The following is a 144,179-nucleotide window of genomic DNA, read 5'->3' on the forward strand; positions in this document are numbered from 1 at the left end:
TATTCATTCTGCTGCAACTCTGTCACTTGTATTATACCTGTATTTAAATAATTTCAGTGCTGTAGAAGTTGAGGAGATTGAATAAGGCAACTTACTAATTCATAGCTTCCTCGCTGGACAAACTGCTCTGTACTTGAGTTTGTGAGAAGGCAGTAAGAAAAACAAATCTGATAACCGATCTTCAGACAGCAACAGACATTTTTACATTAAATCACAGTCTTTCGACATTTATTTATTCCTGAATGGAGGCAGAGTACTCAAGCCACTGTGCATAAAAAAATGTCTGCCACGTTACTTATGATGGTCAGAGCAACATGAAATAAAACAAAAATGTTTTTATTATTAAGTCACTTTTTTCACTCACGCTAAACACTATCAGGCAGCCTTCTTAAACAGTGTGACAAAATGCCGCAAAGAGTGTATTCCTTAAAAATTTCTGAAGGCTTCAGTTTTACAGGAATTAGCTTCTATACAGACAACCTTCTACATGCTGATTAAGTGTTTCATTGTCTGAGCTGTGGAACAAATCATCAGTTCCCCTTAACAATAACCACTACACTTAGTTGCAGTGTCTCCGTTCATGAATTATTTATCACACCATAATGTCTTTCCGACCTGCTGGTGATAAATTATTTCTGTAGAGCAAGAATCATCTGACGGCAGAAATAATAGTTTTCAATTTCTCCGTTTTAAGTGTTTCATAGCTGACTGCAGTTTCTCCATCTGTTTTTCTTTGAGATGAGCTTCAGCAGTTGTTTGTGTTAGCTGTGAATGAAGAAACAATTCTTGAAATTAAACTTTCTACGAATGATGCAAAATATTGGTACCTGTTTTAGCAATAATTTAGAGAAAAATAGCAAATAATGAATATCTTATTTCACAAACGTATGTATCTTAGGGTGGATGCTGCATCAGTGAAAGGATTTTGCCACAAAAAAGAGCATTCTTAGATCAATAATGACTTATAACTATTCAGTTAGCTCATCAGCACCAGGTATATTCCCCAGTCCAACACAGATTCTGGACAAGGGATGAATAATCAACAAGGAACAAATGGTTTCTTTAAACTGAGAAAGAAATCAGTATCAGACAGATGAAAAATACTGTTATGAAAAAATATATTAAGAATGAGTGAATTGAAAGTGTCCAATATAATATTAATTATAATCAATCAATTTTATTGCAAACTGTTAACATGTATGTAGAAAGGTGCAAAATAAAAGACAACTATGTGAAATGGTAATAAGAAAGTATGCTTAAGCTAATTTACCTTTGTGATAAAATAAGGAAAAATAGAAAGGTTTTAATCAATAATTAGACTCAAGAACAAACAAAACCATTGCAAGCTAACAGATATGAGAATAACACCTTGCTAACTTTCCAAATAGCAACTATATAGAAAAATAACAGAAGTAATTAAATTGTACTGAGAAAATACTAGCACAGGAGACATTTTTAAAACTGACACAGGCTGAGACATAATTTTCCAACAAAACTTATCTGCTAGTGTTGTGTTCTGACACAAAACTATGACAGTACTTTCCAACTGTATACATGTCGAGCACAGCACGAAGCCACATTTAAACAGTATTGAAAACATTTCTCAACATTGTTTTCAGTGAAGTCTGCAACACTCATTGTTTGCATCCCTGTCCACACTAGCAACAAATATTTCTGCACATATAATTGCATTGTTTACAATGCTGAACTGGTAGCAGACATTTCACACAGTATGTTGTTGTTGTTGTGATCTTCAGTCCTGAGACTGGTTTGATGCAGCTCTCCATGCCACTCTATCCTGTGCACGCATCTTCATCTCCCAGTACCTACTGCAACCTACATCCTTCTGAATCTGCTTAGTGTATTCATCTCTTGGTCTCCCTCTACGATTTTTACCCTCCACACGGCCCTCCAGTACTAAATTGGTGATCCTTGATGCCTCAGAACATGTACTACCAACCGATCCCTTCTTCTAGTTGTGTCACAAACTTCTCTTCTCCCCAATCCTATTCAATGCCTCCTCGTTAGTTATGTGATCTACCCATCTAATCTTCAGCATTCTTCTGTAGCACCACATTTCGAAAGCTTCTATTCTCTTCTTGTCCAAACTATTTATCGTCCATGTTTCACTTCAATACATGGCTACGCTCCATACAAATACTTTCAGAAATGACTTCCTGACACTTAAATCTATACTCAATGTTAACCAATTTCTCTTCTTCAGAAACACTTTCCTTGCCACTGCCAGTCTGCATTTGATATCCTCTCTACTTCGACCATCATCACTTATTTTTCACCCCAAATAGCAAAACTCATTAACTACTTTAAGTGTCTCATTTCCTAATCTAATTCCCTCAGCATCACCTGATTTAATTTGACTACATTCCATTATCCTCGTTTTGTTTTTGTTGATGTCCATTTTATATCCTCCTTTCAAGACACTGTCCATTCCATTCAACTGCTCTTCTAGGTCCTGTCTTGTACAGAATTACAATGTCATCGGCGAATAATGTTTTTATTTCTTCTCCACTGATTTTAATACCTACTTCAAATATTTCTTTTGTTTCCTTTACTGCTTGCTCAATATACAGAATAAAATCGGGGAGAGGCTACAACCATGTCTTTCTCCCTTCCCAACAACTGCTTCCCTTTCATGCCCCTCGATTCTTATGACTGCCATCTGCTTTCTGTACAAATTGTAAATAGCCTTTCGCTCCCTGTATTTTACCCCTGCCACCTTTAGAATTTGAAAAAGAGTATTCCAGTCAACATTGTCAAAAGCTTTCTCTAAGTCTACAAATGCTAGAAACGTAGGTTTGCCTTTCCTTAATCTATCTTCTAAGAGAAGTCGTAAGGTCAGTATTGCCTCACGTGTTCCAGTATTTCTACGGAATCCAAACTGATCTTCCCCGAGGTCGGCTTCTACTAGTTTTTTCCATTCGCCTGTAAAGAATTCGTGTTAGTATTTTGCAGCTGTGACTTATTAAACTGATTGTTCGGTAATTTTCACATCTGTCAACACCTGCTTTCTTTGGGATTGGAATTATTATATTCTTCTTGAAGTCTGAGGGTATTTCGCCTGTTTCATACACCTTGCTCACCAGATGGTAGAGTTTTATCAGAACTGGCTCTCCCAAGGCTGTCTGGTCTTTCAATGCTCTGTCAAACTCCTCACGCAGTATCGCATCTCCCATCTCATCCTCATCCACATCCTCCTCCATTTCCATAATATTGTCCTCAAGTACATTGCCCTTGTATAGACCCTCTATATACTCCTTCCACCTTTCTGCTTGTTTCCGTCTGAGCTCTTTATGTTCATACAAGTGGTTCTCTTATCTCCAAAGGTCTCTTTAATTTTCCTGTAGGCAGTATCTATCTTACCCCTAGTGAGATAAGCCTCTACATCCTTACATTTGTCCTCTAGCCATCCCTGCATAGCCATTTTGCACTTCCTGTCGATCTCATTTTTGAGACGTTTGTATTCTTTTTTGCCTGCTTCATTTACTGCATTTTTATATTTTCTCCTTTCTTCAATTAAATTTAATATTTCTTCTGTTACCCAAGGATTTCTACTAGCCCTCGTCTTTTTACCTACTTGATCCTCTGCTGCCTTCACTACTTCATCCCTAAAAGCTACCCACTCTTCTTCTACTGTATTTCTATCCCGCATTCCTGTCAATTGCTCCCTTATGCTCTCCCTGAAACTCTGTACAACCTCTGGTTCTTTTAGTTTATCCATGTCCCATCTCCTTAAATTCCCACCTTTTTGCAGTTTCTTCAGTTTTAATCTACAGGTCATAACCAACAGATTGTGGTCAGGGTCTACATCTGCCCCTGGAAATGTCTTACAATTTAAAACCTGGTTCCTAAATCTCTGTCTTACCATTATATAATCTACCTGATACCTTTTAGTATCTCCAGGGTTCTTTCATGTATACAACCTTCTTTCATGATTCTTAAACCAAGTGTTAGCTATGATTTAGTTGTGCTCTGTGCAAAATTCTACCAGGCGGCTTCCTCTTTCATTTCTCTCCCCCAATCCATATTCATCTACTACGTTTCCTTCTCTCCCGTTTCCTACAACCGAATTCCAGTCACCCACGACTATTAAATTTTCGTCACCCTTCACTATCTGAATAATTTCTTTTATTTGATCATACATTTCTTCAATTTCTTCATCATCTGCAGAGCTAGTTGGCATATCAACTTGTATTACTGTAGTAGGTGTGGGCTTCGTATCTATCTTGGCCACAATAATGCGTTCACTATGCTGTTTGTAGTAGCTTACCCGCATTCCTATTTTCCTATTCATTATTAAACCTACTCCTGCATTACCCCTATTTGATTTTGTGTTTATAACCCTGTAGTCACCTGACCAGAAGTCTTGTTCCTCCTGCCACCGAACTTCACTAATTCCCACTATATCTAACTTTAATCTATCCATTTCTCTTTTTAAATTTTCTAACCGACCTGCCCGATTGAGTGATCTGACATTCCACGCTCCGATCCGTAGAACACCAGTTTTCTTTCGCCTGATAACGATATCCTTTTGAGTAGTCCCCGCCCGGAGATCCGAATGGGGGACTATTTTACCTCCGGAATATTTTACCCAAGAGGACGCCATCATCATTTAATCATACAGTAAAGCTGCATGCCCTCGGGAAAAATTACGGCCGTAGTTTCCCCTTGCTTTCAGCCATTCGCAGTACCAGCACAGCAAGGCCGTTTTGGTTATTGTTACAAGGCCAGGTCAGTCAATCATCCAGACTGTTGTCCTTGCAACTACTGAAAAGGCTGCTACCCCTTTTCAGGAACCACACGTTTGTCTGGCCTCTCAACAGATACCCCTCCGTTGTGGTTGCACCTACAGTACGACTATCTGTATCGCTGAGGCACGCAAGCCTCTCCACCAACGGCAAGGTCCATGGTTCATGGGGGTAGGTCACACAGCATACCTGTATCAAAACCTGTGCTACGAGCAGCGAAGAGGTGCAGTGGTGCTGCACCAGTAATACTTGACAATATAAGAAGGCAAAGACTTAGGCTTTGTTGGTGAAGGAAAACACAGTAAAGCGCTCACAGCAGAAATGACATGCTCTACTAGCTGAATTTGGAAGATGCTGCTAGGATTTTGAAATTTTAGTAAAGACAGAGCTGCTTACCCCAGAGAAAGACACAAGTTCCAGAAAAGCAATTCCTGTGAGACTTATGGCAACACGAATTTTTTTTATCAAGGCCTTGCATAGTTATTCCACATTTTAAAGCTATCGCAAGTAGTTCCTGCAGTTTGTGAAGTTTTGGATGACGGATTATGTAAAGGTAATTTGGTTACATTAATAAAACTGAAACATATTTTTCTATTGTTCATAGATAAACAAAGAACGTGCAATAAAAACGAACCATCATTTTCAACAAAACAGTGGAATGTCACTGTCCATTCCAATGAACATGAGAGAGGTATTTTCACAAAACACTCTGCAACATTACTGTTGCCTTGTTTAATGTGTTGTGTTCCCCCTCCCACCTCCTTTATCACCAGTTTTTCTTGATTTGCAGTGTCTCCTGTTTCATCTGCTGGTATATCTTGGAGAATCTGCAGTCAAATTTTCAGATGTTGGCACCTGAGGGTGAGTGCCTTGAAAAAGAAAGTGTGTCCAGCTGGGCATTCCACTTTCTCCGTTGTGTTGGATCAATCCATGGGAAGCAAAGTATCTTACAGTGCCCTGTTGCTAGTGGGAGCAAATTTTAGAATTACAGTTTTCTGCCTCTTGAATAACAACCTGAGAAGGCACGTACTATAACTATAACAGCAGTGTATCTTCACAATTTGCAAGCGGCTATTACAGCACACAATGAAGCTGCAATTTGTATTGCCTTCAGTCAGTAGTCATGATCTCAGCTGCTCCTTCATGTCTAACTGCATTTCTAAAGATACCACAGAGGACTTCACAAACATTCGAATAAATTCATGATGAATCTTCACACTATTTTGTAAGCTCACAAGGAACTGTACCATGGTAAAATAATTTCAGCTGAATCTCGCTGTACAGTATACAAATCAACATTACCAAGCATAATCTTGTTTACCTTCTTTTCAAATGCGACTCTTGGTTCCTTAGGTTTACGAATATCATACGATAAATGTAAAGATTCAAATTCAAACCACTTTGGTTTATATAATCATTCAGTAGCACTGCAAGACCTCTTGTTCTCTTCTTTTTTCCATTTTTTGTATTTGCCTTGAGTTAACACAGAACACCTCCTTAGTGAGTGGTCAGTGCAGCTGACTGCCATGCAGTGGACCCATTTCAATTCTATTGCTGCCAGAGATTTTTGCTCGATGGGAGGACTGGAACGAGGTGCACTCGGCCTCATCAGGCGAACTGAGGAGATACTTGACCTAGTAGTAACAGGTCAAAAAACCTGACAACGACCAGGAGAGTGGTGTGCTGACCACATGCCCATCCATACTGCATTCAGTGATGCCACTGGCAAAGGATTACACCGTAGTTGGTCAGTCGGGACTGACTGAACTGTCTACAGCCAGACTGTGGAATTTACTGCATTAGCAGGCACCTCAGTTTCTATTAAAATTAAAAGGAAGGTCAGCGTTGGCCGTAATACTGATGTTTTGTTCATAGAAGAATCGATTTTCGATCACATAGTGTTCATCTTCAGTACTGTGGTGTACAAATTAAACTCAGACACTGGAATCAAGTTATCAATAACCAAAACTGAGAAGCAATCACAATTGTGACCGATAATCGATTCTGCTATCAATAAAACATCAATATTCGCCCAACACTGACCTTCCTGTTAATTTAACATACATGGTCGTTGTGCACACAGCACTCCATGGAGTCGCCAATCAACCTCAGTTTCTTCTCTGCATCACTGTGGCTCATGCTAATCAGCACAGTCATTTTTGGTATTGAATCCTGTTTTCACTCTAATATTTTTGTAGTTGGCACTACATAAATTTCAGAGGCACTCCTCTGCTTCAGAGTACAAGTTTGAAAATATGATTTCTTGTCTACATCATTATTTTTTACACACTATAACATAACACACATACAATATTCCCCAGCACCAAGTAGGGAAGAAAATAAACACAGATGCTACACAGTGGCATTTAGTCGTAGCTGATCAAAAACAATGTTTTCTTTCATCTGTACCAACATAGCCGCAGAGAGCTGTTTGTGTGTGTTGCAGCACGTTACAAGTATTGATAACCGAGCAGTGGCTGCATACAATGTCACAAACATTGATACTAAACTCAGTGTAAGTGTGGCTGTATGTAGAAGTGAAGCAGACAATAGTATAACTTGAGGTAAGGATATTTCACTCATTATAGCTAGGAACACAACACATCTACGGAGAGAGAGAGAGAGAGAGAATGACGGAGTAATTGGTTGTGTATTACACTGTATGTAACAGCATATAGCCCATGCAAAACTACACCATAGCTTGTTCCCTACAGGGTAACTGTATCCAAAACAGCTATGTCAGCAACCCAATAGAGTCAAAGAAAAGTAAGACATCTGCAAACCACAATCAAGTCTAAATATATGTAAGCCTAAGCCTATTAACTGCACTTTTTTTCCACAAAACAACAGCAGAAAAAGATCCCCGCTACACAGACTAATCCCCTACTTCGAAGACAATATAAAACAAAACACAAAATATAAAATTTATTTAATTTGTACTAAACAAATATTTAAATAACATTGCAAAAAATCTATATCACAGAGAATCAAGTGGTGATACCCCTATAAAAGGCATTCACAAACATTAAACTTAAACCTTATGTTGGTTCTCAGAGATAGGCACCCAAAAGTTAAAAAGTTGAAACACTTCTCTTGCTTTCATTCTACACTCCTGGAAATTGAAATAAGAACACCGTGAATTCATTGTCCCAGGGAGGGGAAACGTTATTGACACATTCCTGGGGTCAGATACATCACATGATCACACTGACAGAACCACAGGCACATAGACACAGGCAACAGAGTATGCACAATGTCGGCACTAGTACAGTGTATATCCACCTTTCTCAGCATTGCAGGCTGCTATTCTCCCATGGAGACGATCGTAGAGATGCTGGATGTAGTCCTGTGGAACGGCTTGCCATGCTATTTCCACCTGGCGCCTCAGTTGGACCAGCGTTCGTGCTGGACGTGCAGACCGCGTGAAACGACGCTTCATCCAGTCCCAAACATGCTCAATGGGGGACAGCTCCGGAGATCTTGCTGGCCAGGGTAGTTGACTTACACCTTCTAGAGCACATTGGGTGGCACGGGATACATGCGGACGTGCATTGTCCTGTTGGAACAGCAAGTTCCCTTGCCTGTCTAGAAATGGTAGAACGACGGGTTCGATGACGGTTTGGATGTACCGTGCACTATTCAGTGTCCCCTCGACGATCACCAGAGGTGTACGGCCAGTGTAGGAGATCGCTCCCCACACCATGATGCCGGGTGTTGGCCCTGTGTGCCTCGGTCGTATGTAGTCCTGATTGTGGCGCTCACCTGCACGGCGCCAAACACGCATACGACCATCATTGGCACCAAGGCAGAAGCGACTCTCATCGCTGAAGACGACACGTCTCCATTCGTCCCTCCATTCACGCCTGTCGCGACACCACTGGAGGCGGGTTGCACGATGTTGGGGCGTGAGCAGAAGACGGCCTAACGGTGTGCGGGACCGTAGCCCAGCTTCATGGAGACGGTTGCGAATGGTTCTCGCCGATACCCCAGGAGCAACAGTGTCCCTAATTTGCTGGGAAGTGGCGGTGCGGTCCCCTACGGCACTGCGTAGGATCCTACGGTCTTGGCGTGCATCCGTGCGTCGCTGCGGTCCGGTCCCAGATCGACGGGCATGTGCACCTTCCGCCAACCACTGGCGACAACATCGATGTACTGTGGAGACCTTACGCCCCACGTGTTGAGCAATTCGGCGGTACGTCCACCCGGCCACCCGCATGCCCACTATACGCCCTCGCTCAAAGTCCGTCAACTGCACATACGGTTCACGTCCACGCTGTCGCGGCATGCTACCAGTGTTAAAGACTGCGATGGAGCTCCGTATGCCACGGCAAACTGGCTGACACTGACGGCGGCGGAGCACAAATGCTGCGTAGCTAGCGCCATTCGACGGCCAACACCGCGGTTCCTGGTGTGTCCGCTGTGCCGTGCGTGTGATCATTGCTTGTACAGCCCTCTCGCAGTGTCTGGAGCAAGTATGGTGGGTCTGACACACCGGTGTCAATGTGTTCTTTTTTCCATTTCCAGGACTGTATTATGTCATATACACTGATAGAAAAAGAAAGTTGTGACATCAAGAAGAAGTTGTGTGACAAAAACAAAAGTTGGTTGGTGTATACCTACATTTGAAAGATGTTATCTAACCACATTTCACGCCAGTCACATAAGAATGGTTCCAGTAGCACCACTATGGGGATGCAAATCATGTTTGCTTTACATACACACTGTAACAGTCATGAGATGGATACGGTGAGTTGATATTAGTCAAGAATACCTTTAAGGCAACAAAGATGCCATTACCAACACTTTACTGAGTTCGAAAGAGGTCACGTAATAGTGTTACGAGAAGCCGGATGTTCCTTTTGCGATATTGCAGAAATATTTGGTGAAAAGTAGCAACTGTGCACAACTGCTGGCAGTGGTGGTCACAAGAATGTACGGCTACAAGGAGACCTGGCTCTGGACGGCCACATGGTACTACAGAGAGAGACCATCACATTTGGCGTATGACTATGCACATTGTATTGCAGCAGCAGGAATTTGAGCAGCACAGCAGTGACCAATGAATTGCTACAAATCAGTTACTCCAAGGACAGCTGGGAGCCAGACGTTCAATAGCATGCATTCCACTGAACATAAACCACTGCCATTTGCAACACTGGTGGTGTGAAGCAAAAAAGCTGTTTTGTCTCAGTGTCAGTGAAGACCGCATGCTAGGAGGAGGACAGCTGAGGGCCTGCAGCCAACCTGTCTTGTGTGCCAAAACATTGGACCTACATTTAGAGTTATGGTCTTGGCTGCAATTTCGTATGACAGCAGGAATAATGTCGTGGTTATCTCACACATCCCAACAGCAAATATGTATGTCAATTTGGTGATTTGACCTGTTGTGCTGCCATTCATAAACAGCATTCTAAGGGGTGTTTCCTAACAGAATAATGCTCGCCCACATGCTGACGTTGTAACCCAACATGCTCTACAGTGTGTTGACATGTTGCGTGGTCCTGCTCGGTTATCAGAACTGTCTCCAATCAAGCACATATTGGATATCATTGGAAGACAACACCAGTGTCATCCAAAAACAGCATCAACTGTCTCTGTACTGACAGACCAAGTGAAGTAGGGCATGAAACACCATCTTTCATGTACGTGTTCTACCGCCACTTGTTGAATACGTTTTTTATCCATACGATTACATAATTTTGTCAATAATTGATTGTTTTCATTGTTATAACATATTTCAGTAATTAACACTGCAAGATCAAAGGTTAATGTAAGTGGGGGGATAAGCCATTGCAAATCTGAAATGCTGGTACATTAATAACCTTTGTCACTGCCAGAATGTTGAATGCAAGCATGCAAATGTACATGCATTTTGTTTTATAGATGCCAGATGTCAGCTGCAGAGGGACAACTCCCTAAACAGTCACACCATCAACCACCACTCCTCTCCTACACACTTAGCTTGGCCAACCTTAAGATCCCACAGCCTTCACCACTGCCTCCCAGATCAAGTAAAACCCATAATCCCAAGAACCAGTCACAACAGTAGTGTCCTTAGCCTCTCATCTGAAACACTCTGATCTACTGAATTATTTATATTATCTAAGGGCCTCACTGTCAGACCTAAACCTGCGCTTGATCATGCTAGTTTTGTGAAGGACGTACTTCCCTTCACATGTAATGTCCATTGGAAATATCACTTTGTACCCAATCCCAAAACCTTTCCAACAGCAAACCTAGCAGTGAACCCTGCCTTGAACAGTCCTGCCTTGAACAGTTCAGACCACGATCCCACCTTGATCCACCACCACTACCTCAGAATCATCCCTTACAAGCCTTCCAAGAATTCCTTACACCCAGCATTGCTTCATGACCTACCTCAGGTCCTACAACATGACCCTAACCTGTCCTCTGCAGAACTCCAGGCTCTATGTTCCCTAAAAGCTGATGACTCCATCATTATCCTCCCAGCAGACAAAGGATCTACCACTGTGGTACTTGACCGAAAGGAGTATGTTAGTGAAGGTCTATGCCAGCTGTCTGACACCCCTACATACAGCATCTTCCACCAAGATGCCATCCCTCGTGCCCCTCATAAGGACTAACACCTCAATCCATAGACTTTCTCACCCCACCCAAACCACACACCTTCTTCCTAAAATCCACAAACCCAGTCATCCTGGCCATCCTATACTTGCTGGCTTCAAAGCACCCATTGAACATGTTATCTGCCTTAGTTGATCAACACCTTCAATTAATAGTGCAAAGACTCCCCTTCTACATCAAAGATACCAACCTCTTCCTAGATCATCTGAAATCCATGCCTGTCCCACTCCCACCACACACCTTGTTTGTCACCATTGATGCCACCTCCCTCTCTACCAACATCCTCCACGTTCACAGTCAGTCTGCTGCTGAAAGCTTCCTCTGTCAGGGCCCACCTGATTCCAATCCTATGACATCCTTCCTACTCACCTTAATCAACTTTATACTTAACAACTACTACTTCACCTTTGAGGGGGCAGACATACAAACAGATCATGGGAACCAGGATGGCTCCTTCCTATGCCAACCTTTTCGTGGGTCGCTTGGAGGGGGCTTTCCTAGGATTCATGGTTTGGTTTGGATACATTGATGACATCTTTACCATATGGACTCATGGTGAGGCTGACCTGCTAAAATTCCTTGAATCTCTGAATACCTTCTCTTAATTAAATTACATACACTCCTGTCCCGAATTCCAGCCACTATCCTTGATGTTGATCTCATCCTCACCGAAGACCAGCTACACACTTCTGTCCCCATTAAACCCACCCACAACAGTACTTACATTTTGACAGTTGCCATCCTTTTCATGTCAAACATTCCCTCCCATACAGCCTCAGGATCTGAAGCAAATGTATTTGTTCGGATGCAGAATCTTTACAGCAATACGCCACCATTCTCACCTCAGCCTTCACTGTACGTAATAACCCCACCAGCCTAGTTAAAAAGCAGATTTCCCAGGCCATCACATCCAATCCTAGTGCTGCTGATCCCTCAAAAAACAACTTTGGACCACACCACTTGTCACCCAATATTATCTTGGTCTTAAATGTATCAAGCACCAACTTTGACAAGGGTTTTATTTTCTACAATAATGCCCTGAAATGAGATCCATTGTGTCTGTGATTTTGTCCACCACATCTAGAATAGTTTTTGTTGCCCTACCAATCTCTGCAATATCCTTGCCAGACCCTATACTCCTTCTGCACCCATCTTCCTACCCTATAGCTCCTACCTTTGCAACCATCCCTGCTGCAAGACTTGCCATATGCACCCTCCTACCACTACATATAATAGCCCTGTAATAGGCAAAACATATACTATCAAAGGGAGAGTGACTTCCAACATGACACGTCATATACCAGATGTTGTGTAACACTGTTCGGCTTTCTACAACAGCGTAATACCACCAAATTATCAATTAGGATGAACAGGCATCGGCAGAGTGTGTATACTGGCAACTTGCAATATCCTGTTGCAGAGCATGCTCTACAACATGACATCAACATGCCTGGTTCACTACACGTGCCATCTGGATTCTTCCCTCAGACACCCATTTCTCGGAACTCCAAGTGGGAAGTAGCACTACAACATGTCTTAGGTTCTTGCCACCCACCTGGCCTTAATTTACACTAATTTCTTCCATCTCAGCATTTCTTCACTGTACTTACTCTTTGCTTCACTCTGTTTTAGTTTTCTACATCTTTCACTGTCTTTCCCATCTATTTTTCATCGCCCCACTCCCACCTCCGTTACATACAAGGCACTTAGCTTCTCACTCTTATTAACTCATGCATGATGTGTAAGCAGTAATCTCTGTCTGCCTATTACGCTCTCTTCAACCTTCAAGCTCTCATCAAGTTTTCAAATCTCATCCAATGCCCCAACAATCAGTTTTTCCTTCTAGTCCCATATGGATAAGCCCTCCCTGAACCATTGTTCTGGGTGACTTTCCCGAAATCTACTCCTTTTCTTAGATCTCTCCAGTCCTTTTCCTTTACCCCTCTTCCTTCTCCTTCAACCTTTCTGCCTGAAGAAGGAGCCATTGGCTCCGAAAGCTTACCAATTACAATGATCCTTTATGTGTGTGTTCTGCCACTATTTGGTGAGCAGATTTTTTATGTATCCAATTACTTAAATATGTTAGCTAGAAAAATACATTCCCAAAATTGAATTACTCTACATTAATTATTTTGTAGCACTGCATTTTTTTCCATTAGCATTTCTTTCCATCAGCTTAGTATCACATTTTGGATTTACTAACTACCACTTCTCCACGTATCTACTCTTCCATGAAATTTGTTGTAAATAATATATCCCTTTTTCCAACAAACAGTTCAATTTGAAAAACAGTACTTAGAACAAGAACTACCAACACACAGACTTAATGTCATTTTAGCCCAAAAAGTGGTCCACTATTCAGGAACAAATATTTTCAATAACTTTAGCAACAATAAAAAGTTTAGCTAAAAATTAATTCCAGCCTATGAGGAAGTCTGAAAGACTTACTTGTGGCCAACCCCATTAGCTTGTCTGGTGATATATAAACAGAATCAACTGATGTAGTATATGTATTACTACAACTGCTGCTGTACTACTACTACTATCACCACCACTAACACCACAACTAATGATACCAATAATAATAATAATAATAATAATAATAATAATAATAATAATAATAATAATAATAATAATAATAATAATAATAATAATAATAATAATAATAATAATTATTATTATTATTATTATTATTATTATTATTACTACTACTACTGCATTTTGTCACATTACGTAAAACAAGAACCATGGACTTTGCAACAAGAGGTGGCAGTGGCTTGAGTGTCTCAATGAGATAGGCAACTGCAACAGAGGAGCCATACCATAGGTGCAACCACAACAGAGGCGTATTTGTGAAGAGATAAACATGTGGTTCCTGAATAGGGGCAGTGGCTTTTTCAGTAGCTGTAAGGACAACAGTCTAGATAGTTGACTAATTTGGCTTTATTAACATTAGCCAATATTGCCTCGCTGTACTAGTACTGCAAATGGTAGAAAATAATGGGAAACTACAACTGTTATTTCTTCCCCCAAGAGCATGTTGCACTACTGTATGGCATAATGTTGATGAGATCCTCCTGAGCAAAATATTCTAGAGGTAAAAAGATTCTCCCATTCAGATATCCAGATGGCACTACCCATCACATACAAAAGACTAACATTCTACAATTAAAAGCACTGTCATGTAATCAAACTTGAGGTATATTCTCAATACTTCAATATCAACACATATGGGATAATTTCATTTTATAAATCAAAAAGTTCATAGAAAACTGGTCCAATTAAATTTCATAATTTCATGCATAACTACACTCTAAGAAAAACAATGCACCACATAGGAATTATCCAAATGGGACACAAATTAGTACATGTGATGTACATATAAAGACAAGCAAATTATTACATTTTGAAAAAAAAAATGGATTATTTGTTCAAGAGAAAGAGCTTCACAAATTGAACAAATGAATAAAGGATTAGTCCACATCTGGCCCTTATGCAAACAGTTATTTGGCTTGGCATTGATTGATATAGTTGTTTTCTGTCCTCCTATGGAACATCATGCCCAATTCTGTCCAACTGGCATGTTGGTCATCAAAATCTCGACCTGGTTCAGGGGGTCCTGCCCATAATGCTCCAAATTTTCTCAATTGGGGAGATATCACGTGACCTTGTTAGCCATGGTGGTGTTCTGCAAACACAAAGCCAATCAGTAGAAACGCTCACCACGTGTGGGTGGACATTATCTAGCGGGAATGTAAGTCCAGGATAACTTGCCATGAAAGGGAGGGGGAAAGCAGATTGTAGTATATCGTTAATGTGTCACTGGTATGTAAGGCTGCTGTGGATGACAAAGAGGTCCTGGGAAACGAAATGGCACCCTAGACCATCACTCTTTATTGTCGGGCCACATGGTGGATGAATTTTATTTTGGTATCCCACCACTGTCCGGGGCATCTCCAGGTTTGTCTTCCGCCTGGAATCTCATTTACTAAAGCAAAATTGCGTATGGGTCCCACTTCGATATGAACCCTTACTATGACCACTGAAGATGTGTCTGGAGATGTCCCAACAGCAGTGGGACAACAACCCAACTGTCACCTGCCATATGATCGATGAACATGGGTGGAGATACGGGATGCCATTTCTTTTCATAGCAGGACATCTTTGGTTGTGGAACTCTTTGGTTGTCACCACAGCACCCTTACTGCACAGTGGTACATCGACAATATTCTACACCCTGTTTTGTTAACCTTCATGACTATTCACCATGGGCTTTCATTTCAGCAATATAATGCCCGCCTGCACACAGTGTGCGTTTCTATTGCTCGTCTTCATGCTTGCCGAACCCTACCTTGGCCAGCATGGTTGCTGGGTCGCTCCCCAATGGAAACACTTTGGAGCATTATGCACAGGGCCCTTCAACCAGCTTGGGATTTTGACGATCTACTGTGCTAATTGGACAGAATTTGGCATGATATTCTTCGGACGACATCCAAGAACACTATCAATCAATACCAAGATGAATAACTGCTTGCATAATGGGCCAGGTGTGGACCAACAGATTACTGAATTTCTCAATTTGTGAAGTCTCTCTCTCTCTAGAATAAATCATCCAAATTGTAATCATTTGCCTGTTTGTACAGGTACATCACATCCACCAATTTCCGTCCCATTGGGATAATTCCTTCATGGTGTTTTTTAAAGAGTGTATTATTATCTTACATGTTTAGAACGAAGTTGGAAGTTTTAGCATAAAACACTGTAAATTCAGATATACCAAGTTTTGCTAAAAATTTATCAGTTAATGTCTTTGACAAAGATGTAACCCACTTGTTCTTAGAAACTTATCTTTGTACTTGTGTCTTTGTACACTTGATGAGAAATTGTGGAATAATGGAGGAACTTGTGTTTCGTGATGTAGCTGAAAGCAGACATTGCCTTTGGAACTGATAGCTCAGTGAAAGAGATTGAACGAGTGAATGGTGAGATAAAAAAAGAAAGAAAAAAAATTAGTCATATACTTAAACCCTTAAACATAAAACCCAGAGTTCTCATTTTTATTTTGTTGCCAGAAACTTAAAATACCAAATACACTCAGGCAACGTAACCTCGTTTATAGCCATTTCAGCATCGATATGTGTTTGGCCACTAGAGAGCATCTGGTACTTTATTTGTACCCTGGGTGTCATGTTTTGGTTGAGATGATTGCCACTAGATACTGACTTTATTGTGTGCAGTTTAAAAACACACAATCTCGTCCTTTCTCCTGTACTGTTTTTAGGTAATGCTTTCAAAAAAGGATGGCTACTGCGAACTTCAGTTTGACAACATTGAACTTACAGCTTCAGAAAGTGAAGAAGAATGTGATGTTACTTCATTAGAGACTAAAAGTGACAACAGTTCATCAGCTGAGTGACAAGTTCTCAAAAGTGGTACGAGATAAATAAATCCACTGTGCTCCACCTGAAATGAGGAATGTCCTACCCATGATCCTTACCAGCTCTCCTAAAGTGGTGTTTCATACCCAGCCAACGTACACAACATCCTAGGTGTCACTCCCAACCCCTTGCCACAGGGATCATATCCCTGTGGATGACCAAGGTGCAGGTCCTGCCCAATCTATCCATCCAGCATTTCCTATTTAAATCCTGTTGCAGGATTATCCTACCCCATCAGATGTTGGCCACCTGTGAAACCAGTCTTGTCTTATACCTGTTCTGCTGCCAACAATGTACAACCTTTTATGTTGGTATAGCTACCAACCAGCTGCCCACCAAGATAAACGGTCACTGCCAAATTATTGCCATGAACATAACTGACCACCTGGTGGCACAAGGTGCAACTGAGGATAATGTGCACAATTTCAATGGTTGGCTATCTGTATCCTTCACTCTATCACCATCTTCTCTGAACTCTGCAGATGAGAGTTATCATTGCAACATATCTTTCACTCCCATAGTCACCCTGGCCTCGATCTCCGGTAACCCAATGTCTCCAACACTCTCCACCCAACAGTTTCTCTGTGATTTGCTCTGCCACCCCCTCCCAATTCGCTTCCCCCACATCAGTGAACTTTGTTCCCAACAGCTCTGACACTGAGAACTGTGCATCATATGCCTGCTAACTCTCCCTGCCACATTCCTAGCCACCAAACCGACTGCCTCCCTCCGAGCTGCTAGCTACCCACCCTCAACCTCTCTCCCTCCTCTACTTAAATCACCAAACGTAACTCCCACTGCAACCTAGTCTAACTGAAAAAATGCAGCACTGGCATTGTGCATCCAGCCAGTGCCATGCGAGAGTAAAGGCGCGTGTGTGTTTTATATAGTCATAGATGAAATTTAAAAGAATAAAATGCCGTGATTACTAATTATGAGTTATAATCTTGCACTAAATATTTAACATAACATTTAACACAGTAAGACAAGTACTATAGGATGTAAGCTGAAGGCGGAGGGGGGAGGGGGAAGGGAAAGGAAAGGTAAGGAAAGAAGCTGATGATACCAGCTGCACTGGGACTTTACATGGAATTGTCGCAACAAGTGGAAATGTGTGCAGGACCAGATTTCAGAATGGTGAAGCTGGTCAACTGTTCACAAGCTGATGTCAAGAGGATCCATGGAATGTGTGCAAAACATTGTAGTTGTAAGGTTGTCCTCTTCGTGAAGCAGTATAGGTGGCCATCTGTGGCTGGTCTGCTGAAAGAGTACAATGCTGGTGCAGACACAATCTTTTGGAGCACATCATTGAATGTAAAACTCGGCAGCATTTGATCCACAAATGTAGCTGTCCTGACCCAACAACATCAATTACAATTTCACTTGGCAAGGAATCATTTAGAATGGACCGTGGATCAATGGAATTGTGTGACTGGGTTGAATGAATCATGTTATTACATAAGGTCAATGGTCGTATCTGAATACACTAACATGCAAGCAAACAGCTGCTTGAACATGCAACACACAGGCCGGTGGAAGCAGTATTAAGGTATGGGGGACATTTACATGGGCTTCCCTAGAAACTGTAATAGTAATGATGATAGCCATGGACTAGGTGAACCCTGTCATGAACCATATGATATCTCTCTTTGTGCTTGGAGTCTTCCCCAAGAATGATGGTGTCTTCTGCCAGTGTAATTGTCCACGTCACGAAGCCAGAACCTTGTTAGTGTTATGAAGAGCATGATAGTAAACTCATATTGAGTTCATGGCCACCAAATTTTCCCTGACTGGAACATAATGGAACACATCGGGGACACCAATCAAGTGCCAGCTCAATTTTCACAAACTACTAGCCCTTAATTTATGGGAATTGCATGACCTGTACAGGAAAATTGGGTGTCATATACCTCCAGAAACCTACTGCAAACTTGCCGAATCTATATCATCAGACTCACTACTATACTGTGTTCCAAAAAGCACACCAACTCATTTTTAAGATGATGGTCACAATGCTTTGGCTCATTAGTGTATCTTTTCTAGACTGCTAACAATTACAGAAAACAATATGCATCAGTGGAATATAATCTCAATTGTTTCATGAGGTCAAGTACAATACTTACGGTGTTGTGACATAACTTTAAGAACTGGTTATTTGGCAGAGTCACAGGAGCTTTGAAAATATATAGCAAAATTTTAGGCAAGTGCTCAATGTTCAAAATGCTTTTCATTTTATGGGTATGAATGAGAATGTTCATTATTTCCGCAAGCTTACCATGTCAAGAAGAATTTCAAATTTCAGTTTAAGCAAATTGTTCTCATTCTGAAGATCTTGTAGCCTTTTCCTCAATTTCTTGTTTTCTTTGTGAATTCCACTTGTTGGGCCAGTCTCTGAAAAGTCAACAAGAAGCTATGTAATTTGAGTGTCCCTGTGATTCCTGCATATTGCAGAGAGGCAAATGTTCAACTCCACAAAAAAATGTATAAACTTTCAGCTCAGAGGAACAGCAGTTTAAAATAAACACAATCCTATTTCATTCTCACATTCCTATTTTTATTCAATTTATAATCACTTCATGAATTAAGAACAACATGAAATGGAATTCTGTTCTGTGCTTCACATCTAGCATCTACTAAGATAAAAACTGAAATGTTAAATGAAACAGAGCTAAAATTACTACCCTGAAAAAAAGATTTTGGCGTGTGCGAATGATTGGGCTACAAACTGATTAATTATCCATATTCATACAAAATACTTAACTATAGTCACAGTAACAATGAGTGATATTGTGTTAAAATGATATTTAACAACAAACAATGTCAGATGCTTTAAACTGCCACACAGTCTGAATCACTCTAGTTTCAGCTAACTCAGAACAAGAGAACTGTGAGGTAAAGAAAAAGTTTGTTTATCTAATATATCCGGAACATATACTTTCTACTTTCCTCTACCTTTACATGTAGCAATGACACATTTAAACATACCATGAGCTCCGTCCTCAAGCCACTCAAAAGTTTTTACAAATGTGAAACTTTATATCAAATTCTTAAGACCGGGATGTTAAATACTTTCAGACAGGGCCATGAGACATGGCTTCTGTCCCCACCCACCCTTCCCCACCCCATCCCACATGTAGGAGTATCATTTAACACTTCTGAGGAATGGGTTTAAGAATACAAAGTTGTCAAACAGTAAACAATTCTCTCATGTTGCATACAGACCTGACATTAAGTTCTTACAGCTTAATTTAGAAAATAAATACTTCATTGATACTTTCCCCATTACTTCAGAAAATAAAGTTAATAAATCAAAGGAGAGTTAAGGCAGTAATGTATTTTTCAACCAATGAAGTATATACTACAGTGCCAATGATGACAGGACTTGACAGAAAATTAATTGTGTGGAGCATTTATTGTCTCAGTACAGTGTATGTCTCCCACAGGCCATTATCACACCCTGTATCCATCTTGGAACACCTAATAAGTTGACTTTAGGTATTTCCTTCAGTTCCTCCAATTCCATGAAAAAGTCCTGTGGGCAGTCTTAATGTGGCTTTTGAGCAGTCCTGTTATCACAGCCCCATTAGTTGTGGACAGCGATGATGAAACGTGAGGTGGCTCCTTTCTAACATCGTAAGAAGTTAAAGGGAGTAGAAGCACTCTTCAGTTACTTAGGACAGATGAAGGACAACGAAATTATCACTACCAAACTAGGGATTATCCTGGATGTCAAATAGGTATAGTTTAAACAGTTAAACAATTTATTTCCTATATAAGTCTATACCTCAATGGAAGAAGTGTGCATCTTACTGTGCCTTTACTCTTATAGGTCACTGGCCTAACTCATTCAAGAGACACAACTTGCATCGTAGCATACTCTTCTCATCACATGAACAATATGGGTTCCTAGCTACTAGAGGAGAGCACTGTCCCTCAGCACATTCTGCTTACTTATAGAGATTACATATAGTTCACTCTTTTCCCTTAACCTTGCAGTTGTGCTGTTTTTTATAACATGAGTGGGCATGTGGCATACTTTGAACACATGACACGAATAGGTGTATTTATGTTACCAAGGTACGTATGAGGAATACCATAGTTTAAACTTAATATAATTCAACAAGATAAAATAAACTTACATTGTACAAGTTAAATCACTGTTTAGTTAAACAATAATAAAATAGATTTTCATTTTACCATTTTGTTGCCACAGTAATGACCCACTTAAAGCATTAAACAGTGCAGTTGAGATGCATCAGATCCCAGCCAACTGCTTATTCGTCTGCTAACTATCTCTTAGATAACTGCCTAATTGTGGGATTGTACTGCTAGCTCATAATCTCTCATCATCTTGCACAGATAGTAAATTTTTTCTCGCCTAGCTCACTGTTTATTTTATATTATTGCTGGTATCTTTGACATATAACAACACAACTTACACAGTGTTAACTCAAGCAATGATGAACAAGTACATATGGGCTTGCAATTGTAAAACAGCAATGGAATGGTACAAGACAAAGTTATTTGTCAGTGGTGCTCTTTATATGCAGATACACCTGATCAAGGTTTCATTAATCAACTTTGTGAGAGCTGAATCCTATGCCATGGTTCACCTTCACTTTCTAGAAACATTTACATCACTACAATTGTTCTTCTATCATCCTACACACAGACAAAGACAAAATATTTCTGTTGCTCTGCAGTTGTCCTACTCAGCTGCTCTCCAAAATTAAATACAGTTTGACCTCACATATTCCTTACTGGGTAAATGGCACTCAATATTGTAATGTCAAGGGTTCACAGGTGAACTCTGAGACATCCAGTTACATGTTCTGACTCAGACTGCTCCTGTGTCGCAGCAGCTAACATGCTACTATGCATACTTATGATGAGCTCTTATTTACAGAACGCCAATGGTTATTTGCTTCGTGTTCACAGAGTGTCTTGTCACATAGCTTCTATTTTCTCTTACTGCTTTCCCAATTTCTGGAAACTTACAACTGTGATTGGAATGATTTTCATTCTTGTGGCTTAACTAGCACGTCTTTGTTTTCATCCACTGACGTATCTACTGTTACCTAGAAACATGTTGATGCAGTACAGTGTCCATCACGCTGAGGGTTTGGGCGCACAACTTTCCCCTTTGCATGTTGACATCAGTAAGTTTGCTCACTTGAAGGACTTTCTGCCAAAAATGCCTAATATTTATTGATGGGGGTCATCATTCAGATCAATAAGGAGTGTTCTCTTATACTTAACATTAATGGAATTTGTCAGTTCTGGGTGTATATGTGGACAAGGAAAAAAAAATTCCCAGGTTTCCCGGTTAAAAATACACTTTCTCCCAGGTGAAAATGCACTTTCTGTGTTAAGTGACAGTATACTCTTACTTGGCACTCTAAAACTCATCAATCCTTTGAATGTTTATGGTTTTATATACCGACATAGAATTTCCCGGCATTTTAGAAAACTAAACTCAGGGGGGAAAATATGTTTTGAAAGACCTTTGAAATGCAGCTGCATATTTTTGTATTACAAAGGTATAAATTTGAATTCCACCTAAAACTGCATGTCACTTTCCGCAGCATTGAAATCTAGACTGATATGCGCTTTTGTAAGCCAGTCATAGCTCACGTCACATGAGCTCCCCAGCTAATGACAGCATAAGACACGTGATGTAGTCATCCAACAGCATCACTCTTAAGTAGTGCGAACACACAAATAAGGAACGTTAATGGTTTAAATTAATATTTTTCTGCAGTAGCAGGATACAGTAACATCTTTTGTTAGAGTATTGGTTCTTACCAGTCAAAATCACAAAAATTTAACTGAAAACTAAAACATTCTAAAATACCCAGAATTCTAAACAATTCCGGGTTTTTCCTGATTTTCTTCCAGATGAAAAAATTCCCGAGTTTTTCCCAGATATACTGGTTGTCCTGGGTCTTATGCACCCTGCAGTTATAACAATGCAAGTGTTCTCACAGACAGTCCATGACAGACTGCAACCAGATACAATGTTAATGTGTTATTTTTACTTTTGTTCACTACCAATTGTTATTACAAAAACCTGTATTATTTAATCATTAATACACGGTTTGAGAACCATGAAACAAGACTGCATATATGGAAGTCATCTGGAGACACTGAAAGGTTTCAGATAGAATAGTAAGACAGACAGTCTAAGACTGCAAAACTTTTTCAGGGTATATGTGAACACTGATTATTAGTTCTGGACTGCAGATTAAAACTGGAGGAACTGCAGAAAAAAGGAGATGGGACCTGGGCAAACAGAAAGAACCAATAGTTATTGAGGATTTAATTTGTGTTCGGTGTTATAAATATTAATCCTGCAAAGTACTATAGATCGCTCAAATTGCTGACTGACAGATCTCGGAAAGCTTTTGTATAACAATCAATACTGTTGTCGACATGTGGCCTTTTCTTCAGTTCATGCCTATATGGAAAGATGATGATTTGGCTCAAGGGAATGCATGGAGTGGAGAAACAGTTACACAGCATATGTGTCAGAGGGGAATGTTTACTTGTTTCTCAGACAGTACTGGCAACCCATGGAAGCACTCACCTCGTACTGATCAGGAGCTATGGTAATAAATAACACATGGAAGTAACAAAGATTCGCGAAAATGGATTATACAGGTATTCATGTTTAAACACAGTCGTTACATTAACTGACTCTCACAACAACAACAACAACAACAACAACAACAACAACAACATTTTACAATGCTTCAAAAGAGCCAGTCCTGATAGAGTTCTTAAGTTGGCAGCAATTAAAAACTGAGGACAGTCAACAAAAAATGTTCTGATTTGTGTAGTTTTCTTTCCGTAATTGTACCTACTATACTGTTCAGTGATCACATGTGTATTCATTTACTTCTAAAGTGAATAAATTATCATCATGTGATCTTTAAGTGAAGGGATGTAAAACAAAGTATGCCAGACTTTTTATCTCCACTGTCCCCTATTCTCAGAAAATGCAATGTAATTGTGCAGTTGAAATTAATTGTGACTAAATCTTCTGCTAACATACCAACCCTGCATGAGGGAGCTGGCCACAGAATTTCATAATTTGCAAGACTTTGCGGGAGTATCAACAAGTGCGACAAGAAAGCATAGTATTTCATCCCATTAGCAGGTCATACGGAAAGCAGGACATCAGTGCTTTGCGCAAACTGGTTAGCTAGCATCAGCAGGAGCTTAATAAAGCAATATGACTGAGAAGTATCACATCACCTGGTTATGTGAAGTAAGAAGCCGTGTCGCTAATGCAAGATGGCACACTGAATATTGTTACAGACCAGTATACTGGTATAACAAATGCTTTAAGCAAATAGCGCGCAGTATGAATTGCTGATACATTTATATTAGGAAAGCCTATGTGGTCATTACAAGTGATGTTGGGTCAACACCAGCCAATATTTCACACTATAAATATTCCAGCATTTGAGTTCAGAAGGGAGTTGATCAGAAGGATCAATGTCATAGAAAACTGCTTGTACTTGATTCACAGACACGGTATTAAAATGGGGTATAAGTCTGTTGTAGATTTCCTTCTCTACTCAACACCGCCAACAGCTCCCGAAGAGATGTCTTCCTCTCCGTAATCACCAGTCAGGAGTTCGGTGCTGCTGACAGCTCCAATGCAGATGGGAAGGCCTGGGGGTCTTCCATGTCAACTTGGGCCAGGAAACCAGTGTTCTTGACACTTCAGTGGAGCCATGGGTCCTACCTGCATGGCAGGCCAGGGTCAGGGCACTTCTCGACCACACGACAACTGTCACTGCAGTTATGAGAGTAGAGATGAGCCACAGAAATGGGAGGGGACTGAGGACCTCTTAGGCTGGCATGTGTATGCCACATATGCATGCGCCACCTTCTTTGAGTGCGGAGGGTGGAGACGCAAAATCTACTTCCAGTGTAGCTGCCAGGCGCTCGCGGCACACATGGACAGGCAGCGGCAGAGGACTGCCTTAGAATCGCTAAAGGAGAGATGTATTTGCAGAAATAATAAAGGGTTAAAAGTCACTCTTCTCTTACTGCACCCATTGGTGTACACAGGTTACAACTGCCTCCTTTTCCCTGAAGAATTAGGAAGTGGTGAACTGGACGAGTGCCTCCTGACACACCATCCATCTGCCACACCTTCAAATAGTCACCACCTGCACTTCATTAACCTCCCTTAAAATCATGGTCAGATGTTGGTATCCCTAGCAACAACTGAATGAAACAGGGGGAAAGAATACAATAAGAGACGAGTGGGTAGCTTTGGGAGATGAAATAGTGACGGAAGCTGAGGATTAAGTAGGAAAAAAGACCAAGCCCAATAGAAATACTCGGGTAACACACGAGACATTGAATGTAATTTACATCATCATGGAATACATATGTATAAATATGAGATCGACAGGAAGTGCAAAAAGCAAAGTAGCGATGGCTACAGGAGAAGTGCAGAACTTTAGAAACAAGCTTGACCATCGGAAAAATATATGTTACCAAAAGGAAAATTAATTAACGCTATGGGCCTAGAGAAAAGAGGTTGTATGAATATCAAGGGCTGAAATGGCAAGGCAGTTTCTAGCAAACAAGGGAATGCTGAAAGATGGAAGAAATACACAGAAGGGTAAGGCAATATCACAGAAAGGGAACAGACAACAGATGAAGACATGGTTATACAATGAATACTAACAAAAGTAATACAAGGATAATGGCATGCAGGCAAATTAAATAAAATAATTCCGAGACAGTCTAATTAGGAAATCAGTGGTCGAATTTTGCTATTTGGCAGCAAAATAACTAGTAATGGTCAAAGTAGAGAGAATATTAAATTTGTATTGTAGTCTTCTTTTGAAAACCAATTTACTTGCTAAGATTCCTACATTAACACAATATATATTGCCTGCCATCCCCCGATCTACAAAAAGAAAATAAGTTGATGTTAAAGGCTTACAGTCAAATAAATAAAAAAATGAAGTAGGTCATACACAACAGCTCAATGACAAAAATTACATACCCAAAAAACAGGCAATGGAAGTTACATCACACACTGCTTGCACCACTCTCCCACACGAGGACTATACAATATGCTGTAAAATAACTCTCACAAAATTCTTATCATATGGATGGATACAATCCAAAGGCAACATATAATAATAAGGAGCTCTAACTAGTAAATAAAAACATACCATAAACAAGTCGAGACATTAATGTGACATGCCAGGTGTTCTATCATAAAGTGTGTACAACTTTGAGCACACATGGGTTGAACAAGACAGACAAATGCCACATCTTGCCACTTCATGGTATGGTATAAAGCCAGCTTGGCTGTGACAGAGTAATTGACAAGTGGATTTGGAGTGTAACAGAAACTAGTGCTGAGAGGTCCAACCAGATGGTGGTCTGCACTGCCTGATGTCAATTGCAACAAATGTAAAGGGGTCACAGTTTTGTTTTAACATTAGAATTAACAGAAGAAATGTAACATCAAAGTAGGAATATCAACAATGATAGATTTCTACTTACACTTGCTTAAAGATGACATGTTAAATTGCAAACAGGCACAACCAAAGAACAGAATGGAATTGCAGTCCGAGCTGCTGGAGTTGGTAGCCATGTGTGCATGAGGTGCGCTTGCTTGTTATTATGAATGGTGTGCGTTTTTCTTTTCCTGATGAATGCTGTTGCTGAAAGCTTTGTGTAAATGTCTTAACTGCGTCTGTCTGCAACTTAATGAGTCACCTTTAAGGTAAGTAGCTACATTGTTGATATTCCTACCTGGAATTTCCATTGTTTAAGATCAAAGTTGACTACAACAAGTACCTAATAACAATGGCAAAGTTTACTCAAATTGCATATAAAATAAGCAGTATGCTGCACACTGTCATGGATGGTTGCCTATGCCATCAGATAAAACCTGGACAACTTGCGAGATAAGGACAACATAATACATTACATGCATTAACACATTCATACTGTACAATACATGTAACAGAATTGTTCTATGGGGGAAAGCCACACAGTTGATATTTACAGAATTATGAAATAGGATTTGACCTTATTGATCAGTTTCAGGGGATGACAATCAACAATACATAGAAGGAAATAGTACAACAAGCTTCCACACAATGTAAGACTGTAATATAAAACATTAGGTTGGTGTGTAAGCTAGTAGCATTTTCCCCACAAGATTCATAAACACAACAGACATACATAATAGATTTTAGTCATCTATAATATATTCCCCTTTGCTATTTAAAACAGTCTGTCAGTGCTGGGGTAACTTTTCAATTCCACAACTGTAGAAATCATAGTTTTGAGGAGAAGAACTCGTCGATCATGATTGGAGCACATTTTCATCTCGAAAGGAAGTTCCTTGAAGGCAAGAGAGGGCAAAAGATGAAAATATGAGAGCACAAGATCAGGCAAAAAGGTGGCTGTGGAACAACTTCCCAACCCAACTCCTGTATGGCATCTTTTGTCAGCCTAGCAAAATGGACGAAGGCATTATCATGGGATAGCATCACTTCACACAGTCTTACTGGTCATTTTTCTCGGACTGGACCTGCAATATGTCTCAGCTGTTGACAATAAATGTCATCGGTGATGGTTACACCTCAGGTAAACAATTCATAGTACACCACACCGTCGCTGTTCCTCGAGATGCACAACATTATCTTTTGTGGAAGCATGCAGTTCTTTGTACGGGGAATTGCTGCTTTGTTTGAGCTCAATTATTCCTTTCTTTTCCTTATGTAAGCATAAAGATACCATTTCTCATCACAAGTAATGATACAGGATAGGAATGGTGGCGTTGTTCACAACCCAATAGATGACTAACATGCAGAGATGCACATATGGCCAATCACCCAATTTTGTGATTTTGGCTTAGAGCATACTGTACGCATACACCTGATTTTTAAACTTTCCACATTGCATCAAATTCCAATGGTCTTCGTGAATGTGGGGAGCTACTAATACTGAAACGATCCTCCTTGAAACAAGATAACCATTTTCTTGCCATACTCATACACAGTGCAAATGTTTCTGGATGCCTCTGCTGCTGTCAGCCCTCTACTGAACTCAAACAGAGGAAGATGCCAAAAATGTTCCGATTTCTCCTCATCGCATTCCAATTTCTAGCATCCACTGCTCCACTCACTATCTCCAAACAGCAAAAGTGAATTACAAATAAATAATGACAATTGATAAATAAGCTCACAGGAACTGGAATACCAACATGAAAAACAAAAATGCTACGAACTTATGCACCAACCTAATACACTCATGTACAAAAAATTTTTGCGAAAAATATGTACCAATATAAAACTCTTTATCTGGTGGTCTAGGCAGCCATCAATAATAATTTACAGCTACTGTTTCTTTTATACACAATTTGCATAAATTTTGATATTACGATAACTATGTTGATGTTACATTTCTTTTGTTCATTCCAATGTTAAACAAAAATGTGCCCTCTTTACATTTGTTGTAATTGACATCAGGCAGTGCATACCACCATCTGGTTGGACCTTTAAGCACTGTTGTTGTTGTTGTCTTCAGTCCTGAGACTGGTTTGATGCAGCTCTCCATGCTACTCTATCCTGTGCAAGCTGCTTCATCTCCCAGTACCTACTGCAACCTACATCCTTCTGAATCTGCTTAGTGTACTCATCTCTCGGTCTCCCTCTACGATTTTTACCCTCCACGCTGCCCTCCAATGCTAAATTTGTGATCCCTTGATGCCTCAAAACATGTCCTACCAACCGATTCCTTCTTCTAGTCAAGTTGTGCCACAAACTTCTCTTCTCCCCAATCCTATTCAATACCTCCTCATTAGTTACGTGATCTATCCACCTTATCTTCAGTATTCTTCTGTAGCACCACATTTCGAAAGCTTCTATTCTCTTCTTGTCCAAACTAGTTATCGTCCATGTTTCACTTCCATACATGGCTACACTCCAAACAAATACTTTCAGAAACGACTTCCTGATACATAGATCTATATTCGATGTTAACAAATTTCTCTTCTTCAGAAACGCTTTCCTTGCCATTGCCAGTCTACATTTTATATCCTCTCTACTTCGACCATCATCAGTTATTTTACTTCCTAAATAGCAAAACTCCTTTACTACTTTAAGTGTCTCATTTCCTAATCTAATTCCCTCAGCATCACCCGATTTAATTTGACTACATTCCATTATCCTCGTTTTGCTTTTGTTAATGTTCATCTTATATCCTCCTTTCAAGACACTGTCCATTCCGTTCAACTGCTCTTCCAAGTCCTTTGCCGTCTCTGACAGAATTACAATGTCATCGGCGAACCTCAAAGTTTTTACTTCGTCTCCATGAATTTTAATACCTACTCCAAATTTTTCTTTTGTTTCCTTTACTGCTTGCTCAATACACAGATTGAATAACATCGGGGAGAGGCTACAACCCTGTCTCACTCCTTTCCCAACCACTGCTTCCCTTTCATGACCCTCGACTCTTATTACTGCCATCTGGTTTCTGTACAAATTATAAATAGCCTTTCGCTCCCTGTATTTTACCCCTGCCACCTTTAGAATTTGAAAAAGAGTATTCCAGTCAACATTGTCAAAAGCTTTCTCTAAGTCTACAAATGCTAGAAACGTAGGTTTGCCTTTTCTTAATCTTTCTTCTAAAATAAGTCGTAAGGTCAGTATTGCCTCACATGTTCCAACATTTCGACGGAATCCAAACTGATCCTCCCCGAGGTCTGCATCTACCAGTTTTTCCATTCGTCTGTAAAGAATTCGCGTTAGTATTTTGCAGCCGTGGCTTATTAAACTGATAGTTCGGTAATTTCCACATCTGTCAGCACCTGCTTTCTTTGGGATTGGAATTATTATATTCTTCTTGAAGTCTGAGGGTATTTCGCCTGTCTCATACATCTTGCTCACCAGCTGGTAGAGTTTTGTCAGGACTGGCTCTCCCAAGGCCGTCAGTAGTTCTAATGGAATGTTGTCTACTCCGGGGGCCTTGTTTCGACTCAGGTCTTTCAGTGCTCTGTCAAACTCTTCACGCAGTATCTTACCTCCCATTTCGTCTTCATCTACATCCTCTTCCATTTCCATAATATTGTCCTCAAGTACATCGCCCTTGTATAAACCTTCTATATACTCCTTCCACCTTTCTACCTTCCCTTCTTTGCTTAGAACTGGGCTGCCATCTGAGCTCTTGATATTCATACATGTAGTTCTCCTCTCCAAAGGTCTCTTTAATTTTCCTGTAGGCAGTATCTATCTTACCCCTAGTGAGATAAGCTTCTACATCCTTACATTTGTCCTCTAGCCATCCCTGTTTAGCCATTTTGCACTTCCTGTCGATCTCATTTTTGAGACGTTTGTATTCCTTTTTGCCTGCTTCATTTACTGCATTTTTATATTTTCTCCTTTCATCAATTAAATTCAATATTTCTTCTGTTACCCAAGGATTTCTAGCAGCCCTCGTCTTTTTACCTACTTTATCCTCTGCTGCCTTCACTACTACATCCCTCAGAGCTACCCATTCTTCTTCTACTGTATTTCTTTCCCCTATTCCTGTCAATTGTTCCCTTATGCTCTCTCTGAAACTCTGTACAACCTCTGGTTCTTTCAGTTTATCCAGGTCCCATCTCCTTAATTTCCCACATTTTTGCAGTTTCTTCAGTTTTAATCTACAGGTCATAACCAATAGATTGTGGTCAGAGTCCACATCTGCCCCTGGAAATGTCTTACAGCTTAAAACCTGGTTCCTAAATCTCTGTCTTACCATTATATAATCTATCTGATACCTTTTAGTATCTCCAGGGTTCTTCCACGTATACAACCTTCTTTCATGATTCTTAAACCAAGTGTTAGCTATGATTAAGTTATGCTCTGTGCAAAATTCTACTAGGCGGCTTCCTCTTTCATTTCTTAGCCCCAATCCATGTTCACCTACTATGTTTCCTTCTCTCCCTTTTCCTACTCTCGAATTCCAGTCACCCATTACTATTAAATTTTCGTCTCCCTTCACTATCTGAATAATTTCTTTTATTTCATCGTACATTTCTTCAATTTCTTCATCATCTGCAGAGCTAGTTGGCATATAAACTTGTACTACTGTAGTAGGTGTGGGCTTCGTATCTATCTTGGCCACAATAATGCGTTCACTATGCTGTTTGTAGTAGCTTACCCGCATTCCTATTTTCCTATTCATTATTAAACCTACTCCTGCATTACCCCTATTTGATTCTGTGTTTATAACCCTGTAGTCACCTGACCAGAAGTCTTGTTCCTCCTGCCACCGAACTTCACTAATTCCCACTATATCTAACTTTAACCTATCCATTTCCCTTTTTAAATTTTCTAACCGACCTGCCCGATTAAGGGATCTGACATTCCACGCTCCGATCCGTAGAACGCCAGTTTTCTTTCTCCTGATAACGACATCCTCCTGAGTAGTCCCCGCCCGGAGATCCGAATGGGGGACTATTTTACCTCCGGAATATTTTACCCAAGAGGACACCATCATCATTTAATCATACAGTAAAGCTGCATGTCCTCGGGAAAAATTACGGCTGTAGTTTCCCCTTGCTTTCAGCCGTTCGCAGTACCAGCACAGCAAGGCCGTTTTGGTTAATGTTGCAAGGCCAGATCAGTCAATCATCCAGACTGTTGCCCCTGCAACTACTGAAAAGGCTGCTGCCCCTCTTCAGGAACCACACGTTTGTCTGGCCTCTCAACAGATACCCCTCCGTTGTGGTTGCACCTACGGTACGGCCATCTGTATCGCTGAGGCACGCAAGCCTCCCCACCAACGGCAAGGTCCATGGTTCATGGGGGGAGGCTTTAAGCACTAGTTTCCATTATACTCTGAATCCACTGGTCAGTTACTCTGCTGCAGCCGACCTGACTTTACACCATGAAGCACCAAGATGTAGCATGTGTATGTCTTGTTCATGCCACATGTACGCAAAGTTGTACACACTTTATGTCACAAACTGTCCAGTTCTTGACTGATGGTGTAGGCAATCATCCATGACAGTTTCCAACATACTTTTTTTATTTTATACACAATTTGAGTAAACTTTGCCATTGTGATTAGGTAGTCAACTTTGATCTTAAACAATGGAAACTCCAGGTACGACTACAATGTAGGAAAAGATCGATTGCTACTTATTACAGACGACAAATTAAGCTGCAGACAAATCACACTTTATGGAACACCTTGTATGTCACTGTAATGCCTCGACTTTTTTATGGTATGTTTTTATTTAAAAATTTTACTTGTTAGAGCTATTTATTACTTATGTTAAATATGGATTGTATCCATCCACATGAGCAGAATTTTAAGAGAGTTGTTATTTTACAGCATATTGAATAGTCCTCATATGAGAGAATGGTGCAAGCAGTGTATGATGTAACTTCCACTGCCCATTTGTTTGGTTACGGAACTTTTGTCATTGAGCAGTTGTGCAATCCCTACTACTTTTTTTTATTTCTTTGACCATAAGCCTGTAACATCAACATACTTAATTTTTATAGAGCTGTGGATGCAACACATACTACTGAAACTAGTGATCCAGTAAATGTGTTAATGTAGCAATCTTAGAAAATAAATTTGTTTTCAAAAGAAGACTACAATAGAAAATTATAGATTGCCACCTCCACTGAATGATCATGTCAGTTGACCATGGAACATTAAATGCTGACTGGCCATAGCAAGAAAATCTTTCATGGAAAAGAAATATTTTAAAGTCTAATACAAATTTTAAGTGTTATGAAGCATTTTGAAAGTACTTGCATGAAGTATAGTTTTGTACAGAAGTGAAATGTTGATGATAAACAGTGCAGCCAAGATTGAAGCATTTGAAATGTCCGCTACAGAAGATTATATAGGTAGATCAGATACACTGAAGTGACAAAGAAACTGGTATAGGCTCATGTATTCAAATACAGAGATATGTAAACAGACAGAATACAGTGCTGCAGTTGGCAATGCCTATATAAGACAGCAAGTGTCTGGTGCAGTTGTTAGATCAGTTACTGCTGCTACAATGGCAGGTTATCAAGATTTAAGTGAGATTGAATGTGATGATATAGTTGGCATACGAGCGATGGAACACAGCATCTCCAAGGTAGCGATGAAGTGGGGATTTTTCCGTATGACCATTTCACAAGTGTACTGTGAATAATAGCAATCCAGTAAAACATCAACTCTAAGACATCGCTGTGGCTGGGGGAAGATCCTGAAAGAACAGGATCAACAATGACTGAAGAGAATCATTCATCGTGACAGAAGTGCAACCCTTCCACGAAGTGCTGCAGATTTCAATGCTGGGACATCAACAAGTTTCAGCATGCGAACCATTCAATGAAACATCATCAATATGGGCTTTCAGAGCCAAAGGCCCACTCGTGTACCCTTGATGACAGCACAATACACAGCTTTATGCCTCGTCTAGGCTCATCAACACTGGACTACTGATGACTGAAAACATGTTGCCTGGTTGGACACGTCTTATTTCAAATTGTATTGAGCGAATAGACGTGTATGGATATGGAGACAGCCTCACGAATCCATGGACCCTGCATCTCAGCAGGGGACTGTTCAAGCAGCTGGAGGAGTGATGGGAGACCCCTGATACATCTAGATACGACTCTCATAGGTGACACATACACAACTCTCCTGTCTGATCACCTGATCTCCATTCATGTCCATTGTGCATTCCGATGGACTTCAGCAATTCCAGCATGACAACGCAAGGATTTTAATACCTACTCCAAATATTTCTTTTGTTTCATTCACTGCTTGCTCAATATACAGATTGAATAACATCGGGGAGAGACTACAACCCTGTCTCACTCCCTTCCCAAGCACCGCTTCCCTTTCATGTCCCTCGACTCATAACTGCCATCTGGTTTCTGTACAAATTGTAAATAGCCTTTCGCTCCCTGTATTTTACCCCTGCCACCTTTAGAATTTGAAAGAGAGTATTCCAGTCAACATTGTCAAAAGCTTTCTCCAAGTCTACAAATGCTAGAAATGTAGGTTTGCCCTTCCTTAATCTAGCTTCTAAGATAAGTCGTAGGGTCAGTATTGCCTCACATGTTCCAACATTTCTACCGAATCCAAACTGATCTTCCCCAAGGTCGGCTTCTACTAGTTTTTCCATTCGTCTGTAAAGAATTCGTGTTAGTATTATGCAGCTGTGGCTTGTTAAACTGATTGTTCGGTAATTTTCACCTTTGGCAACACCTGCTTTCTTTGGGATTGGAATTATTATATTCTTCTTGAAGTCTGAGGGAATTTCACCTGTCTCATACATCTTGCTCACCAGATGATAGAGTTTTATCAGGACTGGCTCTCTCAAGGCCGTCAGTAGTTCCAGTGGAATGTTGTCTACTCCCGGGGCTTTGTTTCGACTCAGGTATTTCAGTGCTCTGTCAAACTCTTCACGCAGTATTGTATCTCCTATTTCATCTTCACCTACATCCCCTTCCATTTCCCTAATATTGTCCTCATGTACATCGCCCTTGTATAGACCCTCTATATACTCCTTCCACCTTTCTGCTTTCCCTTCTTTGTTTAGAACTGGGTTTCCATCTGAGCTCTTGATGTTCATACAAGTGGTTCTCTTATCTCCAAAGGTCTCTTTAATTTTCCTGTAGGCAGTATCCATCTTACCCCTAGTGAGATAAGCCTCTACATCCTTACATTTGTCCTCTAGCCATCCCTGTTTAGCCATTTTGCACTTCCTGTCGATCTCATTTTTGAGGCGTTTGTATTCCTTTTTGCCTGCTTCATTTATTGCATTTTTATATTTTCTCCTTTCATCAATTAAATTCAATATTTCTTCTGTTACCCAAGGATTTCTAGCAGCCCTCGTCTTTTTACCTACTTTATCCTCTGCTGCCTTCACTACTTCATCCCTCAGAGCTACCCATTCTTCTTCTACTGTATTTCTTTCCCCTATTCGTGTCAATTGTTCCCTTATGGTCTCCCTGAAACTCTGTATAACCTCTGGTTCTTTCAGTTTATCCAGGTCCCATCTCCTTAAATTCCCACCTTTTTGGCAGTTTCTTCAGTTTTAATCTACAGGTCATAACCAATAGATTGTGGTCAGGGTCCACATCTGCCCATGGAAGTGTCTTACAATTTAAAACCTGGTCCCTAAATCTCTGTCTTATCATTATATAATCTATCTGATACCTTTTAGTATCTCCAGGCTTCTTCCATGTATACAACCTCCTTTCATGGTTCTTGAACCAAGTGTTAGCTATGATTAAGTTGTGCTCTGTGCAAAATTCTACCACGCGGCTTCCTCTTTCATTTCTTTTCCCCAATCCATATTCACCTACTACGTTCCCTTCTCTGCCTTTTCCTACTACCGAATTCCAGTCACCCATGACTATTAAATTATCATCACCCTTCACTATCTGAATAATTTCTTTTATTTCATCATACATTTCTTCAACTTCTTCATCACCTGCAGAGCTAGTTGGCATATAAACTTGAACTACTGTAGTAGGAGTGGGCTTCGTATCTATCTTGGCCACAATAATGCGTTCACCCTCGTACGCTTACGGATTTGTGGACAGCCCTGCAGGAATCATGGTGTCAATTTCCTTTAGCAAAACTTCAGATAATAGTTGAGTCCATATCACGTTGTGTTGTGGCATTTCTGCGTGCTCGCGGGAGCCCTACACGATATTATCCAGGTGTACCAGTTTCTTCAGCTCTTCAGTGTAAGTAGTATAAATGACCGAATCAAACTGGAAAGAAACGACATTTATTGCACAACCTGACTAAAAGAATGGTTTGGTTGCTGGGATACGGCCTGAAGCATCAAGAAATTTGTCAATTTGGTGATGGAGAGAAGAGAATGGGGGATGTAAAACTTATAGAAAGAGATCAAAGTGTGACTACTGCAAGATGGTTCAAGTGGATGCAGGCTGAAGTTAGTCATGTAGCTACTACTACTACTACTACTACCACTACCACTACCACAACAACTACAAGTGTCTTTTCTCGTTCTAGACCATGACTGTTTTGTCCATTGACACACTTCTTTGACTGTAAGTCATTTTAAAGCTCCCTTTGGTGTTAATTTATGTTCAGTTTCATCATCCACCACCCATTTGTTCCACGATTCCTCTCATACACACCTTTAAATGGTTTATTTATTGAGGCATCAAGAGATTGCAATTGTGTAGTAAGTCCTCCCAGAATAACAGGAAGCTCTGTATTTCAATTTCTCTTTCAGAGACTTTTTCAAATGACTACTATACTGTTATAGCTCAAGAAGAGAACTCTCCTTCAATAAAGCACCTCTCCTATCCCACACATTGTTAATCCATAACTTTACACCAGCCTCGTCCATCCAACCCTTATCATGTAAGTGAAAAAAACAACATCTGGTGGTTATTTTAGGTTTTGGCACAGTTTTGTACTTGAAAATGATCACTGAATTAAATTTATGACAATTTTAGTAGTATGAAAGGACAACAGTGTAGAGCATTTTTTCATGTCCACTTGTTTTTATAGTTACAGTTTGAGAATGTTTCACAGCAACAGTTCTGTTCCTCGGCACATCAAAAGCCAGAAGAGTTTCTTCCATAATCGCTATTTGGCTTAGTTCCATACTGGTTTTCTTTTGATGCTGAATAATAAAGTGATGGAAAGATATTTTCTCTTCATACTCTTGTGACATTTTCAGAGATCTTTTGGTTTCGGTTTGCAAGCTAAGTCCATGACGCTTCATAAGCCTGTAGCACCAACCAACTATACCCTTAAAATCCGTTTAGTTCCACTGTAGTAGTAGCTTAGGAGCATGTATTACAATCTTTTTTTGTTGTTGTATTAATTCCAATGCCATTTTGACAGTGTCCTTGAACCCATTTCAATACATCGTCATCTAGTTTTGGCCATTTTGCATTCAGTCCTGTATTTGCACATTTAGTCTTCATGATTCTTCAGTTCTTCTTTATTAGCCTGCCAATTGGAAAGTTTTTTTTTTTTTTTTTTTTTTTTTTTTTGTTGGTGGAGGGCCCAAATGCCACTCAGTTGCTCTGTTTCCATGTTCTGCTGCAAATGCCACTACTTTCAATTTATACCCTGAATCATACAAATACCTATTATTTTTTTCCATTACAAAAATATTGTACTGTTACCAATAACACAAATCACACTGGCACCGTAGACTGCAATGACGCATCATAGCCTAGACAGTGTTCTGGATTTGTGATGGTGGGGCAGAAGGGAGACAGTGTTAGCAAGCTGGTGAATCCCTACAACTTATGTTTGTTGCATCAGCACACTGCTGCTGCTAGTTGGATTCAGTGATGCCAGATAGAGACAGGTTTCCCGCAGTGTCGAATATAAGGCCATTTTTAAGACTGATGGGAATTTTAAATTAAACACCGGTCATTTTTATATTAATTTCGAATGTAACAAGCAAGCAATTTTTCGGACAAGAAGTGCATCTTATAGTCCATAAAATATGGTACTTAAACTTCCCTACTTGTGCCAGTGTACATGGAAAACTGTGTACCATGTGAGCACCAACTTCGTAGGAAAGACATTCAGACTGTGCACTACAGAGTTTGTGTTGTTAATAGTGTTAGTGTCTTGACTTACCATTAGGTGCAGGTACTGGTATGCTGATGTATGGTTGAAACACAATCATCGGTGTGTATTACATCTGCATTGGTACCGTGAGCTGCTGTTGACCTATATAAGTCATGGGAAGTGAACGATTCCAACTTGTTGTCGTAGCTGTGTTTTGATATTGTGAGTTGCTGTTGACCTAAAAAGAACACACCACGATCCAAAAAACAGTTACAGAATGTATGGTAATCGGACACTTCCCTTTACCTATGTAGGTCAACAGCAGCTGACGATAACAAAACACCAATGACTACAGCAAAAACTGAAAATTGGAATCAGACATTTCCCTTGACCGCAGCTGACAGTACCGAAATACCTATACCTACATATAAAAATACGAAAATTTGAATCGGTCACATCCCTTGACCTATATAGGTCAACTATAACTACTTATACGAGTAAAAAAAAAAAAAAAAAAAAACACCTACAGATACGAAAGACGAAACCACTACACCTCCAAATTAAAAACTCAAACATCCCTCCGTAAATTAAAACACATTCAATACACAATAATTACACAAAACATTACAACTTGAGAAAAATAGACAAAAAAAAAAAATTACTTACCACCAACAAATTTCGGTCGAACACACACACACACACACACACACACACACACACACACACACAAAACATGGTGAATTGAAGATACAATAGTACACATTTGCTTAAAAATATGTTTTTACTCAGATAAGGAGTTCATGCAACAAAAATCATAAATATATTATCAGGTTGCCCTCTTAGGGTGGAGTATGTTTGTAGGCAACACAATACATGTCTAGTTTGTACATTATTCAGTGTAATCTACTAAACAAGTTGTATTATCAGCGATGTCTTGTTATTCATTTATGTTATCTGAAGGTTCCGTCTGTTCCTTTAATTCTGCCCTATGTAATTTAGTGATATGTAGCATATAGGCCTATACGTGTGTATCACCATTTTTTTATATATGCCTATATATGTCATCACTTTTTCTATTATTCTTATCTTATGTAATGCTACTACATATATGGCGTATGTGTATGTACAGTGACATCAATACAATGGCTGGCTGAAAGATAAAGCGACGAGAAAATTAATGACACATTAAAAATTAATAAAACATACAGGAAGTCTGGAATACGGTAACAATGCCACATATGCCTGTGATTCATACTGGGAATACGTTGAGAAACAGACATCTCTACGTGACTAACCAGTAGTACACTTGATCATAAATTATTTGTTCTTCTCGCGTTCCGTAAACTGTGCAGAAACAACAGCTGATACAACACTATAAAATGGAAATTTACTTTCTACCGAGCAGTTCATGGGTCATACGAATTAATCTACTTCATGTAGGTGTCAGTATTAATCAGCAACAGACGAAAGTACGACAGACTTTGCAAAAAATAAGAAATACCTGGTAGCCATTCCCCCTTGTCGAATACAGCTTCTTGTTCTCCCAATCTTATCCTAATTTCTCCAACTTCCAACCCGAGATCCTCAGTGGGCCTTTCCTGTCCAATAGTTGCAATGGCTTTTCGTGGTGTCGGTTTTCTGGGTGAAAATTTATTTGAAAATAATGGCATTGCACAGCCATTTATGAAGCACAGTCTCTACGAAACACCTATTCCACACTTTCTGTCGTCCAAATACAAACAAACACTTATTTATTAACGCGCTTCTCGACTAGACGTCAAATAAGCAAAACATGCCTCCCAACATAACATTAAAACCTCTGGCATAATCGAAGTCAATTTCAACTACGATTCTATCGAAAGAAATGTACTGCAATGGTGACAGGTGCAATGGTGACACAGGTGCTGCGAAAGTATTATGAAGAAGATGCAACACGTACTTTGAAAATTTGGTTTTAATGTGTATTTCACATAATTAAACGAGATAAAATTGTTCTGAGGCGAATGTGAAGTGTCCGGAGGTAAGTTTAAGGAGTTTTAGAGAATCATGAATTTTATGGATTGGCTACAATGAATGGATGATGCTGATGACAGTTGAAAATCAGGTATTGTTTATTCTTTAGTAGTACATAACTACATTATCTAATGAGAATTTTTGAAAATTGTGTTTGTCGTTAAACATGTTAGTGTTCCGCAGTTGTTTAATCATTTATTAACAACACCAGTAAACTATTTGGAATGAATTCCATGGAATAGAAGCGTACAAGCGAGTGCATTGATTCAGTTGATTTGGAGACACACAATTTAAGGTTATGGATAGGAAGAAACACAATTCACCCACAGCAGTTGCTACTGTTAGAACACATTTGGCAGATGGATGCTGCACGTGACACCATATTCCTTCCAGAAGGATCTCACAACAGACAATGATTAAAAATGTAATCCAAGACTTTGTTGATCAGTAGCAGCATGCGGGCAGATGTGGGAGAAAACCAAAATTGAGCGCTAGAGTTCAGTGAAAACTGAAAAATATGATCATTTCCAATCGTAAAGCTACAAGTACGCTAATCGCCGTGTACTTTAAGCGTTATGGAGTAAGTGTGTCAGCTAGAAGTGTAAGGAGACTGTTGTGCAAGACAGGCCAGCCAGCGTGTCAAAATAGTACACTACTTTGAACGTTTATGGAGACAGTACACATGACTAGCAAAAATCGTCTATGAATATCACAAAAAAATTAGTGATGCGAAGTTTGGTAGTAATAAGGCTTACTATTATCTTCCATATATATTTCAGTTATGAATCAGTGTTCTGTGTCACAGGGGAAAGCAGCCAGTATGTGGGGCGGAGGGAAAAGGGGGAGTTTCATCAAGACTGTGTACATCAAACTGTGAAGCATCCCATTTAAGTTATGGTATGAAGTGTGTTTTCGTGGAAGGGTACAGGTAACCAGCACACGTTGAAGATTCTATGAATCAAAGATAGTATCTGAAAGTGTTAGAAGAGACACTTATGCCTATGACTAGTGAATGGTTTAAGGCCAATTCAAACTGGCTGTCACATCATGTCCCATCAAAACATTCTGCAATGCATTTCAGATGACGGCCTCCAAACTGTCAATCATGTCATGGCATGGTTTCTTGGGAAAAAGTTATTGGAGACTGACATAATCGATCGTTGTTGATCACATGATCCCCAGCCTCATCCTCTCAATACACAGCCATGAGATTATCTGCCATTCTTCATTTCATTGTGCTTTTTGCAGTTAATATAAGTTTTTATTCTATGTCTTTGTTATTCATTACTTTTGTTATTTTTTCATCAGTTCTTTCATAAAAATTTGTAATTTTATAATGAACAGTGAAAGATTAATTGAAGCAGTGAGAGCAGCAGTCTGGACAGCACAGCAGGAGCAACAGGAAGTATTCAAATTCTTTTAGTAAAGAAGCAGAAGGGAAAAAACAGAGTTACAGAATGTGTGAGATCTGATTCTTAAACATTGTAAACTTTCTCACATTTAGGCTGTAATTATCGTTTTGTAGAAATGAATTCCTGGCACTTCTGAACTACTTAACCTCTACCACATTTATAAAGTGAAGTTTTATGTATACCGATATTTAATATTATAAAATGAAATGGATTGCAATATCACTGTAACTTGAAGTGAAAGAAGCACTGTTGGTAGAGTCAGATTGATTAGCAAGTGGAATTTATTTGTATGTTATCAGGTATTCACAATATTTTATAATGAAAAGGACTGAAACCTTCAGACATTGCAGCAGTGGCAAAATGCTTTTTTGTGATATGTGCATCAAGTAATTTATTAAAATAGTTTGTTTGAGTATACGTTTGTAGTGGGCTTATTTCTTGTCAATTAGCTCTCAGGACTGCGCACAAAACAGATTTGCAAGCATCGGTAGTCAACATAATACAAGATGTAAAGGAAACTCATAAATCTTGAAGGTAAATGTATTGGGGGACGTATAAGTATTGTCTAAAATTTGTACTTCACTGGGATCTAAATTAAACCTTAAACAAACCAGTTGCTCAGAGGGTTGGATGCCAGCTCATAACACTCTATTCCTCTAGTAATTAAGTTGCAATTTGATGTAACAAATGAAAAAAAATGATGCTTCAACATTTAAATTTATTTATAAAACGCACATTTCTGTTCCTCTTTGTACTGTGTGTGAAACTTTCCTTCTGTACCATGCAATGATATTTTTCAGACCCACATTCCTTTCTTGTATTGTTTCACACCTCATTTCTCATCCTCTAATATAAAAGTTATCCCTGCAAGCTGCAAATAATTTGCATCCAATAAATTTTTATTTTGCTACAAACATGGACTACAGCATCCATGTATTATAATCAACTGTGTTGTCTATGTACACTTTGGGTATAAAAACAATTGACAATCATCTTGAGAAGACCACAGTTCCTGAAAAAAAAAATCAGTTGAGAACAGTCATGCAAGTTGAAATCATGTCACTTGAATTGACGTGATGTGATATGATATGATGGACAGTTGAACTGGTCTTTTACAGTGAAGATTATATGTTATACATGGTGGAGCACCAAACAATAAGACAAAAGAGTTAGGGAAAGTTCTTGGATGAAAGTGTTATTACTGTCTTCTTGTGATCTGGGAATAGCCCAGATGTGGATATAATAAAAAATCTTTGGGCATTAGTTAACAAGAGAATAAGAACAAAGAAGATTATAACATGGGTGCTTTGACTGAATTACTGACACAAACATGGACTCATGGCCCACATGTTCAAAATAATGTAAAAAACTAGTAGAAAGTATGCCTAAAAGAACAGAGATTTTAATAAAAACTAGAGGAATGCAAACAAAGTAATAATCATTTATAAAATTACACTGTTTACTGTTATTCATTTATCTTAATTTTCAATAAAAATTGGGTTTAAAGGTGCTTTGCTGTATTAATTTCGCCACCTCTATATAATACCTCCATGATAATGAGAATGGGGTGTAAACTGCCAAGGAGGATGCTTCTAATCTCCCTGTGTGCTATTGCCTTATGGCACTGGCAAAATAAGTGATACTGTTTTCCTTATACCATTTATAGTGAAAGTCATTTTTCTGACTTCTACCAAATGGGTATTTTTTGTGTCTGATCTCATCATCGACCTCACTGGAGCTATACTAGTCGATTTTTTTTCCTTTTTTATCTTCATAATTTTTTTGGTCTGTTTTGTTATTGTGACAAATTACAAATGTTCCACAATGATTTGGGTTTGTTTTCTGTGACTGGGGTTCCACCAAAGAGAGAAGATATCTGGAAAGCGACAAAGATTTGCGTTTTACAATAGCCAGACCAAAAAATGTACACATTGTCCATAAATAAGAACAAAACGTGTTCTAAAAAGTTTCATTAAATAATCTCTTTCAACAGTGACAAAAAGCAGTTCTATTAAAACAGCGAATTACAGTTGTTTTGATGGGTAAGGTACTATGAACAGCAGAGCACTAATATCATAGCCAAATTTATGCAAAGGCAACAGTTACCACAATAGTACAAAAATACAGGTATGTGCCAAATGGCACTGCAGCTGATGAAGTGATTGAAAGAGTGAACAATCAGATAAAACAGATTATCCAGATAGCTAAATAAGAAGAAAATTTAGCTGTGATAGGGGATTGGAATTCTGTAGTAAGAAAAGGAAGAGAAAGATAAATAGTAGTAGAGTATGGACTGGGATGGTAAATGTTTGCACCATGCTTAAATGATTGCTATTTTTATTTAGAATATCATAAAATTAAATTAAATATACATATGTACATATTTACACACAAGAAACTTAAGTTTGGCTTTACAACTGAATATCTAGTCCTTCAATCTACCACACTGCCTCTGGAGTTGCTAGCAGGAAGTCCTCTTCAGCACTGTGATAGGTTCGAATCCTGCATTCATTGACAATGTGGTGAACAGTCTGATATGGAGTCCCGCAGTCACAGGCTGGATGGGCTGCTTCTTCCACTGAAATAGAGCATCCCTGCATCAACCATGGCTGGTACGGATTCAGTTGAGAGTAGTCCACGTCTTGCGTGGTAGGTCGAATCCACTTGGAAGTTTAGCACCTGAAAAGATGTTATGCAGGCGAACATCTGTCACTGTTTCCAACTGACCTTTCCATTCTTCAAGGGGTTTGAAATTCCTAGCAACCATGCCAGCACCGTCACACAGAGTTGGATGGCGTGATTCCAGTCTCTTACGATTTGAAAGTGGCAGGTCGCTACACACGGATAGGCTAGAATTCCTGGAGATCTTGTGGAATTCCCTCATAAGGTCAGTACATCTGCATAAATCAGGAGTCATTATACCAGTTAACAGTGGAAGCCAATAAAACAGAGAATATTCAGCTGGGCGTCAACAAGACTTGTATGATGACTGTTGATCCACACAGGCGCATAATACCCAGCACTTGAGTACACCAAGCCCAGAGCTGAAGATTGCAGGGTGGTTGCTGAAGATACCCAGGTAGTTCCGAATAGCTTGTGGAGGATGTTTTGAGTCCTCAACTTTTGAGCTAAGTTAAGAAGGTGTTGTTTGAAGCATATTGTACGGTCCAGGATGACACCAAGATATTTTGAATTCCAATTATGACGTAAAATTCTGCCTCTGAAACTTACTTCCAGTTTTACATTCGCCAAACGATTATGTAAATTGAAGCAACACACTTCTGTTTTACTCAAACTGTGTTGGAGTCTCTATATTTCGAAGTAATTATCTAATACAGTCCGTAGGTTTAACCTTAAAATACCCTACATGTGCCTCCTGGATGGTGCTAATTGAGCAACAGTGATTACAGGCAGCCAAACTGTCCATAGGATCTCCTGGCAATGACATATGAACTAAATAGCATAAACCAATTACCAATGATTACTAACACTTGGTTTGAGAATCATGTAAGAAGTTTGTGCATATGGAACAGACCTAGAGACACTGGAAGGTTTAAAATGATTATATAATACTAAGGAAGAGATTTCAAAGGCAGGTTTTTAGACTGAGAGACATTTTCAGGGGCAAATGGGAATTCCAACCACAATTAATAGATTATTAACTGTGTATTAAATCTTAGGACATTGCTGAAAGGCGCCAAATTAAGGATGTGAGACCTGGGTAAGTTTGCTGCAGTTAATCTCTTTTATTGCAATATTTAATAGCACAGCAAGCAAAAGCATAAAGCAGTCCAAGAATGCATAGCAAAAATCAGTACAAGGAATTATTACAAAAAGCAGAGACTAAATGAACATCATCAATAATGTCACTTACCATAAACACTTAAGGATGTGGACCTGGGTACGTTTGCTGCATTTTAGAGCAAATCTGTTTTATTGCAAGATTTAATAGCACAGCATGCAAAAGCATAAAGCAGTCCAAGAATGCATAGCAAAAATCTGTACAAGGAATTATTACAAAAAGCAGAGAATAAATGAACATCAGCAATAATGTTACTTACTGTAAACACTTTCCATCTTGAACATATTCATTATAACGACAGTCAATAACTTAATAACTGCCTTCCCTCCCCCCCGCCCCCATGGGCTAATTGTATCTTTGACTGAAGTGCACATGATGTCCAGATTGTATGACAACAGTTTTTCCTACTGTGGAGTTGACAGAGTCAGCATGTGATGTCTGTTGCAGCTTGTCTATGACAGGTGGTGGAGAAGTGAGCAATTCTGGGATACTGTCATTACTGAATCTATTGAAATCAAGGTGGCAGAGAACCTGATCATCTGGGAAGCAGGATACCAGCTCTGTACAGCATGAAATCTGGCTTTGAAACTATACAGAAAATTCCCTTTGCCTGTAATGAACCTTAGATGACCAGGGGTGTAATTAATGGGATCAAATCTCTTATGGAGTACCAGGCAGTAGCTACCTCCATGGAAGACAGCCACAGTGGTCACAGACAGACCAGGAAACAACATTAACCACCTGAAACCTCTGGCACCACAGAACTTGGGAGCAGACACAGAGTAGAAGTCCAGATGGAGGCCACTGCCATGAGAGATTGCTGCAGCAACTCCTACAGCAACCCTGTATCGCAGGAAGCGCATATTGCAGGCGATACTGAAGTCAGAACAGCAGGAGAGTGACACGTTCATGAGAGAAAGTCGAATGGTTGCGGACAGCATAAGAAACCTATACAGTGTTACGAGAATGCTAGGAATGCTCCTTGTAGGCGCAGACTGAATGCAGGACACCATGGGATGATCGCCACCAGGTAAAATAGAAGTGACAGGGGCGGACAAAAAACAGAAGGCCTGGAGCTGGATACCACAGCCACATTGGGCGCGGGCAGTGTAGTGAACACAAGACACCACCCCAGGCATAAATATGGGACCCTGTCAGCTTGTCGACTAGTATCAGGAAACATCTGATAAAGATTCTGAGTTGGAAACACATGTAACACAGGCAGTACACCAAATTCTATGAGGTGACAGGATGCAAAAAGCCTGCCCTGGTCAGTAGTAATGTTAAGGGACACTCTGAAATGAGTAATACATCTCCAAAAGAATGTGGTTGCCACAGTTTTGGCGGTGATATCGTCCATGGGAAAGACTTCAGGCCAACGAGTGAGACAGTTGATGGCAGTTAAGTAGTAAGTATGTCCTCCAGACGGTGGTAAAGGTCTGACGATGCCATGTGTTTGGTCAAATCAATGGATAGGTGAGACAAATGAGTCAAGATGTGAACTGACTTGGCATGTGATCTTATTCCATTAGTAAGTCATACTCTGGTGCACAAATACATTGTAGTGTTTGTCAATACCTGGTGACACAAAAGTACATTTAGCACAATTCATGTACTTTGGGCACTTAGATGAAATAAATCATGTAGGAATGTGACTGCATGTTGTAAAAAGCTAACAGCCACAAATGGACATGGCTAGTTGGGAGCATCACAATACAACAACAAGCTTGGCAGTGGTACATGGATATGACAGAGCTGCAGACTACATGACTGTGCCAGTAAATCTTGGAACTCATTGTAGGATTACTGCACCACAGTGAGTGCTTTGTAATCAACTGCACCTATAACCGCTTCTAAATGAGAGAGGGCATCTCCAGATATATTCAGTTCTCCCACATTATTGACTATAGGAGCCATAAAGTGCCATATGAAGTGTCATAGTTGATGTGGCAACGCTTTGTCCAGCCTCTGACAGAAAGAATACACTAGTGGCTTGTTGTCAGTGATGAGCATAAAGTGTTGACCTTCAAGCATGTGCCAGAAATTCTTGACTGAAGCATATACTATAACTCGTGATCATATTTTGATAAGTTCTGCTGCGACAGTGATAGCTTCAGGCTGAAAAATACTAACTGCTGCTAATGTTAGTCTACTTGTGGCTGAGGTGCAGCAGCTGTTACAATCACAGATGTGTCAGCCACTAAGGTGATCAGTGGTTGTGGGGCAGGGTGTGATAACAGTGCAGCTTCAGAGATAGTGGTCTTCACATTGCTGCAAGTTGTCTCAGCTTTGCTTGTCCACTATAGTCTGTCACTTGGTTTTGGTGAAGCTTAAAAAAGTTTGTGTAATGAGGTGGCCAAGAGTCCATGGTTCCACACGAATCGGCGAGAGAGAGATCAGTGACACTGAGAACTTGTCACAACTCACGGACAGTCACAGACTGTGGGAAGTTGGTTATAGCTTCTACTTTCTGTGATGGCTGTATTCCTTGGGCATCAATGGTGTAAACCGTGTATCATATTTCGGATGCCTCGAAGATGCACATCAATGGAGAGTAGTCCATGTGAATTGAGACAGGTGTTCAGTTTCAGAACTGGACATCATCAAGGCATCATCAATGTAAAAATAACAGAAGTCAAGACCTTGTGTAACTTGACCCATAAAACGTTGGGAAGTCTGCACAGCATTGCATATTCCAAAAGGCATTCTCGTAGCTTTAAAGAGACTGAAGGGGGTGCAGATGGCGGTTTTACCTGTGTCTTCTGGAGCAATGGGTCTTGGTAAAATACATGTACCAAATCCAACGTGGAAAAGATGTACTTTCTATGGATGTTGAATGTAAAGACTTAAATGTGTGGGACGTCATCCAATGGTGTTCTTTGCAACTACATGTAGTGGTGACGCCCAGTTACTTCTTGAAGGGTGGCAGGTTCCTTGCACGAGCTTAAAGGAAAGCTCTTGTTTTGCTACTTTCAAGTTTTCTTGTGTTAGGCGACGAGCTTGGACATAAATTGGGGATCTTGATATTGTCAGTATGTAATGTACTGCCAAATGTTGTACCAGCAGTAGTGTAGGTAGCTGCCAATTATCTCCATGAACTGCTTAACACGTTCATTGCCACATTATCTATAGCCGGGTGACAGGGACGCTTCTGTGGGGTCTCTATCACCACATGTGGGCGATGCTCTTCTTATTCAAACTTACAGGATTTACAGTTGCAATTTTCAAAGGATTTTAATGGAATAAGCACTGAAATATAACTACAGGATGTACAACATAAACATACAAGCTTTATATGCTTAATCCTGTACGTTTTATTAATTTAAATTTCTCACAACATATTACATAACACTATGTCGCATGGTGTTTGTTAAAACATGATGACCACATTTGAAGTAATTTTTGACAATTTGAACAATAGGACACACTTCTTTATACGTTTTTTTCTCTTGTTGGCGTTCGTCAGTTTACCTCTTTTTCTGGTAACATAGGGCACACATCCTTCATTTAGGCTAACCATGCTGAATCTTACCACTCTCCAAACGGTGGTATACGTTCCTTGTTTCATTTCTATTACTGTTGGGCATAGCATTTTCCAGGGACAACCACTCAACACCTAGATGTTACCGAAATTTTCTTATTTCAATTTTCGTGTTTGTGGCCCTCTGATACACGATGTGAGAATTTATTGTACTATTTCCTGAAAGCAATTCTCGACCCACTTAGTGCCCTTCTGTGTAGTGTGGCACATGAAATCATCTGGACGCTTCTGTATTTCCATGTTATATGCCAGTATTGCCAAAGATTACTGTGTTGGAGGATGATCTCGAGCATAGAATCTGAGCTTGACGTGAATATAGGTGCATGATTTGTTGATAACATCCTAACGTCGTGACCATCCTTCCATTACCACCACAGTACTGTTGTCATCTTCATGTGCTATAATTTCACCTCTCTTTAATGGGTATGACATTACAAAACGCGGCTTACATTTTTTGTTGTACCATACAGTTTCAAGAAAATGCATTTTGAACGTTAGCAATTTAACTGCTAATTTAGCTCATATAAAAGTTGTCGACGAATGAAGTTCGTCCTTCGTTTAACAATACAATTGCAAGTTAAATGCAAATGTTTTTGGCAATGCGAACTTGCTTTCTTCCGCCTGTATCTCATCCAGAATATACTTTTGCAGAGCATGTATAACCTTCGGTGGAGCACCATACTTAAGAGATTACGTTGGTATGTATTGCATGAACCTTAGTCATCCCCTTGTCGACTACAATATCGTCTCCTGGTGAAAATATTTTCTGATAATTTTCTGTCAATATATTTGGGAGTAGAAAACTTTTCCAAGTCTGCTACGCTCGTCTGTCGTTTCGTTATTTGTGAAAGGCAAGTTTGCTAACAGTAATTCAAAATTATTTCAGGTCGCTTTCTTGTGCAGAAATGGAAATAGGCTCCAACATTAACGACCAGTGTCTGTGCTATACCCACTAAAATCATCAGTCCAATAAAGTTGGTAATTTATCAGATGTGTTGGGTTTCCACCTGTTCAGTCGCATGATGAAGTAGTTTTTGCTCTGCATATCGATTAGTTGTCTAAAAATAGCGAAAGCGCTTCACCTGCACTAATATCAGATGGCAAATCCCTCAGAAACCCCGTTTTCTGCTATACGGAAAGACTTTGCCTGTTAACGAATACATTCCACTGGGTATTGTGCACTGAATGAACAGAGTTCAGTTCCTCTTCTTCATCTGCAGCAATTTCTTTCAACGTGTCATCACAGTCTTAATTGTCATATGATTACTCCGATAAGGGTCTGAACTCAATGAAACTCTATCACTTTTCGTCTGAAACATACTACTTAGTCATCACTACACTCCTCTCTTTCAGTTGTCCTCTTACGCCATGCAAGGAACATTTTGAGGATACGAAGGTCAGTGTTTCAAACACAGTATGTTTCTCGACTTATTGATGGAAATGGGATAACTGGAGTGAGATCACAAGTAGTCCTCTAGCCGGTGTAACTATCGCTTTCTCCGCTTTGGAACTAAAAACTTTATTGTTTTCAGTGAATTGGAAGTTGTGTGGCGTTTGTTCAACCACAAAGCAAGGGTCTTCTCTAGTTGCATCATTGGTATTCCCGCTTATCGCTCTGTTTACGTTCTGGCGCTCTGACAGTCGGTGCCTAAAAATACAATTAAGAAAAAGGTATGACGATAGTATCATAATCAGCAGCACCTGTCGACTGGTGAAGTTTTTTCTTTTACACAAACACCATGCAGGATATGATGCCAGATACTGCTTTCAATCTTCTGTAACATGAACTAGAAATAATTAGTCTTGGAAGTTCTGTTCTTATTAATGGTAATTACCTCTTTTTTCTCTTAGTACAACAATGCCCATGGCGATGCAGCCGCCGTCCATTTGAAGATTATTCCCGTGCATCCGAAGATTTGCTGCATTGGTTCATGATGCAAAAAAGGGGAAGAGGTGTACTGCAGGCTCGTAGGTATAAAATACTCTTCTTCCACGAGATATCCACCTTTTATTTGTTAGACACATTTAGAAGACTATACTTCCATAAACAACAGTGGACGAGAACAGAAGAGCCATGTTATAAGCATTATTAAAAAATCTGAAGGTATATCGTTTCTAAATTTTCCGCTGCCCCCTCAGATTATATTAATGCGGAGTAATGTGAATTAATATATCTTCAGCGCATTGGACTGGCGCCTGTATGAAAAATACATCTCGTTCGTCTATTGACATGAACCTTATAGATACCTACAGATCGGATTTGTCCCCATGTGAAACTCAACTGAATCACACTAGGCGACGAATGTGTTAAGAAGTTCTACATATGGAGAATCACCTGTGATCATTTATACAGCAGTATTGTCCACTCAGTGTATACATTTATGGCTGGCCAAATTAGTGAGGTGTCAAGGAGACAACAATGATGAAGATCTGGTAGCAGATCATAAAACGATAGAAAGGCTGCTCTGAGAATAGGGTGCATTACACTTGTCACAATACATTACCACTCAAACTTGCTACGTGGACCTAGGTTCAGTAACAGTGTCAGACAACCATATATCTTGGCATGTGACCATATATGTCTGGGTAGGATGACCATTGGCAGCAAATAGACGACAGTCTTCACTACTGCAGTGAGGCAGATGGAAAGATGATACACAGATACATAGTCCACTAAGAACTGTACATACTAATAGAACTCGATGACAAACAGTCGAGAGCACCTGTTTGGAATGCCAGTCGTTGTCATTACTGATCTCTGGGTGTATTTCCCATCTCACATTTAATAGCGTAACATGCAAAAGTGTAAAACATCCTGAGAATACATAGTGAGAATCATTACAAAACCTAAACAATGAACGAATGTCAGCAATAATGTCGCTTAGCATAACCACTTTGTGCTTTAAACATGTCTGATACAATGATGTACAACCATTACAAGCTGAAAGAATCATAAGCTGTAGATAGTGTCCAAGGGAGCATTAGGCAATGTTTGATTGAAACAGGGGAAGGGAATCAAGAATCTTTATTGGCCATTGATCATGCAAGATGAAAAAGGCTTCATCTGTGGTACATATTATAAAAAAATTGTGACACTATGTACAGTGAATAGGTAGTGTTAACATATATGCAGTTTGTAAATACCGCAAATACTTAGACAGTATATGTAGTGTTCAATACACATTACAGCTGTTACAGCGAAACACCATTAACATATGAAGTTACTAAATACAAGACATATTGTACCAGTGAATTCAATGATGTTACTAACTTCATGAACACAGTTAACACAAAAAACTGTTAAATGCGAAGTATATTGAAAAATTGATACAGTGATTAAATAAAATTAATGAATTAGTATAAATGCTGCAAACAACATCCTTTAGGTAGTGAATAAAGCTATTTTATTACATGCCAGTAACGATTATGTATTTGTTAACTGGTAAGCCTATGTAAGAACAGGGAGTGCAGCTGGTTTTACAAATCGATCTCAGCGCTATGGATACAGTAAAAAGAGTTATCCAACAACCAGTTGTACAATCTCTCTTTAAGAATTTTTAATGGCATGACCTGAGGAGTTTCTGATAGTTTATTGAAAAAATCTAAAGTATTCACTTCGTGTGTAGTACTCGTTTTTATTACCCTGTACCTTGATATGTCATAATTGACCTTTCTAGAGGGGCAGCAGCCTTTTCAGTAGTTGCAGGGGCAACAGTCTGGATGATTGACTGATCTGGCCTTGCAACATTAACCAAAACGGCGTTGCTGTGCTGGTACTGCGAACGGCTGAAAGCAAGGGGAAACTACAGCCGTAATTTTTCCCGAGGACATGCAACTTTACTGTATGATTAAATGATGATGGCATCCTCTTGGGTAAAATATTCCGGAGGTAAAATAGTCCCCCATTCGGATCTCCGGGCGGGGACTACTCAGGAGGATGTCGTTATCAGGAGAAAGAAAACTGGCGTTCTACGGATCGGAGCGTGGAATGTCAGATCCCTTAATCGGGCAGGTAGGTTAGAAAATTTAAAAAGGGAAATGGATAGGTTAAAGTTAGATATAGTGGGAATTAGTGAAGTTCGGTGGCAGGAGGAACAAGACTTCTGGTCAGGTGATTACAGGGTTATAAACACAAAATCAAATAGGGGTAATGCAGGAGTAGGTTTAATAATGAATAGGAAAATAGGAATGCGGGTAAGCTACTACAAACAGCATAGTGAACGCATTATTGTGGCCAAGATAGATACGAAGCCCACACCTACTACAGTAGTACAAGTTTATATGCCAACTAGCTCTGCAGATGACGAAGAAATTGAAGAAATGTACGATGAAATAAAAGAAATTGTTCAGATAGTGAAGGGAGACGAAAATTTAATAGTAATGGGTGACTGGAATTCGAGTGTAGGAAAAGGGAGAGAAGGAAACATAGTAGGTGAATATGGATTGGGGCTAAGAAATGAAAGAGGAAGCCGCCTAGTAGAATTTTGTACAGAGCACAACTTAGTCATAGGTAACACTTGGTTTAAGAATCATGAAAGAAGGTTGTATACGTGGAAGAACCCTGGAGATACTAAAAGGTATCAGATAGATTATATAATGGTAAGACAGAGATTTAGGAACCAGGTTTTGAGTTGTAAGACATTTCCAGGGGCAGATGTGGACTCTGACCACAATCTATTGGTTATGACCTGTAGATTAAAACTGAAGAAATTGCAAAAATGTGGGAAATTAAGGAGATGGGACCTGGATAAACTGAAAGAACCAGAGGTTGTACAGAGTTTCAGGGAGAGCATAAGGGAACAATTGACAGGAATAGGGGAAAGAAATACAGTAGAAGAAGAATGGGTAGCTCTGAGGGATGAAGTAGTGAAGGCAGCAGAGGATAAAGTAGGTAAAAAGACGAGGGCTGCTAGAAATCCTTGGGTAACAGAAGAAATATTGAATTTAATTGATGAAAGGAGGAAATATAAAAATGCAGTAAATGAAGCAGGCAAAAAGGAATACAAACGTCTCAAAAATGAGATCGAGAGGAAGTGCAAAATGGCTAAACAGGGATGGCTAGAGGATAAATGTAAAGATGTAGATGCTTATCTCACTAGGGGTAAGATAGATACTGCCTACAGGAAAATTAAAGAGACCTTTGGAGAGAAGAGAACCACGTGTATGAATATCAAGAGCTCAGATGGCAACCCAGTTCTAAGCAAAGAAGGGAAGGCAGAAAGGTGGAAGGAGTATATAGAAGGTTTATACAAGGGTGATGTACTTGAGGACAATATTATGGAAATGGAAGAGGATGTAGATGAAGACGAAATGGGTGATACGATATTGCGTGAAGAGTTTGACAGAGCACTGAAAGACCTGAGTCGGAACAAGGCCCCCGGAGTAGACAACATTCCATTAGAACTACTGACGGCCTTGGGAGAGCCAGTCATGACAAAACTCTACCAGCTGGTGAGCAAGATGTATGAGACAGGCCAAATACCCTCAGACTTCAAGAAGAATATAATAATTCCAATCCCAAAGAAAGCAGGTGCTGACAGATGTGAAAATTACCGAACTATCAGTTTAATAAGTCACAGCTGCAAAATACTAACGCGAATTCTTTACAGACGAATGGAAAAACTGGTAGATGCGGACCTCGGGGAGGATCAGTTTGGATTCCGTCGAAATGTTGGAACACGTGAGGCAATACTGACCTTACGACTTATCTTAGAAGAAAGATTAAGAAAAGGCAAACCTACGTTTCTAGCATTTGTAGACTTAGAGAAAGCTTTTGACAATGTTGACTGGAATACTCTCTTCCAAATTCTGAAGGTGGCAGGGGTAAAATACAGGGAGCGAAAGGCTATTTACAATTTGTACAGAAACCAGATGGCAGTCATAAGAGTCGAGGGGCATGAAAGGGAAGCAGTGGTTGGGAAAGGAGTGAGACAGGGTTGTAGCCTCTCCCCGATGTTATTCAATCTGTATATTGAGCAAGCAGTAAAGGAAACAAAAGAAAAATTTGGAGTAGGTATTAAAATTCATGGAGACGAAGTAAAAACTTTGAGGTTCGCCGATGACATTGTAATTCTGTCAGAGACGGCAAAGGACTTGGAAGAGCAGTTGAACGGAATGGACAGTGTCTTGAAAGGAGGATATAAGATGAACATCAACAAAAGCAAAACGAGGATAATGGAATGTAGTCCAATTAAATCGGGTGATGCTGAGGGAATTAGATTAGGAAATGAGACACTTAAAGTAGTAAAGGAGTTTTGCTATTTAGGAAGTAAAATAACTGATGATGGTCGAAGTAGAGAGGATATAAAATGTAGACTGGCAATGGCAAGGAAAGCGTTTCTGAAGAAGAGAAATTTGTTAACATCGAATATAGATTTAAGTGTCAGGAAGTCATTTCTGAAAATATTTGTTTGGAGTGTAGCCATGTATGGAAGTGAAACATGGACGATAACTAGTTTGGACAAGAAGAGAATAGAAGCTTTCGAAATGTGGTGCTACAGAAGAATACTGAAGATAAGGTGGATAGATCACGTAACTAATGAGGAGGTATTGCATAAGATTGGGGAGAAGAGAAGTTTGTGGCACAACTTGACTAGAAGAAGGGATCGGTTGGTAGGACATGTTTTGAGGCATCAAGGGATCACAAATTTAGCATTGGAGGGCAGTGTGGAGGGTAAAAATCGTAGAGGGAGACCGAGAGATGGGTACACTAAGCAGATTCAGAAGGATGTAGGTTGCAGTAGGTACTGGGAGATGAAGAAGCTTGCACAGGATAGAGTAGCATGGAGAGCTGCATCAAACCAGTCTCAGGACTGAAGACCACAACAACAACAGTGTAGTAGTGACAAATTTCTTCCCTGATAATGATAACACCTTTCATGCCATTGTTTTTTTACAATTAGTATGCAGATATGTACCGACAGGTTTACAACAGTCGATAGTCTTGCCCTGGTGAAAGGAGGACGACAGTGCTCTCTGGAACCCATTTTACGCATTCTGTGTAACATTCATAATGTAAGAGGTGTGAAACCCGATAAGCAGGCCATAAGCAATATGTGATCGGAAAAAGAAAGTTTGTATCATCATGCCTCTAAATACACTCCTGGAAATTGAAATAAGAACACCGTGAATTCATTGTCCCAGGAAGGGGAAACTTTATTGACACATCCCTGGGGTCAGATACATCACATGATCACACTGACAGAACCACAGGCACATAGACACAGGCAACGGAGCATGCACAATGTCGGCACTAGTACAGTTCCTTTCGCAGCAATGCAGGCTGCTATTCTCCCATGGAGACGATCGTAGAGATGCTGGATGTAGTCCTGTGGAACGGCTTGCTATGCTATTTCCACCTGGCGCCTCAGTTGGACCAGCGTTCGTGCTGGACGTGCAGACCGCGTGAGTCGACGCTTCATTCAGTCCCAAACATGCTCAATGGGGAACAGATCCGGAGATCTTGCTGGCCAGAGTAGTTGACTTACACCTTCTAGAACACGTTGGGTGGCACGGGATACATGCGGACGTGCATTGTCCTGTTGGAACAGCAACTTCCCTTGCCGGTCTAGGAATGGTAGAACGATGGGTTCGATGACGGACTATTCAGTGTCCCCTCGACGATCACCAGAGGTGTACGGCCAGTGTAGGAGATCGCTCCCCACACCATGATGCCGGGTGTTGGCCCTGTGTGCCTCGGTCGTATGCTGTCCTGATTGTGGCGCTCACCTGCACGGCGCCAAACACGTATACGATCATCATTGGCACCAAGGCAGAAGCGACTCTCATCGCTGAAGACGACACGTCTCCATTCGTCCCTCCATTCACGCCTGTCGCGACACCACTGGAGGCGGGCTGCACGATGTTGGGGCGTGAGCGGAAGACGGCCTAACGGTGTGCGGGACCGTAGCCCAGCTTCATGGAGACGGTTGCGAATGGTCCTCGCCGATACCCCAGGAGCAACAGTGTCCCTAATTTACTGGAAAGTGGCGGTGCGGTCCCCTACGGCACTGCGTAGGATCCTACGGTCTTGGCGTGCATCCGTGCGTCGCTGCGGTCCGCTCCCAGGTCGACGGGCACGTGCACCTTCCGCCGACCACTGGCGACAACATCGATGTACTGTGGAGACCTCACGCCCCACATGTTGAGCAATTCGGCGGTACGTCCATCCGGCCTCCCGCATGCCCACTATACGCCCTCGCTCAAAGTCCGTCAACTGCACATACGGTTCATGACCACACTATCGCGGCATGCTACCAGTGTTAAAGACTGCGATGGAGCTCCGTATGCCACGGCAAACTGGCTGACACTGACGGCGGCGGTGCACAAATGCTGCGCAGCTATCGCCGTTCGACGGCCAACACAGCGGTTCCTGGTGTGTCCGCTGTGCCGTGCGTGTGATCATTGCTTGTACAGCCCTCTCGCAGTGTCCGGAGCAAGTATGGTGGGTCTGACACACCGGTGTCAATGTGTTCTTTTTTCCATTTCCAGGAGTGTATAAGATAGAGGACTCTTGAAATATTTTTTGTACCTAATTTATGTTTTCTTTCCAGTCAAGTCTGAAATCAAGCACTATAGGACTTAACAGCTGTGGTCATCAGTCCCCTAGAACTTAGAACTACTTTAACCTAACTAACCTAAGGACATCACACACATCGATGCTCGAGGCAGGATTCGAACCTGCGGCCGTAGCAGTCGCACGGTTCCGGACTGCGCGCCTAGAACCACGAGACCACCGCGGCCGGTTGAGACTGTTGTCAATTTTAGTGACTGCTACTATATCAGTTAAAGACATGATCTACTGGTGGATGTATGGGCATTAAACAAATTCCTACCAGATGTTTCTGTGCTTCTATTTTACTTTCAATTTTTTGAATGACCTAATAAAATAATTGCAATAGCTTGTGGATTTGGGGTGCAGGGTTACTCCGCACAGCACTAGTTAAACAGCCTAAAATTCCAAATTGCTTGGCTCCTCTTCAAGGCTCAAAAAAGGAAGCAGCAGTGTGACTGAGGCATCCTGAAGTCTTCTGTGTATTATCGACCGCAATGCTGACAGAGCACAGCGCCACCCGCGCAGTGGCTTATGATGCAACTATCTATGTCAGCAGCGACTCTGTGAATGGAGGGTCTCAGTTAGCTGTGGCCTTGTGGGCAGCGGCGTCTCTCGTGCTCCCTGTGCTGTCCAGCCAGTGGTAGGCAGATGACATAACTGCAGTGACACACTGCCCCACATTGATGGCCAGCAAGCTACTTCATTGGAACAATGCTCGCCCAATGTGGTGGCAGCTCAGGTCCTGTCGTCTGAGGGTGGACTGCCCTGATGAAGAATCGAATTGTGGTCCATAAACAGCATTCAAGATGGGGTCCAAGTGTCGCAGCCTTGTGGCGATAAAACTGCAACACTAGCAGAAATAACTTTAGTGTAAAGTGGCTAAATATTTAAAGGCTTCCAAGCTGTGCTTGGTTGGGCTTTGCTATGCCTTACAGCATGTATACTAATCATTTTGGTGGCGGCCAGTGCTTCAAGGCTTCTGCCCTCTTTTGCTTAGATACTGCTGTGTCAACTGTTTCCACTTCTCATCAGGACAACTCACCTTGCTACGTTGCGACAACTGTGAAAAATTTTGTAACTCATAATACACGTGCTTGCCTGTGGCTGGTGTTACTGCAAACCATTTCCTACTTTTTGTGTTTCTAACCAAATATGGTCGGTGCAGAAAGATTCTCTTGAGCTATAATATGTCATGCTGCACTGCATTTGTTGGGTGCACCATCAATGTGCCTTTCATAGGCAACGTTTTTCCTGTACAAGCTTAAATTCGTATTTTTTTACACTTTAGCGGTGTTTCATAAAATGTGTCCTTCTGCTCTGAGCTTTGCTTACAGGCATTTTTACATGCAGTCTGTAGTAAAAGAATGTGTTGTCTCATCTGGTTCGGTTACTATGTGTACTAATTAGTCTCCTTCATTTTTAGGTGTTCTGGACGAATTAGTTTTTATTAACAGTGACCAGGGACATCAAAATTTTGTATTAAAAAAGGTTTTCAAAGGCAGTTTAAACATTAGATTTATCAGATAGACACTTGTAACTGAAGTCCTAGTGTGTATCTTTTGAATCACCAATAACTGACGTAATGTAACTTCCTTTTGTCTTTTTACTCACATCATATTGTGTGCACTCGAATAACTTGGTTGTCTAATAGGTAGTTTGTGGAGCAATGTGTCAGGATCTGCAAGGCATACATTAGTAAGACTAACTGTATAACTACCTCTGGGAAAATTAAAAATGATATTTTCTGTACAAGAATTATTGCATGTAGCATACTGATTAGTACAGTACAGATTAAGAGACCTTAATAGATTAAGAAAAGCTCTTGAAATCACCACACAAGGCAATCTTCATTTTGCACTTAAGTATTTTTGTAATTCCTAATTAAATCTTTCAAAAAAGTATCAGTGTCACAGTTAGGTGTCTTTGTATGCTTGCATTTATTAGATTTTCATTTGTTACTTTTATACATCTAAATTATGCATCTAACTCTGTAAACTATGATGATCCATCAATTTTTGTAAATTGGGAAATACCTTTTACAAAGAGTCGAGGTTCATCATTTTGCCTCTGCTTTCTACTCATTATGACTGTAGTCGTATATCAATGAAGATGTTCTGCTAACCAATGCTCACACACACATATGATATCAACATTCTCATCATTACAAAAGTATTGTAATTCTAACAGTTATTTCTAATATGACAAATATTAATTTATAATAAAGTAAATACTTGATCTCTGTTTTTGTTTTTCTGAAAGCCACTTCTCTTTGAACCAAAGTTTATATCCCTACATTACCTGGAGATGGCATAGACTGATTACCACATTGGTGATACCTATTCCTGTGCTGTGTTGTTGATGATCTTAGCCCACAAAAATCCCGATTTTTTGCAGGTGGTTTCCCCCCGCATGTTGATTGGCTGATGCTGGGTTTGTAACAAAGCAGGTGTATTTCTTCCTTCTGTATTGTTTTTCCTTCTTCTCAAAGTTATTTTATTGGAAATATCTTCAGTAATGTTATTTTGATGACATGAACAGTATCCAAGAATCTCAAATATTAGCACAGAGTTTTTCTGACTTTACTTTAAAATTTATTACATTCCTGTGGCTGTCAGATGTTAATAAGCTCATTAATGTACCTGAAAACTATGATAATTACAAAACATGTAGTTTTAGATTTACTTATTGTTCATATGTAAACATATACCTGATTTCTCGATTACTGATAAAGTGTATCAAAAATACATATAAATAAGCGAAGCATTTATACAGGTGATGTTGAAAATGTGCTAGCAACTTTTGCACTCCTTTAATTGCAGAGAACTTTGAATTTTTAAGTAAAACATTTACTGAAATAAAATCCCATATTTTGGCAAAGATAGTGTAACTCAATAAAGATTAGCATGCATAATTAAAAGACTCAGTTAAAACTAATGACTCTCCACTATTCAGTTAATTAGGACTATAAACCTTTAATTGTAATTTGTAAGAAATTAGTAAATAACATTAGGCAAATTCAATTCTAATTTTGTAATGTTATAAAACAAGGTCCTCAGAAGCTATTTTAGTCAGCTTGCAAAAGGCGCAATACTGGCAAGATCTATTCCCACAATTACTGGAAAATCTATATCTACATATACATATAAGTTTACATGGCACTCTGCAAATCGCATTAAACTGTCTGGGAGAGGGTTCATCAAACAACTATTCAATATTCAGGATCAACTGCCAAATTTCGCACCATAGAGATTTCTTGTTTAAATCATTTTGTTATTGTTTTTGATCTTCTGCAAACAACCTAAGATAGCTGTTCAGATTGTCTTCTAAATCGTTTATATACATAAGAAACAACAGAGGGCCTGTAGCACTACCTTGGGGAACGCCAGAAATCACTTCTGTTTTACTCGATGACTTTCTGTCAGTTACTATAAACTGTGATCTCTCCCTGAAAGGAAATCACGAATCCAGTTGTATAACTGAGAAGGTATTCCTAGCACTCAATTTCATTGCAATCCACTCATAATGTATGGTGTTAAAAGTCTTCTGGAAACCTAGAAATAAGAAATCAATTTGAAATACTTTGTCAATAGAACTCAGCAATTCGTGTGAGTTAAGAGCTAGTTGTGTTTAACAAGAACTATGTTTTCTAAATCCGTATTGACTGTGTGTCAGTAGACCGTTCTCTATGTTGTAATACCGTAATGTTGGAACACAACATATCTTTCAAATCCTGCTGCATATCGGCGTTAATGATATGGGTCTGGAATTTAGTGGATTACTCCTATTGCCTTTTTTGAATATTGGAATGACCCGTGCCAATTTCCAGTCTTTGGGTACTCTTCTTTCGTCGAAAGACGTTTGTATATGATTATTAAGTATGGAGCTACTGCATCAGAATACTCTTAATGGAACCTAATTGGTATAGAATCTGGCCAGAAAGACTTGCTTTGTTTAACTCTTTCATGTACAACTAATTCGACCAAAAAACAGCTCTAGGAGTACATGACTTACTTTTACTGTAAAAAATTCATACAAGCAACATATTTATAATAGAATACCCTAATTATTACCGTTGTACACAAAAATTCGATTTTTATAATCATTGTTGGTCACAAGGGAGGTGGTTCATTTTTTGTACAACCGTGCATCAAGAAGCATGATAGTCTTGGAAGCATCTCTTCCTTTTCCCTAAGCATAGAGGAACCTTACACACACTACACATCCAGTTGGTGCGAATTTGTTGTTTCTTGGAACTACATGCTGCACATCTCCTTCTAGTAGATCTTTCTGGCTGATGAGTTGAACTTTCAGGATGCACAGATTTCGGAACATTGAGTTTCTTCTTGTTAAACTGGAGATGGCTGCTCAGACTTCGCTTTTTGCCTCTTGAAGCTACCATGCAGTTGCCACTAAATCCCTTGCGATTTCTCTTCTGAAGTCCTTCAGAGTCATATTAGGCAACTTCATTTCTTTATGGATGATGAAAGCATTCAACATGGTGGCAACAACAAAGTACCAAAATATTCTGTGCCAACAATTTCTGTGCTCTCTGTCAGTTTCATATAAACCCTTCAGCTGGTCAAATTTATCTACACAATTCATGTTGGCATTGTAATTGGAGAGAACAATGGGGCAAGAAACTTTTATTTCATTTCCATCTTCTTCCTTTCTTGTAACCTCTGTTGTTTGAGTTTGATTCTGGAAATTTGAAAGCAGATGGACAGATCTCTTATCTTTCCACTTCATCACACTAAGGCTTGTATTGCTAGTAGCCCAATCATAGTCACCCCTTTTCATTTCCTTCTCACTTTTCAGCATAGGTAAAAATTTTCTACTTGGATTCACTGTACCACAAGCATGTATTTTGTTTTATTTCAAATCTCGAAGATCTGGGCTACTGAAATAATTATCAAAGTAAACTCTGTGATCCATACCTTTAATATTTTCAGTGAGGTCTTTCACAACTCTTTCTTCCAATTTCTTTTCCACAGCATCATCTTTCTTTCCTGTGTAAATATCCAATTTCCATGCATAACCAGATTTGTCTGCTAGTACCCACACCTTGTAGCCTCTCTTGATAGGCTTCTTTGGTATGTACTGTTTTATAGATCTTCCTTTAAATTTAATCATAGATTCGTCCACTACCATACATTCATTTGGATTAAATGCTTTCTGAAAGGTATGTGAAATTCTTTCTAGAAAAGGACGCAACTTATAAAGTTTATCATAGTTGGTGTCCCCTTGTTGTGGCATTTTACTATTGTCATTCAAATGTAAATTGGTGAGAAACCATTCAAAACGCTTCCTTGACATCAGCTGACTCACATAACTATCATGTAGATCAGCACCTGAACTCCAGTAGTTTCTGTAACTAGGAAGTGGTTTTACGCCCATCAAGATATTTATCCCTAAGAAAGTTTTTGATTCTGCCATGGATGCTGGCACATAAGGTTTACCAGTAGTCAGAGACGACTGTTGCACATATAAGTTTGACTGAAACAAAAATAAATCCATAATATCATTTGAAAGCAGAACTCCAAATAACTGATATGGTGATGGGTGCCTAACTCCACAATAAAAACACTGGGAAGTAAATGCAGGGGCATCAGCAGGGCGTTCAGTTTTGATCCACTTATGTTCAGTCTTCGACTGATGATCAGCAATCTCAGATGGAGTCTGATGTACTGTGATGGTTTGACTTAGCTCGGTCTCTGGTGACCTAATCATTGAAACGGTGACTCATCCTCAGAATCACTTGACGTATCAGAATGAAACAGAATGGTTTTGGATGTAGTTGGTCCCAGACAATAAGAATTGTCATTGGTGTCATCACTGTCCCCCCTATCAAATGATATGTCAGATGGAATATCCTCTTCAAGGGCTTTCAACATTTCAGACTCAGTCAGATTTCTCTGACTCCTCATTATTACTGAAAAGTAAAGAGTAAGATTTACCTATGTTTGAAGCAGACTGACTGTTGTGGTACATATTTTGAACTCATGAATAATTAGCTACATTTTAATAGTTTCTCATCGAAATAGTCTGAACAACACTAAAAAGACTACAATAAACAAATGTACTTACATATTCCAATAGGAATTTTGCTGGAAACGTCCGTTAGCAGATAACAAATAACAATGTTGCACAAACAATGTCTCCACAGTGTACTTGAGAGCACCTGCTGTAGAAATATGAAGTACGGGTGCTGCTACAAGAACCCAGTAACAACTGCCATTTGGTCCATACATCTAAAAACTACAAAGAACATGCCCTGCTAGTAGTTCAAGTAATCTACCACGAGAATGCGCTCTTCTACGCATCCAAATTGGTGGTACAAATAATGTACCATAGTACAACCTTGGTGCAACATAAGGTGGTACACAAATTGTACCACCAGACTTGAAAGAGTTAAGTGATTTAAGTTGTTTCACTATTTGGAGGGAAGTATTGCCAGCTGTTCTTGATTCGAAATTCGGATTCTGGAATATTTACTTCGTCTTATTTGGTGAAGGGATTTCGGAAGGCTGCATTTAATAACTGTCGTCGATAGTATTTCCATTACCATTGCACGTAGAAAGGATTGATTGTGTCTTGCTGCTAGCATACTATACATACGACCAGAATATCTTTGGATTTCATGCCAGGTTTCGAGACAAAGTTTCGTTATGTAAACTATTACTAGCATCTCGCACTAAAGTCCGCGCTAAATTTAGAGTTTCTAAGGAAGATCCCCACTCTTGGGGTTTATACGGTCATTTAAATTTTGCGTGCTTTTTTCGTTGTTTCTGAAAGAGTGTTTTGATCTATTGTGTGTACCAATCGAGATTAACTCCGTCGCTTCTTAATTTATTTGGTATCAATCTCTCAGTTGCTGTCGATACTATTTCTTTGAATACAAGCCACAGCTCGTTTACACTTAATTTGAAAGGAGTGGAGATTATTCCTAGGAAGGCTGAAGCGAATTTTATCTGCTTTTTTGAATAGATATATTTTTCGCTTATTTTTGTTGGGGATATCTGAGTTACGTTACTCAGTTTCATTGCGACAACCCTGTGCGTACCAATCCGTGTACCCGATTCGATGCTAATTAATTAGCTCGGGATTATTTGTTGCTAGGAGGTCAAATGTGTTCTCACAACCGTATTCTGTTCGAGTGAGCTCATGAATTAACTGCTCGAAATAATTGTCAAAGAATGTGTTTAATACAGTTTCGGATAATGTTTATTGCGTACCTCCAGAATTAAATTTGTATTTTCGCCAACATGCCGAGAGTAAATTAAAGTCACCACCAACTCTTATTGTATGCGTTGGGTACGTGTTAGAAATTAGACTCAAGTTATCTTTGAAGCCTTCAGCGATTTTATCTTCTGAGTTGGGTGGTAGATAAAAGGATCCAATTGTTATTTTATTCCAGTTGCCATAAATGATCTCTACCCATACTATTTCACACGAACTATCTACTTCAATTTCGCTACAAGAGAAACTACTTCTAACAGCAAAAAACACGCCACTGCCAACTGTACTTAACCTATCCTTTCTGAACACCATTAGGTCCGCCACAAAAATTTTGGCTGTACTTGTCAACCAGATGTTTCATTGTTCTATGTCTATTAGTTATTGTTCAGTGGTGTGTTGAGTGCCTGTGCTTTCTATTATCTCTTGGAGCTCTAGTACTTTTCCAATACATCCATGACAATTTACGATTGTTATACCAATGGTTCTTAGATCCACAGATACATTCTTCCTGTGTTCGACCTGCACCTTTTGAGACGCTGACACGGACAAGTTACAAGTCGTACAACGTGCATAATTTATCTCAGTCCTTTGTCTGAGACTTCATTCAGTGAATGCTTTCAGTGATTGACTGAATTGTTAATTAATATCATGAACTGTGTTAAATTTCAATTACAGCTAATTTAAACTGGAGCAATAGATTCTGGCTATTAACAATTTCCAAATGATACATACTGTGCACATCGTTTTCTTATTGACATGTCTGTTATACTTCAAGGAGAGTGATTTGAAAAAATTTTTCAGTGACTGTTAACGATTTCTTTGCCACGCATTAATAATTGTGTTTGATTATTTCAATTGTGGGTTACTGCACTCGAGCGATCATATTATAGGATATCAGATGAGTGTAATTTGTAGCTAACCATTTATCTGTGCATAAATTATAATACGATATATGTTCAAAAAACTTCGGAACATTCGTAATTTAGCACCAATGGTGTGTTGGAACAAAAAGTTGTTGGCATCCCTGCACACAAATGTATTTAATGTGTAACTAGAAGACGTTTCATTGTTGTATGTGTGTTGGTTGTATTGTTCAGTGGTGTATTGAGTAGAGCGTTGTGTAGTACAGTTTGCGAATTTCTTGATAGGAGAATTAGAGGAGCGACGCGTCTATATTAAATTTTGGGTGAAACTCGGGAAACCTTTACAGACACACGCCAAATTATACAAAAAGCCTACGGTGATGAGAGATTAGGCCGTATTAGGTGTTACGAATGATTCACATGGTTTAAAAATTGCCACACCTAAGTTAAACATCTTGAATGCATCGTGTTGCCGCAAAGTTCGTCCCAAGGTTCATGAGTCAAAACCAGAAACACATTCTCCTCACATTCTGTGATGAGTTTGGATCGCGTAAATGAGAACGAGATGCTCCTTAACAGAATCATAAATGGTGATGAGACGTAGATCTACGATTATGATGTTGAGACCAAGGTTTAATCTTCACAATGGATCGGGAAAGGTTCTCCAAGACCCAAAAATTTAGGTCAAATGTCAAAGCCATGATGTTCTTTGACTTTGAAGGATTAATTCATCATGAATTCGTGCCACAGGGACAAACTATTATTCGATGGTACTATCAGGACGTGTTGCGACGATTGCGAGAACATGTGAGAAGGAAATGGCCTGAAATGTGGAAAGACAATTCAAGGCTCTTGCATCATGATAGCGCACCCGCAGATTCATCCCTGTTGGTGCTTGAGTATTGCACAAAAAATGAAATCACTGCCCTGCCTCATCCTCCACAGTCTCCAGACCTGGCCCCTGCATATTTTTTTTTTATTTCCAAAGTCGAAAACCACCTTCAAAGGACAAATATTTGCAACGATAGAGTAGACAAAAGAAAATTCACAGACGGCTCTTCGTGTGATCGAGCAAGAGGGGTACGAAGACTGCTTCCGGAAGTGGAAATGGTGCTGCGAGCAGTGTACCAGTTGTGGAGTAGATTGTTTCAAGGAAACCACGCACAATAAGCAAAAGGTAAGTGTAGAAAAAAATTATGGACAAAGTTCCCGAATTTTTTGAACAGATGAGACCCAGTCTGACCATAAACAGTAGAATATCTAACGTCAAAGTGCAATTAAAGTGTTCGAACTGTAAACTTTGTGTGGACCTCATTATTTAAAAGAGCCTTCTTTAGACAGTCACTTTTCAGCCAAATTCGACGGAGGCGAATCTACTGTTGGCATATTAACACAGGTAAAGACGGTTGTGCTCCGAGTTCACTGATGTGTGATATAGTTTCTGCTGCTGTTTGTTGGCGGTTTTCTTTTCTTTGTGTTATAGCTATGCGCAGGGCCCCATTGCGGGGCCGCCCTCATAGCCACCCGCGCCGCCCTTGCCAGTCAGTTAACTTGTAGTTGTACCTTCCTATGTAGCAATAGCCACCCGCGCCGCCCTTGCCAGTCAATTAACGTGTAGTTGTACCTTCCTATGTAGCAAGCGCGTCTGCATCATCGTATTTTATACGTTTCTGTCCGGCACGTAGATAGCTAACACATACCTACGAGGAAAGTCGCGGCCATTCTAGTGATCTCGATACGTTAATCTATCTGGCATTTGTTCGAGAAAATTAACGAATATTCTACTGTTTTCTTGTACAGATAACCTTCGATACGTAGCGTTATAAATACGGACTATTCGCCGAATAGGAAGCTAGTTTACATTCAGAAGCAGAAATATCAAGATTAAAGAATGAATAAGTAAAAAGTCCTAGTTGTAGCATATGCAAGACTGAAGATTAGTCAAGAGTGAGAGTGATCAGTTGAATGTGAAGTATTAATAATAGTAATAATCAGTTTAAATAAAACTTTCGTAAACTTTACATTTGACTTGATTGTTTTTCATTATGGTAAAAGTAAAGGTAGCTCAAGACGTCTTTAGCGCCCCATCCTTGAGGTTTTTCTGTATCCGCTACTGTCTGTGTGGGTATGATTCTTGTTAGTGGTCGTCTTTCCCTCTGGTTCTATTGTTAGTACTTTATTTTCCCTTGACATTTGTCTTGCTGTTTGATGGGTCACCTGTCAAATACTTTCCTTCACTTCTTGTTCTATTTGCTGATAGCAACTTTGTTTTTCCGGAATCTGTGTTGGTAGTGTACGTGGAAATGAAGTAGTTGGTTTTCTGTCTGAAGTCTTCCTCGCAATGAACTGCTGGGTACAAGCAATCCATTCTAGATGGTGACGTAATAGGTGACAGTGATTTTTGCCTTTTCAGATTCTCTTAGAGTAGATGCTGTACCTATAGCTGATGTTATAACTTTATCAACTCGAACTGTCAAGTTAAGCAGTTGTGGGGCAGTGTTTTTGTATGTTTTCCCTTCACTGCCACATGTTCCAGAATTAATCCGGCAACCAGTTCTTTGCCTTTCACATACAGGTAAAGCCCATGTGTAGTGTACAATTCTCTGTCTTCAGGAATATCAACATAGCTCTTTCATAATACCACTTAGCTTCTTGGCTGCACGACGTATTTCTTGTTTACCCACGACAAGTGCTATAAGTAATAACTGTGTGGTATTTCCACAACAAGATCTTTCGTAGTTTTCAAACACAGCAAAATATTTTTTATTGATTGAAGAGCAATGTTGGCTTCTTTTTTGTGACGTCGTTTGTATCAGCCCAAGTAACAGCACGATCTCCCTTTGCTAGTTTATGTAAATGGTCACATTTCTGCAACACTGTAGTCATAGGGGCTCCTGGCCGTAATTCCCTTGGATTTCATAATTATTTCCACTTAAAGTACTTCATATTAGCTTCACAATCTCTTCCTTGTCTGTCTGAAAAAATATATATTTAGGTTTGCACAACAGGAACTGTTTCTCTGCGTTTCTGATTTCTTGTAAAGACTTGATTGTGGTAATCACCAACTGTTTTTGCCGATTAGATGTACTATATCTGTCTGTGGTAATTTCTGTTATCGACTGTGTGGTATTGTTTATGCGCTTCGAAGCATTATCTTTTCTTTCAGATACGACTAAACTATTGTTTGAAATGTGGGTTTGCTGCACAACCTGGCTCTGTTCCATGTGTTGCATACATATTTCGCGCCTTTGCAAGTCATTAGTTAGAGTGTAATGCGCTTATTACTGTTTCTATATTCTTTAGTTCACTTCTTGCAATTCTAAGTTGTTTCATTAGTTTTTCACACGTTCCTGTACACTCTTTTATAGGGCGTACGTCACGTTCTTGATCGTTATACTCCAGTTACACACATAAATTACACTTCAGCTTTTAACTCTGCATGTCATTTATACACATGAATAGTGAACCTCCGGAATTTTCAAGAATGACTGCCTTAGAACGTGTGGTCCCCTAACTATATACATCAAGTTCGACATGCAATGAGCCTTGTCGACATCGATTCGCACGTTCGATGTATATCGTCATGGGCCTTCGTGTTCGTGAGGCTGTATTACTCAAATTTCCTTGTACATTTTATGCAACTTACAACTTTCGCTGCCATTTTGTTGCAACAGCGAGGTTTATTAATCATTATTTCACTCGATTTATACTCACTATATTAACGCTGCACTACCACAAGCAGCATGTGGCTCCATTAACTTACGTATTTTATTGGTTTTGTACTCCTTTTTCCGCTCCTTCAGTGTTGGTATTGTCACGAATGTGGCCCACTTTACATCATAATAAATGAAAAATTTTCATAGGCAACACATCTACTTTTTGAAGTTCACAAATACTTGACAGGATTTGTATGTTTCTTAAAAGTGTTTGAAAGAACTTAATTTTTATGCTGTGAAATAAAAGTCCTTATAAATGCATATATTGTCCTTTTCTTAATTACTGTCCTTATAAGTATTTATATTTGTTTTGGCAATTAAAGTCAAACTTAAAAATCGATTAGCCTATCGAAATTAAACAGGTGAAAAAAAAAAGACTGCACGTATAGGTCGACGGCCAAAGCACACAGTCGGTCAACTGCGTGACCTGTAGGACGCGAATGTAGGGCAGGCATGTAGAATAGAGTGGGTGGAGGTAAATTCCTGTGGACCAAACTGCTGAGGTCATCGGTCCCTAGGCTTGCACACTACTTAATCTAACTTAACTCAAAGGCCAACAAATATACCCACGCTCGAGGGAGGACTCAAACCTCCGTCGGGGGGATAGAGTGGGGGCACGATTACAAGCAGTACTGGGGACTGACACCGCTTCCTGTGCGTAAACTTATTACTGCAGTGCCAGTGGTTGTAGATACTACACAATGGCAGCAATGACGAAGGGCGCGGAAACTAACTAAACAATACACCCGTGTCAAGAAAATATCTGTGACAAAGTATCAATCTGATTTATCAGCCATCCCAACTTGTAACACACGTTTGGTGGAAACACTGCATAAGTTTAGCCAACTGTGGCCGTGACAAGATGAATATAAACAATGGCTAGTGCCACGAAATACGCTCACTAAGGGGAAAGTAAGATTTGCGTAAAGGACATTGATACGGCGACGATGGGAGAAGAGCCATTAAAAGCACTAATGAAAGGTAAGTGTTATTTCATGTTATTTGTAACTTGGTTAGAATGTCTTGACTCAATGTGCTTAAATTGCGTGTGTTACACAATAAATCGTGAGAGTTCTGAATACACTTCATCTATACCTACTCGGATAGTAATTATTGTTTAGTAGGTGAGGAATCGAGTGTTAAAAATTATTGGAAAGACTAGGAATAAATGAAACAAAAGATAAACGATAAAACAAAGGGTAAAAATTCAGTGTGCAATCAGGATCGCTTGAAAATGGGAAAATTTACCGTAAAGATGAAGTACTTTAAAATCAAAACAGAAACAATAAAAGTAAAAAAGGTAAAGGTAGAGGTAAATTACGTGGATGCAACACACGCAAATTATGTCGCAAAACTCGTTAATTTCGCGAACACTTTCATTACATTGGTGACACAAAGGCGTAGAATTCTCATAGGAAGCTAATTTCGGCTTGAAAGTGTGAATTGTGGACCAGATCGTTCAAGTTCAATACGCCATATGCTGCTTTGTTTTTCTGGCAGCTATCAAACGATGGATCTGGATCACGTGACGGGAGAGCTGCGCCGCCAGCAGGTCAAACCCGAAACTGGAACTCTACAGGACGCAAACATTCAAGAAAATTATGGGGCCCATGTAACAGACAGTACAGTAAATCTGATAATAATTATCTTGATATGATACGACATTAGCGACGATAGGGAGGCGTCGAATCGTCCGGCTGGCATCACGTTTTTTGACTTCTAGGCTCGTAACATCTGCAAGACACAAATATCTGGTCGTTCCAGGGAAACTGTTAAACAAAGTACTCGAGATATTGCGTGTTTTGAGATGTAGTTCGTGGTCTGGTTGAAGGTGGCCATGTTTTGGCAGAACATTGTAATTCTCTCCTGTTTCAGTTTGGAGATTTTGTACAACAAATTACATATCAGGAATGTAGAGAATTTGATATTAAATTTTGGAGATTAGATGACTTCCTGTGCAAGAATATACACTCCTGGAAATTGAAATAAGAACACCGTGAATTCATTGTCCCAGGAAGGGGAAACTTTATTGACACATTCCTGGGGTCAGATACATCACATGATCACACTGAAAGAACCACAGGCACATAGACACAGGCAACAGAGCATGCACAATGTCGGCACTAGTACAGTTCCTTTCGCAGCAATGCAGGCTGCTATTCTCCCATGGAGACGATCGTAGAGATGCTGGATGTAGTCCTGTGGAACGGCTTGCCATGCTATTTCCACCTGGCGCCTCAGTTGGACCAGCGTTCGTGCTGGACGTGCAGACCGCGTGAGACGACGCTTCATCCAGTCCCAAACATGCTCAATGGGGGACAGATCCGGAGATCTTGCTGGCCAGAGTAGTTGACTTACACCTTCTAGAGCACGTTGGGTGGCACGGGATACAAGCGGACGTGCATTGTCCTGTTGGAACAGCAACTTCCCTTGCCGGTCTAGGAATGGTAGAACGATGGGTTTGATGACGGACTATTCAGTGTCCCCTCGACGATAACCAGAGGAGTACGGCCAGTGTAGGAGATCGCTCCCCACACCATGATGCCGGGTGTTGGCCCTGTGTGCCTCGGTTGAATGCAGTCCTGATTGTGGCGCTCACCTGCACGGCGCCAAACACGTATACGATCATCATTGGCACCAAGGCAGAAGCGACTCTCATCGCTGAAGACGACACGTCTCCATTCGTCCCTCCATTCACGCCTGTCGCGACACCACTGGAGGCGGGCTGCACGATGTTGGGGCGTGAGCGGAAGACGTCCTAACGGTGTGCGGGACCGTAGCCCAGCTTCATGGAGACGGTTGCGAATGGTCCTCGCCGAAACCCCAGGAGCAACAGTGTCCCTAATATGCTGGGAAATGGCGGTGCGGTCTCCTACGGCACTGCGTAGGATCCTACGGTCTTGGCGTGCATCCGTGCGTCGCTGCGGTCCGGTCGCAGGTCGACGGGCACGTGCACCTTCCGCCGACCACTGGCGACAACATCGATGTACTGTGGAGACCTCACGCCCCACGTGTTGAGCAATTCGGCGGCACGTCCACCCGGCCTCCCGCATGCCCACTATACGCCCTCGCTCAAAGTCCGTCAACTGCACATGCGGTTCACGTCCACGCTGTCGCGGCATGCTACCAGTGTTAAAGACTGCGATGGAGCTCCGTATGCCACGGCAGACTGGCTGACACTGACGGCGGCGGTGCACAAATGCTGCACAGCTAGCGCCATTCGACGGCCAACACAGCGGTTCCTGGTGTGTCCGCTGTGCCATGCGTGTGATCATTGCTTGTACAGCCCTCTCGCAGTGTCCGGAGCAAGTATGGTGGGTCTGACACACCGGTGTCAATGTGTTCTTTTTTCCATTTCCAGGAGTGTATATTCAAGAAGTTTCAAAGAAATCGGAAAGGTCTGCAAGAAGATTTAATCTGTTCACATTCTCAGGGAACAGTAGAGTGGATTTTCAATCTACAAGGCTGTAGAGGTAGAAAGAATGATCCTATGTTGGTATGTGGCAAGTTAAAGACCACCTTAAATTTTGTGCAGAGTGCAAAATGTACAAATTATGAAGGATTTGTTGGCACCTGCATTTTCTTCAAGAAAAAATACATGGCTTGTGTTGAGTAACAAAAACAAATGCAGAAGACCATGGCACTATTATAAAGAAAGCGCAAATTGCAAGGTGGATTGGAAGGTTTAAAGCAGAAAATATTCACCTCAATCATAACATTTCTTCATTGCACAAATCAGCTGATGAACTTTTAGAGGTTGTGGAAAAGACAAAGCTCATTTCTTTCTGCTCACAGTCTAATGCACTAAGGAAAAATGTTAAAGAAAAGAAAGAACAGGTTCAAGCACTTCATAGACATATTAAGGGCCAGCATGATTAAGGGGAAACTAACAAACTTAAAAACATGTTATGATTTACTGTTTTTAGCTATATTGTGGCTTTTTTAATTAATTTATTTATTTTTAATGCTTACATGCTTACAGATTCTTCCTGATTGAGAATTAATTCTGAATTTATTAAAATTTACACAATTGGAATTGCTTCTATGCTGTATTGTATGATGCTGTAGAGAGGACTCTAAAATGTGACATAGCAACTTTAATTGCTGTAAGAAGGAAAACATGTATCGAGGATCAAGCAAGTGTGCAATGAAGGATATTGTTGGTAAGTTTTTAAAGAATTTACCTTATTTTTATTAAGTTGATACTACTGAATTTTATTACAGTGATACAGTATTGAGTCTATTTTATTCTTGACCTCACTATACCATTGAATGCACCAATTGTCAGTAAAGAGAAGGTGCTTAGAAGTTTTATTTGTTTTGTAAAGTCAGTATGAACCCTCCTTGAAGAGCAAACATTGAAGCATTTTACCATGGAGGTAAAACATCACAACTGAGGAGAGGCTTGCACTCAAGAAACTCCAGGAAGACAACAGTATTGTGGTACTGCCAGCAGACAAAGGGAACTGCACTGTCATCTTGCAGCAGGTGTATTATGATGAGAAAGTACGCCAACTTCTGGAGGACCCTGCATACAGAATTCTGGAGTGTGACCCCACGGACAAAGTGGTGAAGAAGACTAGTGCTCTCTTGAAGGAAACAGGGATGCCCGATAAGATCATCAGACAAATGCGAGGAAAAAGCGCCAGTGCCACCTAGACTGTATGGTCTGCCTAAAATACACAAGGAGGGCGTGCCCCTACGTCCAATTGTCAGTAATACTGGGGCACCTAAGTACACAACAGCCAAGTACTTGAAAGGTCTCCTGTCTCCATATGTGAGGAATGTATTCACCACATCCGCAACTCAGAAGATTTCCTGCAACGCCTCAGGCAACTGCACATCACAGATTTGGACATCATGGTTAGATTTGATGTGGTATCGCTGTTCACCACGGTCCCACTGAAGGACTCACTAGAACTGATTGCAGAGAAATTTGACGGTGCTCTGTTGGACCTGTTCAGTCATACACTGACATCCACATATTTCCTGTACAGAAACCAATATTACGAGCAAACTGAAGGTGTAGATATGGGCAGCCCACTGTCCCCTGTGGTTGCCAACATGTTTATGGAGCGTTTTAGGAGAGGGCATTGGAGACAGCCACATTTAAACCCACATGCTTCTTCAGGCATGTGAATGACACTTTTGTGATCTGGCCACATGGGATGGACAGGCTCAATGAGTTTCTTGAACATCTTAACTCATGCCACCCTAATATCGAGTTCACCATGGAACTGGGGAAGATTGGCCAGCTGCCATTTCTGGATGTACTAGTCCAGAGGAAAGCAGATGGATCAATTGGCCACAGTGTGTACCAAAAACCAACACACACTGATTTATATCTGCAGGCCAGCAGCTGTCACCACCCTGCACAGAAGAATGGGGTTCTGAAGACTTTGGTCCACAGAGCACGTGCCCTGTCAGACCATAGAATCTACCTATAGAGATAGAACGTCACAAAACAATTTTCTCCAAGAATGGATACACGGACAGACAAATTGAGAGGGTACTCCAACCAGCCACTATACCACAGGTTCCTGAAGAAGACCAAGATGAAGCAAAGAAGTTGGCATATCTGCCCTATGCTGGCTCTATTTCTGCCAGAATCAGTAGGATCCTCCATAAACACAATATCAAGTGCGTTTTCTGTCCATCCCACAAGATCGGGGGACTGCTGGGGAGTGTCAAAGACGACCTGGGGTTACGAAAACCAGGGATTTACAATATACCTTGTCAATGTGGCACGTCCTACATTGGCCAGACGACAAGAACTGTGGAGATCAGTTGCAAAGAACATCAGAGGCACACTAGATTAAGACAGATGACTAAGTCAGCCATAGCTGAACACTGTCTAGAACTAGATCATGCCATGAAGTATGAGGATACCAAGATTCTAGCACAAACACCCAGATTTTGGGACAGTGTTATAAGAGAATCGATAGAAATAAAAATGGCTGACGATATTATCAACCGTGACACAGGGTACCACCTAAGCAGAGCCTGGGATCCGGCTCTGGAATTGCTAAAGGAGCAACGGGGCCAACTGCAACACTACACAAACAGAAGAACCAGAGACATGGAGATGGAAAACGAGCTCCTATCGGACTGCCAGGCGCACCAGACCGAAGATGGAACACCCTGAAGTGGGACTGGTTGGTACAGACCGCAGAGGGAACATCCAGGGCCGCAGCGGACGAAAAACGGAGCGCAACGCTCCAACAGGTCGTGGTGATCGGCGCGGACCGCAGGCGGAACGCTTGGTACCCCAAATCGTAGATGAAACCCCCAGGAGCGGGTTTGGTGGGCGTGGACCGCAGAGGGAGCACCTGGAACCGCAGCGGACGAAAACGGAGCAGCAACGCTCCAGCAGGTCGCAGGGAATGGGCGCGGACCACAGAGAAAGCGCCTGCAGCCGTTGGTGGAGGGGGAAGGCCATAGGCATAAATACTGGACCAGGTCCACTCGAGGGGCAGTCTCAGGTCGCACCTGATGAAGGTTACGAGCTACGTGACCGAAATCTCGTGCAAGTACGACGCTGATATCTGGCAGAACACCCGACAACCCAAGATGTCCTTAGATCGCCGGGAAAGCCTGAAGAGTTACGTCATACATACTGTTTAACATTCTTTTCTGGCCTGTTCAGCCAGTCGCTAAAACAAAAAATACTAGACAGTAGACTGTAAGTCTTAAGAAACACAGTACTAGAACACTTCGCTAGTATACTGTGCTCACTATCCAAAATTCCCAGCACTAATTCATAAAGCACCACAAATCTTTGTTAGTGTACTGCTGCTGCTGATAGAGCAGTGATCTCTAAACTAGTATAGAGACACTTATTATATCTTTGCTTAGAAGAGAAATGATAGCCACGAGTCACCACATAATGTTTGCTTTGCTGAGTTTGCCAGTAATCTGAGATGTTTGTTAGGTAGCAGGACACATTGCTTAACACGAAGGAAATCGAAGGTGTTAATTTCAATTACATCTTCGCTTTTATCCTACAAGAGGCTAACCTGAACGAGCAAATCAGAAATACAGCCAATTTTTGGAACACACTGAGTGAAAGTTAGAGTTTTAGTGCCCAATTCGTTAACATACCATGCCACTACTTGCAGATGCTCAAAGATTTGCATCTTTAAAAGTTTTATCAAAGAAAAAAATAATATTATTTTTCTAAATTAAAACAGCGAAATCCCTACAAAAAGTTAATTTCTAAAAATCTCCGTCAGAAAATCCGTTAACTATCAAAGTTAAATTTTACCCATCATACACCATGAAAGTCCATCATTTTTCAGTGGGAAAGACATCATGTTTGCAATGCAGGGATAGCTTTGAGAGATGAAAAAGTGAGTGCACCAGATGATCAAATTAGTAAAAAAGTAAGGTCTGGTACAGATCCTAGGATAACACATAAGATATTGAATTTAATTAACAAAAAGAGAAAATATAAAAATGTAGCAAATGAAGCAGGCGAAAAGATATACAATGCAAGATGACTAAGCAGGAATGGCTAAGGGACAAATTCAATGTTGTAGAGGCATGTACAACTAGGGAAAAGATAGATACCATCTACAGGAGGAGCAAAGTGATATTTGGAGGAAGAGAAGCAACTGTATGAATACCAAAAGCTCAGATGGAAAGTCAGTACTTTGTAAATAAAGGAAACCGAAAGATAGAAGAAATATAAAGTGGGGTCCTTGCAAGGGAAGTGAATGTGAAGACAGTATTATACAAAGGAAGAGGAAATCGATGATGATGAGATGTGATGTATGATCTGTGAAAGGAATTTCAAAAAGCGCAAAATGATAGTCGAAACAAGGCCTCTAGAGTAGACGAAATTTCTGCAGAATTATTGAGGTACTTGGGAGAACCAGTCATGACGAAACTATTCTACCTGTTATGCAAGAAATAAGAGACCGGTCTATACTCTCACATTTCAAGAATGTTGTAGTAATTCGAACTCCAAAGAAGTTATACACTGAGTATCAATCATTTAGTAAGTCACGGGTGCAAAATACTGGCACAAATTATTTACAAAAGAATATAAAAACTGGTAGAATCCAATCTTGGTTAGAAATCTAGGAACATGTGACTCTATACACTCATTACCCCTATACATCCTTCTTTTCTACCAGGTACAAAGTATTCCTCAATTCCCATTATTCTTAACTGGTGCAGTCCCTCAAATTTCCCTTCACCAGAAGTCATAATAACAGAAAACATCTGTTTTTTTTAGATCTGTAAATTATCTTTGTATCTGCTCCTAACATTGTTGTTTTTGTTATTATTATTATTATTATTATTATTATTATTATTATTATTATTATTATTATTATTATTGTTATTATTATTATTAGTCTTGTTATTATTATTATTATTATTATTATTATTATTATTATTATTATTATTTTTGTTATTATTATTATTATTGTTATTATTATTATTATTATTATTATTTTTGTTGTTATTATTATTATTATTGTTATTATTATTATTTTTGTTGTTATTATTATTATTATTTTTGTCGTTATTATTATTATTTTTGTCGTTATTATTATTATTATTATTATTATTATTATTATTATTATTATTATTGTCGTTATTATTATTTTTTTCGTTATTATTATTATTATTTTTGTTGTTATTATTATAATTTTTGTTATTATTATTATTATTATTATTATTATTATTATTATTGTTGTTGTTGTTATTGTTATTATTATTGTTATTATTATTGTTGTTGCTATTGTTGTTATTATTATTGTTGTTGTTATTGTTGTTATTATTATTGTTGTTATTATTGTTATTATTATTATTATTGTTAGTAGTAGCAGCAGTAGTAGTAGTAGTAGTTGCAGCAGCAGAAGTACTGCCAGTATTGACTTTATTAGTTCATAGTCAGTATTATTTACTCACATTGTCTCTATACACAGTCTGATCATCTTAAAACTATTACTCATATTAGAATTGTTATTTCTTAGGTAATATTGATGTAGAAAAGGTTCTGTATTTGTGTAACCCTGGTCTGATGTAAGAGAGGCCCTGATGACCCTAATCAGATGAGACTGAATAAATAAATACAGACTCTACAAGTTATCTTAGAAGGCAGCTTAAAAATGCGATCTGTGTTTATATCATTTTTTACTTAACTTTTGACAACGTTGACTGGAATTTACCCTTTAAGATCTGAAGGTGGTAGAGATAAAATACAAAGTGCAAAAGGTTACATACAGTATATACAGAAACAAGAATACAGTTCGTAGAGTAAAAAGACATGAAATGGAAGCAGTAGTTGAGAAGGGAGTGATACAGAGCTGTAGCCTATCAATGGCGATATTCAGATTGTACATTGAACAAGTAATAAAGGACACGAAGGAGATATTTGGAAAAGGAATTAAAGTTCTAGAAGAATAAATAAAAACTTTGAAGTTAGCTAATAACATTGTAATTGTTTCAGAAACAGCAAATAAATTGGAAGAGCAGTTGAGTGCATTAGATAACTTGAAATCATTTTGCAAGATGAACACTGAGAAAGTAAAATCAAGGGTAACAGTATGTTGCAGAATTAAATTAGGCGATAATCTATATATTAGCTCAGAAAATAAGACAGTAAAAGCAGTAGATGACTGAGTGTTGTACTTTAGCAGTAATATAACCAAAGGTGGCCGAACTGGAGAGGATATCAAATGCAAATTGTCTGTAACAAGGTAAGTGAACCATGGATTTACTTTCAAAATCTTTTCTTAAAGAATTTGCTGTGTTTACTAGCGGTTCATCAAGAACATTAACACATTTAATCACACTATGTGAGGGTGGAAGTAGTTGCCAGTTGGTAACTGATGAAAACAAATTTCTTTCAACAAATGGAAATTTTTTTCCTAGAAACCCTTTCTTCTTTTAAAAAACAGATTTAAAAATTATAATCAGGAAGCAACCTTTAAATATCAAGTTACAATTTATTCAGAGACAGAAATAACAATTTTTTTTGACAGTATGAGCTTTCGGGCTAAGAACCTTGCCACTCCCTTTTAACACGGCCATAGTCACAACTGCCCACAACAACCTCTGAAAGACTACACTGGTGCCAATCTGCAACACACCAGATTACTTTAAATTAAAAATTTTAGCAACTCACACAAACACCCTGTAGGAGGGATGGAAAAGGTACAAAATGTTCACATTAAACAAATTACTTGCCACTGAAAATGCAACTTGTTTTTAAAAGAAAACTCTTATGGTGGAAGGGTGGCAGCTTTAAATACTAAAATGAAAATTTAAATAAAAACCCAAGAAATGCAGTCTTACATAAAATGTACAAACATGCTCTATGTTACACATATATCGCCTCTCAAGACGATAGGCAAGATAAAAACATATTTCAGGAATTCGGCCTTTACACCTTAAGCAATAAATTCGTTAACACCGAATCCAATAAACATGACAGAGGCTGCTATTAACGTGTGGCAGATTGACAGACGGGTATTACTGAACAACCTGAACCGCAGATTGCTGTTACCCGCCCCTACTCCACAAGGGGAAAACGGACCACTTTCACGCTGGTGGGTAAACAGAGGAGAATGGTGGGACGACCCCAAAACAAGTGGCTGGTGACCTCACCAATCCACAAACAAACAATACCCAGCTGCATGGTATGATAATGGAGAAATAATGAAAGAAACTATTCACTACCTATAAACTACCAAATCCTACAGCTACTAAATAAAAAAGAACATAATACATTATAATATTTGCATCACCTTCAAGGGGTGTGTGAAAGGAGGTGCTTACTATTTACCAAATCATGGGTAAACGCAAGTGTCCTTACGTCAAGTCTGTGTAGTGTAACATGATGACAGATTCTCAGTTTGTGTTCTGACTGTTCATATGACTAAGCGTATTATCCCTTTACAAATCCTTGCATGAGTAAATCACATATCTGCTCAGTACTTCCTCGATATCTCCACTTCTTATGGATACCGTCTATACAAATGGAAAATATATCTCACAGAGATTGTCTCTCTCATAATGTGTATTATATAATAACGTACCAAATTTACTTTCACATGTTCAACCATGAACTTCTTTCCACATTAGTAATAAGGGTCAAACATCATATATATACATATATATATATATATATATATATATATATATATATATATATATATATATATAACTTCTTTCTATAAAACATAAATAAAGAACATAGTATTATAATTGACAGTAAAATATCTCTTTCTTAGCGTCCGTTGCTCAACGTCGCTGCACGGGTGGTCACTTCTCATTTACATTTACCTTGCATAGCCTTAAAAGTCAAATGTTGCCTTCGACATAGATGTAATTTTGTCATCTGTTCGCTTAAGTGGAGGTGTTGTACAAGTCGCAAAACGGCCTTAATAACTCTTATCTTTTGCTTCCTCAGGGTATTCTGTCATTTGTAAGTGTAATTAACGCTAACATGGCACTAAATTTCACTTTTGTAATTTTTTTTATACAAATGTATTCACATGAGTGCTGTGTAAAAACAATATTTCAACTTAAGTTCCTTAAAATATCATTCTCCTGTCTGAACACGAACTATAAATGTTTTCCTCCACATGGTGGCTTAACAAAACTTAATAGAAGGTTGCTAAGTTACACTTCTGAACTAAATTAAAGCTAATTTGTTTCCAAGTTACATTCTTATTACACTTCTTTCAACAGCTGTAATCATCATTGTGTTTACTCTGCTTTTCTTGCATTCATTCATTTTCAAGGGCACTGAAAATAGATTCACATTTAAAATCTTGTACTAACGTGCTCTAACTGAACACAAATGTCTTCTTTCAAACTGAAATTCTTATGTAATCTTAAATATGTAGACTATTTACTCACTTCTCTATGTAGCACAATATTACCAAAATATTCTCACTCATTCCTTACATATTTCTCTTATTTATCATTATATATATATATATATATATATATATATATATATATATATATATATATATATATATAAGCTTATTTATAACCTTATACATTAAACATATTCCTCATCAAACATTAATATATCACATACTTGGGGCCATCTGGCACTTCCATTCTCATAAAACTCCAATAATATCTTCCTCAAATAACCTCTTGTCTCCATCAACTACTTCACAGTAACTTACCTTCTTATATTAACCTAAATATTAACTAATTCATACTGATAATTCATTCTTACACCCTCATTCATTCTGCTACATACCTATGTCATTACTGATCTCAATAGCTATTATCTCCTGTCATTAGAGTGCCTTGAAATAGCTAGTTGTTGATTCACCTTATAATTTACAGTTAACAACAAACGTAACCTGTGTAGATCTAATTTCTACACTCCTGGAAATGGAAAAAAGAACACATTGACACCGGTGTGTCAGACCCACCATACTTGCTCCGGACACTGCGAGAGGGCTGTACAAGCAATGATCACACGCATGGCACAGCGGACACACCAGGTGTTGGCCGTCGAATGGCGCTAGCTACGCAGCATTTGTGCACCGCCGCCGTCAGTGTCAGCCAGTCTGCCGTGGCATACGGAGCTCCATCGCAGTCTTTAGCACTGGTAGCATGCCGCGACAGCGTGGACGTGAACCGTATGTGCAGTTGACGGACTTTGAGCGAGGGCGTATAGTGGGCATGCGGGAGGCTGGGTGGACGTACCGCCGAATTGCTCAACACGTGGGGCGTGAGGTCTCCACAGTACATCGATGTTGTCGCCAGTGGTCGACGGAAGGTGCACGTGCCCATCGACCTGGGACCGGACCGCAGCGACGCACGGATGCACGCCAAGACCGTAGGATCCTACGCAGTAACGTAGGGGACCGCACCGCCATTTCCCAGCAAATTAGGGACACTGTTGCTCCTGGGGTATCGGCGAGGACCATTCGCAACCGTCTCCATGAAGCTGGGCTACGGTCCCGCACACCGTTAGGCCGTCTTCCGCTCACGCCCCAACATCGCGCAGCCCGCCTCCAGTGGTGTCGCGACAGGCGTGAATGGAGGGACGAATGGAGACGTGTCGTCTTCAGCGATGAGAGTCGCTTCTGCCTTGGTGCCAATGATGATCGTATACGTGTTTGGCGCCGTGCAGGTGAGCGCCACAATCAGGACTGCATACGACCGAGGCACACAGGGCCAACACCCGGCATCATGGTGTGGGGAGCGATCTCCTACACTGGCCGTACTCCTCTGGTTATCGTCGAGGGGACACTGAATAGTCCGTCATCAAACCCATCGTTCTACCATTCCTAGACCGGCAAGGGAATTTGCTGTTCCAACAGGACAATGCACGTCCGCTTGTATCCCGTGCCACCCAACGTGCTCTAGAAGGTGTAAGTCAACTACCCTGGCCAGCAAGATCACCGGATCTGTCCCCCATTGAGCATGTTTGGGACTGGATGAAGCGTCGTCTCACGCGGTCTGCACGTCCAGCACGAACGCTGGTCCAACTGAGGCACCAGGTGGAAATGGCATGGCAAGTCGTTCCACAGGACTACATCCAGCATCTCTACGATCGTCTCCATGGGAGAATAGCAGCCTGCATTGCTGCGAAAGGTGGATATACACTGTACTAGTGCTGACATTGTGCATGCTCTGTTGCCTGTGTCTATGTGCCTGTGGTTCTGTCAGTGTGATCATGTGATGTATCTGACCACAGGAATGTGTCAATAAAGTTTCCCCTTCCTGGGACAATGAATTCACGGTGTTCTTATTTCAATTTCCTGGAGTGTATATGAATACTTTTCTCATTCAGTAAGTGTACTTACCTGGGTTTACATTCTCTTCATAATTATATGTACAAGTGTAACTGCAGTATATAATTTCCATTAATTAACGGTTGTGTTCTTAGGCTGTATAACATAATGTTCGTGTATTCAATACAAATATTTACGATCTCGTTTTCACAGCCACTTGCTCATGTTCAAATTAGTTGTCATTATATTATGTTGTTTTAGTGCACAAAAGGTTTCAAATGTCTGTAGGGACGCAGCCCCCTCAGGTTGTGAGATAACGGGTATTCTAGGGAGTAACAACCTGGGTGAGGTATGCTTGCTATTCTGAAAGGACCTGAATATAATAGCTGCCATTTTCTGTTCAGTTGTTTTAATTTTGTAGACTTGGGATATGAACGCAAAAGAACAAGATCATCAACCTGATAGGTTTGTGTATTTGTAACATGTTTGTCATACTTCTCTTTCCTGACTTTGGGTTTATTGCCCAACGTAGTGTATGCCTGTCTTACTTTCTCTTCCAAAGATATATGTGTTGTGGATGCGATTAGCTTTGGAATGGGTATAGCCCACTTGTTCTGCTCAGGTTTGTTTAATAATAATTCCTGTGGTGGGTATCCTATTGAGGCATGAGGCAAATTGTTTACTATCTGCTCAAAGGATTCTAAAATTGCTGTCCTGAAGTGAAGTAAAGTTCTTGCACATATTGCTGTAGAATGGGGCGTACGTACCATCGTACATAAGTAAGATGTTAAAGTCTGATGTTTGCTCGGAAAGTTCCGAAAAATCCTGTATGTCTTGCGGCAAACGGGACAGGACATGGGCTACTACGTTTGATTCACCTTTAATGTAAATAATTTCGAAGCTGTACTCTTGGAGTGAAAGGCATCACAAGGTGAGCCGTGAATGAAGCAATTTGCATGATAGGAAGAAAGAAAGGGCTTGATGGTCTGTATATATATGCGAGTATGTTTACCCCAAAGAAAGTAGCGAAACTTACGGAATGCCAAATAATGGCAAGAGCCTCCCGCTCCGTCACCGAGTACGACATCTCGCACTCAGTGAGCGTGCGGCTCGCAAAACTGATCGGATTGATGACAGATTGTCTTGATTCGGATTGATTTTGAAACTGATAAGTTCCAAGGCCATATGATGACGAATCCGTGGGTAAGCAAAAATCTGACGTTATGTCAGGGTGGCAGAGGAGGGGTGCGTTCACCAATGCATCTTTAATAGCCTGAAAATCAGCTTGGCAAAACTCTGTCATTCTCCAAATTTCTTTCTTTTTCAGCAGAGTTAGCAGGTGAGAGCTGTTCAGAAGCTGTTGTGAAACAAACTTCCGAAAGAAAGAAGATAATCCTAAGAATGCTTTCAACTGTTTGCGGTTTTGTGGAGGAGGGTAATTACGAATAGCATCAACCTTAGAATCGGGACGAATGCCTTCCGGCGAGACAATTTGGCCTAAAAACTTGATTTCACGCCTTCCTACATTGGACTTCGAAAGATTTACTGTGACTCCAGCTTGTGAAAATTTAAATAAAATTCGCTGTAACAGATCAATATGTTCCTCCCACGTATTTGTTGCCACGACAATGTCATCGACGTACGCCGTGACAACAAACACGGGCCGAGAACGACGTCAAGCGCCTCGACGAACACGCCCGTCCCGTGCTTACGCGCAAACCAACAGGCAACACACAACACCGATAACTGCGTCCTACACGAAGGAAAGAAGTGTATTTACGACTGTCATTGTGAAGGGACACCTGCCAGTACGATAAGCGGAGGTCAATTTACTTAGGTATTGTACATTATAACATTTTAGCACCTGTTCGTCCAAGTTGACGGGTCTTGTGTTAACAGGTATAATAATTTTGTTGTGTTCACGTGCGTCTAGCACCAATCTGACATTGCCATCTTGCTTGCCTACTGCCAGGATAGGAATGCAACAAAGGGAATGTGATTTCTCTATGACACCCCAGGTCAACATACGCTCGATTTCACGTAAAACTGCAGGTTTCTTCGCCCATGGAATATTATAATGTGTCCTACAATAAGTCTTATGTTGCTTAACACCCATTTTGTAGCTATAACCTCTGATTATACCAGGCCTCTCACTGAAAACTTGTGCATAATCACATAATAATTTGTACAATTCTTCTTGCTGTTGTTTCGTTAAATAGTCAGATTCGACCATTTCTGATAAAATAAAGTCTGCTCAATCTCCTGATAGTCTAAATCTTCAAGTGTTAAATTACATGCACTAACTATGGTAGTATATACCAATTGAAATTGACGTACTTCGTAATGTATTTGTCGGGGTTCAATCGTCTTGTTAAGTTCAACATTGGTTAGTTGTTCTCCTACAGGTAATTGACATATGACATTAATTAAATCTACAACACATCACGACCGAAGCACGAGCGCTTAGCTCGGTCGTCGACTGTTTTCCGTCGTCTGGCGTGTTTGGCTAGGTTCATTGACCAGCTCCACTATGTTTTCATTCCGGCCGGTTGGCGCCCACGCGTCAGCTGATCGCGCGCCGCACTTGTTATTGCTACTTCGTGGCGGGGAGAGCTTAACTATAATGGGGAACGGCGGCGGATTCCGTGGAGAGTTATGATTTGTCATGCGTGAATTTTGTGTGTTCCACATATTCTGTCGGTGATTGTTGGGATTGTTGTTGTTTTGGTGGTAATTATGTCTGTTATATGGCATGCTCCTGTCGAAGTAGCCCGGGTTGTACCGGTTATTCTCACGTCTCCTATCGCGGTTGTTGTTGTACTGTCTGATTTTTCATTTTGCATGTAGTTACCATTTTGATATGGGTGATAATTATTATTATTATTATTCCAAGAATGTCTGCGGTTGTTCCTACCGTCATACACATTTCCATTTGAATATGTTTCGCGCGCAGGCATCGTATTGTGTCGCGGCGCGGACGGATGGTTCCACCAACCACCGTCACTACGGTTCCTTTGGGATGGGAGCTGATTTTGGTTACTAATATGAGTAACATTTGAATGGCGTGAATCGCCTCTAAACTACGTCCATTTGATCTAAGAAGTTTAAGAAAGTCTTAATGTCATTCTCCGGTACTCCTATTAATCTGCCTCGGTATGGAAAGGGTGAGTGGCTCTTTAAAGTGTCAATAATCGCTGACAAGTCGGCTGGTACAGTGTCTTGTACTTCTCAAAGTATTGTCTTAATGTCTCTTTTTTAGGGTCATAGGTCTCGGGGTTGCACACTTCTCTCCTTAGACTCTGTTGCTGATGCTCGGACCAGAATTTGTCCAGGAAGACTTGTTCGGACTGTTCAAACGTAAGGCACCGCCGTGTCATAGTGGCACCCCACTTGGCTGCTCGTCCTCTCATGAGATCGGTGACGTATCCGATTTTATCGACTTCTGACCAACTACGTGGAAAAACACCGTCAAATTATCTAATGAACACAATAACGTGGACATTGTGCTTGTCCTCACTGGAAAATGTCTGGAAATACCCATGCCTTACAAACGTGTCATCGTCCATGCCGGTTGGCATAACTGTATTGATGTGGTTTGTGTCACTTGATATTCTAGGTGTTGTATCGTAATATTGCTCGTTTGGTGGAAAAGAAAGCGGCACATTGCAATTTTGATTGGAAATGGGTGATTCCACAATAGGTGTTCTATCTGTGTCATTAGCCATGGTTTTAGCTGTTCCGCCGTTCCCTGACGATGCGTTTGCACCAATCGCCAAACACGGGCATCAACATTGTCTCGTAATTTCGTCACTTCGTCTTCTGTGTGTGTTGTCTCGTCTTTAACATGTGTCTTTGTTTCTGAAATTATGTCCTGTGTAATTGTTTCAAGTTTTTTGTCCAGATAGTCGGCACACAATTTACATTCATGTACAATTCTTTCGGTCATGTTGGTGTCTTTTAGTGACGCGAGGTCCGCTCGGTCTTCTAATTTTTCTATCTTTTCTATGAGGTGGGATTGTTCAAGAACTACCATTGTGAGCTGTTGGGTAATATTTCCCACTTCTTCAGTCAGCTTTTCTTGGGTGGCGCTAGCTGAAGTGTGGGCCTGAGCTAACTCTTCCATACGGGTGTTCACTTTCTGCTGCACATTAACTATTTGAGTCAACTGATTCTCACATCGAGTGATATTGTTTTTTGTTTCATGTGTGAATGTAACCAAAGTTTCTTCCTGTTTAGTGACTCGGTCGGACAATGTCTCAAATCGCTGGCTGAGCTGTTGAGTGGTGGTATTTAATTCTGTCATCTGTTTTGTCGTTCGTTCAAAATTATCGGTCATAGTATGGTTTAATACGTCAATTTTCTGAGTAACATCTCGTTTCATGTCTGCAAATAACTCTAATAGTCGGTCCAGTTTGTCAGTCTCCTGTGTCCGATTTGTGTCACGTTGCTGAATTTGTCTCATATTCGGTTCTGACATTGGTGTTAACAATGGCGCTGACGGTCTAGTCTCGCGTCCATTCCACATTTCGTCATTTAAAGTCGCCATCTGTGTATTGTCACAAATGTTGAGAGTTAGAGGCAAAATCACTGCATTGATCTGTGAACTCGTCCATGGAGGAAAACGCGAACTTTCTTGTTGGTTGAACGATGAATATAGTTCACTTAACTCCTCAGCAGAAACTATCTCGATCTTACCGCGTTCCATTGTAATAGGATGTATAATCGTAAGTCAAAAAGGGAATAACATAAATCTGATTAATAAAGATTTGACTCAAATTTAGGTTGAAATATTTTCTCGTCAATGTAAATGATTGCTCTATTGCAACAATGGTTTGAGAAAGATGCAGCAGGGCGGGCAAAATTCTTAGTAACAAATGACTGTTTGGCGGTCAAATTCACGATCTTCATATGCTACAACAATACTATAATTACCACAAACTATAATAGAGACAGATAATTTTGGAAAAATCTAGAAGAAAACTACAGGATGTGTGGAAAGTGAAAAATGGATTCTGCAATTGGCTATTGAATGAAACATAATTGTGTGACTCACCATTAAATTTTCTGTTCTGCAGCGGCTGGCCAATCACTTCTGCGTAAATCGTATTCGTCAAAATATGGATTTTCTTAATACATCTCCATCGGATGATCACCAAAAGGTCTCAAAATAACGGTTTTGCATCAATATATGCCATGAAAAGAAAAACAGATTGAATTAGTTACAAAAATTCTTTACAATATTGTTGTATGATCATTTGCTCAGGTACAATAAAGTTGGTCTTTTAGTTGCCCTTTAAACTTCAGGATTATTGGTTATTCTCTGTTGGGAAAAAATACAAATTAAAGTTTCAAATTTGCTCAAAAACGATACATCCGAATATTGCGTCCTGTCGCGGGAGCCAGTTGTAGCGGTTAATAAAAAAGAAAGAGAGAAGAAAATAAAATAAAAGGCTGAAAATGTGGGAAGAAATGGTGAATAAAAGGAGGTTTTAAAATCGTTAATGATCGTGAAAAAGGGAAAGAATGAAATGCAAATCGGACTTCGTATTACAGAAAAGTTATTGCTGGGGTGGTCCTTGTGGCGTTTCTGAGCAAAAGTCAAACCAATTTTCACTACAAAAATTATTTGAAAGAGAACAGAGAATAACAAAATGTGATTAACAGGGGGAAATGGCGTAGATAAGAGTTTATCCTTTACCATGTTAACATGTCTTCTCTCGTGCGGCGTCCAGGTCTTGTTCTCCAAACATCTCCTGGTTCATTTCTGCTTGAAAAGTCGTAGCTGCTCCGAAATTATGCAATAAATTTCATTGTCCAGGAATTACTAATGTATACAAATTAAAACCGACTTGATATTGAATGCAATGTATGTTACGTTGCTGCTTCCACCCTCCGAATTTCATACAAACTTCCACAATACGTATGCACCTCAATAAGTTTTTTCGTCTTCATCCGACCAAGACTAGCTAATAAGTAAGTTAAGTTTCCGCTCTCCAGAGACAAAAGCGGGTAGAAAACAAAAAGAGTTACAATTTTTGTACCTTCATTTTCTTATATATTTTCTCTGCCGTCGAGCGCTCATACAGTTGCGTCGGTACAATTTATATCTGACGGAACGAGTGTAGCGCGGCGAAATCCGAAGTCCCGCTACACTATGCACCCCGTAGGAGGGATGGAAATCGTACAAAACGCTCACATTATACAGATTACTTGCCACCGAAAGTGCAACTTGTTTTTAAAAGAAAACTCTTATGGTGGAAGGGTGGCAGCTTTATATACTAAAATGATAATTTAAATAAAAACCCAAGAAATGCAGTCTTACATAAAATGTACAAACATGCTCTACATTACACATATATCGCCTCTCAAGATGATAGGCAAGATAAAAACATATTTCAGGAATTCGGCCTTTACGCCTTAAGCAATAAATTCGTTAACACCGAATCCAACAAACATGACAGAGGCAGCTATTAATGTGTGGCCGATTGACAGACGGGTATTACTGAAAAACCCGAACCGCAGATTGCTGTAACCCGCCCCTACTCCACAAGGGGAAAACGGACCACCTAAATCATAAATAACCACTTTCTCGCGGGTGGGCAAACGGAGGAGAATGGTGGGACGACCCCAAAACAAGCGGCTGGTGACCGCACCAAGAAAACAAGTAGAATTTAACAAGTAAATGAAACAACATATCTCCAATCGCTTAACTTCTAATAAACTGCGATTACTACAATAGCAGGCGATGATAAATGAATTTTTGCCCCTGAAAGAATTGTTACTGTTGTGGGAGGAAAGGGCATCAGAAGTCGCAATGCAATCAATTGCACTGTTACAGATGTGGGAGTTCTGGCCACAAAGGCAAACGAATGTGGGAATGGAAAACAGGGTAATGAAAATAAGCAACAGGAAAAGTTAAACTTAAATGGGGGTGTTTCGTCTGTAGGAAAGCATTCACAGTAAATCAGAGTACTGTAGGCACTATTGTAGAGATAGGATGCCGTTTGACAGGCTTTGTGAATGATACACAATGTAAATTTTTAGTCCATACCTGTACACATGTATTTATGATTAGTCTCGACCTCGTGGGTAAGAGAAGGTTAGAGAGTCGAAAGTATACATTACGTGGAGTGGGAAATAATGATATGGCATGAGAACGAAGTCTTGCAATGGTACCGGTATGTAAAACATTCTCGGTTTTCTTGGCTCGTCAATTAGGGATAAAATCTCAAGCTTTCGACGATATCCTATGCCGCGCGGAGTAGCTGCGTTGTCTCAGTCGTCTTGTAACGGGTCACGCGGCTCCCTCTGTCGGACATTCGAGTCTTCCCTTGGGCATGGGTGTGTGTGTTGTCATTAGCGTAAGTTTGTTTAAGTTGGGTTACGTAGTGTGTAAGCTTAGGGACTGATGACCTCAGCAGTTTGGTCACTTAAGATCTTACCACAAATTTCCAAATTTCAGTAGCCTCCATCGTCATCATCAGGAGCAACTGACTGTCTTCACTGCTGCTGTGGTGGCATTATATAGCCTGTGGACAGCTTTTGATTGGTAGGCTTGTGATTGCTCGGCGTTTACGTACTGTTGTTGCAGGCGGGGTTAATGTATGCGCTGGTGGCGCCACCGCTTCATTGGGATCATAAGCACTACAAGGATTGTCTCTGCTCTTCTCTGCATTGAGCGCTCATTTCCATACACCACTCACATAGTATCTGCTATCACAGTTAAAGTTCTTCTCGCTCATTCTTATTTTAGAAGCGATGTTGATAATAGAATCCCAGTATGTGGAGACACGGGACAAATTTTTTGTTTCATCAAACAGTATGGTGTGAGCCACTGTTTCGGCTCACTGGTCCCGAATAGCTGTCATAGACACATAGCGCGAAAAATGATCTATTATTGATAAAACGTAGCGATTACCCATTGGTGTTTGCACAAACGGTCCCAAGACGTCTAAGCCAAGTAATTGGAAAGGTCTATGCGCTTCCAGTAGTCATTGCAACACAATTTTAGGATGACTCAATTCTGCCCACTGAGCACACGGAATGCAATTCTTTGCATACAGATCGACACCTGCATACTCGTTGACCACCAATAACTCTGTGCTACCCTCCTTTCCGTTGCTCTTCAACCCAAATGACCAGAAAACATTGAATCATGTGCTTGCCTTAAAATTTCGCTTTGCAACTTTTCTGGTACGGTTTGCGTGGACCGTTCATAGCTTTACAGTACAATATCCCATCTTCCACGACTAACAGTCACTGCAAGGTAAATCGTTGACAATCTGTATTGGTGGTTTGTGTCTCCTCCCATTCGTTCTCATTTAATCCTGTGCATTCCATGGCGTATACTTCACGACTCAGACCATCCACGTTTCCATGCAATTTACCCGGTCAATGAATCACTTCAAAATCGTATTCACTAAGACTCAAAGCCCACTTAGTTAATCTGCTCCTTGGTTCTTTAAGCCCTAACAACCACTTAAGTGCTGCATGGTCAGTAATCGCCTTAAAACGTCGTCCATACAAATAACACCAGAAATAGATTATTCCGAAAATTAATGCCAATAACTCCTTCTCGGTTGTTGAGTAATTTTTTTCTGCATTATTTAGCTGTCTGGAAGCATATGCTATTAGGTGTTCCTGTCCATCTATTTCCTATGATAATACAATACCCAAGGCAAAATTGCTAGAATCGCAACATAATATAAACTGTTTACTATAATCTGTTAAAGCCAAAACTAGACTAGATGTTAACAAATTTTTTAACTTTTGAAAAGCCTCTTCACATTCTGTTGAGCAGTGAAATTTTGCTCCCTTCTTCAACTGCATGAGGGGCCTTGCAATTTCCTCAAATTTTCGAATATACCTCCTGTAAAAATTGGCGAGACCTAAATAAGACTCCAACTATTTTACTTTTGTAGGCGTCGAAAAATTCATTACCGCTTCTACAAGTTTTGAATACGTGCAGACACCCTCCTGTCCTATAATATGACCTAAATAACGGACTTCTTGCAACAAAAAATGACATTTTTCCATGTGAAGAGTTAACTGCGCTGCTTTCAGACAATCTAAAACTTTGTGCAAACGGCGCACATGTTCTTGCACGTCCTTTGAGAAAACAACTATGTTGTCCAAATACACCATACACTGATTAGGTTTCAGCGCTCGTAATATGCTATCTAGTAACCGTTGGAAGGTTGCTGGAGAATTTTTGAGTCCGAAAGGCATTCGCCGATACAGAAAATGACCTGTAGGTGTTGAAAAAGCTTTCTTCGGTCGGTCTCCTGGGGCAACCTCCAACTGGTGGTATCTGCTTCAAAGATCCAAGGTCGTGAACTACCGACACTGACCCAAATTATCCAAATTATCAGTGATATTAGGCATTGGGTATGCATCCGATACAGTTTTTTGATTCAGAAAACGATAATCGCAACAAAAACGATATGCCTTGCCCCCGTCAGGTGATTTTTTACTCACTATTACGACAGGAGCAGACTAGGGACTACTACTGGTTTCTATTATCCCATCCCTAAGCTGTTGATTAATAAATTCGTCCATGACAGACAGTAAACTTTTTGGAACACGATATGGATGTTTACACACCGGTACTTCATTCCCAGTGGGGATGTAATCCTGAACTAATGGTGTGGTGGGCAGTGGACCATGAGAATTAAATAATTCTTTATATTCCGTCAAAAGGTTCTCCATGACTTCTCTGTCTTGCCCTTCTAAATGTGTTACTTTACCCCTCACTGTGGACCAGCTAACAGACTCTCCTGATATTGTGTAATCTGTTGCGAAATACTTATCCAGTTCATCTTCCCCTATTATCTCCAGATTCGTTATCGCGGTACCCAGTGCTAACTGCACCTCTTCAAGGCCAAAATTATCAATACTGGCAAGCACAACCTTTTTTCCTTCTATTTCCCGCACGTAGGACACGCTACGGCGCGTAAAACACTTCATTTTATCCAGTGGCTCATTCTCAGACAAAGATTCAGCGACACACAACCAATTTACTGGTACGCTACCTTCAACATCTGTCCAGATTATTTTCTCTGTACCCTTTGGTATAGTATCCCGCAAGTTAACCCTAAGGGACCTTGTATGCAGTTTAGGTGGCCCACCCATCTGGGCGGTTCCTTGTGACAGTAATGGTTTTTCGAATACAGAACGTAGGCGAAATTGTATTCCATCTAGTTCTACTGTTCGTCGTTCCAGGTTAACTTTTTCGTGATGCGCAATCAGGAAATCCAATCGTAGTATGACATCATAGCTGCTGCCAGCAACTGGAAGAACTTCTACTTTCACCTGGAAGTTCCTCATTTCCACTCGGAAGTTTAACACTGCTGATCCGAGTGACTTCACCTGTCCCCCACCCACACCACTTAATGCCCAGCGTGGTGGTTTTAATTCTACTTTACTGAGTACATTACTACTCGCCAGGGATACCTGAGACCCGGTATCCAATAAAAATTTGCACGGTCTGCCCCTCATGAAGCCGGTCAGAAAAAAGTCCGCCACTGATTATCCACTAGCATTAATCCTTATGGGGGGGGGGGTGCTGCACAGTGGACACATCACCCCCTGCCCCGTTTAACTGAGGGGGGTGAGGCCCATCTTGCGGTTTCCTATCATGTTTCTGCCAGGACCCATTGCAATTACGCTCCCGATGACCTCAATGTCTGCATTTCCTGCACTGCACTTCCTTGAAATTGCATCTAATGTGTCCCATCTGACCACATCTGAAACATATTACTGTCCTGTGTCTTTGTTACTGCTTCAACTTCCTCTAACGCCACAGCGATTCTGACTGCCTCATTGAGAGTCTTAGGAAATTCTATCCTAATCTTGCAGAAGGTTTCGGGTTGTATTCCCTGGAAAAATGCGTCTAGTGCCCTCTGCTCAGCTTCCTGCAGAATGGTTTCATTAACCCTATCAGAATCCGTTAGCTCAGAGGTATTAATATTAATTTTTCGAATTCGGTCTAAAGCTTCTCTTGATTCCCCAGTCCTTTGATACATTCTATTAAATTGTTCCCAATAATATCTAGACGTATTTTTCCTCCAATACGTTTCCAGCAACCCTTTTCGAATACTTAAAATGTCTGAGCATCCCTTAATTCTTCATGGCATGTAATGTATGCTCTGACATCCCCAGTTACTTTCAACTTAGCCACAGGCAAAAGTGTTTCTGCACCCCAATTTCCCAATTTAGCGGCCGTTTTAAGGTTCTAAAAAAAAAAAAATCGTAACATCCTCCCCAGCTTTTCCCAAGAAAGAGGTGACCAATAACGCAGCGTTAGTGTCAAGAATTACTGCATTAACAGGAAACCATTCCTTGCTCACTTCTTTAGACCGAGTAAGCTGTATCTCTAATTCCAACACTCTTTCAAGTAACTGCTGAATAGTCACTTCGGCTGACACTGACTGCACCATCATTACCAGCTATTGAATCAAGACTACAGTAAGCCCAGAAAGAAGAACAGGAAGCGAAAACTGACTACGCTACAGGTTCAGACAAACCTCAAAACGAAAAATTGGCATTTACTTGTCACAGTGCAGGAGTTGCTGATCCATTGTTGCCCTTCTCAGGTGCCACATATCCTCGTCGATTACCAGCCACAATTTCCTCCAAATCCAGGTAGAAGACCACTACTGTCACTAATTGTAACAAGAGTGTGTGATGTGCAGGTTGCCTGACTGACACCACTTGTAATAGGATGACCGGAGCGGGTGACGTGGTTGGGGATGTAAGGCTTGGCTGGGTAGAAGATGGTGGCTGTTTTTAGCAATGTTCCTCTTTATTGTTGGTTCTTCCAATAATTTTCCGGTAGGTCAGCCCCTCCGCTCGTGTTGTGGTGGAGACGTGCTGATGCGCGAAGGCTGGGGAACGTGACACCGTGCTCGGTCAGTGGCTGCGCAGGCGGTAGGAGGTTAGCAGCACGAGGCCCGGCCTAGCTCGCCTCCTGCTGAAGCTGTGGCTCGTGACGACGCTGGGAGTCGCCGGTGCATCAGTGGGTGTTGCCCCCCCCCCGGCCGGTCCTCGGGGGCAGTGTCACCTATGCCGACGACGTAACAGCGACCGAACGCCCAATCGGTTGAACCGATGCTGACGCCCACCTCTGATGCAGACCGCTGCCTGAATTCGCTGGTTACACGGCGCCGTGTTTAATAGAATGTTTTCGAGAAGTTAGCTAACATAACTGTACCACACGAGGCCCGCCCCTGCATAATGTTGCGTTCTGGCTGTTGATGGCTGTCATGCACACACACACATACCGACGCTCGTTGCAAAACTGTGTCATCTGCTTAATGCGCCGGCCAACTTTCATCCATGAAGCTGGCGCATCGTGCACTGAAACACACTAAATCACAATTTCGCACCATATTTCCTAAAAATAACCACTTCGCCTCAACACTATGTTCTTCCTGTGTTCATCCTGTACCTTTTGTGACTGAAGCCCTTCTTGTGTTTTCAGCCCTCCACTCGGCTCTGTACCAGAGGTCCGAAATCGGTCCTGTCGACTATTCTGCAAATGGTCAGCTCTACTTTCATCTTGCAAGCAAGACTGGCAGCCTTTACCACTTCTGTTAGCTGCTCTAAGCCAGAGAGAATCTCTTCTGATCCAAAGCGACACACATCATTGGTACCGACATGAGCAACCACCTGCAGTTGGCTTCACCCTGTGCTCTTCATGGTATCCAGGAGGGCCATTTCCACATCTGGAATGACTCCACCTGGTATGCACACGGAGTGCACATTGGTTTTCTTACGCTCCTTGTCAGCTCTAAGGGGCCCCATAACGCGCCTAATGTTGGAGCTCCAAACTACCAACAATCCCACCCTCTGTGATTGCCTGGATTTTGCAGGCTGAGTGGTTTCGTCTGAAACAGTACAGGCTACAGCATCCGTCTCAGCGACAGTGTTAGCCAGACAGCACCTGGAACCTGTTTGTCAGACAAACTGAGGAGGCCTTACATGAGGGCGCCTCAGAAGTCTTTCGCCGCCTGCTTCGCCCCCAGGCGACCTCCCACTCAACCACAGGTGAAGGGTCAGCTTCAGTGCGAGCAATAACTGGGTTGGCCATCGGTGAGGACCGATCAGAGGACTCTGACGTGCTGGACGTATGTTGGATCCCCACGGCCGGCCCACAACAGTGGTGCCCATCCACTGCAGCCTCAAGTTGTGTAACAGAAGCCATCACAGCCTGAGGCTGAGAGCGAAGTGTTACGAACTCAGTTCACATCCGCACACAACAATCGCAGTCCCTGTCCATACTAAAGACCGCGGATAACTAAACTATGCAGATAAACGGACTATCAGCATGTGCTGCACAACTCTACTGTAGACCCTGACGAACGCGCACGAACTGTGTGTCTAGTAATATGCAGATATTCAAAAATCTAACTATCGAAGCACTCAGGTGAAACAAAATAATTTGCCCCTTATAAGGAACTTGTAATATGTCACAAAAGCGGTTTACTTATCTGTTGCTGCGTCTGTCGCGGTTGGCAACTGCTATCTGATTGACTGACCTGCACTAACAAGCGGTCACACTAGTGTTCAAAACTAAGTGACTCGCGCTACGGAAATCTACTGCAGACCCTGACGAAAACGCACGAACTGTGTCAATTAATACACAGATATACAAAAATCTAACTACCGAAGCACTCAGGTTGGTTTATCTCCTTTGCATGTAAGGTTGACAGTCCATCCACTGATTCGATGGTCCATGTCTTGTGAGAGTCTTCCTCCTAGCATCAGGCTGCAAAATTCTATACAACACACAAATATAAAGATAAGTTATCAATTCTCAAATCGTGCTGCTGTCCCATTGATACCTGATTACGATGTAAACCTAACTCTTGAGAAGTTACATTGTCCTCTACTTTCCTCATAACAAAATTTTGGTTCAAATGGCTCTGAGCACAATGGGACTTAACTGCTGAGGTCACCAGTCCCCTAGAACTTAGAACTACTTAAACCTAACTAACCTAAGGACATAAACACATCCATGCCCGAGGCAGGATTCGAACCTGTGACCATAGCGGTCGCGCGGTTCCAGACTGTAGCGCCTAGAACCTCTCGGCCACTTCGGCCGGCTCCTTGTAACACGAAACTTGCTTACCATCCCAATCGCAGGAAAACTGCAGCGTGATCGTTACAACTTCTGCATGTTGTTGTCACGTACTAGGTGGAATATCAAGAACTTCCCTCAGTCCTTCCAGTGTTTGCTGATTTTTCAGTATGGTAACAAGGATAACTGCATCATACTATGAGGTGTCATTCATAATGTCCTGGAAGTCTCTTAGGAAGACATCCCATATTTTATACTGTTTGATACAATAAATTCTGCATAGATTCCCTAAGTCTTCATAACCCGTTTGGCTGGGTTCGCGAAGGATGGTAGACTGATACAAATATAGGCATGATACTACGTCTTCTTTAAGTGATACTTCGCGACCCAGAGTTGAATTTGGGGCCGTTATCTGACATGAGTTTATCGATACACCTAACTTATACAAGGAAATCCTTGCATAACACCCTTGATACTGTCAGTCCCATTGCTGTTCACAATGGCACGAATGTTACATATATAGATGTTAGTTCCATCATAACCGTAACGTAACTGTATCTACCTTAAGTCCAGGGAGGAGGTCCCACTTAACCTGTCGTCCTTAGCTGATATATTTTCCTAGACACAATGCATTGGTGTTTATGTTACCTACTTTGATGGTTTGGGCTTTTGGTAATTCTTACAAATAGCCAATACATTTCTGATCCTCCTCTCTATGTTGTTGAAGTGACATATCGTCTTCGGTTGAATAAGCATTTAAACATAACTAACGTACATATAGCAGAATATCTTGCTAATTAATTCTTCTGGAATACAGACAACCCAAACCATACCCAAGACGTTCCTTTGGTAGAATAGAATTCCGTTCCCCTCAAGGTAAAACTGCCTGATGACCACACAAGTCCTATCTCACCACTTAGTTTTCAGTGCTAATAGAGCAGGATCTTCATCCAATTCTTTGGCTATTCCTTTCATCGAGGTAGTCCCAAAATTTTCGAAGGCCACCTTCTGCAAGTGGAACAAGTAGGGATGGTTCTTGTCCAGGTTGTCATGTACATCAATTATAAGCTCCGATGGTGATCTTGATAGCCTATCAGCAATGATGTTTGTGCCTCCTGGTACATGTTTAAGTGAGAAATCGAATAACTGAAGGAAAAACACCCATCTAGTCAGTCTCTCACTGTTCAGCTTCGCAGTTAATAAGAGCTCAAGAGATTTGTGATATGTGTAGCTACGCATCTTCCTGCCATATAAAAAATACTTAACGTCTTTTTAATACCCAGAACACCTCCAGTGCCTCCAGCTCTGTGAACGAGCAATTCTTCTTACAGTTTGTTAATACTCAACTTCGTAACGCTATCGTTTTATGTACGTTCCTCCCGTTTTCTTCACTCTCCTGGAAGAGCATGACTCCCAGTCTCAACGTGGCACTGTGCACTGCTGTACAACAATCCCCCGTGAGGTCAGGGTGTGACATTATCAGCACTCTGATAAGTGCTGCATTTAGCATGTGAAACTCTCTCTCCACTGTTGTGTCTCACAACCAAGGTGTTTTCTTGCTGGTTAGGGTGTAGAAGCAAGGAGTACACATTATGTCTATAATTATGAAATTTTTGCAGAAATTTATGAGACTAAGAAACCACCTCGCCTGTTGCCTGGTCCTCAGGGAGGGGAATTCTGCTTCAGCTTCAATGTTGTCAACACATGGTGCTATGACATCTCTCTTATCATGTGGACAAGGATTCAACTTTGTGAGTTCTGAATATGACTTATCTATGTTAGCTGTTATGCCATGATCCTTTAAAGAGATGAACAGTGCACTCAAACTTTATTATGCTTCTTTAATGTTCTTTCCACTACCAAAATAACTCATGAGACTTTCCGTAAGTGTCTCGTCGAGGATGCCCTCTAAATCACGTATAAAGGCTGAGGATGAGATATTCAGGCCAAATGGCAGACGACAGAACTGGTAGCAGCGCCCAAATACCAGGAAGGCTGTGTACTGCATGCAGTCCGGTGTAATTCGACTTACCAGGTGTTCGATCATGGATCTCCTGATGACAAAATCCTTACTCCATGAAAACGCTGCAACAATACCTTCCGTTTCTCAGGTCGGTCTGTTTCAGGTGCTGTGATAGTATTTATTAGGGATAAATCGGGTATGAATCTAATCGAGATGTCCTTTTTCTCTAAGATTCGCAATGGGGGTGTTATAATTTAATACAGCATGTTGGATTCACATCGTTGTTTAACATTATGCGGATCTCTTGTGCCACTTTGTTTCTGTAAATGACTGGGATCACTTACAGAGGGAGAAAAATTTACTATGCTCCCTTACTTTGAAAGGATAACTAAAGCTCTTTTTGGTTCTGTGAGAATACTTCATTAGTGGTATTGAGAACTTTCCTCAGTTGTTCCCTATCTAGTGCACTCATGTCAGTTAGCTGATTCATACAATCGTCAATCTTGATTCTGATTTTTTGCCTAATGTCCTCCTCCTCCTCATGTTGTCATAATAGATAACCATAGTGGGCTTATACTGTTCTTGCACAAAGTTCATCTTCAAAACATAGCTTCAGATAATACACATGTACAAAGTATCTGGGCTTGGATAGCTTATCCATCGAAATGTATCTTGATGTTCTTGCCTTTCTGCAAGATGACCACCTCCCTATTTAGATCCAACATGGCTTCCCATTATCAAGTCAACGGCCAAATTTGGAACCACCAAGAAGTTCCCAGACAGGGTTGGTCCCTGACACACGAATCGCAGTCTTGTTGCATACCTAACTTTTGTCACTTTGCCAGCAATGCCGCCTTTATCCACATCTAATTCATTGAGAGGATAGGGCAACTACACTCCTGAATGCATCTCTCGAATGTAGTATCTGCAAAAACAGAGATTTCACTTTCACTGCCTAATTTTAAGCTCTCTATAGACACATTAATCACCAGGTGCAGACGCTGTGTGGTGTCTGCCTCCTTTTCTTCTAACAATAACTCCATCATATCTTCGTACTCCAATATGTTAACTTGGCTTATTCCGAATCGTTCTGTGGGCATATCTAATGGCTACCCGACAGATATGTCACATAAATCTGTCCACAGTTTGGTGAATCAGGAGATGACAACTCTATGACCTCGTCTTGTGGCCTGTTCTGATCTGGAACGAAACCGTTTTGCGGGAACCTTGATCCGTTATTGTTCGGCGTATAATCATTCCATCCACCATATTGAGAACTGAGTTGTGGTAGTTGCTACCTTCCCCTCCCGCGATCCGTTTCTGTTGAAATGCCATTTAATAACATTGTTATTATTCCTATGTGGTGCACTGTGAAAATTACTTTCTTGTTGATCTCGCGGTTCTCTCGCATTCTGTAACTCAAATGCAGATTCTAAACGCTTCCACGTGTACTCTACATCTTCCTGCCAAAACCTGCTGGTAATCCAGAGCCAGTTTCACACAACAGAATGTATAATGTCATATAACAGAACGTATAATGTCACCAAGGCTGCACGGCGGGTCTAGGAATTGATTTTTATGTAACATGGCTTTAAAGCATTTGACCAGTCTCTTGAATCTCAACGCGGTCAGGTCCTTAAACAGCTCTCTTTGTGTTTCCTGGAACCAATAAGTCGCTAAAAACTTGTCCCTGAATCCCGTATATGACATGCACATTGAGCCATGGCACGCAGCTTCTCCACCATATTTCCTCTGAGATGCCCGCAGACAGATCCTAATGTATATGTAAGTGGCCACGATGATTGAAATGGAAAATCACACTGAGCGATCCACATTTTGGGGTGAATCAAATTACCGCTATCTTTGTAGTTTTGAAACTTACGCAGAGACAGAAAGTGCTTATGTCAAACATTTCTGTAGCTTGTACACAATCTAGTTCCTGACTGTGAACATTGTGACAATCCTTCTCTTCTTACTTCTGTTTGCATCTCCTTTTGCTGTCTGATTAGTGGATTTTGTACTGTTCCTAGCCTATCTTCAGATTTATGTAGTCATGTACAATTATTTGTCTCACCTATGGTTGCTTCTCTTCCCAATGCTTGCTCTACACATACTTGTAGCCTCTTGCGACCTCTGTCGGTCTCAGCGCACCTTTTCTACACTATTGTATTAAACTTTCGAGGATACTCTCCAACTCCAACAGTGATCGAACTATTCGTGTCTCGTGTTGTTATCAGAATGGAGACTTCCGAAGCCACGCTTGCCTTGCGTACCTGTTCTTTTAGTAGTTCATAGTATTGGTTCGATAATTATTTTGTGGCCTCCCAAATTTGCTGTTCAGTGTTTTCTTCAATCTGCTTTACACGTTCTCGTAAGGCCGTTTGCTCTTGTTGTACAAGCTGGATCTGTTCATTTATGTCAAACTTCCTTGCATACCTCCTCCACTCCTCTATAGGATTCTTCTATCTATTTTTTCGTATCTTCAGGTGAGGTTTTTGTGATGTTAATGGCATCTTCTGCTGCTTTTAAGGCCCATTCCACCACCACCGTAGACTTCTTCTATTCTTCCTTCACATCCCTTACTTCCTCTTTTACTTCCTTTGTTTCATTTATCTGCTTCATTATTTCTCCTACCCTTTTTTCAGCTACTTTTGTTGCTTTTTCTGCTCCTTTACATGCTTCCTTGCGATCGTCCTGTGCTTTTTTATTGATTTTTTTTTATTCGCGTATACTCGACGTTTGATGGGTGATGAAGAGTGTGAACTAATTTCATTACTTGGTGCCGTTGTTCTGGCTGATGTATTCCTGTACTGGTCCTCAACGTTTGAGATAGTTACCATTGTCTTGACGTGTTGCGAAGTGACATCATCAACTTCATAACTGCAGATGCTATGAGCCTTTTGGCCTTCCTCGTCACTCAAAATTCCGAAATCATTAGCTGAAATTTTGTCATTCCTGTCCGTTAGAAATTCTAAGTGTTCTGCCAACCCTTGAACAATGTTATCCTGGGCCTGGTCAATGGTTTATACCGCTTTATTTTGCACTTGTTCTCTTTCTAATCGTGCCTTGCTGCGTATTAACATTCATTCTAAATACAAGACAAAATTTCTGAACTTTATAGCTTTTGTGAACACTGTTTCCTGTTCACGCTAATCACATAAAAAAAACCTTCAAACATTTTGTCAATGCTGATAGTGATGCTGATCAATTGATATGGAGCAGAATCCACGAAATCACATGAAGAGAAATAAAATAATACAGGTATTAACTATAGCGCCAGAGATTTGAAGTTACTGAAAACAACAAAAACTTACAAAAATTCACAACAAATTAGAAGTAATCTTTTATATGACTATACCTTAATTTGTTAATAATCCTGTCTCAATTTTCTTCATTGCTGCATACTCTGAGAATAATCATGGTGGCCTGACTGTGCATCAGAAGATCACAATAGGTCAGTCCTGATAGCATTGCCAAACTATGCAAAGGCTCACTTGTTTGAGTGGAATGCTAACTCAGTCAGACTTGGTCCTACTCCAGACGTAACTGTAAGTTCAATTTAATGCAAATGATGAGGGTATTGCTCATTAATGGAATAAGAGGCAAATACAAATTTAACTAGTTGATTTATTATGATGAAAGCAAGACATGTGGTTATTTACTTACTCGTCGGCTCTACAGCCCTTATAGGACCTTGGCCTCAATCACAATACCTTACCAGTCTATACAGTCCATGGCTTTCCGTCTCGATCCTCTGGCACCAAGCGTTTTCATTTCTTCTTCAGTTCCGTCCACCCATCTCTTTCTGTGACGTCTCTTCCGTCGTCTGCCTCCAGCCTTGCCATCAAAAATCTTCTTACATGTTCTGTATTCCTCCACTCTGACCACGTGTCCTGCCCACTGCAGTCGTCGTATTTTAATGGTAGTGACAATGTGAGGTTTTTCATGTGCTATATGTTCAATGTAATGAAACACAAAATTTTACTCTGCATATTTGGTAAAGTCAGTCACTAATAAATAAGAGCAAGTTCTGTTGAAGCTAATATTTTGTAAAATTACGGGAGGGGAATAGAATTAGCAGTTTGTACATTCCGATAAAATGATTCCGAAAGCTAATCTGCCCTATTCATTGCTTGCAGTGTCTGATCACCTGTTAGTTGAAGCTTTGATGATAAGAGAGCTGATGACTGGGTGTTGTATGATGTCCGTAGGTTAGTTAGGTTTAAGTAGTTCTAAGTTCTAGGGGTCTGATGACCTCAGATGTTAAGTCCCATAGTCCCCAGAGCCATTTGAACCATTGGACAAGAGAGCTACAGAACTTACGAGTCCGCTGAAAGGCTGAAAATGCATGTCCTGACACCTGATCTGATCCTATCTCTGACCTACCATAACATTTGTCATAATGTGACATTGTTGATGGTGGGGAGACACTCCCCAAATCTGCTGTTGTGGTCGGATAATGGAACTGGACCCCACACTGCACATGACAAAGTCATGAACGATATGCTCTCGCGAAGATGTCTCCTCTCTGACGTCATGGAATATATAAGAAGGGTAGAAGGGCGGATCCTCAAAATTACATACCAATATCCTTAACATCGGTTTGTTGAAGGATTCTCGAACATATTCTCGGTTCGAATATAATGAATTTCCTGGAGACAGAGAAGTTGATGTCCACGCATCAGCACGGCTTTAGAAAGCATCGCTCCTGCGAAACGCAACCCGCCCTTTTTTCACATGATATCTTGCGAACCATGGATGAAGGGTATCAGAACGATGCTATATTCCTTGACTTCCGTAAAGCGTTTGACTCAGTGCCCCAGTGCAGACTCCTAACTAAGGTACGAGCATATGTGTTCGGTTCCCAAATATGAGTGGCTCGAAGACTTCTTAAGTAATAGAACCCAGTACGTTGTCCTCGATGGTGAGTGTTCATCAGAGGTGAGGGTATCATCTGGAGTGCCCCAGGGAAGTGTGGTAGGTCCACTGTTGTTTTCTATCTACATAAATGATCTTTTGGATAGGGTGGATAGCAATGTGCGGCTGTTTGCTGATGATGCTGTGGTTTACGGGAAGGTGTCGTCGTTGAGTGACTGTAGGAGGATACAAGATGACTTGGACAGGATTTGTGATTGGTGTAAAGAATGGCAGCTAACTCTAAATATAGATAAATGTAAATTAATGCCGATGAATGGGAAAAAGAATCCCGTAATGTTTGAATACTTCATTAGTAGTGTAGCGCTTGACACAGTCACGTCTATTAAATATGTGGGGGTAACATTGCAGAGCGTTATGAAGTGGGACAAGTATGTAATGGCAGTTGTGAGGAAGGCGGATAGTCGTCTTCGGTTCATTGGTAGAATTTTGGGAAGATGTGGTTCATCTGTAAAGGAGACCGCTTATAAAACACTAATACGACCTATTCTTGAGTACTGCTCGAGCGTTTGGGATCCCTATCAGGTCGGGTTAAGGGAGGACATAGAAGCAATTCAGATGCGGGCTGCTAGATTTGTTACTGGTAGATTTGATCATCACGCGAGTGTTACGAAATCCTTCGGGAACTCAGGTGGGAGTCTCTAGAGGAAAGGAGGCGTTCTTTTCGTGAATCGCTACTGAGGAAATTTAGAGAACCAGCATTTGAGGCTGACTGCAGTACAATTTTATAGCCGCCAACTTACATTTCGCGGAAAGACCACAAAGATACGATAAGAGAGATTAGGGCTCGTACAGAGGCATATAGACAGTCATTTTTCCCTCGTTCTGTTTGGGAGTGGAACAGGGAGAGAAGATGCTAGTTGTGGTACGAGGTACCCTCCGCCACGCACCGTATGGTGGATTGCGGAGTATGTGTGTAGATGCAGATGTAGATATATCTCGTTTTTCTCTTGTTCTATAACCACCTTCTGTCGCTTTACCTCCAAAAATTGCGAGAGCCACTCATAAACCACTACATCCATTTGATGTCACAAGGCAGTTGATCAATCAGTGCCATCCGTTAATTTTCTAGGAAAGTAGGAGGCTGGGTGAGAGGCTAATCCCTCACAGTCCCAGCACTGCTGACACTCTTACTCTGTTTTAGCCATTCACGGGAATTATCCACAGTAGGCAGGTGTTATCACAGGAGCAAATGCGTCACACTGCCGTAACTTCAGACGCACGCCATCTCGTGCCCCGGAGCGAGGACTGTTTCACACGAAGCAGGGAGTCTGGCATGTCCACGGTCACTGTCCCGGACACTGGTCTGCAAATTCCCAGACGGACTCTGGCCAGGTGCTGTCATCAAGCCGCCTTCCGTCGCACAGTCAGGTGCCCCACCTTTAGTGCTCACCGAGTTCATGGCTCTCCTCCAGATTTAGAAAAAAAAGTTCCCAGTACCAAGTTAGATTGAGAAATGAACATTGCTTGGCCGACCGCTGTATGAAAGGGAATCATATAATAACTTGATCTCAAATCCATCTTGTGTAAACCCCTACTATCCATTCTCGTTGTACAACCAAATAATGATAGTGAAGAGATAAATAATTATGAAAAGAGACAGGACAAATAGCACTCTACTTCCCAAGGTTCCATGATTATAAATCATCTTAGGGATTCAAGGGCTCAGCCATGACTGAACAGACTTCGACATTTGGACGAGAATTTCACACATCTTTCTAGTACGAGCAGGCCAGTCACTGCACACAGGTATTTCTGAGAATGACCTGATGACACAATAGTCACTTCCGTCCCATTTGTTCTTTGCAGAGATTGGTAAACCAACCTCCGTCTGATTTAAGTGCGTTTCACTGTTCTTCACACGTGTAAAATATCACTTATATTAATGTGTAGTTATTGCTTTCCTGTTTATGTATGTCTTTACGAGGAACAATAGTAATAAATTGGTCTTAGGTTTGGCCAAGACGTTCAATTAGGTAGTTTGATTAACCTCCTTCTAATGAATTAAACCTCTAAGGCTTCTTGTAAACAAAATCCGGAACTTATTTATGAAGGCCACTTTATTCATATCATTCAATCTGTCGTGCGACAGACTTATTCCTGTTTCTGGGTCTTTGGGCAGCAATCAATCTCTCGTTCGGCCCAACTGGTACAGATCATGAAAGCAGCCACAAGGCTTACTATCTGGTTGGCATCTTACAACACATCGAAACTGATCAACTCATTTATATGAACTATGGCAGTTTAAGAGTCTTGACTTCACCGCCCCCCCCCCCCCCCCTCGGATAAATTTCTGTGAATTCCCATGCTGCGCTCACTAAAATATATGTTTTGTTAATAACTAGAAATCTGTACTTACTTTGATTCCAACAGCCTGCGCAAATGCTTTTACAATCGTCGAAGACCTAACAGAAATAATTTCTTAATTCCTCCTATCTCTCTGCCACATTATTGTCGAAAATTTCAGTTTTTGTACACTTTATCACTGAACGCCTTGCAGAGTTCAAATCAACCTTCCAATTGAGGACAGCTTTACCCTTAAAGTACAGTTTCACATTTTAGCCCACTGGCGGACAGATCGTCTAGTTTCAGACGTTTCCACTCTAATCTCAGACGTTTCCACTTTCATCTACTTCAATTATTCCGCTATTGCTACCCCACCGAGCGTGGATGGAGCGCTATTATTTCCATCATTCCTCCTCGTACCCCTTTTACAGATGGTGCTCAGCGTAAAGTGAGCGAAAACCTTGATTTCCTGCGACCTTTGAACTGATTAACCGAGCCCCTTATAAGAGGAAAAACGTTTAATGTAATCTCGGAAAAACTGTGCAATATGGCATATTTACATGCACTGTCCGATCAAAAGTATCCAGATACCTGCTAGCGGACATAAATAAGGGATGTGTCCACCCTTCCCCCTTATGACATCTGCTGGGGACATTATCAATATGGAGTCTGAATGTCAGTGCATGAATGGCACCTCAGTCTTTCTTAAGTGCCGAAATCAGAGAAAGTAACCATCTCGGAAGCTTCCATTGGGTTCAGTTTGAGACTCTGGGCAGGGCATTCCATTTTAGGAATGTTATTGTTCACAAACCGTTTCCCCTCAGATCTTGCTTTATGACGTGGTGTATTGTCACACAAATACAAATAATCATCGTCCCTGAACTTTTCCTCGATGTATGCGGTGAGCAATACTGTAAAATGTGTCCACGTCCCTTCTGTTTTAGTGTACTCTTACGCAGAATAAGGGGACTAGAGCAGAACCCGAAAAATACTGCCATACCGCAACAGCCACGCCCTGTACGTTATTGTTGCCTCTGCACATGATGGCCGGAAGCGTTCTCCTGGCATTCGCCAAACCTAAACCCTCCTATCGGATTGCCGCAAGGCAAAGCGTCATTCAGCACGCCGGATCACTCGTTTCTAGTCATCCACTGTCCTATGGCGTCGCTCTTTGCATGACCCCAGGCATCACTGAGAAATGACCGCAGAAATGTGTGGCTTATGAGAAGCTGCTCGACTATTTTACCCCCTTTCTTTTTTCCTGTCTACGAACAGACTTTGTGATAGCTGGATTGCTGGTAACACTTTGGAAACCACGAGTGCTTCCTTCAGCTGACATGTTGGAATTTTTTTTACAGTCACCCGCCGCATTTTCGACGGTTCCTGTCCATCAGGAGGTGACGTCTACCTGATTTAGCTGCGGTTGTTCCTTTGCGTTTCCACTTCACAATTACATCAACAACAGCTTTTGAAAGGCTGAAATGTTCCTGATGTATCTATTATTCAGGCGACATCCTATGGTTAGGCCACGTCCAAAGTCACTGAGCTCCCCTCACCAACTCATTTTCCTGACACTTCTTCTCTACTGACAAGAAAATACACATCTCCATTTGTATTGGCAGGTTCTCCTCCTGTGACATCTAGTGGTCTGTTTTTCATTACATAGGACTTTTGATCAGGTAGTGTATACAATTCATTGCCAGAGCTGAAATAAGCAACTAGTAACAAAAAGAATCCTGGGACTGACAGTCGATTGAACCCCAGACCTTGAGCTTTACAGCCTGACAATTCCATATCTAGCCACCCAGCCACACTGCTGCTTTATATTGTCAGTAAGACATACACTGCCGAGGAACAGTATCAGACAAAGTTTCCAAGTTCAAAGACCAAATTATTCTGATACTTATGTATACCGGTGTCAGAAAGGTAAATGGAATCCCCATTGACTGAAGTAGAATCATCATCAGTGATGAGTCCCGCCTCAAACTGAGCCCCAGTGAAGAAGTGTCTGGATACCAGCCAGGCTGTCGCCCGCCATATGGCCCGACAACAAGGAGTGAATTTTCAGTATCAATGACCTTCACCAACAGCCATATACTTTAAGATATTTTATTTTATTCTGAAAGCAAACAGTTTCAGAAATTGTCACGTCTTCGTATGAAGCATTTGTATAACGACTGGAATTCACGATACCCAGTGTTTTACGGTGCTATACGGTAAGTTCGTTTTTTTGGATAAAAGCGCATGGGGGCTGAAGATAGCAAAATGAATTACCGAAACTGGTTGCTTTCAGAATAAAATAAAATATCTTGAAGTTCATGGCTGTAGTGAAGTTCATTGACATTGAAAAGTACTTATCAGCCGATGTCCCCTGGCCGTGATGGACCAACAGAGACCAGGAGTGACGGTTTGGGTTGCCATTTCTTTTCATAGCAGTACCCTTTGGGTTGTCACTGCCAGCATCCTTACAGCACAGCGGTATGTCAACGATATTTTACATCCCATTTTGTTACCTTTCATGGTAATCCATCCTGGACTTACATTTCAGCAAGTTAATGCCTACCCCGACACGGTGAGAGCTTCTACTGCTTATCTTCGTGCTTGCCAAACCCCACCTTGGCCAGCAAGGCCGCTGGACATCTCCCCAGATGAGAACGTTAGGAGCATTACGCGCAGGGACATCCAACCAGCACGGGACTCTCACGGTTTTACGCGCCAGTTGGGAGGAATTTGGCGCGACATCCGTCAGGAGCACATCCAACAACTCCGTCAATCAATGTCAAACCGAATAACTTCCTGCCTAATGGCCGGAGGTGGACCAACGCATTTTGACTTGCTCAGTTTGTGAAGCTATTTCTCTCGAATAAGTCACAATTTTTTCTGAAACTGTAATCATTCGTTTGTCTGGACACCTACCGATTTCCGTCCCATTCGGATAAGTCCCTCGTGGTGGGTCTTTTTTTTCTTAGTGTAGTACTACAATGCTACTTCAAAAAAATGTATGTATTATTTGTTTGTACATATTTGTTGTGGAAAGAATAACGGACATGTCAGCTGCCTCCTTAAGACGTCTGTGATGCTCAAGCCCTCTCGACAATAAGTACCTACTGCCTTCATTTCCCTGAACTCGTTGTATTGAACTGATTGCTAACACGTAGACATATTCATTACGGGCCATATCAGACAAGTAGGTATACTTTCAGCTCACCGTTTTCCCATTTCACCATTGCTGAGCAACGAATGGAATATCTGAATAATACATAACGAACAAATTTGCACTGTACAGTTTCAAGCAGGAAGTAAGCTGCAGTATATGTAGACAGAAGAATGAACGAGAAAGACCACCAGTATCAATTAACGACCATCACTTCACGTTTCAAATTAGTAAGCTACACGTTCAGTGTAGCAAAATTTCTTTTTTCTTGCTTTCTTTTTAACAGGTGAAGCTTTGTAGCTTTGTTATTTGGAATCGCGGGGCACATTTACGGCTATAGCCGTCATATTATCCGTGGTAGTGTTGATAATAAGGCGTCGTTACTTAAATGAGACTATAAAGAACACTCGCACAATTTCCCACAGGCGCCTAATCGATGGAAGGTTACTGATGAGAGTTTCTTGAGAATCTTACGATCGGCAGACTTATTGCGCTTATGAATTGTGCGAATTGTTCGATTCTTTAGAAAATGGAAAGCTTTCGATGTAAGTAAACATGTGTATTAATCCACTACGTTTGTGTATCTTTATACAGAGTATTTCAAGACGTTATGAAAATTTTGCACAGAAAACATTTTATTGTAAACATAGACTTTATTCTCGTTGGTTTCCTAGATACATGTCTTTTAAACCCTCACGAATGAGAACAAGTGATAGTAAATTATCAAATCTTAATTTGTGTTGTAGTATCAATTTTCATTTACAAGTTATTTACACTCCTGCAGCCACCAAATCTAACGCAATTTAGGCTTTTGTAGACAGATAACTGCGATTCCGATCGCTGCTGGTGTCTACACCTTCCTCCAATCTGAACAACTGCTACTATGTTCACCTGCACAGTTCTATCCTTAACCAAGTCCAAAAACGAGACTCTTATGGAGAAAACATGGATAACATTGTCGGAAATTTAGCAGGACAGGTCGAGTGGTCGTCATCAAGTAAATCAACCCAGCGGTCAGGTGGCTCAAGCGCACTTCCAAACTTAAAAATACGTTGATATTGATTTCTTTAATATTTCTTGTGAAACAGACTACATGTTGGGGTTAGTTGACCGACACGCCTGTAGTACAAATGTGCTCAGTCCTGATAGTGAGTATGGGACATTTCAGAGTAAGAACTTTGGATGCCTGATTTACACGATAATTAATATCTTAAGCTATCTGAAGCTCAAAGAATGATGTGGAATAAATTAAACACCTTTTCCATTTAGAAATTATTGGAATGATTGGAATAAACATATACATTTAGGCACACTAATGTTTTTAAAATAATTCCTACATTGCGACCGACAGGCCACGCGGAGTGGCCGCGCGGTTTGAGGCGCCATGTCACGGATTGCGCGGCCCCTCACGTCGGAGGTTTGTGTCCTCCCTCGGGCAAGGGAGTGTGTGTTGTTCTTAGCATAAGTTAAAGTAGTATGTAAGTTTAGGAACCGATAACATCAGCAGTTTAGTCCCTTAGGAATTCACACAGATTTGAACATTTTCGACTGACAGGCATGACCAAAAGAAAAAAAAGAGTTGTTTGCTGATATGGAAGAAGTTGGTCACCGATAATTTATCTGGCACTGAACTTAGTAGCTAAACAATTTATATTAGCTGGCAAGTTACCGAAAATGAGCATTCTTGAATAACATACAATTTTGTGGCATAAGATATGTGTCTTTAATCAGTTTCCATTTATGGCATTGTGAATATTAATTTAGTGAACATAGAACAACGTATTATCTGAATCTTTCAATCGTAAGCAAATGGATCCAAAACGGTCAACCAGCTGCAATCAAAGGTGGTTTCATTCAAACTTTTACCATGGCTACGATGGATGTAAACCCATCTTAAGAAAGTCGTAGAACCCGAAGGCAATGTTACAGCATTAACTACAAACTCGGAAAGATATATGCCAAAAATGTGCGTCATTCAGAGAACAGATCCCCACAAAGAGGTGGGGATATAAGGTATATCATAAAACGTAACTAAAGGTATAAAAATTAATTAAGGGTGATCCACTTCACTTGTGCTAATATTTATTTGAACGACGACCAGTTTCGAGTTTGTAATATCTCGTCTTCAGGTGTATGAAATTATAGTATTTGCTAAAACATGATATGCGGTCGGGTCAGTCAGTGCGAGAGTTCCGGTCACTGCACGTTGGCGGAAACTGTCCACCATTGGGGTAGCAAAACCAATCACTACAGTGTGGAGGGCCATGTCGAAGGTCTGGAAGCGCCTCCAGAGCTCCAGCGCAGCTCTCCACAAAGTAGAGGGTGGCGTTTAAAATCTCGAAACCGGTTGTTCTTTAATTAAATATTAGTGCAATTAAAGCTGATCTCTTTCAGTTAATTGTCATGCCTCTCAGTTGCGGATGTCATACATACCAAAAGTTGTGTAAAAGTATAAAGCTAGTACTGACAAAATTTTACATTGTAAATCCAAATAAGGAAGCGATCTGACATTTGTCCAATGAAAATGTGCTGTCAGCACAGTTGCATACATTAGAAAATATACTCGCCCCTATTATCAGGGCTTGTCAAGCTTAAATAGATAAAATTCGAAAACAAAACCAATCAAAATAATTTGAGGTCATGATGTGAATTGCATGCCGACTAACAGGAAACAGTGAGCGTTAACATGAGGAAGTCAAGCTTGGTGGCGCGTGGGCTGAGATCGAAGTACTCTTGTGGCATAAACGGTCAGTAAATGGAAATGCATTGACGGAGGAGAGAGGGAGAATAGTCAGAAATAATGAATGTTAAAGGACCCTATTGTAAAGTAAAATCTGCGAACTTACATTAAAGCCCTTATACACTGAAGAGCCAAAAGAAACTGGTACACCTGCCTAATATCGTGTAGGTCCTCCGCGAGTACGCAGAAGTGCCGCAACACCACGTAGCAAGGTCTCGACTAACATCTGAAGTAGTGCTGGAGAGAACCGACATGAATCCTGCCGGGCTGTCCATAATACGAGGGGGTGGAGATCTCTCCTGAACAGCACGTTGCAATGCATCCCAGATGTGCTCAATAATGTTCATTTCTAGGGAGTTTGGTGGCCAGCGGAAGTGTTTAAATTCAGAAGAGTGTTCCTGGAGCCACTCTGTAGCAATCCTGGACGTGTGGAGTGCCGCATTGTCCTGCTGGAATTGCCCAAGTCCGTCGGAATGCACAATGGACATGAAAGGATACATATGATCGGACAGCATGAGTACGTACGTGTCACCTGTCAGAGTCGTATCTAGACGTATCAGGGGTCCCTTATCACTCCAACTGCGCACGCTGACACCATTGCAGAGGCTCCACCAGATTGAACAGCCCTCTGCTGACATGCATGGTCCATGGATTCATGAGATTCTCTCCATACCCGTACACGTCCATACGCTCGATACAATTTGAAACAAGACTCGTCCGACCAGGCAACATGTTTCCAGTCATCAACAGCCCAATGTCGGTGTTGACGGGCCCAGGTGAGGCGTAAAGCTTTGTGTCATGCAGTCATCAAAGGTACACGAGTGAACCTTCGGTTCCGAATGCCCTATCGATGATGTTTCGCTGAATGGTCCGCACGCAGACACTTATTGATGGCCTAGCATTGAAGTTTGGAGCAATTTGCGGAAGGGTTGCACTTCTGTCACGTTGAAAGATTCTCTTCAGTCGTCGTTGGTACCGTTCTTGCAGACTCTTTTTCTGGCAACAGCGATGTCGGAGAGTTGATGTTTTACCGGTTTCCTGATAGTCACAGCACCCTCTTGAAATGGTCGTGCGGTAAAATCCTCACTTCACAGCTACATCGGAGATGCTGTGTCCCATCGCTCGTGCGCCGACTACAACACCACGTTCAAACTCACTTAAATCTTGATAACCTGCCATTGTAGCAACAGTAACCGATCTAACAACTGCACCAGACACTTGCTATCTTATATAGGTGTTGCCGACCGCAGCGCCATATTCTGCCTGTTTACATATGTCTGTATTTGAATACATAAGCCTATACAAGTTTCTTTGGCGCTTCAGTGAAAGACAACGAGTAAATTATTGTACGAACAGTAATAAAGGTAATGCGTAAACACGCTGTGATAAAATTACGTGACGATGAAAGAGATAAGTACCTGGCTCATCGTATAGTGAAGAACATACTAACAAGAGTGGATAAAATCAGTTTCCTCACAAAAATGACACACGGGAAAGGAACATGTATGCTCAAATAATGCATGTTAGAATGTTGAGGAATGAGCAACTCACAAAGGCTACCGGCAACGATATGAAGATTTTATCCACAATATTGTTTTGAATACCTCAAAAAATTGCCTGTAAACAATATGCATTAAATTTTCGTCTCTGAACTCTATATTTTAAATACCTCTATCAACGGATCGGAGCGTGGAATGTCAGATCCCTTAATCGGGCAGGTAGGTTAGAAAATTTAAAAAGGGAAATGGATAGGTTAAAGTTAGATATAGTGGGAATTAGTGAAGTTCGGTGGCAGGAGGAACAAGACTTTTGGTCAGGTGAATACAGGATTATAAATACAAAATCAAATAAGGGTAATACAGGTCTAGGTTTAATAATGAATAAAAAAATAGGAGTGTGGGTAAGCTACTACAAACAGCATAGTGAACGCATTATTGTGGCCAAGATAGATACGAAGCCCACACTTGCTACAGTAGTACAAGTTTATATGCCAACTAGCTCTGCAGATGACGAAGAAATTGAAGAACTGTATGATGAAATAAAAGAAATTATTCAGATAATGAAGGGAGACGAAAATTTAATAGTCATGAGTGACTGGAATTCGAGAGTAGGAAAAGGGAGAGAAGGAAACATAGTGGGTGAATATGGATTGGGGGAGAGAAATGAAAGAGGAAGCCGCCTGGTACAATTTTGCACAGAGCATAGCTTAATCATAGCTAACACTTGGTTCAAGAATCATAAAAGAAGGTTGTATACATGGAAGAACCCTGGAGACACTAAAAGGTATAAGATAGATTATGTAATGGTAAGACAGATGTTTAGGAACCAGGTTTTAAATTGTAAGACATTTCCAAGGGCAGATGTGGACTCTGACCACAATCTATTGGTTATGACCTGTAGATTAAAACTGAAGAAACTGCAAAAAGGTGGGAATTTAAGGAGATGGGACCTGGATAAACTGAAAGAACCAGAGGTTGTACAGAGTTTCAGGGAGAGCATAAGGGAACAATTGACAGGAATGGGGGAAAGAAATACAGTAGAAGAAGAATGGGTAGCTCTGAGGGATGAAGTAGTGAAGGCAGCAAAGGATCAAGTAGGTAAAAAGACGAGGGCTAATAGAAATCCTTGGGTAACAGAAGAAATATTGGATTTAATTGATGAAAGGAGCCAGTCCTGACAAAACTCTACCATCTGGTGAGCAAGATGTACGAAACAGGCGAAATACCCTCAGACTTCAAGAAGAATATAATAATTCCAATCCCAAAGAAAGCAGGTGTTGACAGATGTCAAAATTACCGAACAATCAGTTTAATAAGCCACAGCTGCAAAATACTAACGCGAATTCTTTACAGACGAATGGAGAAACTAGTAGAAGCCAACCTCGGGGAAGATTAGTTTGGATTCCGTAGAAATACTGGAACACGTGAGGCAATACTGACTTTACTACTTATCTTAGAAGAAAGATTAAGGAAGGGCAAACCGACGTTTCTAGCATTTGTAGACTTAGTGAAAGCTTTTGACAATGTTGATTGGAACACTCTCTTTCAAATTCTGAAGGTGGCAGGGGTAAAATACAGGGAGCGAAAGGCTATTTACAATTTGTACAGAACCAGATGGCAGTTATTAGAGTTGAGGGGCATGAAAGGGAAGCAGTGGTTGGGAAGAGAGTGAGACAGGGTTGTAGCCTCTCCCCGATGTTATTCAATATGTATATTGAGCAAGCAGTAAAGGAAACGAAAGAAAAATTCGGAGTAGGTATTAAAATCCATGGAGAAGAAATAAAAACTTTGAGGTTCGCCGATGATATTGTAATTCTTTCAGAGACAGCAAAGGACTTGGAAGAGCAGCTGAACGGAATGGACAGTGTCTTGAAAGGAGGATATAAGATGAACATCAACAAAAGCAAAACAAGGATAATGGAATGTAATCGAATTAAGTTGGGTGATGCCGAGGGAGTTAGATTAGGAAATGAGACACTTAAAGTAGTAAATAAGTTTTGCTATTTGGGGAGCAAAATAACTTATGGTGGTCGAAGTAGAGAGGATATAAAATGTATACTGACAAAGGCAAGGAAAGAGTTTCTGAAGAAGAGAAATTTGTTAACATCGAGTATAGGTTCAACCCTAGCATTACCAACGTATTTTTTGTTACATGTAATACCAACGGGGGAGCGTCAAAGGCCCATAAAGAATACCACATTTTATTTTATCATAAATCAAGTTTAGTTACTTCTGATACCTCTAATAACAATTCAAAATGCTTAGACATTGTTTTTGTATACTGGATAATAGATAATAAAAGATGTTATTATAATAGGAATAAAATGGACAAATCACGAGATTCAGTTTATATATTTTTTGGAGTAATGTTTCAAAATAGTGTTTTCTTATAAAAACGACTTTTTTAATTCGATACACTACATGAAGCAAACAAAATTTACTGTCTCATTCTGCAACGCATTTTTCACACAACACTGCCTTCCTGCAGTGTTTCCCACAGACGTGTTTGTGGCACTGAGAGCAGGTAACAGTTGACTTTCCCAGCTTGTTGTACTTGATCTTTTTAGATGCAGCTTCTTGGCAGCATAGGTGGCACCGTCCACGTGTTCCTGGTTCTGCTGTTGAGGATGATGGTTCTACAGAGCAACTGAGCTTCCGTTGTGTGATGCTTTCCATTGCCATTATTACTGGCTTCTGAAGTCCATACAAATTTTGTGCCCGTTTATCTACTTGAGATCTTATTAGTTCGAGACCTAAGTTAGTGATAAAAACCCTTCTGCGGTTTAGCAAATTCTTTTTCCAATTCGGAAAGTTGAGGAGGAAGAGTGAATATGCATTTATTGCTGTTATGTCAATGAGTGTGTAGAAGAGGGACAAAGGCCATCTTCTTGTTCCTCTCTTTGTGCTGTAGTGTCTTGCCATCTGGTCTATGGTGTCCACGCCTCCCTTTGTAGAATTATAAAAAAGATTTATGTTAGTCTTTTTTGAGTCTTCATTCAACACCCCTTCTGAGTAATAAGTTGAAAGCATCGACAGCAGTCGCTTTGGCTTCTCGCGGACTAGCGTTGATGCAAGAGTAACTGGTGGCCTCTGTGTCTGAGGGTCAGTATAAGCAAAGATGGAAGAGTGTAAACTGCGGCCAGTTGTAGTCTTCAGCTCTTCAGGTATGTGTCGTCTGTTAGACTGTAGGGTGCCAACAAGTGTGAGGTGAAAATCATTCCATAGAGTCTCAGCAAGTTCCACTGAAGTACAGTACCGATCTGTAGTAACATTACGGCCTGATTTTTCAATAGGTTTTATTAGTCTCTTTACAATTTCCATCGGTCCATTTGAATGCTGTGTATTTCCTGACTTGCCTGTATAGATGTCCATGCTGATCACATATCTAGTCTCAGAATCAGACAGCATTCGAATTAGAATGCCGTATTTTCCAGGTTTTTCTTTTAGAAACACCTTGAATGGACAGCGACCACGGAACAAAGACAACATCTCATCCACTGTTGTATGTAGACCAGGAATGAAATAAAATGGAAGTGAAGAATTGAAGCTTTCAAAAATTTCCCTCATTGGAGCAAACTTGTCAGTCTGGCGACGAATTTCTCTTGTGTTCTTATCATCAAACCTCAATATTTTAGTCAATTCGAAAAATCGGGTCCGACTCATTGATCCATAGTACACTTGTCGGCCCTGAAGCAAAGACCATAAATCTTGGACAGGTATCTTATTGTCATGATTTGAACCCATGATTAGCAAGAGTCCTATATAACAAAATAACTCATCTTCATCTGTGTGCTGAATACCTAGTCGAGAAGCCTCTTCATTTGAGTGTAGTTTTATTAGATTCATAATTTGAGGTGTAAAAAAGAGCTCTATAGCCTCTTTCGGAGACGCAATTCTTCCTTATTGTCCTAGCCCCATTCTTTCTCGCACTATATTTTGTACAGAATGCCGATATTGTCGAGATGGCTTCGTTATATACTCTCGTCCACATTTTGCAATGAATTTATCACATTCCGTATCATTATCATCTGGTGGATTGGCTTCAACCTCATCTTCATTCTCAGACGATGAATCAGTTCTAATTTCTTCCACATCATCATCCACTTCACTTTCCTCTAAATCTGATTCGTTCAAAACTTCTTCTAGCACTCTTTCAATGGAACTATCACGTAAACGTTGTCTACTCATGTTGCTGGTTCAACAGCAGCAGAAACACTGAAAATAACAATGGTCCGCTTCATAATAATATGTCTGAAGGCAACAATGCCAAAATTCGTTTCATGGTAAGAATTTGAAACGGAAGACTCAACCTCGTAAATCTTTCCTTGCTATTACCAACGGGTGGGCTTCTAAGGCCCACAGAGAATTAAATCAAGTAAATGAATTTTAATTACATTTTTATTCCGAAATTCTGTAATGACTCAATAGTACATTCAATAACGAACAATTACCTTTGCTTTCAAGTTCATATATCAAAGGGTGTGGATACAACATAGAAAAACTGAGTCAGTGGGCCTACGAGGCCCCCCCGTTGGTAATGCTAGGGTTAAGTGTCAGGAAGTCATTTCTGAAAGCATTTGTATGAAGTGTAGCCATGTATGGAAGTAAAACATGGACGATAAATAGTTTGGACAAGAAGAGAATAGAAGCTTTCGAAATGTGGTGCTACTGCAGAATGCTGAAGATTAGATGTGTAGATCACGTAACTAATGAGGAAGTATTGAATAGGATTGGGGAGAAGAGAAGTTTGTGGCACAACTTGACCAGAAGAAGGGATCGGTTGGTAGGACAAGTTCTGAGGCATCAAGGGATCACAAATTTAGTATTGGAGGGCAACGTGGAGGGTAAAAATCGTAGAGGGAGACCAAGAGATGAATACACTAAGCAGATTCAGAAGGATGTAGGTTGCAGTAAGTACTGGGAGATGAAGAACCTTGCACAGGATAGAGTAGCATGGAGAGCTGCATCAAACCAGTCTCAGGACTGAAGACCACAACAGCAACAGTTCTCCTCGAAGATGCAATTTGCACCGTTTGATTCCTTTCTGGAAAATAACTGTATCCTTCGAATTCTTCGTTATGTGGTTAGCAATCATCAAGTGTTCGGCAAACGTAGAACTATGTACATCCACTCCTTTTTTTTTACCAGCAAATGCTCTTTATATCTTGTCTTCACAGCTCTCCCTGTTTGACCGATCTAATAGTATAGACAAAATCGCAGGTCAATTTATTGACAACTGAACTGCAAAACTAATTACCAGTATTTTCTATTGTATATAGAAGTTTTTTTCTTTAAACTGTTGTCTGTAGAGTCGGAAATATTACAGTTATAATTATTCAATTGAATACGCTTAATCCTTTTAGAAACATTTCCCAGAAATGGAATAGATATGAAGCGACTACCACCTTTGTTAGTTCAGAGGGAGGGATTTCTGCTCAAAGTCATGCATTTTTGAGAGGGTTTCTTATTGCGCACTTAATATACCATGTCCTGGTCATATCTGTTGCTGACTGCGATGGACTTAGATTTAGCTCATTTTGCTGATTGGCAGACGATAAAGGAGTCAGGTGTGTGGCGGAATTTAAAAAACTCTAGTTTATGCGCTTTTGGATGAGTGGAAGCCACATGAATACGTTTCCTTACGGAAGATGTTGAAACTGACAGGACCATTTACTACAAAAATTGTTAAATCGAGAAAACTGAGTTCGCTTTTTTCTCATGGAAGTCATTGAACGTATTAAAAAGAAGTACTAACTTACCATTACCGTCAAACGCAATGATAATATTGTCAATATAACGCGCATAAAAAGATTTTTTGGGCATAATTCTGAATTGCAGTTTTATGGGCGATGTGGACGATATTACCGCTGCTGAAGCGCAGCCATGTTCATTGAAGTTCTTTGAATAGCGGTATGTGCAAGGGCGCCCATACCCAAGGGCAAGGGTCCCGCCCCCTCCCCCTCCCTCTAGCTCTCAGAGAAAATAAATATAGTGCTCCCACGTGTTTTCCGTTCAAGAAAATGACTGAAAAGCCGATATTTCGCAGTTATTTTATGCGGTCGGAAAAGGACGTTTTTCATGGCTAAAGTCGTCATTTTTCTTCCTGGATATTAAAAATACTCCTTGCACCCTAGTTTTGCCTCCCCCTCCCGCTGGAAATTATCGTATGGGCACTCTTGGTTCTGTGCCTTCTATAAATCGCGTCGTTCTTCGAATACTTACTAGGTGTCTGGACAGAGGATCTTGTCCATCCATTTTTTGAAGAGCCAAATGAATGCAAGTATCCTGTTCTCTAATTTGAAATTATATGCGACAGCAAAGTTTTTGACTTGGCGTGGTCATTTTTGTTCGCTTTGTAGGTAATATTTTGTTGCTTTTTCAACTGAACTGTAATATGAAGTGACTTTTGCACCCTTGCGAACCCGGAAAGTCCACTGTAGTACTTGGAGTGTTTGGTGTTAAAATGACGATCGAGATTGTGCTCTTTTTCAAACTGTGATATCTTCATTGCGAACTAAGCACACAGTTTTATCATCAACAACTGAAAGAATTAAAATTGATGCACGTCTATCATTCTTTACGTCGAAATACTGTCACAGAAATTAACTATGAAAAAACCGACACAGGCAGCCTCTAAACAACTGAATTGCCTTTAGTCACATAGACTTGAATACAAGCTAAGATATCAGACGTACCAGTCGCATTATTGTTTTCTTATTTGTTTCTTTATAACACTATGGCACAATAAAGGCAATCATAAAGAAAATGAAACTTTATTTATCAGTATAATGAAAACACGGTTTTACGGAGATACGCTAGGAACTCTTGGTACCGCCGTTGACTACTACGAGGGAATTTTTGACCGTGATTAAACAAAGCGTTTACAGAAACAGATGCACTCCACATTTTGCAGACAAGATGATCCAAAGAAACCTGCAGGGCAGACTCGCTCCGTGGGCTTAGTTTTTCCATCTTTATTTTGGATAGTACATTGAGGTCACAAAAATCATGATATACCTCCTAATATCGTTTCGGATCTCCCTCTGCCGAGCATAGTGAACTGCTTGATGTGGCGTGGGCTCCACAAATCGTTGGAAGTCCCCTGAAGAAGTGTTGGGCCACGCTTCATCTATAGCCGTCCATAATTACGAAAGTGTTGCCGGTGCAGGATTTTCTGCGTGAACTGACCTCTTTATTATAACCCATAAATTTTCGATGGGATTCACGTCGAAAGATCTGTCTGGTCAAATCATTCACTCGAATTTTCCGAAATGTTTCCAAAGCACTCGCGAACAATTGTAACCCAGTGACATGCCGCATCGCCATCCATTAAATTCCCATCGTTGTTTGGGAACATTAAGTTGATGAATGGCTGAAAATGGTCTCAAAGTCGTCGAACATAACCATTTCCAGGCAATGGTCGGTTCATTTGGACCAGAGGTCTCACTCCGTTCCATGTAAATATAACCACAATATTCTGAAGCCGCCAACAGCTTCCACAGCGTTTTGTTTACAACTTGGGTCGATGACTTTGTAGGGTCTGCGCCATACTCGAACCGTACGGTCAGCTCTTACCAACTGAAATAGGGACTCATTTGACCAGGCCACTGTTATCCAGTCGTCTAGGGTGCAACTGATATGGTAACGAGCCCAGGAGAGACGCTGCAGGCGGTGTGCTGTTAACAAAGGCACTCGTACTGTTTGCCAGCTGCCATAGCCCATTAACACCACATTCCGCTACACTGCTTCGACTGATAAGTTCGTCGTATGGCCCACATTGATTTCTGCGGTTATTTCACGCAGTGTTGCTTGTCTGTTAGTACTGACAACTCAATGCAAACGCCGCTGCACTCGGTCGATAAGTAAAAGCCATCGACCACTGTGTTGTCCATGGAGAGAGGTAATGTCTGAAATTTAGTATTCTCAGCACACTCTTGACACCGTACTTCTTGGAATATTGAATTCCCGAACTATTTTCGAAATGGAAAGTCCCACGCGTCTAGCTCCAACTGCCGTTTCGCATTGAAAGTCTATTAATTCCCGTCGTACGGCCATAATCACGCCGGAAATCTTTTCACATGAATCGCCAGAGTACAAACGACAGCTCCGCCAATGCACTGTCCTTTTATACATTGTGTACGCCATACTAACGCCATATGTACATGCGCATATTGCTATCCCATGAGTTTTAACACTTCAGTGTATATTTCCTTACTATTTGTTGTTGTATAGCACCGAATGAACGAGAGATTTGCTACCTTGTAGTTCATCCATCTGCTGTTATCCGATATCGTTGATGGCGAACCATGTCATCAACATGGTGATGTCGACAGTTCTTGATTCTGGCAGCTGCATGCCATATTCCCCAATCGAGATATTCCACAGAATGTCTTTGACATGGTGGTACTCGAAAAATCCAGCACATCAGCGATCTAGATGATCAAGTGGTTCATACCTCGGGCATTGATCATGAAATGCTCCTTCCCTCGACTGCTATGCTGTAACCCAGTCCTGGTCCCATTCCTGTCTCGGGACACACAAAACTTCTGCATTTGATTTTTACATGAGTGGCATCCTCTCTTCAATGCAATAGCTATCTCTAAGTCAGTTACACAGTAGCACACAGACAGCTAACATATGTGTTTGAACTTATGTAAGTAGATACATTCTACAGTCTGCCAAAAAATCACACGACCTGACGTATGCAATTTAGTTACCCACTGTGGATTGTAATATTCTACATTGGTAGTAGAATATAGGAAAAGTCACAGTAATACAGAAAAATACGACAAATACAAGAAAATTATATTTAAACTGCTTGCATACTTTATCAAGGTGGTATGGGTGAACACGTTTCATGTAGGAATATGTCTATCGAAGGGTGTGAAAAGTGACTCCACGAGGCCAGCTATATCGAGCTTCCAGAGTATATAGTGGCGAAGCAGGCATATATTAATGTCCAAAATAAAAAAGGCAGCTATTTCAGAATGAGGTTTTCACTCTGCAGCGGAGTGTACGCTGATGTGAAACTTTCTGGCAGATTAAAACTGTGTGCCGGACTGAAACATTCCCCAGGCTGTGGCAAAGGCATGTCTCCACAATATCCTTTCTTCCAGGAGTGCTAGTTCTGCAAGTTTCGCAGGAGAGCTTCTTTGAAGTTTGGAACGTAGGAGACGAGGTACTGGCGGTAGTAAATTTGTGAGGAGGGGCCATGCGCCATGCTTCTGTAGCTCGGTGGTAGAGCACTTGCCCGCGAAAGGCAAAGGTCCCGAGTTCGAGTCTCGGTCCGGCACACAATTTGAATCTGCCATGACGTTATGAATATTTCCAGGCATTATAATTTTCAAGGTATCAACTTCTCCATTAATGGAAAACATTCCGAAGCATGGGGCACAGAATAGTGGGATATCGGTTCATGATTGTGGCCTGAAGGAAAAGAGATAAAGATAAAGTTGCAAACAAAGTTGTCAGACCCCTTCATTTCTCTGAATTTGCTGTCAAAGTAAGCTGCATGTAAACAAACTGCTATTCTCCAAAGGGGATAATAATAATAATCATTACATATCAATCAAAGATGTGTCACAACATCTTTCTTCCCAGCTGAGCAAGCATGACGGTAAAATGAATATCTGCCTTAGGTGCCTCAGAACCTTTTCCATAAGTGGGTTTCTAGCAGAAGATCTTCTACCAAGAAACCAGTATGTGTTGTCGTGCTCACTGAGGAAAATAAAATCTTAAAGTTTAAGAATGCCCACGATCAGCATCGTTGCCCTTTTGTAGCGTATGCTGACATTGAGTGTGTTCTCGGTCCTGTGACATGCTTCGCGTACCACCTTCACAGAAAATCACATGCCATATGTGACAGCGTACCAGGCTGTATGTTTGAATGATTCGAGTCTTAGCCATCACGAATTATACATCGGGGATAATCCTGCGATTTGGCTCCTCAATTAGATTGAAAGCGTTTCATGGGAGGCTGATAAGCTTTACAGCACCAACATTCCCATGACCAAGTCAAAGGAAAATGATGATTTCTGAAGAAACCAGTTGACTGTCATATCTGTGGGTGGCCATTAGATTGGAAAATGGAAACTTCTCATAGGAACCATTGTCACATAATGGCTAAGTTCCGTGGTACCGCCCATAACACATGCAAACTGAATACAAATTACCATGACACAAACTCATATTTTTCCACAGTTTGAGTGGGTATGGTGCTTACTTTCTTGCTGAGCTCTTGGCTGATATTGGTACTAAGAATGATGTAGTCAGTGTCCTGCCTGAGAGTAATGGGAAACATATTTCATTTTTCAGACGAATGACGCCAAGAATTATGCCTCATTTCCTGGACTCATTACGTTTAATGCAGGCACCACTCCAGAAACTTGTTGAAACTCGTCTTCATGAAGATATGTACATTACTCGAGGTGTGTATTCCTATGACACAAAGCTTCAACTTCTGACAAGGAAGGGTGTTTTCCCATACAATCATCTGGTAATACAACTTATTCGAATGAGTTTGTTGCAAAAATTTCAGAGCTTAGATAGAGAGGTATCATCGAATAAATATGGAGATAGTAGTTTGATAACTATACAAACCAGTATGCAAAACATACCTCAAAGACAAGTTGTGATTAAAGGGAAGCAGCTCGTTAGACCGCACGGCTAGCCGGGCGAGCCATGCATACATACTTGAACTTGGTTCTAGAAACTTTCTAAGTATGTTTCCACAGGATAGTTTCGTCTAACGTCAGGAGTATGCCTGTTCAGTTCCTTCAGTATCTCCGAAGCACTCTCATGGGTCAAACAAATCTGCGACCATTCGTACTGCCCATCTCTAAACACTCAATGTCCTCTGTTACTTCTGTTTGATATGGGTCCCACACACGTGAGCAGTACTGTAGTATGGGTCGCAGGAATGTTCTGTGTGCAATGTCCCTTGTAGACTGACTGCATTTCCCTAGTATTCTATCAGTGAACAGCAGTCTACCAACTGCTTTACCTACGTCTGAGCCTATACAATTGTTCCATTTCCATATTCCTACACTCAGGCATCTGTATATGTCGAGTGATTCCAAGAGTAACTTACTGATATTGTAGTCATAGCGGACTACGTTTTTATGGAATGAGATTTTCACTCTGCAGCGGAGTGTGCGCTGATATGAAATTTCCTGGCAGATTAAAACTGTGTGCTGGACTGAGACTCGAACTCGGGACCTCGGGACCTACCAGTTGGGAGCACTTGCCCGCGAAAGGTAAAGGTCCCGAGTTCGAGTCTCGGTCCGGCACACCGTTTTAGTCTGCCAGGAAGTCACGTTTTTATGTTTTTTGACGTGCACAGCTTTACATTAACGAACACTTAAAGTAAATTCCCGATTTTTGCACCACAGTACAATCTTTTTACGATCAGACTGATTATTCGTGCAGATTTTTTCACACAGTACTTCATTATGGATATCTGTGTCATATGCGACAGTCTGCAACGTCATTAATAAACAGCATGAACAGAAAGGGTCGCAACACAATTCTCTCGGGCACACTTGAAGTTATTTGCATATCTGTCGATAAGACTCCACCGTAGAGATCAAAAATGTTCAAATGTGTGTGAAATCTTATGGAACTTAGCTGCTAAGGTCATCAGTCCCTAAGCTTACACACTACTTAAACCTAAATTATCCTACGGGCAAACACACACACCCATGCCCGAGGGAGGACTCGAACCTCCGCCGGGACCAGCCGCACAGTCCATGACTACAGCGCCTAAGACCGCTCGGCTAATCCCGCGCGGCCTATCGTAGAGAACATGCTGTGTGCTCCCCACCTAGAAATGATCAACCCAGCCACAAATTTCGCTTCGAACTTTTCATAACAAGCACATGTGGAGTACGGCGTCAATTATTTTTCGGAAGTCAAGAAATACGGTGTGTACCTAACTGCCTGATTCGTGGCTTTCAGCAAGTCATGTGAGAAACACATGATTTTGGATTCACACGTACGATGTTTTCGGAATTCATATTGGCTTGTACGGAGAGATACCGCATAACATTTGAGCTCAGAATATGTTCTAAGATTCTACAAAGAATGGTATCAAGATCATATCTGCTGCCCTTTTTGTAGGTTGGAGTGACCTGTACTTTCTTCCAACCACCGGGTTCAGTTTTTTGTTTGGGGGATCTTCAGCATATTATGGTTACGGGACAGGGTAAATCAGCCGCAGATATGGTATAGAATCTGGTAGGGTTTCTATCAGGATCTTTAGTTTTGTTTAATGTGAATGATTTCAGCTGTTTCAATACCACTTTGCAATGGCACGAAAATTAAATTGAGGCAATACTCTTGGGTTTTCCTTCGTAAAGGGACATTTGAAAACCGAATTATGGATCTCTGCTATTTCTTTGCTACCCTTAAATTCCTGTCTTATCCTTGAATGTCCGGACACTAACTTTGTTGCCACGAACAGCCCCTGCACACGAAAGATTTATTGTCTTTTTGCGACAGTTCTTTCAATAAAATTTCACTCGTAACCTGCTTGATAGCCAAACGTGTTTCATTCAGCATCTTTCTGTGTTTAAGCTTATAATTCGCTTTACACCTGCTATAATATTGTCTCTGTTTTCTTAGGAGCTTCATTACTGTGACTGTACAACAGGTAGGGTCCTTCCATCATGAATTGTTCCACTAGGTACGTATCTATCCAGTGCATAGTCAACTGTTCTTTTAAACTTGAGCCACAGTTCCTCTACATAATCCTGTCTCCAGATAAAAGTTTCAAATTCCTCGTCGAGATACGATACTACTGCCTGATTACTGAACTTCGAAACCTTTCTATTTGCTTGAATTTCCCTTTGTACTTCGGTAATTGTTGTTGTTAAAACTGAATTATTGTCTCTGATATCAATTTCTATACCAAGATCGTCAAAGAAGTCAGCCTGTTTTTTGCCATTAGATCCAATATACAGTATGTCCATCACGAGTACGTGGCTGTTGATATACTTTCCGGGATGTGAGGTCGTGGTCCAAGAACTTTTCTGCTCCTTACGTTTCGTCCAACGCAGTCCTGGACGAAACGTAAGGAGCAGAAAAGTTCTTGGACCACGACCTCACATCCCGGAAAGTATATCAACAACCATGTCACCCGGTCGTGAAAGCCTTCAATCTACATCACGAGTACGTTGCCAAACTATCTGTTTCGGAAATTTTCAGAGAAAGCGTCTATTAATGTTTTGTACAGTGGCTTGTCACACACACACCACTAACAAAACTGTAATTATCCCAATTGGGTATTGGACGATTTAAGTCTCCTCCCGTATTACAGTACAGTTGGGGAATTTACGTCCTAGTGAACTGAGGCTTCCTCTGAAGTTTTCAATTATATCAGGGATTGAGTCTAGTGATGGACAGAAGGATCCAACTGTAAATTTTATGCGCTCCACTGATACTTAGTCTTGCCCAAACAATTTCGCATGCAGGTTTAGTTTTTACCTCGATGGATTTGAGTTCATTGAGACACATACACCAACCTCATTTCTCATTTGGCTATTATTTAGACACATGCTTTAATTTTCACGAAAATCTTGCTGCTGTCAATTTCGGGTTTTAACCAACTTTTTCTGCACCTACTATGATGTGAGCTTCAGTGGTTTTTAGGTGCTCTTCAAACTTTGACACTCTGTTACGAACTTCTTTGCAAATCGCCTATAGGGCTGGTAAGTGGTGTGGGGGGGGGGGGGGGGGAGGGGGGCATTTCTTTGGATCTTACACTGGTACTTCTTGTCGGACGCTTATGAGAGAAAGTACTTTGTCGAATAATGTGTTCCTGCTGTGAAGTAGGAAGGTTGAGAAGACGGTATCATATGTATAGATCCAACCAATAGAAAAATGGTAATGCCAGTGACACTGGGAAGGGGTTGGCGTGTACTGCACAGGGGTGATACAAGAGTGTCGAGGAAATATTAAGCGGAAATTCCGAAGGCAGCGAGATCGGCTCCAGCAGAAAATCAGGTGGCTATAATGGTGTTATTGACGGTCTGCAGAATGGAACACAGAAAACGGAAAGCACTAACATAAAATCGGAACATCTGGAAGAGAACAGTGGAAGAGGCGGAGATTTACCATCAAACTATAAAGTCATAGAAGAAGCAGAATTATGCAAACAGCTTATACAGTGACCGCATTGAGGATTACCCTCGGCCTGTTCTCTCATTTCTTTTTTCTTTCATTTACTGAAAATTTTTCTACTACCCTGAAAAATATTGGGTGGTTAAAAAACAAAAAATCGGGAGTTTACTGTACAAACATTCATTGTTGTTTGCATAATTAATTCTTATTCTCTTGCGTCTTTATAATTTGGTGGTGAATCTGCGCCTCTTCCAATATTCTGCTCCAGATGTTCCGATTTTGTGCCAGAGCTTTCCGTTTTCCGTCTCATATTCTCTGTAGCTCGTCAACAACACCATCAAAGCTACCGGATTTTCTGCCGCACCCAACATCCTTCGCCTTCGGAATTGCTAGTGAACGATGTCACGTTACAATACGGGTGTATTAGTGCTGGACTGTATTGTTGCAGTGGATACTGTAGTCATTTGGTTTCTGTCAGTGCCGAACAAAGTCTGAAAAGCGAAAACTTTTTGTGCTGACGATACAGCAGAAACTGGAAATAATACACAAACTCGAAGTCAGCAATATTGATGGTCGGAATCTGGCACTGAAATACAACGTGAATCAAACAACGATCGGTGATATTCCGAAAAACAAGGGCGAGATAATTCAGTTTGCAAGCAGTTTGATTCATCTAAAGGGTCTTCAAAATGGAGGGCTATGAAAATGTCTACTTACACAGAACTGGCTGAAGCGACGTTGATATGGTTTCAGGAGAAAAGAGCAGAGGGCAGACAAGTATGTGGTCCAACATGTGTCAAACAGGTCCAGTTTTTCTTCAAAATCTTGGGGACTGTAGGAGATTTTGATGCATCTCACGTTTATTGAACGAGAAAATTTAGAACTGCAGCAATTATACACTATGTGTTCAAAAGTATCCGGATACCCCAAAAACATACGTTGTTCATATTAGGTGCAGTGTGCTGCCACCTTCTGCCAGATACTCCATATCAGTGACCTAAGTAGTCCTTACACATCGTAAGAAAGCAAAATGGGGCGCTCCGCGTAACTCACGGACTTCGAACGTGGTCAGGTGATTGGTGACACTTGTGTTATACGTCTGTACGTGAAATTTCCACACTCCTAAACATCCCTAGGTCCACTGTTTCCGATGTGATAGTGATGTGGAAACCTGATGGGACACATATAGCACAAAAGTGTACAGGTCGAAGAGCGATTGCATCTTTCAACACGATTGAGCACCTGTTCATAATGCACGGCCTGTCGCGGAGTGGTTACACGATAACAATATCCCTGTAATGGACTGGTCTGCAGAGAGCGTTGACTTGAATCCTGTAGAACACCTCTCCTCAGCGCAGCACTCCGTGAAGTATGGGCTGCCATCCCCCAAGAAACTTTCCTGCACCTGATTGAACGTATGCCTGCTAGAGTGAGTAGATGCTGTCATAAAGACTAAGGGTGGGCCAACACCATATTTAATTCCAGCATTACCAATGGAGGGCGCCACGAACTTGTAAGTCATTTTCAGTCACGTCTCTGGATACTTTTGATCACATAATGTTCAACGAGAACGAAACCAGGGTTGTTTTGGAAGTGTCTACCAGCAATGACTTAAGCTTTCAACCCACAGCATATTGTTATAAATCAGGCTAGGATAACTGTGTTGTGTTGTGCTAATGGCATGGGATCAAATGAAGTCAAACTTGGAACAGTAGGTAAAGCTAAAAAACCGCTCTGTTTCAAAGGAAAAGAAATGTACAAGTTACTTATCCATTATTCTCACCAGAATGTGGCCTGGGTGGACCGCACAATATTTCAAACATGGTTTCAGAATTGCTTTGTGCTACAGGGGCGAGAACATTTAACGCTGACGCGTCTACCTGTATCGTTATTGAATAATACACCATCGCATCCGAATCAACTTGTTCTGAAATCGGATGACGGGATGATTTTATAAAATATTGACTCCTAAACGTGACAGCCTTAATTTAGCCAGTGGATTAGGGTGTCATTGCTGCCATGAATAAAATTTATAGAGGAAATCTGCTACAAAAATTATTGATGAGGACATCAACCTTCAAACCTTCTGTAAAAAAATTGACTGTACTATACGCAATTTATGAAATCTCGAAGGCGTGGAGTAGAATAAAACAATTAACCATGAAATTGATGGAAGCAGTGATACCGGTGACGTGGAAGACTGCTAATTAGCTACGTTAGCTGTGTTTTGAAAAGTACTGCAGCATGTGAAGCTGCCAAAGAAAATATTTCTCATGGTTTCACGTGGATCAAAGAGAGCCGGGTCATGAGATGCTGAGTGACAGTGCTACCATTCAGCTAGCACAAGGGAAATTCGAGGAGGTGAATGACAGTGACGAAGATGACAACATTCCTCTAACTCCAGGAACAGTAATCAGGCATGCATCAGCACTTCAATGGGCCGAAGTGCTATTGGACTTACTGGAAAAGGAAGAAAGTGCTCCCCTTTCTGACAAGTTGGTGTTGCGTAAAATTCGTAGTGCTATATGTAGAAGACAAGCTAACAAGGAACTCCTTGAGTGGGATGTCTCAAACTCAGTGTTTAGTAAGGCTCAATTATGACAGGAAAGAGTAGCTGCTAATGGCTCACCATGTGCATCAGCAGGGCGACAGAAAATGAATGTCTGGGAGTTGCAGACACCAACCTCCTATGAAGTGTATGTATTACATTTCACAAATAGACAGCCGGCCGGGGTGGCCGAGCGGTTCTAGGCGCTACAGTCTGGAACCGCGCGACCGCTACGGTCGCAGGTTCGAATCCTGTCTCGGGCATGGGTGTGTGTGATGTCCTTAGGTAGTTAGGTTTAAGTAGTTCTAAGTTCTAGGGGACTGATGACCTCATAAGTTAAGTCCCATAGCGCTCAGAGCCATTTGAACCATTTGAACAAATGGACATCGCCGAATTTCAAGAAATGTTCAAAACAAACAATTAACTTGCATCATGAACACCGAATAAAAAGTGGTGTGCCAAAGTGATCATAAATGTTCGTACCATCAAAATCGAAGGCGAACTCCTCGGGAGTTACAAACTGTGATCGGCCGATGTGGCCGAGCGGTTCTAGGCGCTTCAGTCTGGAACCGCGCATCACTACGGTCGCTGGTTTGAATCCTGCCTTGGGCATGGATGTGTGTGATATCCTTAGGTTAGTTACGTTTAAGTAGTTCTAAGTTCTAGGGGACTGATGACCTCAGATGTTAGGTCCCATAGTGCTCAGAGCCATTTGAACCATTTACAAACTGTGCAGGACGCTCAGCTAGGTACCCACTCTTAAGGAATGCGTACAGAATCACATTAGTGTAATGGGATGATGAGAACTGTGCAGGACGCTCAGCTAGGTACCCACTCTTAAAGAATGCGTACAGAATCATATTAGTGTAATGGGATGATGAGAACTGATGGAATTTGATGGAATGCACTTGAATGCAAAACAGTCTTTCATGGAGCTTATCGTGAAACTTGCTATCCTTTAAGGCGTAGCTGCAGATATAGTGATAATATATTTTATTGACATGGAAGAAACAAACATCCAGACGCTGAATTTGTATAATGGTTCCAGGTGGTACGAACTGCAATGTCATATACTTTTCAGGAGACATACTTTGCTCTAAGGAGTATTATTTCTATATTCAGACCAGGAATCAAGCAAAAGCAAGTTATTTTGACAAGCTATTGTCCAAAAGCAGCCCTCATACCGCAGCTGCAGTTCTCTTACTACCAATTTTCCACTTATGTTTGCTGTGACGTTAATATTCCCTACAGTCCTTGCAAAATCGTGCACATAGGAAAGAATCGTAGAGGGTAGGACACCTTCAGCTTCTTGTAACACAATAAATAACTTTCTAACCAATTTACTGTCCAGATTATCACTCACCATAATTGTAAATGAATACATTAAGGCATTGATGTTAGTTGATCTTGATAAAACTCTCTTCGTAGCTCAAATTTCTGCGGTTCCTTTCAGATGCATTTCCTCGTCAAATCGCGATTGGTAGTCGTTGAAAAAAGTTTTTCTCAGCGATGGGGTAACTTTGTTTATTTGACCTACCAATTTTCGGGCTGATTCAGCTCTTTGCTATACATCGTCCAGTGGACGCTTTGTTTGAAATATTGCTATCTTACCTCTTCCAATTTTTGAAGCTATGCACCCATCCACTGTTTCCCTTGAAACCACTGTAATCTACCTAGTGCATAGTTTCATGTTCATAACGTAACAGGTTACTGACATGCACATCCTGTGAAATGTATAGAGCACCCTTGAAATGTGCCAACACCGGTTTTTGTAACAAGTGCACTTTGTCCTCCTTCGAATCTCTGTAGTTTGCCTTGTGCACAACATGATCATATTGCTGTGGACTTATTCAAAATCTGTTAATAACTGTTTTTTCACTATACTGTGGATGATCTTTCATGTATGTAATTATGTTTAGTACCTGCTCCTTAGACAACGATTGTCTTTTACTATATTTGACTGGAGATGGGATTTGTGGCTCCCTGGCCAACAAGGATGATCAGTTAGATTGCTCAACACCTGTTTCAGAACCACTTTCAGTTGTTAAGCATGTATCGTCGTCGTTGTACTTCTCATGTATATTGCCCGCACAATCGAGTCTATATGAGACCACACAGTCTACTAATCCATCTTGTAGTAACGATAATACTTCACCTGCACTTTTTCTGTCTTTGTGAAATACCTTGGGTTACTAAATGTACGCTTTGGCAACTGTTGTAGATATAATACAATGTTTGCTCTGCTTGTCGTTAGATATAATACAATGTTTGCTCTGCTTGTCGTTTCACTGCTCTCTTTTGTACCAACACCACTAACTCTGTTGCACTGTTGTAAGTTACTCATCGACTAAACAGTTCAACTATGCTCCATAGCCTCATGTTGTGCTCAGCACTGGATACCTCCAGTTCTGCCCAGTTGCCATTAGTAGCCAACATTGTGGTTGCATGGTAGACAATACGTGGGGCGTTGAATGCTGTAGACATCACTGGCCTTTTGCGACCTCACACGCAACGGAGTCCTTGTTAGTGTCAGTGGCTGTCACGCTTCAAGACTACCTGAAGTGCCTGTGTGGTGGTGCTGAAGGCGCTCCATATCCGATGGTGTAACAATAACTGCAAATTGGCCTGTCATGACATGACGACAAGCTGTTGTCTGTGCTGATGGAATCAAAACCCCACCATATGGACACTAATCACTTTCTTTTGGATGAAAAACGTAAAAGTGCATCAGCTGTTTGCTACATGTATTCCTAATTGGTGAAAAGAGCATACACTGTAGAGGAAAGCATAACCTCTGAGACTAATTTTCTATATATATTTCTCTAAATTCTTAGCTTACTACTTGTACATATTCTACAAGGGTTGAATGAAAAGTATTACCTCCACCTTCGTTAATTGAGTTTGGATCGTAGTATTTTAATAAATCAAATGCAGAAATAATCGTTAGAATGTGATCTTTAATTATTTTCATTTTCCACATAATTACCAGCCAATTGGATACATTTCTGCCAACGGTGAACAAGTTTTATGAAGCCATCGACACTCCGCAACCACAGTCTCACAGTGCTCTCAACATCTTCATCAGAAGCATAATGATGTCCCCACAGATCGTCTTTCACTATCAGAAACAGATGGAAGTCAGAAGATGCTAAATCTGGACTTTATGGAGGATGCCGTACGGTGGTGAGATTCAGTCTCTGAAGTTCTGCTGTGGTGGCACGTGAAGTATGTAGATTACCATTGTCATGCTGCAGGAAAACATTTCCCTTTTTCTTTTGGCCTCTTGTTAGCCGCCATTTCAGAGTTCGTAGCGTTGTGATGTAACCTTCTGAATTTATTGTTGTTCCACAATCAAGGAAATCACCATGGAGAACAATATCTGCATCCTAGAACATTGCGTCTTGAAATTCTTTTTCTGGGGCGAGTCTTAGTGTCGATATTCGACAGACTGACATTTAGTCTCCAGGTCGCAATGGTGTACTCACGTTTCGTCTCCTGTCACAAAGGAATAGAGAAAGGCGTCACCTTCATTCTCATAACACGAGAGGAGTTCCTGGCAAATTTCAAGTCTGTGTGCTTTCATTCCAGGAGTCAACATCTGGGGTACCCATCATGCACATATTTTCCGATAGCCAAGCAAAGCAACAATGTGACCCACACGTTCTTGTGTTTGTAATTTCTCTCTGAGTTACACGAAGATCGTTCTGAATCAATCTGCCAACATTTTGCTTGGGAAACTCAGTGTTTGCTCTCACAGGACGTCCAACTCTTTGTTTGTCACGCAGGTCAGATGTTCCCTCCTCAACATCTTTAAACTTACTCGCCCAACAATGCATAGTACTCACACAATCACCATTAACTGCTTTCATTCTCTAATGAATCTCCTTTGGGGTGACACCTTCTGCTGCCAAGAATTCTATGACTGCACGTTGCTTAAATTGCCTTGACTGACCGTCTGCACAGGGTTCCATATTTTACACTGTAACAACACAACCGTTCAATGCCATGGCTTCCCGTCAACTGGAGCTGCAAAGAAGAGGCTACGGAACAAGCCAGTATCTCCTGCATACCAATGCTGCCAACTGTTGAAGAGTTACGAAGGTGGAGCCATTACTTTTCAGTCAACCCTCGTATTCATACAGTTTTTGTATCTCGTTTTTTCTGTATTGAAAAAAAAAATTATCTAAAAGTCTAACATGTGAAGTCTTTTTGTGTGTGTGTGTGTGTGTGTGTGTGTGTGTGTGTGTGTGTGGAAACTTACATATATTACATGAAAATGAACGAGTTCAGCTTGTGTAAAAAATGTGTTTTTTATATTCTATTTTGACAAACAAATAAATCTAGTTTCTGGAACTCTAATAATTGTTTTTTCATTCTACCCTGTCATATAAATATATACATATATTGGGTACAACCTGTAGTTACATCTGCATTGCTTGCATTTGTAGTTACATCTGCATTGCTTGCATTCTTTTCTATAAGAATGGGCGCATTTACAGTTCAGTTTTTTATTGTAGGCAATTGCACATATCTGCATAAAGTGTTCAATTTTTACAAGATGCAGAGCCATCTGCATTGCTCACAATTTCAATAAGACAGATGCATTTACATTTCATTAAAAGCATGCTGAAATGAGATCATCTATACCTAAAAATTAGTTACACCTTGTGCTAGCTCAGGGCACAAGCCAGCAGCTATAGAGCACATAGGCCAGACGCAATGACTCATAGCCTGGCCCTGTTCCACAGCCCAGACAGTGGCTTTTGTCCCAGAATCCCAGCTTCACGCTGGCATCTTTTGTCTGACGTCAGGGGAAAAGCCAGGAAATCTGGTAAAAATTCTTGTACTCCAGTTAGCCGTCTTGAGTTCTCTCATCATAGAGCTATGACAGTATCCCAGGTCAGCCATCTTGAATTATGGCGCTATAGAGCCTGTGCCTATATGCAAAATTCGCCATTTTGGATTTTTTAATTTCACGCCAATAGAAAATACACCATCTTCTATTTTTCAAATTTCTGCCAGTTCACACTTAGGACAACACCCCTACTTCCACAGTGAAGTCATAGGATTTGCGGAAAACACTGTAGTACAATTGGGCTACCTTTCGAATATCCCACTACATTTTTAATTTCCCATCAATTTCTGAATTTCTCACATTTTATACATAGGGCAATTGCCATATGGTGAGAAATATGGCAACACTGCAGAACAACATATGTTACATTATAAGAGGACATCTGACAACTATGCATTTGGTTTCCAAACTGTCATTGCCTACATACTAATATTGATGCAGTAGATCTTCTACCACCCTCCAATGGATTTAGTTGCTGATTAATTCGTGTAGATAGATTTACTAGCTGTCCAGAAATTGTGACCCTTGAAACGATTGAAACACAGACCGCAGCTACAGCAATTTTTACTTCCTGGCTTACCAGATTTGGAACGCCACAACAAATAATAACAGATCAACCTAGACAGTTTCAGTCTAGCATATTTTAAGCCTTGGTAAAGAACTGTGGGTGTAACTGTCTAGAACTACTACATACTACTCAAAGGCTAGTGCAAAAATTGTAAAGTTTCACCATACACTGAAGTGTGCAATACAAATCCATGCTATAGCTAAATCAAGTAATATATTACCCATATTATTATTGGTGTTCGTTACTCCTTCTGGAATGAAAGCAGTTCTACAATAGCAGAAATTTTGTATAATACTGTACTGAAGTGACGCAGAAACTTAACTGACGGTTATTACAGAATTAACTACTTATCTTCACGAGCTCACTGTTCAAGTGTGTGCAGTCTGCACCAGGGGTGCCAACGTATTTCATCCATGACTGTAATACATGTAACCATGAAAAACCACCAAATCAGTTGCCAGTTGAACAGGATACAAAGTATTTCCATGCGACCCAGAAAATTACAAGAACAGGGCATGTGACGAAATTCACTGTCAACATCACAGACATTGAGAGACACACATGCACTAGAGGGAATGAGGAGGCGATAAATAAGTATGTAAACAGTGACTAAAGAAGGAAATTATTTATTTCAAGGAAATTCAAATTGTATATTCCATTTTTTATGAATGTATCTTTGAAGAAAGTATATTAAAGTCTCTACCCTTTAACGCTAAACCACACTGGCTGTCACATCACGTCTCAACATACCATAATGCATTTCAAATGGCGGCATTCACACAGGCATCAACGGGCTGTCACGTCACTCACGTTACACCAAGGATTCTCGGGTAGAAGTTTTGATGCAGTCGTGGTCTTCTACCATCGTGAAGTTTAATCTATTTTCGCCATGCTCGCTCATGTTAAAGTAGTGGGTTTTATAGTTTTGTGTCATATTAAGCTTCATTTTGTTATTAAGCTTTGTTTTCGTGGCATATTGCAATTTTCCATGATGACTTGGATAATTTTCCATTGAGTGTTCTTCCACAAGCCAGGTCAGATATCTAAAAGCATAAAATTACTAAGATGTTACAATAACAGAAATGACATCAAACACACTGTCTATAAATAAAAACATAAATCACTGAAAGTTGTATTAATATTTTTTCCAAGAAAATAAATAACGATGTCTTGACATGTTTTTAACCCCCCAGAAGTTTACCACACAAAACTGATCAAGAACTTACATTATAAAGTTTGTTTTGTCCATAAATAAATTTTATCATTGTTAGTTCCTCAATTTGGATACTATACTCCAACTTTTTGTATCACAGATATTAATTCATAGCCTCACTTACACCGTTCGATACTGGACTAAGCGAACTGATGTGAACTGTGAAGTGAGATGAAGTGACGGCAATTCTGAATTGTGTTTTACTAAATCCACTTTTTTTTTTAAAGAGCTAAGATTGTAAAAAAGGGAGAAGTGAGTTGTGAAATAAAATTGTTGCATCCTAAAACGGTGTTTGTTTAGTCACACTTCGTAGTGAACATAAAAAATAAGCTGCTTCACTGTGTATGTAGACTTAAGTGAATAATTACTATCTATCCTTAAGTATGGCTGCTCAGGGGGAACTGTTCCCCCTGAGCAGCCATAGCGTACGGATCTCCAATGCCGGCGCGTTCACAGGAGCTCAGTCCGTCAGTTCACCTGATGATGGCGACATGTTTAATCGCCGAAATATTGTGCCCGTTGGACACTATAGACCGGCAGTACACCCGTGGATATTTTGATTATCAAATACGCCGGGAGAAACTCAAGAATCACAATCGCTCTTGTTGCTTACCGATTGCATCCGAGACTACCTGAATGCCACATTCCAAATTGATGTTTTAGCCACATGTTGCCAAGATTTTCGACTCACCACTCATCTAATGTGACCCCCAATGACTGTGGTTCTTCAGTTGCTGAAGATTGTGAATTACTCGCTTGAGGCACCTTAGATTCGATAAATCACCAGATGAAGAAGGCCAAAGGAGTCACATCATGTGAGTGGCGAGTCCAAACTCTTGACAACACGTGCCTAAAACATCTCGTGGAAATGTAGCATTCTGGTAGTCTTGGATGCAGTCTGTCAGCAGCAACAGCTATTTCTTCTTCAATTGAGTACATTTTTTAATATTACTTTCCAAAAATTCAAAAATTTTTAAGGATAAGACAATATTGGTAAGGGACTTCATGAGCTACCTATATTTAATAATGTTACTGTTGAAAGTTCCTCGTAGGTTAAGCTGTGTGCAGAACCAAGACCCAAACTCTTGACCGTAGCCTTTCATGTACAAGTGCACCATCAGCTGAACCATCCAAGCATGACTCACAGCTTTACATCCGCAATGACCTCATTTCCTTCCTTCCAGTATTCACAGAAGCCCGCCATGAAATTTGCAAGGCTAGTACTCCTAGAAGAAGGTATATTGCAGGGACACAGCTTAGCCACATTTTGGAGGATGTTTCCAGAATGATATTCTCACTATTGAGCGGATTGTACGCTGATACAGATCCTAATGGCAGATTAACACTATATGCCGATCTGAGACTCGAAATTTGGATCTTCGTCTTTTGCAGGCAAGTCTTTTATCAGATGTGCTATCCAAGCATGACTCAGGACCTGTTCTCAATGCCTTACTTCCGCCAGTACCTTATCTCCTACCTGCCAAAACGTCACAGACCCACAGAAGAGCACTTGTCTGCAAAAGGTAAGGGCCCCAAGTTCGAGTCTGAGTCTGGCACAAAGTTTTAATTTGTCAGAAAGTTCCGTATCTATACACAAACCACTGCAGAGTGAAAATATCTTTCTGTAATGTTACTGCCGTTTTGAAATTGTGATTGCTTGTTCACAACAAACTTCATGAAGGAGTAAATGTACTGTGATGCTGTTGTCTATATGCCCAACTGTTTAAAGAGATATCTAAAAATGATTTATTGCTAGACATCACATATTATCTTATTACACATTTCTGAACAAAACTTTTCTCTTCAATGACGAGTTATTCCCAAATGTGATGCTATTAGATAATAATAAATCAAAATAGAAAAGTACTGTATTTTCATCTAAAAAACTAATGTTATCTGTAGCACAAAAGTTTCAGAGCTGGTACATTTAAAGAGGTCTGTAATTTGTGATTTCCACCTCAGGTTTTATCTATATAAAAAGATAAGAATTCAAAATATGCTGTTTCAATTATCAATTTATCATCATAAATTATTTATAGTGGTGTGGTCAGACTTTGTGCAGTACTGAATTGCATGTATTGTGTTTCATCTAAATTCATTGACAGTTCATTACACAGAACCAGTTATTGATTTTCAATAAAATATTATAATATTTATGTTTTCAAATGTGAAGTTACTCCATTACAGTTGATTATAAAGCTTGCACCATCAGCAAGAAGCACTTTTTCTGATTATTGGATATATAATGAAAGATCAGACTAAGTTGCTTTTATTATCACTTGATGAATGCCCAATCAGCATAAAATACAGTCTGTTTCTGGCAAACAGCAAGTCATTTAGCAGAGCCTGCTGCAGATGAAACGTTTTCTAGAGAATTTCCCACCTCACAACTTCTAGTCTCCTCACTCACCCCTCCCCCACCCACCAACAAAGGTTAAATCACGCCCCCAGCAGTTACTGCAAAGTTGTTAGTGAAGCAAATATATTAGGCATAATACCAAGAAGACACATCCTCCAAGGACACATTGCACTAACTCATAGGTGTATTGCTGTGCATACTGCTGATGGTGTCGGTGCCTGGTAGCCATGCAAGACTCTGGCACCAGTTGCCAGCTGCTGGTCGCTCCTGCCACGTGCCGTCAGCTGCACTGTCGTGGCTGCTGCACTCCGCTGCCACCGACACTGGTCGCCGATCAGAAACTGCTGCAGTCTCCATCATCTTCGTGGCCACTACTGTAAGTAATTCTAAACCATCTCTGTTTCCTTCATTTCATTTCATAGCCTGTGCCAAGTTCACATCTTTCTTTCCAATAGACAGTGTGGATCATTATTAATAGCATAAACTGGTACAGGTTAAAGTGTAAGGCATAGAAGAAAAAATGTTCATGAGAATATGGATCCACAAACGAAACATTTACGAGATAATTTCGAATGTGTAGCTACGAGCTGTCACCGACTTTGGTAAGAATTATTGACCTAGTTAGCATAAATGTATTTTAAATGTGAACTTTTAGATTAAGACCCAGTCTAACTGGGCTAAAATTTCACCCATGCCCTAACTAAACAAGAATTACAATGTTACTTCAGCACATTATATGTTACAATTTGCTGAACACTCGTACCTTTTAAAGACGTTATTCCACCAGTTTCCTCACATTTGGATGCAATACTGCATTTACACCTACATTTGGTTATGAATTCTTTCAAATAATCCCACACCAATTCGCAAAGTTGAACTATAATAAATAATTCGTTGCCCCTGTTCTTCATCAATATCTGAAACGCAGATATGGTCCAATACAGATAGGTTGAGAAGGGTGCGTGTCTCGGACTCCACGATCAATTGAAAATCGTCTGATTTTCGATCTCCCTTCATGTAGCTCTGTCACAGAATCGGTAAAAAGCTGGCCCCTGTCGAAATTGGAACTAAGAGCCAGCACAGCCTTCGCTTTACATTGTGAACAACTGCAATTCGTCTCTCGCTTATTGTCACAATGGTCACCAAGAAAGATAAATCAGAACATAAAACATGAGATTTGTTTTAATTTCTCTGTGGAATGAGCTCCCTCGACTCAAAATCGTAAACTAACACATTGTCATACCTTAAGTAAAAATTACTCATATTATTAAATGAAAGTGACAAGATAATATAAGTGAATTTAACAGAATAATGTTGTGCCATCCAGGCAGTAACTCGACTAACACAGCATCACCAAACAGATTCTGTATTGTTGCCAAATTTCAGTTAGTCTACTGTCAGGAAGAATACCATCTGCACAGCTGATGTATTTCTTGAATAGGCTTGGACGTAGGTACAGTTTGCATCGCAAAGACGCAGCTACCGATTGCGAGAGTACCATAAATATTTGCAAGCGCCTTTATCCTCATTCCTGTTACCTATCACACTCAGATGCACCAACTGCAAATTAAACCTCATAAATCAATAACTTGCATAATTATTTTTGTTTCGATCTCTTAAGCTTACTGAAAACCGACATTTTCGTTCATCATGTGAGATTCACTTTCTTGGAGAATCTCCACTGATTATTCTGAAACAAAAACATTATGAATAGACAACACCTCCTTGGGTCATTATAGACTTACAAAGGGTTTACTTAAAGACACTGCCGTTGACTTTGTCGCTAGAGCACAGGAACAAAATAAAAAGTCAACAACACAACACTGATCATAGAGCGTGAACATCCTCAAAGACACTCCCTAAGCTTTGGATGACAAAGTTTCAAATCAAGAAGGTATACTGTGCAACGAAACCAAACGCAGTTACTGAAAAAATGGGCTTAAAGAGCCATGAAGAAAACGAAACAAGCGACTCTGTATACTAGAAGTATGATTCAAGCATCTGTCAACATGAGAAGTGAAACAGTTGTCATGATAACATGGAAAAACGTAGACAAAATTCTGACAGTAATGTGCAGAATAAGTCATCCTTAGGCAAAACTGTCATCTTGTTCACACATAAGCCTAATGAAAAACAAAAGTGTCATCTGCTTGCAATAATTGCAATATAACTGTTGTTAATGCTTTGATAATAAACGCAAAATACACTTATGTCGTTACCAAACAGAGGATGGTGCTGAATTTCTAAGCATCATCTCATAGTCGACCCAGAATAGAATCAATTTAGTTCCAGATGGTTCCTTACAAAGGACGCCTCTGGCTACCATAATACTCACTGAGAATTACTGAGGTGCAATGGAATGGCACAGATGGGCAGACAATTCTGGAATTTGTATAGACTATCCGTAAGCTACTTTATTTGAATACTGAACATTGTTTATTGAATGACTCGGACTGTCTCTGCAATGGCCAGCCGACGTCCAGGATTTATGTCAAAGAATTGGCCTTGAAAAAGCTACCTATACAATTGTATTATGCTATAATCATAGAATGCAACTGTTAAAATACTCCAATGATATGCTTGAAGTGACATATGTACTCTTAAATGGAAAACATTACTGCCGCTATATTGGTTACTGACTGCAAAATAACTGGCGTATGGCAGAGGGATAGATGGTGGAAATCGTTGAAAAGTTAAACTGCGACTCATCTGTGAACAGTATACTTCCCCAGCCTTTCTGGGTGCCTATCAGTGGGGGAAGACATGTCATTTGCTGAGCTATGCGCTGCTTTTGTATGAGAGGAATGGATGTGGTGATTTGTCAACCATACAGAGTACCCCCTCACTGTCAAGATTACACGGTCTGGCAGGAGTTGTGGCACCCAGAGGATTGAACACTTTTAGATGGTTAGGCCATAATTGTCCTGGCATTTGAACGCAGCACAGGGTCAATCTCGCCCATACTGGCAGTTAATAGTTCCATCCTAGAGGAATCTTCTTCAAAGACTCGATATAAGGATTATATTCAGTCCTTTACCTCCTAATAACTATGGTCAGGATCTACACTGTATATTATTTGGCAAGGTGCAGTATCATTTACAACTGTTTATCGTTACATCTATTTTACAAATGACTCAGACATATATATATATACAGTGCTGGTCATTAAAACTGCATCTTCAGTACATGGACCCACACAGTGATGATAAACGTGATATGGCAGTGATCATTCGCTTTGTAGCCTCCATAAAATGATACACCTATCATGATGGTGTACACAGAACTGGGACTTATCTGAAAAGACAATGTAGTGGTAGTTGCTTGTCCAGTGCACCTCTATTTTCCATCATCTAAGGAAAGACATAACAATGGCCATCCTGCTGACAGTACATGGTGCTCCAGAAGTCATAGCACTATCCATGTGGTTACCTGTCTTGCTGCAAAAAAGCTCATATCCTGACTTAAGCTAGTGGCAAGACATGTCCTGCACAGCTGAGCGAAAATTATGTCTATCCTCTAGGCTGCTAAACACGTTGAGCCATTGAGATGATATATGGCGTTGAGTATGGGCTGTTGAACCCATGAAGCCCATATTCAGTTGACTGTCATAGGATCCCAACCAATGATGGCAACAGTATCGTGGAACAACAAACTGTGCTCTCGACAGATCTCAATCCTGTTGCGATCGCATTCCAATGCAGCTTATATCATCATCTTTTCACAAATGACCAGTATTCAGATGCTGTTTCTGAACACATTACCTAATCATTCCTTGTACAGTGGATGTAGATGGTGTAACTCCTACCCGATTTGTGCTGTTACGCTGAAATGTTAATATTTTTGCATATTCAAGCACATAGCACAATCAATGTGTATTTCACGTTTGTTGTATGCTGCATTCATGGTACTGCAGTTTTAATGAGCAGCAGTTTAAATGCGAAAAAACACGCATCATTTAGTCATAATAAGGCTTCCTAAGATCTGCGTCCACAGGAAACATATAGTCCACACTAAATGGTATCATACTGGCGTGCTGTCCATGTAATGTGCTTGTGTCTGGTCCTGTTTTAATTTTGTGGGTCGCTAAGACATAAAGCTTTATTGTTTATCTCAAAGAACGTGTAGTTTATAGACGTGAATATAATAAGGAATGTGGAGTTTGTAATACCATTACCGCATCTCGATCAATACAATAAAAAATACAACCTCTCTTTTTTAATCATGTCAGCGCAGCATTTGTAAAAATTGGTGTCTACAGATGTAGAACTTGGTCAGAGGAGACAGTCAAATGATAGTCAAACACTGTACTGAAATTTACAGACATACGTTGGGCATAATGTAATAATAATACTAAGAAGTAATTCACAAATAAGGAATGTCATGCAAGATGGAAGCATTCATGAACATTTTATGTTTTTTTAGGAATTCCGATGCAAGTGGCTTGCAGAATGAAGCACGATGCTAGTAACTGAGGTTAATCTCGAATTTTAATATGGATGACGGGGCGTATGGAAAGATTGCTCAAAATGCAGTCGTTCACAGCGAACTCTACAAGTCTGAAATGAGCACGACATTCCTCCCTGTGGGAAGGCTAACTAATATTGGAGACAACGAGTTTTACTCGTGTGATATTTCCGCTGACAGGAAGAGGGCGGGGGAGAAGGAGGAGGAGGTGGACACCAAAGACCTCCAGCAGTTGGCGTAATCTCCGTGCATGAGCTGCCATGCTGTGGCCAGCTGCAAGCACGACATAACTAGACCATTTCTTGGCAAAGGTGCCCAGTAATGGTGTCCTTTCCCTTCCCCACCCAGTCCACAGCTGGTGGTCAAGTGCCTAGCGTTGCTGCCTCTGTATCAGGGGATCCCAGGTTCAATTCCCAGCCTAGTTGGGGATTTTCTCTGCCCAGAGACTGGGTGTTTGTGTTGTCATCATTTCATCATCATCATTATTTGTGACAGTGAGTAGCTTGGTCTGGGTAAAAAATGGGACTGTGGAACAATTGGGACTTCGTATGGGCGCTGATGACTGCGCAGTTGAGCACCCTACAAACCAATCATCATCACCTTCCCCACCCTACCCCCTCACACCCCACCCCACCCCTCGAAAGATTAGCGATAAAAAATTGTAATTATTATACAGCCCGGTAAATATGTACAAAAATCTGACAATATTATCGTTACCTATACTTTTTCTCTAAAAATTCCAAGATAGTTTAGTGAAACTATTATCATGAAATGTGACATATAGCTGTAAAACTTGTATTATGAAAACCTTTATTTTGATATGTCACTATTCTGCTAGAGAACAATAAACAAATTAATTACTCTTCCTACAAATCATGAAAAATTAATTCTCTAGTATCTAACTGCGATTTTTAAAAATAATCTCCAACATCTAACAACTGTACTGCAATAATCTGCACATAGACAACTTACCTCATCTTGCTCTCGCATATGCCTAAACATATTGTAACCAGGAAAGTGTTAAATAATTCAAAAGAAATACTGCAATTTATGCAGAGTGCAATGCATCATCACAAATACTGATGTAACTATTTCTTTGTTTTATATTTATAAAAAAATGGTTAGGAGGGATTTAGTCAACTGTCTTAAGTA

The 144,179-nt window shown here is 40.6% G+C and overlaps 1 protein-coding gene across 1 annotated transcript; it reads right to left on the reverse strand.

Moving 5' to 3' along the window:
• Window positions 1-320: 320 nt before the first annotated feature.
• On the reverse strand, window positions 321-43,063 carry LOC126334535 (protein chibby homolog 1). Its single transcript, XM_049996891.1, has 3 exons — window positions 38,886-43,063; window positions 19,086-19,201; window positions 321-765 (listed from the first exon to the last, which is right to left on the reverse strand). The coding sequence occupies exons 1-3, from the start codon at window positions 39,052-39,054 to the stop codon at window positions 676-678; spliced, it is 375 nt and encodes a 124-aa protein (XP_049852848.1). The 5' UTR covers window positions 39,055-43,063; the 3' UTR covers window positions 321-675.
• Window positions 43,064-144,179: the final 101,116 nt, after the last annotated feature.

Source organism: Schistocerca gregaria, chromosome 2, assembly GCF_023897955.1.
Source record: "Schistocerca gregaria isolate iqSchGreg1 chromosome 2, iqSchGreg1.2, whole genome shotgun sequence".
Classification (NCBI taxonomy): domain Eukaryota; kingdom Metazoa; phylum Arthropoda; class Insecta; order Orthoptera; family Acrididae; genus Schistocerca; species Schistocerca gregaria.

What these genes read in the sequence shown, in the direction of transcription:
- LOC126334535 (XM_049996891.1), bottom strand. Translation starts at nt 39,054, where the DNA reads ATGCCATTATTTTCAAATAAATTTTCACCCAGAAAACCGACACCACGA. An exon ending in CAAGGGGGAATGGCTACCAG is followed by an intron (nt 19,202 to 38,885) that starts GTATTTCTTATT and finishes TTGACTTTTCAG; the next exon opens with AGACTGGCCCAACAAGTGGA. An exon ending in TTGAAATTCTTCTTGACATG is followed by an intron (nt 766 to 19,085) that starts GTAAGCTTGCGG and finishes CTTCATTCACAG; the next exon opens with CTAACACAAACAACTGCTGA.